The 139729-nt window shown below is 35.4% G+C and overlaps 1 protein-coding gene across 5 annotated transcripts; it reads left to right on the forward strand.

The window, feature by feature from the left end:
• Positions 1–8898: 8898 nt before the first annotated feature.
• SLCO6A1 (solute carrier organic anion transporter family member 6A1) lies at positions 8899–105173 on the forward strand. Of its 5 annotated transcripts, none has more exons than XM_032335656.1 (13): positions 8899–9469; positions 24392–24652; positions 27677–27865; positions 29960–30056; positions 38462–38583; positions 39394–39503; positions 51240–51384; positions 58017–58212; positions 81678–81831; positions 87346–87533; positions 100013–100077; positions 103087–103224; positions 104917–105173. In XM_032335656.1, exons 1-13 carry the CDS (start codon positions 9154–9156, stop codon positions 105051–105053), a joined length of 2118 nt encoding a protein of 705 aa, XP_032191547.1. In that variant the 5' UTR covers positions 8899–9153; the 3' UTR covers positions 105054–105173. The 5 variants fall into 5 exon arrangements, with proteins under 5 accessions (XP_032191547.1, XP_032191548.1, XP_032191549.1 ...); XM_032335657.1 differs by having other exon boundaries at positions 27680–27865; XM_032335658.1 differs by lacking the exon at positions 103087–103224 and having other exon boundaries at positions 104917–105172.
• The last annotated feature ends 34556 nt before the right edge of the window (positions 105174–139729 follow it).

The raw sequence follows: 139729 nt of genomic DNA on the forward strand, positions 1-139729 counted from the left end.
TGTAACTTGTTTTATAAATATATTATGCACTGTTATAAAAGTTAGTACTGCATAAAAAATACACTATTGCACACCTAATACAGTCAGTAATTCCAACTCTTACAGAGTACTGGAAGCATGAATAATTCTTTAGTTTATAATAACTGAAAATATTTTCCTGCAAGAAAATGTAAGTAACAAATGTAATAGCATATGAATTCTACTTTAGTGTCTAAATCCATTTCTTTTAGATTTAATATAAAAATGAAAGTATATGCCCACTAGATGGCGGCAAACTAAATCTTTTAAAACTACTTCTGATGAAGCAGAGGCTGGTCATTAAGTTGATAGACAGGCACTAGGAATTTAGACAGAAACCATGACTTACAAAATACACTAGCAAATTGTAAAAGCTATCAATCAGGTTGTGGTTACAGACTATCTAGATTGGCTTCCTAACGTCAAATTCTTTCAACACCAATTCCTTTGGACCCGTATGTTCGAAGATCACACCACAGATAAAACTGATTGAACAGTAACTCCTCGCAGTCTGATGAGTTCTGAAAATATAATCATTCACTGTGACAGAGACTGACCTAATTTACAAATTCTGACCAGTCTTTGCCAAGCCCACCGTGTCACTCAGTCTAGAACCAAACCCTTTTAGTACCCATCCTCCCCTGACTCCCTCCCGTGGTGTTCATTTTGTCTTGCTAGAGGTGGTAGACTCATAGAGGTTTTGGCCTTGTATAAGTGTTCCTAGTTGTGTTGATTGGGAGCTTTAATACACCAATGAAACATGCTGTTTTCAAACTTATTAAGGAATTATCTTCAACATTCCCTGTGATAATTAAAATAGATTTATTTTAGGGGTGCCTGGGTGGCTCCGTCAATTAAGAGTCCAATTCTTGAGGCTGAGGCTCAGGTCTTGATCTCAGGGTTTTGAGTTGGGCTATGTTGGGCTCCACACCTAGCGTGGAGCCTACTTAGAAAAAAAATAAAATAGATTTATTTTAGGTAGTGTAAGTTGAGTGTTATCAACAGTACAGAAGCAAAGCATCAAATATCCTGACAAAGACTTTCTCCTTGACCAAACTTTAGACAGACCTCCACCACCCTCTTTTCAAGTAGTCTAAAAAACAGTCTTGGCAAAGAATCCTGCTAAGACATCATCTCCCACCCTCCATAATCAGATGATGACCCTTACTGTCTGATCAAATTCCTCGAACCCACCTTTGATCTATAAATCCTTGGCTTGCTTTTAGCAAGAGTCCTGTTAGCAAGAATCCCCTCATGCTTGATGTCTCCTCTTAGTAATTTTCTATCTACAGACCCCCTTGGTCTGCTCTTTAGCTGTAAATCTGCACTTGCTTTGCTGTATTTGGAGTTGAGCACAATTTCTCACCATTATTGCAACGTTTTTGTTTGTTTGTTTGTTTTAATTTTTAAGATTTACTTCCTTACTGGAGAGATACAGAGAGCATGAGTGGGAGGGGCAGAAGGAGAGGGCAAAAAAATCCCAAGCAGACTCTGTGGCAAGCATGGAGCCTGTTGCTGGACTCATTGTAACAACCTGAGCCAAAACCAAGAGATGGATGTCCAACCAGCTGTGCCATCCAGGTGCCCACAAAGTCTTGAACAAAGTCTTCCTTTTCATTTTAATAATTTTTTTTTAATGTTTTACTTGTTTTCAAAACATTAACGTGTAATCTAGGAATCATTCTGAATGGCTTTAAATTTGGAGTTTTATGTATATAGTTTTATATACATATTTATATCTATAGATATATATCCATATATATATAGTTAAAGTGCATTATTTCTAACAGGAATTCTTTGCTAAAGGTCTTCTTCACCATCTATCTTTATATCAGCATCTTATAAGTTTATTGAATGACTTAAATAATCTTCTACTGTCTCCAACCTCAATCTACTCAACCATTTTGCACACTGAATTCCTAGACTTCACTAGCTAATGAGTAAAATTACTTTATGTTCATTTCAAAATCATACATTCTTTTTTCTTTTTTAAGATAGTGGGGTTATGGCCCATTATTGTTTTCTTCTTCTTTTTTTAAAAAGATTTTATTTATTTATTTGTCAGAGAGAGAGAGAGAAAGAGAAGGCACAAGCAGGGGCAAAGGAAGAGGAAGAAGCCGGCTCCCCAATGAGCAGGGAACCCAATGTGCAACTTGATCCCAGCACCCTGGGATCATGACCTGAGCTGAAAGCAGACACTTAATGAACTGAGGCACCCAGGAGTCCTCAACATACATTTTTCATTGTAGAACTCAGTTCTCCCAGATACTTCCATGTGCTCCCTATTTCCATAAAGATGTCAGTCAGGGGTCATTCCTGAGTATCTACATATATATATATTTTTTTTCCCCAGCTCATTCCCTTCCAGAGTCATTTGTTATTGTAAAGCAGCTTCAGGTAGCCTTAAAACTATTAGAGTTTTTAACTTTATTTCTAAGTGTCTTCAGCTTTATCTCTAAGGTACCTAATGGTAAACATTGATTGTGGCTGTTAGATTTCTTATAAACCGTTACTTACTCAAGTTCATTAAGGATACTTTCAAGTGTTGTCCTCTCACTTCTGCCTTCTGTGAGAGCATATGCTGATGTATTTCCTCCTCAGTTAAGTCAACTTCTACCCATTGATGGCGGCTCTAACTTATAGAGGGCTATGCATAGTAGGTACTTTTTCATATACAGGTTTATGATTATAATAATTTGATAAATAATTATCTTTGTTGAAGTACTCTATATCGGGAACCGTGCTAGACACTTTTAGCATATTGCTTCTAACCCACACAATAATCTTTCAAATGAGTTACCATTATTTTAATTGTACAGATGAAGAACTAAGGGTGAGAGTGTTTAAAAGAATTCTCCAAAATCATGTAATAACTAAGCAGAAGAGCTGGATCCAAAGTCTAGGTTGAATTCTCCATACAGAATGCTTCCTTCATGCCCCAATGTTTGTTTTTCTCTGGGTTTAAACATTACTTTGCATTTCAATTATCCAACAGTGAGACCTTTAACCTCAATAAACTTGGGAGGTGAGGTATTAAGGAATCAAGCATCATTTACCAGAGCAGCTAAGCAAACCAGGGCCATTTACTAAAGGCACAAATAGTTCTCTATCCCTCAATAAGGAAGTCATTCCTGTGTTAAAACTACATTACGGTAATTTTTGCCATCATGTTGTTTTTCAGCTTTATTGATGCATTTGCCAAAAAGAGTTATATGAAATACACTCAGTAGGCTAATTTAGTGACTTGTTCTTCCTACATACATGTTTGGAGGTTTTAGCTAAAATAGATATTATATGGAGGATGTTTAACAGCACCTCATAAACATTCATTGTTTAATTCAAGCTTGTTTCTTGAAATGTCTTAAGCTCTTGAATTGCCTAGTTTCTCAGGGATTGCTTTAGCTGGTAGCTATATTCACTGCTCACACTGAAATTTTATTTGTCTAAATTACGACAGTTAACTTGTTAACTTCTGGAAACCATGCAAAAATACTTTAATATCCATGTTTACAGATTCAAAGACAGTTTTTTCTACATTTAGTATTTCCAAAATTGGGTTCTGTTTTATAACTTTGTTTACATTTTCTATGAAAAGTTGTTTTAAATCAGTGACTCATCTTTCAGAAGAATACTTTGCATATGAAGATGTCCATTTCAGTATTGTCAAAGCCAAAATTGGAAACAAGCCATACCATCAACACGGGATTGACTAAATTACAGCAAATTCATACATGGGATTTTATGCAAATAAGAATATCGAATATGGATTGTTCAGTGTGATGTTTACTAAGGTTAAACATGCAAGGCGGGTGCCTGGGTGGCTCAGTGGGTTAAGCCACTGCCTTCGGCTCAGGTCATGATCTCGGGGTACTGGGATCGAGTCCCGCATCGAGCTCTCTGCTCAGCAGGGAGCCTGCTTCCTCCTCTCTTTCTCTGCCTGCCTCTCTGCCTACTTGTGATCTCTCTCTGTCAAATTAAAAAAAAAATGCAAGGCAAACAAAGTTCTGTTATTTCTTCTTAAATACTTAGTCTAGGGGCGCCTGGGTGGCTCAGTGGGTTAGGCCGCTGCCTTCAGCTCAGGTCATGGTCTCAGGGTCTTGGGATCGAGTCCCGTGTCGGGCTCTCTGCTCAGCAGGGAGCCTGCTTCCTCCTCTCTCTCTCTGCCTGCCTCTCTGCTTACTGTCTGTCTGTCAAATAAATAAATAAAATCTTTAAAAAAAAAAAAAACTTAGTCTATACTCCTTGTGGTTGGATGGCAGTACCCTCTATTATATAATAAAAACCTCATGGTTAGACATTTCTCCACTCAAATAAATGCTTAAAAAAAAAAAAAAGATACAACGAAATCATTTAGCTAGCTTTAAAAAATTTATTATAAAAATGGGAAAATATCAATGTAATATGAAATATTGCTATTAATTCTGTGATTTAAACACATTTAGTCCCCAAATAACTTACAAACTTTTTCGAAATGAAAAGGAGCCTCTGTAATCACACTCTGCATTATGGTAGCCACTGGACCCATATGGCTACCAAGCATTTGAAATGTAGCTAATCTGAACTGAGACATCCTATAAGTATAAAATACAAACTAAATACTAAAGACTTACTGGAAACAAATACAAAATAGTCCATTAATAATTGGTGATTTCAAAAATATTAGTTACATGTTGAAATGCTAATGTTTAGGACATATTACTCAAATTAATTTACCTGTTTCTTTTTAATTATTTTGTGGTGGGGGCTAGAGAATTTAAAATTATGTATTTGCTGACATTTTATTTCTATTGTACAGTACTGCTCTATAATTGTGATTTCTTACAGACTCAGAAACTTCAAAGGTCTCATTTTTGGCTAAAACTGAAAATAAATTAGTGAGGCACCACTTATTATTTCATTTTCACACTCCTTTGGACTTTAAAAAAATTTTTTCTTATCAGGACAACAACCATTAAAAAAGCCAGATTACATGGGCAGATCTTCCTCTAAGACCTCATCTTTCTATCAGTAGGCAATTATGTTAGTAAACAACACTACAGGTGTGGTTGCCCTGACCTTCTAGCTCATACTCTCTGTTACACTGGAAAGGCTATATCTTTTTATGACTGTCACCTGCTGCTTCCAGTAGTGATTTCCAAACTTAACTTTCTTTTTTTTTTTTTAATATTTTTAAAATTTATTTATTTGAGAGAGAACGAGTGAGAGAGAACATGAGAGAGGAGAAGGTCAGAGGGAGAAGCAGACTCCCCAAGGAGCTGGGAGCCCGATGCGGGACTCGATCCTGGAAGTCCAGGATCATGACCTAAGCCAAAGACAGCTGCTCAACCAACTGGGCCACCCAGGCGCCCCCAGACTTAACTTTCTTAAAGGGCTAAATCATCTTTTTCTCCATGGGTATTTTAAACATTGGCTACTGAAAATATGACTATACTTTCACACAGTTATTTCTTGCATAAAAGATTACTCAAGTAACCCTGGACCAAGTCAAAGGTCAATAGGTATGATACCATTTATCAGTTTGGGGCACTTCCCTTGTATTCTTAATTTCTTGTGTGTTTTTATCATGAAAAGATGATGAGTATTTTCAAATGCTTTTTCTGCATCTACTAAAATGATCAGGTAAATTTTGCCTTTTGTTAATCTGGTATATTTCATTAAATGATCTTCAAATGTTAAACCAAATTTGTATTCTTAGAATAAATTCCACTTGATCATGGACTATAGTTCTTTTCATATGTTGTTGGGTTTGACTTGCTAATATTTTGAGGTGGTTTTTTTTGTGTGTTTGTTTTGTTTTGTTTTTACAGTCCTTGACATCTTTTTGAAAGATATTTTGATGGATAAAGAATTTTTAGTTGGAGACTTTTCTTTTCCATTTTAAAGATAGAGTTTACTTATATTCTGAACTGCATAGTTTCTGATATTATAATTTACTATTATTTATTTAATTTTTAACAGTTTCATTACTTATATATTTATTTTAGCATAATTTACTTTTAAAATTTGTTTCTCTATAAACTATACTTCTCTTTTCTGTGACTTCCTTCAAACTGCTCTAATTAGGCTTGATTTTTAGCAACTTGACTGTGATATGTGTAAGTATATTTTTCTATGTATTTATCTTGCTTGGGATTTTCTGAGATTATTGAGATTATTGGGATTATCTGAGATTATGTGGTTCTACATCTTTCACTAGTGTTATAAAATTTATGACCATTGTATCCTCAAATAATTTTTCTACATCATTGTCTGTCTGTCTGTCTGTCTCTTTCTCTGACTCTCTGGTACCTCAGTTATACATGTGTTAGACCACTTACAACTAATTTTCAGACACTGTATAAGAATGTGTATTTCAGACTAATGTATTTATACCTGGAAGTGATGATTCTTCTATCTGACTGTCAGTGTAAGTTTGTCAGTGTTGACAGGTGTGGAGACGGATTGGGCTTTTGTTTTTGCTCTATTTATCTTTAGCGTATCACAGGCTTCAGATTCTTCTGATGGGGATTGAAACTTCCTCACTTGGTCTGGAACCTGGAGTGCTTGAGAGTGTTTTGTTAGTGTTACTAACACTAACCTACTCTCAGACTTCAGTAGGTCTAATATGCCTGCACCACAGAAGGGGCCTCCCTCTGCTCCCTTACCCACCTATATTGGTATAGTGCCACTGATTTGTATTCATGCAAATCTCATAATGGAAGCAGGGAATAGGTTCCCCTAGACCAGCTACAATCTTAGTCCTGAGTGTCTGAGTCTCAAGGGTTGGACTTTGCTTGTTTTGGTGCCAGGTCTTGGGAAGGTATAATGTTCTTGCTCCTCCCTCTTTGTCAGATGATTTGTATTTCTACCCTTCCTTCTTGTGGGAGCCAACCTTTGGGTGAAACAGGATGTTTTCCTGCCTCTCTTTCAAGGACAAATGGCTTTTCCTCTGTTCCTCTTGCTTTGCAAGTGACCAGAGGACAGGAGAGCTTCCTGCCTCAATCCCAGAGACAGAACTGCTTTGGCTTTGCTTGATAAAAGGCTCAGGAACATGAAACTTCAGAGCAGGAAGGTAAGAAATAGTCCCTGATTCTCCCTCAGTATCAGCCTACACCCCCCCCCCCCATCAAATGCATTCCTCACTAAGGAGGCTCCCTTGCTCTGTCAGATGGCAGAGATCTGATATATGAGTGTGGATTCCCCTTGTTTTTAAGGCTCCTGGGGTTTCTAAACCATTATGCTACCCCTCACTTGTTCTTTAAGAATTAATTAAGATTTCAAATGTTTTCTTTTTATCTTCTTTTATGGTTTATTGCTTACCTCCTCCTTCTGTGTTCTACCAAAGGTGAGTTCATGTATCTCATCCTTCTTCCTAGGAGTTTGCTTCCGTCTGGAAGCAATCCCCTGGTTGCTTTGCAAATGCAGTTCTCCAATGGGCTTAAAAGTGATAATTTTTTATGTTATCCAGGTTTTTTTTCCTTTTGGTTATTATTGTTGTTAGAGTCAGGTGACATTCTGTTTGGCTCTGTATTTTGAATAGAAGCAAAAAGTCTCAGAATAATTTCTTTTTAACAGAGACATCTTTTCCCCTCTGCCCTCATGGAGTGCCCAGCTGGGTACCAAAGCACAAGGATGAGTCCCCCTGCTTTCCTCCTTCCTAGGCATCCTATTTCCCTTATGCTTATTAATGTCATGAAGCAATGTGAGGGGATACCCTAGTTGAGAATGATGAATATGGAAGAACCAGGGCATTTGTTTCTACTTATGTAGTGATTGTTTCTTTGACAAAGTAGGTCTTGTACTAAAGGCAAAATAACATTTCCACCCACTGATCGACATATAGTAAGGCAAGCTGAGGATTCAGGTTGGAAGTAGGGTCTGTGTACCCTCTTCCACAGCTCTTCTCAGTGATTTTTCTCTTAGCACTTGCTAGCTGCACAATATTTTGTTGAAGACCTGGATTGTTTTTAGTAACACGATGTCTAATCCATTGGAAGGAAGAGCCTTTCATTTCTCCTGTAAAGTCAATCGGCCTATATATATGGCCCGAATAACTTACATATCTGTCTAAGAAAGCTGATAAGAAGGTGAATTTTTACCATAAAAATATACAAGTTTCATATTCTATTACTGTTCTCCAATATTCTTTTTTTTTTCCAGTAAACTTTTTTTTTTTAAAGATTTTATTTATTTATTTGACAGGAAGAGAGAGATCACAAGTAGGCAGAGAGGCAGGCAGAGAGAGAAGGCGAGGCAGGCTCCCTGCTGAGCAGAGAGCCCGATATGGGGCTGGATCCCAGGACCTTGAGATCATGACCTGAGCCGAAGGCAGAGGCTTAACCCACTGAGCCACCCAGGCGCCCCTCCAGTAAACTTTTTATACCTGAGAAAGTAAAACATACCCTGGGTCCCATCCCCCTCTTTAGGGAAGAAAATAATAAAGCTTTCTACTCTTGGTTAAGGATAGTTTCTAGGGCAAAAACGTCTATGTGTAAAACACTTAAGAGCATTCCTTGGGGGTATTTCATGATCTTTGCTGGTTTCTCTAAATGTAGTAGAAGTGTCTTTTTCATGTCTCTCATTTCTCCTGGTCCCTTAACAATTTTCAGGTTGTTTATAGTGAGATCATCCAGTTCAAAAAACATTACAATAACGTTATAACATTAGATAAGCCTGGAGAAATTGGGGGATTTCTCCACTATTTCTCCACTATTGCCTCACTGCACATTTCTCTTTCCTTGCTTCCTAAGAAAAAGTCTTAAATCTAGCATCTTTGACTTCCTTGAGAATTACTCTGGCACTCCCTGTTTGTGTTAGCAATGATCAGAATCTAGTCGTACGAGCTTCCTTCCCTCCCCACCCCCACTCCTCTTTCCCACGTGGAAGCAGAGAAGGAAACAGCCTTGGAAGTTCTCTCTGGGCAACTGTCAGCCTTTCAGGGACGTTTGCTTTCTGCCTAAGGAGAAACGTTCCCCTCTGGAGGCTTGGGCTGCAGGCAGCTCTGGGGGCCACCAGTTCCCAGACGTCCAGGCCGGCTGGCCTTTCAGTAGAGCTGGTAGAGCAGGAAACCCCTGCAAGCAACAGGGCACACCTCCTCTGGCCCAGTGCCGCCCTCTGTGAACCAAGGCCTCAGCCTCCGCAGGCCATCAAGCCGCCATGCCAGACGCCCTGGCGGAAGTGGAGCCGAAGGCTGCCCAGCCTCAGGTTGCTGAAAATCCTTTGGAGACGGAACAGGCAAAGCGCAAGAAAAAACCCAAGCTTATGAAGACGGTTCCCAGTAGCCTGATCAAGTTCAGCACTTTTCAAAAAAAAGAAAAAGGTCAGGCTGGGGCCACATCCCCCATTACGAAGAAGCCAAAAGAAAATCTGGAGGGTCCCTGCGGCTTGGGCTGTATAGTTATTTCCAGATGTCAGCGTTTCAACACGCTCCATTGCTTCGTGGTTTTCTACTGCCTCCTGATCACGTCTCAAGGTGACCTTGAGTGGGGTGGCGGGCATTCTGGGGAGGGCAGCCCCGGGGCACCTTGGGACAGGCGTGAAAGGGGTAACCCCCTGTGGTGACTCAGCTTGAAGCAGCTGTAGTCTCTCCGGTTCTCAAGGTCTGTCTGGAATCACAGCAGGTTAATCGGGCCATTACCTTGGGTGTGTACCCCGTCATAGCTTTACCTCGGAAGAAGGTACGTGAGTGCCAGTCCACTGCACACAGTGTAGGTGATAGGGGCCTGGCCTCCAAATAGGAAGGGACTGTAGAGTCATTTAACGTTGTTGGGTCAGGGATCCTGGGAAGTAAAGGGTTGAATTAACTGGGGAGGTTAAAATAAAATTGAATATGGTGTTTGTGAGCACCAGTTTGTTTTCTGCTTCTGCTTACCATTTTGAGACCAGCTGGCCAAACTGCTTGCTGCCTGGATTTGGTATCCTCACATGTGAACTGAGGAGGTGAAGTGGGACCTCAAACAACCTATACCAGAGAACTCAGACTGGAAAGTGTTTTATCTTTTCCCCCACAGTTAAACAAAGCATGTGAATTTGAATGCCCTTAGAGGGGGTGTCTGTTCTTTATTTGGCCTCAGCCCTCACCACTCCCTTTATGCTCAAGATTCTTTACTATCCTGTTAACACTGATGGCATTGACGTTTCCTGGACATGATCTTTTTGCCCTAAAATGTTATTTCTAAATAAGTACAATAAAAAGGCTGTGTGTGATAAGAACCACATGAAAGGGACACATAAATAGCGATAATTTTATCTTGATTTTATTAAAGAAGTTTCTTGGGGAAGAGGTGTTTGAATTATGCCCTGATAAATAGGGTACAGTTGTGATAATGGAATGTAGTTAAGGAGTATTGTATAAGGAAATGAATGTATGAATGAGTGAATGTTTGGATGAATAAACACTCAGGTATGGGAAAGCCTTGTTCCAGAATGGTGAGTGATGAGTTTAGCTTGGATGATGGTTTCACTTAAGCATCCAAAGGCAATTATATTTGTTTTATTCATTGTGTCTCCTCAAGACCTAATTATAGTGACTAAAACAGAAAAGACACTCATTAAGTATGTATTGAATGCATAAATGAATTAAAAAAAATGGAAAAGACAATTTTATGAAGGTCTTTAAGTGACAGACTAGAGATTTTGAGAGGACACTGAAAGTTGTTCACTTCCTCCTAATGTGCTGGGTGATGAGTAAGGTGCTTTACAGGTATTCTCTTACTGATATAATCTCCTTACTAGGTTCATAATGGGGAGCCATTGAAAGTTTTTGCAAAAGTAGTTCGCAGTGAAGTTTTTTAGCTCCACTACTTTTTAATTGACTTCTTATAGATCATTAGCTCAGTTTGGGTATAACATTGGGTCTTCAGTTTATAAAAATGATTTATCCATGTGTATTTACCAGTTGATCTATTTATTATTTGTTGTTACCTTTTAAACAATTTTGAAATAATTTCAAACATAGGAAAAGGGTGCAAAGTTGATACAAAGAAGTCCTGCGGCCCCTCACGCACATTCTCTAGTTGTTTACATTTCACCACATTTATTCCTTCCCCTTTTCTTGAACATACGGACTTTTTCAGACATGGTGTCTATTATAGCTAAAGACTCCAGTGTGCATTCTCCCCAAATGAGGACACTCTTCTTCCTAACCACTATACGCCTTTCTCAGTCAGGAATATCAGTGCCACACTATCATCAAATTTGGAATTGGTGGCCCCACTCGGATATTGCCAACTGCCTCAATACTGTCTCCTTTTCCTTTCTGGTCCGAAATTCTATCCAGGATCACACAATGGATTTAGTTGTCATATTTTAGACTTCTTTAATCTGCAGCAGTTCCCTCACTTTGTCCCTGTTTCTTATGTCCCTGCAAGTCTTAAGGTCTTTCATTCTGTAGGTTGAAATTTCAACCTGGGTATATCTGATGTGTCTTTATGACCAGATTCAGGTCATGCCTGCCTGATTGGATCCAGGCTACTATGAAACTGATATCAGGCCTAGTCCCAGAAGATATATCCATAAAAGGTGGGATTTTAGTGGGAGATGGGTAATCATTTTCGGCATGTAGTGGCATCATAATGCATCAAGCTATCGCTTATGTTTGATTGGGATGAAGTACCAGCTGAAGTACAGATCTTAAAAGCCCAAGTGGCTCTACGCTTTACCTGATAGTAGCAATAATGATTATAAGGATTCTGGTGCTGGATGGAATCTTCTGAGTGCCCTTAAGCACTTACGAAGAGAAAATGTCCAATTCAGTCCTCTTAACTCTCAGCTCTCAAGCCCTGTCTGAGAATTCTGGAGCTTCCATTGCAGCCCTAAAAGAAGTTCTCATTTCTTTTAGCCATAGATGTTATATATTGGGGAATCGAACACAAAATTTAAGTGTATGGACTGATGAGTTGTAATGGCAGTTGAGTGCACAGTCAAGTTTGTCCTCTTTTGTTACATATCCAATAAGAGTTGTTGATTTTTTAGTCTGTTAAGTTTGTTACTTGTTAGGACCAAATGGTGATTACCAAGCTTCTTACATGTAGAACTGGAATGGTATGTACGTGTGTGTGAGGGCACGTATTTTCATTTTTCTGGATTTTATACCCAGGATTGGAATTGCCCAGTCCTAGTAACTTTATGATTCACTTTTTAAATATTCTGTAGGCTTATCATATATGTGTTTTATGGGTTTGAGGAAGTTGTCTTCTATTCCTAGTTCATTGAGTATTTTTACTAAAAGTGTGTTGGGTTTTGTTAAATGCTTTCTCTCTCTCTCTCTCTCTCTCTCTGTGTGTGTGTGTGTGTGTGTGTGTGTGTGTGTGCGTGTTTTGCCCATTATTATATTACTGTAATGAATTACATTGATTCACTTTCATATTTTGGTAGAAGTCCCATGGCTTTCACATTTAAATTTGGTGAAGCATTCAAAATAATCATAAATAGAAAAAAAATTTATTTGAAGAGTTTTGTCTTATAAGGTATTTGTCAAAAATTCTCTGAATGGAGTATTTTGGCTGAAATATTTCAATGGAAAACAGAGCTTCATACATTATTTAGTAGTGATTTCCTTGAGCTTGCTAGACATTTATGCACCTGTAGAGAGTGTTTTCTATTAAAATGGAGGGTCATTTGAAATGGAGAGTCATTTGAAGTCATTTATTAACTATTATGTTGGAGGTACCTATGACCTCTTTCAGGCTCAATGATTCAATAGGAGAATGTGGGACTCAGAGAAAGATGTTATTATTTATGGTTATGATGTATTATAATAAAAGGATACAGATTAAAATCAGTAAAGAGAAAAGGTATATGGGACAAAATCCAGAAGAAACCAGGTCCAAGCTTCCATGTATCTTTTCCCAGAGGATTTGCATGGACATGCTTAATTTTCCCCCCAACAATGTGTTGTAATACATGCAAACAGTTGCCAACTTATGTGAGCGTTGGTGTTTTTGGTGGGGGGGGGCATAAATTATCTGATCAAACAGATGTTTACCTTAGATGACCTTGTTTAATATAAGCTGTTGAATCAGACTTGTTCTGTGTGGTCCAAGGTCTCAGGCAGAATATTCCAAAGGCTCAGAGTCACTTTCCAAGAGCCAATGAATGGCCAGTCTTGAAGACAGGCATTTTTTGAGCAACCAAGACCTGTTGAGTTATCCCTTTACTGCAAAACTATACAAAGCAACTTGGATGAATTGCAGCTATTTTCAGGGGAACAGTCGGGAAAAAAGATCATATTAAAATGTATTCTCCAGAGAAAAATATGAATAACATCTTATTAGAGGTAAGTATGGCTAAGAAATTAAAGTATGTGGAGTGCATATCAAGAATTATATTCTTTTATTTTTCCAAAGTTATGATATCTAATATAAAGGTGTTTGAAAAGTTTTTTTCTTAATTTTTTATTTTTTATTAACATATAATGTATTATTAGCCCCAGGGGTACAGGTCTGTGAATTGCCAGGTTTACACACTTCACAGCACTCACCATATCACATACCCTCCCCAATGTCCATAACTCAACCACCCTCTCCTTTCCCCCCTCCCCCCAGCAACACTTAGTTTATTTAGTGAGATTAAGAGTCTCTTATTGTTTCTCTCTCTCCCAATCCCATCTTGATTCATTTTTTCCTTCTCTATCCCCTAAACCCCCCACTTTGCCTCTCAACTTCCTTATATCAGGGAGATCATATGATAATTGTCTTTCTCTCATTGGCTTATTTCACTCAGCATAATATCCTCTAGTTCCATCCACGTCATTGCAAATGGCAAGGTACCATTTCTTTTGATGGCTGCATAGTATTCTATTGTATTTATATACCACTTCTTATTTATCCATTCATCTGTTGATGGACATCTAGGTTCTTTCCATAGTTTGGCTATTGTAGACATTGCTGCTATAAACATTCGGGTGCATGTGCTCCTTCGGATCACTACATTTGTATCTTTAGGGTAAATACCCAGTAGTGCGATTGCTGGGTTGTAGGGCAACTCTATTTTTAACTTTTTGAAGAACCTCCATGCTGTTTTCCAGAGTGGTTGCACCAGCTTGCATTCCCACCAACAGTGTAGGAGCGTTCCCCTTTCTCTGCATCCTTGCTAACATCTGTCATTTCTTGACTTGTCAATTTAGCCATTCTGACTGGTGTGAGGTGATATCTCATTGTGGTTTTGATTTGTATTTCCCTGATACTGAGTGATATGGAGCACTTTTTCATGTATCTGTTGACCATATGGATGTCTTCTTTACAGAAATGTCCGTACATGTCCTCTGCCCATTTATTGATTGGATTATTTGTTCTTTGGGTGTTGTTTGGTAAGTTCTTTATAGATTTTGGATGCTATCCCTTTATCTGATATGTTGTTTGCAAATATCTTCTCCCATTCTGTCAGTTGTCTTTTGGTTTTGTTAACTGTTTCTTTTGCTGTGCAAAAGCTTTTGATCTTGATGAAGTCCTAATAGTTCATTTTTGCCCTTGCTTCCCTTGCCTTTGGTGATGTTTCTAGGAAGCAGTTGCTGCGGCTGAAGTCAAAGAGGTTGCTGCCTGTGTTTGTCTCAAGAATTTTGATGTATTCCTTTCTCACATTGAGGTCCTTCATCCATTTTGAGTCTATTTTCATGTGTGGCATAAGGAAATGGTCCAGTTTCATTCTTCTGCATGTGGCTGTCCAATTTTCCCAACACCATTTATTAAGAGACTGTCTTTTTTCCATTGGACATTCTTTCCTGCTTTGTCAAAGATTAGTTGACCATAGAGTTGAGGGTCTATTTCTGGGCTTTCTATTCTGTTCCACTGATCTATATGTCTGTTTTTGTGCCAGTACCATGCTGTCTTGATGATGACAGCTTTGTAATAGAGCTTGAGGTCTGGAATTGTGATGCCACCAACTTTGGCTTTCTTTTTCAATATTCCTCTGGCTATTTGAGGTCTTTTCTGGTTCCATATAAATTTTAGGATTATTTGTTCCATTTCTTTGAAAAAAATGGATGGGATTTTGATAGGGATTGCATTAAACATGTAGATTGCTTTAGGTAGCATAGACATTTTCACAATATTTGTTCTTCCAATCCATAAGCATGGAACATTTTTCCATTTCTTTGTGTCCTCCTCAATATCTTTCATGAGTATTTTATAGTTTTCTGAGTACAGATTCTTTGTCTCTTTGGTTACGTTTTATTCCTGGGAATCTTATGGTTCTGGGTGCAATTGTAAATGGGATTGACTCCTTAATTTTTCTTTCTTCTGTCTTGTTGTTGGTGAAGAGAAATGCAACTGATTTCTGTGCATTGACTTTATATTCCTGTACAAGTTCTAGCAGTTTTGGACTGGAGCCTTTTGGGTTTTCCACATATACTATCGTATCATCTGCAAAGAGTGAAGTTTTACTTCTTCTTTGCTGATTTGGATGCCTTTAATTTCTTTTTATTGTCTGATTGCTGAAGCTAGGACTACTAGTAGTATGTTGAATAGCAGTGGTGATAATGGGCATCCCTACCATATTCCTGACCTTAGCAGAAAAGCTCTCAGTTTTTCTCCATTGAGAATGATATTCGCTGTGGGTTTTTCATAGATGGCTTTGATGATATTGAGGTATGTACCCTCTTTCTCTGCACTTTGAAGAGCTTTGATCAAGAAAGGATGCTGTACTTTGTCAAATGCTTTTTCAGCATCTGTTGAGAGTATCCTATGGTTCTTGTTCTTTCTTTTATTAATATAATGCATCACATTGATTGATTTGCGGATGTTGAACCAACCTTGCAGCCTGAAGGAATCCCACTTGGTCATGGTGAATAATCCTTTTTTTTTTTTAAATTAACATGTAATGTATTATTAGCCCCAGGGGGTAAATAATCCTCTTAATGTACTGTTGGTTCCTATTGGCTAGTATTTTGGTGAGAATTTTCGCATCTTTGTTCATTAAGGATATTGGTCTGTAATTCTCTTTTTTGATGGAGTCTTTGGTTTTGGGATGAAGGTAATGTTGGTCTCATAAAATGAGTTTGGAAGTTTTCCTTTCATTTCTATTTTTTGGAACAGTTTCAGGAGAATAGGAATTAATTCTTCTTTAAATGTTTGGTAGAATTCTCCTGGGAAGCCATCTGGCCCTGGGCTTTTGTTTGTTTGGAGATTTTTGATGACTGTTTCAATCTCATTACTGGTTTTGGGTCTGTTCAGGTTTTCTATTTCTTCCTGGTTCAGTTGTGGTAGTTTATATGTGTCTAGGAATGCATCCATCTCTTCCAGATTGTCAAATTTGTTGGCGTAGAGTTGCTCATAGTATGTTCTTATAATTGTTTGTATTTCTTTGGTGTTGGTTGTGATCTCTCCTCTTTCATTCACGATTTTATTTATTTGGGTCCTTTTTCCTTTCTTTTTGATAAGTCTGGCCAGGGGTTTGTCAATCTTATTAATTCTTTCAGAGAACCAGCTCCTAGTTTCATTGATTTGTTCTATTGTTTTTTTGGTTTCTATTTCATTGGCTTCTGCTCTGATCTTTATGATTTCTCTTCTTCTGGGTTTGGCTTTCTTTGTTTGTTATTCTTTCTCCAGCTCCTTTAGGTGTAGTGTTAGGTAGTGTATTTGAGACCTTTTTTGTTTCTTGAGAAAGGCTTGTATCACTATATATTTTCCTCTCAGGACTGCCTTTGCTGTGTCCCATAGATTTTGAACCGTTGTGTTTTCATTATCATTTGTTTCCATGAATTTTTTCAATTCTTCTTTAATTTCCTGGTTGACCCATTCATTCTTTAGTAGGATGCTCTTTAGCCTGCATGTATTTGAGTTCTTTCCAAATTTCCTCTTGTGATTGAGTTCTAGCTTCAGAGCATTGTGGTCTGAAAATATTCAGGGAATGATCCCAGTCTTTTGGTACCAGTTGAGACCTGATTTGTGACCCAGGATGTGATCTATTCTGGAGAATGTTCCATGCGTACTAGAGAAGAATGTGTATTCTGTTACTTTGGGACGGAATGTTCTAAATATTTCTGTGATGTCCATCTGGTCCAGTGTGTCATTTAAGGCCTTTATTTCCTTGTTGATCTTTTACTTGGATGATCTGTCCCTTTCAGTGAGGGGGGTGTTAAAGTCCCCTACTATTATTGTCAACGTGTTTCTTTGATTTTTTAATTAACTGGTTTATGTAGTTGGCTGTTCCCATGTTTGGGGCATAGATATTTAAATTTGTTAGATCTTCTTGTTGGACGACCCTTTGAGTATGATATAGTGTCCTTCCTCATCTCTCATTATAGTCTTTGGCTTTAAATATGATTGATCTGATAGAAGGATTGCTACCTCATCTTTCTTTTGCTGTCCATTAGCATGGTAAATTGTTTTCCACCCCCTCACTTTAAATCTGGAGGTGTCTTTGGGTCTAAAAGGAGTTTCTTGTAGACAGCATATTGGTGGGTTTTGTTTTTTTTATCCATTATGATATTTGTGTCTTTTTATTGGGGGCATTTAGCCCATTTACATTCAGGGTAACTATTAAGAGATATGAATTTAATGCCATTGTATTGCCTGTAAGGTGACCGTTACTGTATATTGTCTCTGTTCCTTTCTGGTCTACTACTTTTAGGCTCTCTCTTTGCTTAGAGGACCCCTTTCAATATTTTTTTTTAGAGCTGGTTTGGTGTTTACTATTCTTTTAGTTTTTGTTTGTCCTGGAAGCTTTTTATCTCTCCTTCTATTTTCAATCATAGCCTAGCTGGATATAGTATTCTTGGCTGCATGTTTTTCTCATTTAGTGCTCTGAGTATGTCATGCCAGTTCTTTCTGGCCTGCCAGGTCTCTGTGGATAAGTCTGCTGCTAATATAATATTTTTACCATTGTATATTACAGACTTCTTGTCCCGGGCTGCATTCAGGATTTTCTCTTTGTCACTAAGACTTGTAAGTTTTACTATTAGATGATGGGGTGTGGACCTATTCTTATAGATTTTGAGGGGGGTTCTCTGTGCCTCCTGGATTTTGATGCTTGTTCCCTTTGCCATATTAGGGAAATTCTCTACAATAGTTTGCTCCAATATACCTTCTGTCCCCCTCTCTCTTTCTTTTTCTTCTGGAATCCCAATTATTCTAATATTGTTTCATCTTATGGTATCACTTATCTCTCAAATTCTCCCCTCATGGTCCAGTAGTTCTTTGTCTCTCTTTTGCTCAGCTTCTTTATATTCTGTTATTTGGTCTTTTATATCTCTAATTCTCTCTTCTGCCTCATTTATCCTAGCAGTAATAACCTCCATTTTTTATTGCACCTCATTAGTAGCTTTTTTGATTTCACCTTGTTTAGATTTTAGTTCTTTCATTTCTCCAGAAAGGGCTTTTATTTCTCCAGACAGGGTTTCTCAATATCTTCCATGACTTTTTCGAGCCCGGCTAGCATCTTGAGAATCATCATTCTGAACTCTAGATCTGACATATTACCAACATCCATATTGATTAGGTCCCTAGCCTTCAGCACAGCCTCTTGGTTTTGTTTGTTTGTTTGTTTGTTTGTTTTTGTTTGTGGTGAGTTTTCCCACCTTGTCATTTTATCTAGTTAAGAATATATGAATGAGAGAATAAAATACTAAAAGGAGGGCAAAGACCCCAGAAAAATGTGCATTAACCAAATCATAAGAGACCCCAAGTCATGGGGAGAAGAATGGGGATAAAAAGAAGTTAAGAAAAAAAAAGGAAAGAAGAAAAAATATATATTAGACTGGTGAATAGAACAGAACCACCCACTTGATTTGGGGGGTATTTTGGTCTTTTTGAAGAAAATACCTCCCAAAATTTTTAAGAAAGAAAACACACACACACACACACACACACACACACACAAACAAATAATGGTAAACACGATGAAGGGATGGAATATGACTATAAAGATTTAAATTTTTTAAAAAATTCTAAAAATGAGTTGATAAGATAAGTCGATTGGGAAAGAAAGAAAAAGAAAGTGGAGAGAAATTCTGCTCAGGTTGAAGACTAGAACAAACCCTGTGCTAGATTTAGGGTATATTTTGATCTATTAGAATAAGTTGTATCCCAAAAATTTTTAGAGGTAAAAACCCTATGTGTACACAAAATATAAAGTTAGATAAAATGAAGGACAAAATATGACTATAATAATGAACATTCGAAAATATTTTTTTTAAAGAAAGGTATTGTTAAGATAAACCAGTTCAAAAAAACGTTAAAGGAGGAAAAACTAAAAGTTAAAAAAATTAGAATAAGAAAAAAATAAAATTAAAACATTTAATTAACTTTGCAAGACTAAAGAATCATGGGGAGAAAGCCATGAATTCCATACTGTGATTTCTCCTCCTCTGGAATTCCGCTGTTCTCCTTGATCAGTGAGCTTGTCCTTGGCTGGATTTCTTGCTGATCTTCTGGGGGAGGGCCTGTTGTAGTGGTTCTCAAGTGTCTTTGCCCAGGTGGAATTGCTCCGCCTTTGCCAGGAGGCGGGCTAAGTATTCTGCTTGGGTTTGCTATCGGGAGATTTTATTCCCTAAACACTTTCCAGAGAGTTCTGGAGGATGGGAATGAAAATGGCGGCCTCCCAATCTCTGGCCTGGAGGAGCTAAGAGCTCAGGACCCCACTTCTCAGTGCGCCCTCAGAGAAAAGCTCTCAGTCACTCCCACCTCCTTGGTCTCTGGTTGCAATCTGAGCTCACCCGGCCTGTGACCGAGCGTCTCTATCTCTGGCACACAACCTTGCCTGGAGTCTCCAAACCCAGCAGATCCCTCCCACTCTTCCAGGGGGTTCTCCTTGGATGTGCCACTTGTGGGGTCCCTGCTCAAAGAGCAGTCATCTGACCATGCCACAGATCACAGTTTAAGGTAATCCCGAGCTGAGAGCTCACTCCTTGTCTCTGTCTCTGTGGCTGGCTTCCTGCTCTAATACTTGTGAGCTCTACGATACTCAGACACCCCTGATCCTTCTGTGACCCCACAAGCGATGTCTGGAGTGATGTCCCTCAGTGGAGCAGACTTTTAAAAGTTCTGATTTTGTGTTCCATTGCTCTGCCGTTTGCTGGGAGCCGGCCCCTCCCCTGTGGTCTATCTTCCCATTGCTTCGGATTCACTTCTCCAAAGTGTTTGATTTTCTGTTTCTGGAATTGCTGCTTTTGTTCTCTTCGATCTTCTTTTGGATTTGTAGGTGTTCAGAATGGTTTGATAACTATCTAGCTGATCTCTTGCTACCTGATGTCATCGCAGCCTTCTTCTCTGCCTTCTTGACTCTTCCCCCTGAAAAGTTTTTGAATAAACTTTTAGTTTCACCAATGTAATAAAACTAATTTGCCTATAAATGACAAAAATCTTAGGATTTTTTTTTTTTTTATTACTAATCCATTACCAGGCATTGAACCAGGAAACAAACAAACCGTCAAAGATGGAATCTGAAGCTGGTTATCTGACCTGATTGGGCTTGAAAACAATGAAAACAGCAATATTGTGCCAATATTTGTGGAAAATGATGTAGTGGGCATTTATGTCCTGTAGTGTTGTTGTTTAAAATGTTGCCCAAAATCAAGTTCTCACTGAAGGCAAGACTTGGGGAGATGAATGGCTTCTCTGGCTGACTCCTATGGTAGAACTTTTGACTGAGATTCTGGGGTTGATCAACGGCTTCTGACTGCTCTGGAAAGTTTACAGAAAGGAAATAAGAAGTTTAAGTCACGATTAAGGAAATTTGTGAGCTTCTCTGATGGTTCTATGAGAATCTCATCATTTTTAGTCACACTCTGCATATTTTGAACAGTTCCAACTCAGAATTACAACGTTTTAAATTCAATGCACAGATTCACCAGATCGCTTTTGTTATAGTTGAGATATTGATTGGAGAAGAGTGGACCCTTAAGAATTGGGATGAAGGCATTTGGCTGGAATTCAGTGAATCTGAGGACCATAATTCCCAAAATCCTAAACCTCCTTTCCTAGTAGGAGCAACTATACCTTTTATGTCTGAAGAAAAATCATTTCCTTTTTTATAGACACTGAACTTGCCTCATCCAAGTTAAGAGAGTGCTGATTGCCCCATGATCTATCCCACTACCCCTTCTTGCTGCCAGACTCATAACTACAGTTAGATCCCAGCCTTCCCAGAATGACTGACATGAAGTCTATCCTGGAAGATACTACACACCACAAGTTTGCCTGCCACTTCAGTGATGTCTCTAGGGAACAATTGGTTTAGAGTGTGAGGGCTACCTCTTCTAAAATGAAGGAGAAGTTTCATCACTTGTTCCATTCCAATTAAGAAACATAATCTTTAGTGAACCTGTGTGTGTATGTGTGTGTGTGTGTGTGTGTGTGTGTGTGTTTTAAAGGTAGAAGTATGTTATGTAGCACTATAGCTCCCCTCAGGGGAGGCCCTAAAAAAATAGAGGAAAAAGGAAATCTTTCCAGTGCGCAGACCATTGAGCAGTACATCTGATGATCCACACTGCCTAGATACCATGCTGACATTGCCTAATGGTCTGACCATTTGGTGACTTGGAGAGTTGGGTAAGTGGCATGTCTCTTTGAATGAGCACAGTTATCCATTGTGGATCTTCACCAAAAGAAATCCATTGCAGAGGAAGCTTTCAATAATGGGACAGGTAACTGTCCTCTGAAAATTCCCCAGTCATTGTAAGTCTTGTCCAATGGGTTCATATTTATAGTGACAGTTACATCAAGAATAGAGGTTATGCGAGGGCTGAGTGCATGGAATACATACACACATACACACATCTGTACCAGTGCTGATGTGGTTATTGTCCTTATCGAATGCCTTATACACCATTGTGATCATCTTATTTCTTATCACAATGTTTTAAATGAAGGAACTCATTTTATAGGAGAAGAAGTAGAGCTGGAAGTTCATGTTCATGGAATTCACTAAGGTGAGAGATAAGCTTTGAGGTAGCAACCTACATATGTTATGGTGATCAAGAAGTAGAAGAGAGAGTGAATAATGGAGGAGGGAAGTTATCAACTGTGTTCGCATAGCCATTTAGAGAAATAGAAACTGCAGCAACTATGCATTTTTTCTCGTTTGTTTTATGTGTACACACACACAAATGTGTATACATTTGTATACACATTTGTGTGTGTGTGTGTATTCCATTTTTTCCCTCTTTTCCCCTTATTATTTGATGAGAGTATTATGGGAGATAATGTTACAAATTCATCTCTAGGTTACAAAATATCCCTGAGAAGGGGAATTAATACCCCAGCCCCAGAGATGGACATAGTAACTGAGAGGACATTTCTTGCCTTGACCATTATCCTCCTTGGCCACATCTAAAATGAGAGTTGAAGAAAACTCTTCTCTTTGATGCAACCAAGTTTTTAGATCTTGTCTTCTGCTGGTCTTGGTCTGTTAAACTGGTGTTGCTCCAATTTGACTTACAGTTTCTTTCTCAGTACTGTTCCCTCACAAATTTAGTTAGGTCTATGATGTGTTTGAGAAGTTATTTATTTATACCTTTCATGCCTTTTTATACCATTTATACCTTTGCAATTTACTTTTTGTATTAAAAAAGTTCATTTAGGTTTATGATTGACCTAGAAGATGGAGTAATTTTACCTTGTGGTAGATATGATGACTGGTTGATTTCATGTCTGCTTTTTTTTCTTTTTCTTTTTTTTTATTTGAAAGAGTAAGAATATCTTTGTAAGAATGATAAATGTACAATGTTAGGCATTAGCATGATGACGTTGCTATTAATTGGTATGCTAGTTTAAATAGAAGAAGAAGGGTGAAAATGAATCCTGAGTGTCTAAAATGTGAACACTGCGAGCTACTTGTCTGTTGGCCATAGACTTCATTATGCGTGGTCTGGACTCACTGCTTTTTCCAAGGGGCATAGGAGACTGTAAACTGCATTTCCCAGCCCTTCTTTCTTGCTGGCTTCCACTTAGGTGTTGCCAATGAGAGGCTGTGACAGTAGATTTGGAAAAGGGGCAAAGGAAAGCCTCTTTTTTGTTTTCTCCTCCCTGTGATGACGTCTTTGGCAATAGCAGCAATACTGGGTGAATAGGAACTCCTGGATTTATGCTCAGGCATTGCTGCATCTCCATCAGCAGCAACAGTTGGCGCTTCAACAGCCAATGCTTATGGCCCTGGCTCCACAAATGCAAGAAGAGCAGAAGTAGTGGAAGGCTGTGAGTTGGCTCTCAGAACATTAGCAGTAGTGTAGGTTCTGGCCTTCTGGAAAAGAGGTAGCTATTGCAGTTCCAACAGCAGTAGCAGTCCATGTTCCAGCAACTTCTGCTTCATAGGTATTCATGAGCTTTGATTGGTAACTGTTTTCTGTTTTCACTCCAATAAATGTATGACTTTTGTATCCAACCTCTGTATGAATTTCTTGAAGTTTCAAATATTTAGTGCAATATATTTCAAATATTGAGGACAATTGTTTTTTTCCTAGTTGGATACTAGGGGATAGAAATGCACCTCTATGATAAAATTTACTTAATGTTTAGGAACATGACAAACAATTCTCCATATTGTTCAAGGATGTACACATTCTGGCTTTTAAAAGAGTCAGAAATTACGACCTTCAAATATAGGTTATGGGTTATGGAGAGAGAGAAGAATGCATTTTGGGGGTGGTACATGCTTGGCTTCAAATATTGGATGTTTTATTTCCTGTTCTGAGTGGTAGATAAGTATTCATTAGATTGTCATTTATTTATTTTTTAAAAAGATTTTATTTATGTATTTGAGAGCAAGAGAGAGCAAGAGCGAGAGAGCGTGAGCAGGGGTAGATGCAGAGGAAGAGGGAGAAGCCAACTCCTCGCTGAGCAAGGAGCCTGACACAGGGCTCGATACCAGGACCCTGGGACCATGACCTGAGCCAAAGGCAGATGCTTAACTGACTGAGCCACCCAGGTGCCCCTGTTATTTATTCATTTTTATAACTGAATCATAATACATTCAAATAAAGATCAGTACTAAGTAAGATGACTGAAAACGATAAGTATTCTCCAGTAAATCAGTACAAAATAGGTAAAATTCAATTAGCAAATATTTCACAAAGGTTAAGGCCTGTTAGTATTTTTTTTTAAAAGATTTTATTTATTTATTTGACAGACAGAGAGCACAAGTAGGCGGAGAGGCAGGCAGAGAGAGAGGAGGAAGCAGGGCTCCCTGCCGGGCAGAGAGCCCAATGTGGGGCTCAATCCCACAACCCTGGGATCATGATCTGAGCTGAAGGCAGAGGCTTTAACCCACTCTGCCACCCAGGTGTCCCAGTATTTTAGAAAACAAATCATGTATTTATGGATCTTAAACAGTCAGAATAATGTAAAGTAAACTTAAATCAGTGTAAATTGTTTTGATTTGTAATGATTATATTTTGATTTGATTATATTTTGTCTCTTAAAATGAATGCTACTGCTTTCTTTTTTTTCTTGTTACATTTTAGGTATTGTGTTTGGTCTCAAAGAATTGAGCATGGAGACTTTTCTAAAGGACAGTTATCTGAATGATGTGGAGAATTTATTGTTGCCTTTGACTTATGATATTTCATCTTCCCTGGTAGCAGTGTTTATAGCATACTACGGAGGGAAAGGACACATACCAAGATGGGTTACATTTGCCTCCTTTTTAGTGGGATGTGGATCACTTTTATTTGCTTACCCATACTTTACTGAGGGAGATTTTAAAGCAAATGTAGATATTGAAGGTAAGATTATAAAAGGTGTCAAATTATTATTTAAATATTGGCTTTAGGAACTTAAAATAGGTTATAATACTTGTTTGTACATCCATCCGTCTGTATCTATGTATATTACCAAGTTTATTAAGCTAATTTATTGCAGCTCCCAACAAATATATATATGCCATTCTCTTTTCTTCTCATGATCAAATATCCTTTCATGTAAGAGATAGGCATAGGAAAAAGAAGGAGTTTTGGGGATAATTATTTTATGAAATTGTTTTTCTTTTGTTAGTTTTTATATGTATTATAAATCTCTTGAGAACTTTGGTAATTCCTTATGTCTTCCACAATATGCTTTCCTTAATCCTGCATTTTGACCTCAATACACATACACAAGAACACAGATGGATACATAAATAAACGCACAGAAAAAGAAAGATCAGACTCCTACCATTTCAAAATGGGAGCTGCCCTTTGGCCTAGGACTTGGAATCTAAAAATATTAGTGCCTTCTTCACTTTATTCATTTTTAAAAAGATTTATTCTGGGTGCCTGGGTGGCTCAGCCAGTTAAACGCCTGCCTTCAGCTCAGGTCATGATTCCAGAGTTCTGGGATCTCATCAAGCTCCTTGCTGGGCGGGGAGCCTGCTTCTCCCTCTCCCTCTGCCTGCCGCTACCCCTGCTTATGCTCGCTCTCCCTCTGTGTCAAATAAATAAATAAAATCTTAAAAAAAAGATTTATTCCACAATCTTTTTGCTATTGCCAGTAGTTAAAGGCTATTTTGAAGTTTCATAGCCCTATTCCTGGCACTGTTGTGTTGAGTACTTTCTTGCTGTGTATAGGTCAGCAATGTTAAAATGGATTTACCCATTTTGGCAACTTTAAAATGGACTTGAGTGAGACATGTTGGAAAAAGCCAGAAGGATGTTTTCATGTGTGTATGTATATGTATATACATGCTTATGATATTTAAAAGTATGCTTATGATGTGTGCACACAATTAAAATAAATAGTTCATATTAAGTGCAATTTATACAACATATTTATATACTGTAGAATTCACATATTAAACAATATGTTGGTATACATTTTCGACATATGAACTATATAATATTCATATATATTTATAATATTTTATTCTTTTTGTAGAAAGCATTTATTTTCAGATATTGGACAGTAGGAACCTCAGGACCATGATCCCTAGGAGAAGGGAAACAAACAAATTGAATTTTATAGGAGAAGAAAAGTGTAGCAGACTATGGACATATTTGATTATCAGGAGGCTGAATGACCTCCTTGAATTTAATAATTATGAATTCAAAGTGAGATTTGCATGGTTGTGTGTTTTCCCCCAGCCATATTCAGCTTTACAAGTATAAAAGCAGAGTAGGGAGAAGAATTTAATTTGATGAGGGTTGCAATTTTACCAAGAGATTGCTTGATAAGAGAGCATGGGATTTAAAAGTGCTAAAATGACATTGGGAGTAGATAAAGGACATAAGAGGATATTGGTATGGCGAAAAGGAGCAGTATCAAAATCCTAGTGGGTTTTAAGGATTATTGAATTGGGTTACAAGAAGTGAGCTGGAAAGATAGGGATATTTTGAATGTGAAATGCTTGAAATTGCAACTGAGAAAGGTTTGTGGTTATTCTTTTTGAAAGTTTAAAATTAATTAAGTGGGTGGAGAAAAATTCAAGGGACTAAGAGATTGGGGTATTTAAAACATCACATTGATACCAACGTCACCACAAGTTAATATATCTTTTAAAACTGAATTATCAGTATTTTGAATCACAATTCTAAAGACCTCCTCCCACTTGATATGAAGTCAACTAGCATTTGGTATGGATACTGAACCAGATGAAAATTTCCATTAGTGTACTATATTGTGATCTGCATTCTAGTCAGTTTTCTACAAAAATATTTTCAGAGCCTTTGTTAAATACCAATCAAAATAGACACAATCAGAATGATCTAATGACTTTGCCTGTATCTACCAATCTAATAACAGATGAAATTCCAGGAAATCTTACTATCGTTTTACAACCATATGAATAAAAAAAAGTGTGAGAAATAGATGGCCACCTAAAGGAATTTAAAATCTAGTGGTTTACCATATAATGACTAACTTTAATGGAAATAATTTTTTATTGTATGATGCTTTCTCTTTATGAGAAGTTAATGGGTCTAAAAAGGGAAATTATTTGTTTGCTCGTTTATTTATTTATTTATTATAAAAGATTTTATTTATTTGAGAGCGAGTTAGAGAGAGAGAGAGCATGAGTAGGGGAGAGGGAGAAGTGGACTCCCCTCTTAGCAGGGAGCCTGATGTGGGACTTGGTTTCAGGAACCTGGCTGGGATCATGACATGAGCCGAAGGCAGACACTTAACTGACTGAAGCACCCAGGTGCCCTAAAAAGGGAAATTATTTAAATAGAGTGCCACAAAGTTAATGTGAAGATTGCTGAAGAAGTGGATATAGAACTAAACTCAGAAGATAATCTGAAGATACAAATAATCTAGAACATCAGAAACACTTTTTTCTGCGTGTCAAAAGTTAGGGATACCAGTTACTAAATTTAAGAGGAACATATGTATGTTGTGTATGTGTGTATATGTATAGATACCTATGCACACATAATTGTATATATACATGTTATCCCATGCATATACATTTATATTTGGTTTATAATTATTTTTTCTCTTTTAAAAATTAACATATAGTGTATTATTTGTTTCGGAGGTACAGGTCTGTGATTCCTTAGCCTTACACAATTCACAGCACTCACCTAGCACATACCCTCCCCAATGTACCTATCTTTTCCAGTATTCCCACAAAATTCCTTTTATAATTGTGTTTTTTATGAGAATATAATGACTGATTTTAGAACTGCTACATTCAGTGTAAATGAAATGTTAACTTAAAAAAAAAGGTATACTGGTGGAAATAACTTTGTAAAAGGTGAAATATTTCATGAGAGATACTGCATATTTGTTGTATGTTTAATTTTTGACTCATTTAACAAAAATAATTGTCTTTTCAGAAGATATTTGCCAAGAAATGAAGAGTGTCCAGGCTTGCAGGAAAACTGTACCATCATTCCATGTGAAATATTTAGTTTCCTTCATCCTGGGGCAGACTGTGCAGGGAGTAGCAGCAATGATTCTTTATATCCTTGGAATAGTCTTTATTGACAACAGTGTTGCCATACACTCAACTGGTATTTATATAGGCAAGTTTTTTTTTTCCCCCTCTCTAATATGGTTGACCCATTTTGAATTTTTATTGAGCTTTTACATCTTGGTGTACATATCTAAACTGATATGTAAGTGCTAATTATTGGCCCTTATAATAACATTATAACAAATGTTATAATATAATGTTAGATTTATAAGTCTTGTGTTTGACTTCAAAATCACATTGGGTTGCCTAATTCTGAGGAATTGCTTGAGATTTTGAATTGTAGACAGGTCATCTGAAAGTCATCAAAAAGATAAAGAGAAATAGGAAAAGCACATACTTTCTTAAGTAACAAACACTATATTCTTTCTATGTACTGTGTCTAATATATAATACATAGAACATTGGTATATATATGTCATATCAAACTATATAGATTACATTTCATTTCTCTGGAAAAAGTCTCAAGTTATTAGATTGAATTGTCTGAATAATTGTATGTCTAAACTTTGGGGACATAGGTGAGAGTTGCTGCCATCATGTTCGTAAGGGGATAGAAATACTGTTTCACATTTCCTCAGTACTTGATTCAGTGTGGTGTTGAAATCATCATCATCGTTTTATTTTTTTTTATTTATTTTTTTAAAGATTTTATTTATTTATTTGACAGACAGAGATCACAAGTAGGCAGAAAGGCAGACAGAGAGAGGGAGGAGGAAGCAGGCTCCCCGCTGAGCAGAGAGCCTGATGCGAGGCTCGATCCCAGGACCCTGAGATCATGACCTGAGCCGAAGGCAGAGGCTTAACCCACTGAGCCACCCAGGCGCCCCTCATCATCGTTTTATTAAGCTCTTTAATGCTTTAACTCAGTTCACCTTTTGGGGGGCTCAGATATTGTGAAGTTAATGAAAATACAATCTTGTTCATTAAATCAAGGAGGGAAGTTATATGCCTTTTAATCGACTACAATGTAGTACATTCTATTTCTAGTCTTTTGTGTCATGGTATCCCACAATAAGTAACCCAGGGGTATATCTCACAATAACCGGTATTTCTTTATGTTGCAATAGCTCTCTCTGGTCTTGGTAGATCATCTATCTGTACAGAGTTATCATATTTTTAAAAAATTTTTAAATTAAAGTATTGGAAAGGTGACTTTAGAGAACATAGCATTTTGCACCAAAATAATTATTTTTTCCATGAGAAGTAAGGAAGGTTATGTCAATAAATTTAAATAGATGATATTCATATTTATGTTTGATTTTAGAAAAAAATGCAGTGAGTTATTAGTGTTGGCTGAGGATGACAACAAATCTGTTTGTTTTACTTTTGGTTCTACTGATTAGTAATTAAAATGCACATCTACACACTGCAAACCGTTGCCACCTCTTGCCACCATGGCAGCTATGGTGAAGTATACAAAGTTGCCACAAAGTGTAATCAGCTATATTGGATTTATATTTATATTAAATAGAAATATATTTATATTATATTAAATATGTAGATTTTAAATAAGATACAGTGAATTATATAATTATCTAAGTTTCTTTAATATAGATACTAGAATATATGAATATATGTATATATATATGATTAATTTTATATGTCTGTTTTGCTAGATTTGTTTGGTCAGAGATCATTCTAGATGTTTCTGCTATATTTTTTAGATGTGAGTAACACGGTCAGTAGACTGAATAAAACAGTTTACTCTCCATTATTAATCCATTATTATGTGGGTGAATCTTATCAGTTGAAGTCTTTCAGAGCAAAAATGTAGGTTTCCCCAAAAAGAAGCAATTCTTTCTCTAGACTGCTAGATAAAAACTCTGCCTGAGTTTTTCCAGCTTTCTGATCTGCTCTGTGGGTTTTAAGCTTAAGTATGGACTCAATACTGTAATATTACCTCTAACCTGGATTACCAGCCTACTGGCCTGCCCTACAAATTTGGACTTGGCAGGCCTTGTAATTGTATAAGGCAATGCCTTAAAAATCTCTTTCAGTATCCTATGGGTTTTGTTTCTCAGGAGGATCTTGACTAATAAAGTAGGACATGAGGATTTCAGAAGTGATCTATTTCAGTGATATAATTTTTATCATGACAAAGCTGGCTTCTGTGGTTGTTTGATGTTCAGTATTAATTTTATAGGTATAATGGAAGCTTCCTTTGTATTTGGATATTCTCTGAGTTATGGGATAGCAGCACCCCTTTTGAAGGGCACTAAGAACAGAACTTCTGCAATTAGGTAAGCCATTTTATGTCCTTGTTTGTTGTTTACATTGTTTTCAATATTTTGGGTAGATACTGTAACCTATAAACCTATTACACTTAATTTGTAATAACCATATTTTTAGGAAAAACATGTAAATGTGACTGATATGGATATATATGTACATATAAATCTAGAATATGCACTTTTATCTTTACTGTTTGATATGTAATTTTAAAAACACTATTTACAATGACAATCTTATTACTATTCTACATAGTTTTTTGAAAAATTGTGGAGAAACCACATAACATAAAATTTACCAACTTAACCATTTGTAAGTGTATGATACAGTTGTGTTAACCATGTGTACTTTGTTGTGTAACAGACCACTAGAACTTTTTATCTTGCAAAGCTAAAACTCTATATCCATCACAAATGACTTCTATTTACCCACTTCTCCCCAGACCCTGAAAACCACCATTCTACTTTCTACAATTTTGACTACTTTTTATAACTCATGTAAGTGGGATCATGTAGTATTTGTCTTTTTCGTGACTGGCTTATTTTACTTAGCATAATGTCCTCAAGGTTAATCCATGTTATAGCATATGCCAGTATTTTCTTCCTTTTAAAGGCTAAATAATATTCCATTGCATGTATATGCTATAGTTCTTTATCTTTTAAGCTTTTATTATTTATTTATTTTAATTTATTTTATTTTTTCCCCACCCTATCCCTCCCCCCACTCCCCCAGAAACCCTCAGTTTTGTTTCCTGAGAGTAAGAGTCTCTTATGGTTTGTCTCCCTCCCTGATCCCATTTTGTTTCATTTTTTTCCCTTCCCTTCCCTCTACAACCCCCTGCTCTGCTTCTCAAATTCCTTATATCAGAGAGATCATATGATAATTGTCTTTCTCTGATTGACTTATTTCAGTCAGCATAATACCCTCTAGTTCCATCCATGTTGTAGCAAATGGCAAGATTTCTTTTTTGATGACTGCATAGTATTCCATTGTGTGTATATATACCACATCTTCTTTATTCATTCATCTGTTGATGGACATCTAGGCTCTTTCCATAGTTTGGCTATTGTGGACATTGCTGCTATAAACATTTGGGTGCACGTGCCCCTTCAGATCACTGCATTTGTATCTTTAGAGTAAATACCTATCAGTGCGATTGCTGGGTCATAAGATAGCTCTATTTTCAACTTTTTGAGGAACCTCCATGCTGTTTTCCAGAGTGGCTGCTCCAGCTTGCCTTCCCACCAACAGTGTAGGAGGGTCCCCCTTTCTCCGCATCCTCACCAACATCTGTCATTTCCTGACTTGTTAATTTTATATGCCATACTTCTTTATCCATGTATCTGTCTATGGACATTTAGCTTATTATGTCCACTCCTTGATTACTATGAATAATGCTTCAGTTAACATGGATAACATGGATAAGCAAATATCTCTTTGAAATTCTATTTTCAGTTCTTTTGTATATATACTCAGAAGTGGGATTAGTAAATCATATGGTAATTCTATTTTTAATATTTTTGAGGAACTTTCATCTTATTTTCCATGGAGGCTCTACCATTTACATTGCCACTAGTATTATATAAGGGTTCCAATTTTTCAATGTCCTAGTTAGCACTTACTATTTTCTTTCTTCTTCTGCCTCCTCCTCCACCTTTTCTTTCTTCTTTTTTCTTCTCTTTATCCTTCTTCTAATAGTCATCCTGACAGTTATGAGGTGATAACTCATTGAAGTTTTGATTTTCTTTTCCCTAATGATTAGTGATATTGAGCACCTTTTCATTTACTTGTTGCCTATTTGTCTATTTTTTTGGAGAAATGTCTAAACATTTAATGTGTAACATGTACATATGGTGCTTCTTCTAACAATACCATTCAAAGACTCATAGATGCCATATTCATCACTGTGGTTTCTCTCATCATACGACCTCTTACAAGGGACCATCTGAGAAGACAAGAAAAGTGTGACAGTATGACAACTACAGATTTCACTGGTCTTACTCTGTAATCCATTGTCCAGAAATAGCTGACTTGATAGAATGGTGTCATGGCTTGGTACCTTCAACAGTTTTTTGGTGGAATCTTTAAGTTTTCTATATTTAGGATCATGTCATCTTCAGAGACAGTTTTACTCATTCCTTTCTGATTTGAATGCCTTTATTTGTTTTTCTTGACCAGTTGATTGGGTTAGTATATCCAGTGCTGTGTTGACTGAAAGTAGGCATCCTTGTCTTGCTCCTGATCTTACTTTGTCATATATGGTCTTTATTATGTTGATGTATGTTTTCTTAAGTTCAATTTGTTGAGAGTTTTTATTATGAATGAATGATGAATTTTTTCAATGATTCTCTATATCAATTAACATGATCCTATGATTTTTATCTTTCATTTTGTTCATGTGGTGTATCACATTGATTGATATGCAGTTATTGAACCATCCTTGCATGCCTGTTATAAATCCCACTTGATCATGGTGTATGATTCTTTTAATGTATTGTTAAATTTGGTTTCCTAAGATTTTGTTGAGCATTTTTGAATCTGTGTGCATAAAGGATATTGGCTTGTAATTTTCTTTTCTTGTAGTGTCTTTGTCTGGTTTTAGTTATACATATGAATGTAACATCCAATTTTAATTTTTTTTTAATTTAATATGACAAATGGGTAATGTTTCTCTTTCCCCCCTCAAAGGGATAGATATCTCATTGTACAGATAACATTTATGGATCATACCTTTTTTTTAAATTTTAATTTTTATTTATTTATTTTTTTACATAAAACAGACTTCAATATTTATGACATAAAGGGTACTAACTTAATACATTAAGAATCTTCTAGAGATCAATAAGGGAAAAAAACTCCTGCAAACACTTGTAAAGATTAGCAGGAAGTTCACAAAGGAAGGAATACATATTCCCAATAAACATAAAAATATATAGAAATTGGTTCCATTTCACTACTAATTTGCAAAAAGAATAACAGTAATATATACATATATATTATTATATTAGATATTATATTACATTATATTATATGTAGTTAGCAAAGATTCTGAATATTTAGTGCTAGCTAATTTGTGGTAAAAAGACACAACACTTGAAGAATATAATTAGAATAATTTTTTTCCTTTTTAATTCCTTTTAATTTAAATTCAATTATTTGTTTCTGAAGTAAAGTTCAAGGATTCATCAGTCTTATATAATACCCAGTGCTCATTACATTATGTGCCCTTCTTCACCCAGTAACCCCATCCCCTAACCTCTCCCAGCAACCTTCAGTTTGTTTCCTATGATTATGAGTCTCTTATGTTTTGTTTTCCTCTCTGATTTCATCTTATTTTATTTTTCCCTCCCTTCCCCTATTTGTTTTGTTTCTTAAGTCCCACGTATGAGTGAGATCATATAATAATTGTGTTTCTCTGATTGACTCATTTCACTTAGCCAGATACCCTCTAGTCATAGCCAAATACCATCCACATCATTGCAAATGGCAAGATGTCATTTTTTGATGACTGAGTAGTATTCCATTGTGTGTGTCTGTATATATGTATGTACATGTGCATGTATGTATGTATGTTTGTGTGTGTGTGTATACACACATAGATGTATGTGTGTATATATATATAAAAACAATATTTGTTCTGGCAGTCCATAAACTTGGAATGTTCTTCCATTTCTTTGTGTTCTTCCGTTTTTTCATGAGTGTTCTATAGTTTTCTGAGTACAGATCATTTGCCTCTTTGGTTAGGCTTATTCCTGGGTATCTTAGGGATTTTGGTGCAATTGTGTGTGGGATCGACTCCTTAACTTCTCTTCTGTCTCATTGTTAGCGTATAAAAATGCAACTGATTTCTGTGTATTGATTTTATATCCTGCTACTTTGCTGAATTCCTGTATGAGTTCTAGAAATTTTTTGGTGGAGTCTTTTGGTTTTTCCACATAGAGTATCATGTCATCTGTGAAGACCGAGAGTTTGACTTCTTTGCTAATTTGGATGGATGCCTTTTATTTCTTTTTGTTGTCTGACTGCTGAAGCTATGACTTCTAGTACTGTGTTGAACAACAGTGGTGAGAGTGAACATCCCTGCCATGTTCCTGACCTTAGGGGAAAAGCTCTCAGTTTTCTCCCATTGAGAATGATATTCTCTATAGGCTTTTTACATATGGCTTTTATGATATTGAGGTATGTACCCTCTATCCCTACACTTTAAAGAGTTTTAACTAAGAAAGGATGCTATACACTGTCAAATGCCTTTTCTGCATCTATTGAGAGGATCATAGGGTTATTATCCTTTCTTTTATTAATGTATTGTATTACACTGGTTGATTTACAGATGTTGAACCACCTTTGCAGCCCAGGAATAAATCTCACTTGGTTGTGGTGAATAAGCCTTTTAATGTACTGTTGGATCCTGTTGACTTGTATCTTGGTGAGAATTTTTGTATCCATGTTCATCAGGGATATTGGTCTGTAATTCTTTTTAGTGGGGTCTGTGTCTGGTTTTATGATCAAGGTAATGATGGCCTCATAGAAAGAGTTTGGAAGTTTTCCTTCCATTTCTATTTTTTGAAACAGCTTCAGAACAATAGTTATTAATTTTTTAAATGTTTGGTAGAATTCTCCTGGGAGGCCATCCATCCCTGGACTCTTGTTTTTGGGATTTTTTTAAAAAAGATTTTATTTATTTGTCAAAGAGAGGTAGAGTGAAAGCACAAACTGGGGGAGCTGTAGGCAGTGGGAGAACCAGGCTCCCTGCTGAGCTAGGAGTCCAATTCCGGACTCAATCCCAGGACCCTGAAATCATGACCTGAGTCAAAGGTAGATGCTTAAATGACTGAGCCAGCCAGGCATCCCTGTTGGGAGATTTTTGATTACTGCTTCATTTTCCTTGCTGGTTATTGGTCTGTTCATTTTTTCTATTTATTCCTGTTTCAATTTTGGTAGTTTATACGTTTCTAGGAATGTCTCCGTTTCTTCCAGATCGCCTACTTTTTTGCTGTATAGTTGCTCCACAATATGTGTTCTTATAATTGTTTGTATTTCTTCAGTGTTGGTTGTGATTTCTTTCATTCATTATTTTATTTATTTGTGTCCTTTCTCTTTTCTTTTTAATAAGTCTGGCCAGGGGTTTATCAATCTTATCAATTCTTTTAAAGAACCAACTCCTAATTTCATTGATCTGTTCTACTATTTTTTTTTTGTTTCTATTTCACTGATATCTGTTCTAATCTTTATTAATTCTCTTCTCCTGCTGGATTTAGTCTTTATTTGCTATTATTTCTCCAGCTCCTTTAGATATAAAGTTAGGTTGTGTATTTGAGCTCTTTTTTGTTTTTTGAGAAAAGTTTGTATTGCTATACACTCTTAGGACCACCTCTGCTGCATTCCAAAGGATTTGAATAGTTGAGTTTTCATTTTCATTTGTTTCTATTAATTATTTTAAATTCTTCTTTAATTTCCTGGTTGACCCCGTCATTCTTTAGTCAGATGCTCTTTAACCTCCTTATATTTGAGTTCTTTCCAAATTTTCTGTTGTGATTGAGCTGACAGTTCAAAGCACTGTGGTCTGAAAATATGCAGGGAATAATCACAGACTTTTGGTACTGGTTGAAATATGATTTGTGACCTAGTATGTGATCTATTCTGGAGAATATTCCATGTGCACTCCAGAAGAATATATATTTTGTTGCTTTAGGATGGAATGCTCTAAAAATATCTGTGAAGTCCATCTGGTCCAATGTGTCATTCAAAGCCCTTTTTCCTTATTGATCTTCTACTTAGATGATTTGTCCATTGCAGTGGATGGAGTGTTATAGTACCTTACTATTATTGTACTATCATCAATATGTATCTTTAATTTTGTTGATAATTCATGTTTATAATTGGCTGCTCCCATGTTAGGGGCATAAATATTTACAACTGTTAGATCTACTTGGTGGATAGACCCTTTACTTATGATCTAGTGTCCTTCCTCATCTCTTATTACAGTCTTGGGTTTAAAATCTAACTTGTCTGATATAAGGATTATGACCCCAGCTTTCTTTTGATGTCCATTAGCATGATAAATGGTTTTGCACCCTCTCACTTTCAATCTGGAGGTGTTTTTGGGTCTAAAATGAATCTCTTTTGAGCAGCATATCTATGGGTCTTGCTTTTTTATCTAATCTGATATCCTTTGTCTTTTAATTGGGGCTTTTCCCCCATTTACATTCAGAGTAATGTATATCAGAGTATCTATTGAAAGATATAAATTTAGTGCCATTGTATTACTTGTACAGTCACTGTTTTGTATATTGTCTCTGTTCCTTTCTGGTCTATGTTACTTTTAGGCTCTCTCTTTGGTTAAAAGATCTCCCTTAATATTTCTTGCAAGGCTGGTTCAGTGATCACAAATTCTTTTAGTTTGTGTTTGTCCTGAAGCTTTTTATCTTCCTTCTATTTTGATTGGCAACCTGGTTGAATAAAGTATTCTTGGTGCATATTTTTCTCATTTAGCACCCTGTCTATATCATGCCAGTCCTTTCTATCCTCCCAGGTCTCTTTGGATAGGTGTTCTGCCAATCTAATGTTTCTGCTTGTATATGTTAAGGACCTCTTGTCCTTTGCTGCTTTTTCAGGACTTTTTCTTTGTCTCTGAGATTTGCAAGCTTCACTGTTATATATTGAGATATTTACCTATATTTATTGGTTTTGAGGGGGTTCTCTGTACCTCCTGAACTTGAATATTTGTTTCCTTCCTCAGATTAGGTATGTTCTCAGCTGTAACTTACTCAAAGATACCTTCTGCCTATACCCTTTACTCTTCTTCTAGGATCCCAATTGTTTATTTTTATAGTATCATTTATTTCTCTGATTCTCCCTTCATGACCCAGTAGTTGTGTATCTCTTTTTATCAGCTTCTTTATTCTCCATCATTTTGTCTTCTATATCACTAATTCTCTCTTCTGCTTCATTTATCCTAATAATTAGTGCTTCCATTTTTTATTGCATCTCATTAATACCCCTTTTTATTTCAACTTGATTAGATTTGAGTTCTTTTATTTCTCCAGAAAGGGGATTCTTTCTCTTTTTTTAAAAAATTAAATTTATTTATTTTTTTAAAAATAAACCTATAATGTATTTTTATCCCTAGGGGTACAGGTCTATGTGAATCACCAGGTTTACACATTTCACAGCACTCATCATAGCACATACCCTCCCCAATGTCCATATCCCCACCACCCTCGCCTGTCCCCCCTCCCCCCAGCAACCCTCAGTCTGTTTTTTGAGATTAAGTCTTGGTTTGTCTCCCTCCCAATCCCACCCTTTTCATTTTTTCTTTCCTACCACCCAACCCCCCCACATTGCATCTCCACTTCTTCATAACAGGGAGATCATATGATAGTTGTCAGAAAGGGATTCTTTTTATTGAAAATATTCCACTAAGCTTATTCCTATTGATATAGAGGGCACTGTCTTCAATTCTTTGCTTATACTTTGTTTTTTCCTTTGTTCTTTGCTTACACTTTTAATTAATTTCTTCAGTCTTCTTGGTTATCAGTTGTTTACACATACGTAATAACCATATGTGGCATAATGCACATACTTATAATACATAGCTGGATTCAAAAACAAAAAGAGAAAAAGAGCAAATTTCTAAGTATTATAATCAGTGAGGAAACACATAGCCCTAGTGACAATCTTCTCCCTAAGTGATATAAAATAATTTTACAACTATGAAAAATTTTCCAAGATTGTGGCCTTAGCATAACTGAAGGCAAAGAATGTTGAAACTGCAAAATGAACAATCAGTAAAAAGAGAAAATCAACAAATCCAGCACAGGATCCCTCACCTTCCCCTCCTACCCTGCTCACTGCAAAGTCTGCAGAGGCAGACCAAGAAGAACTGCAGAAGATAAAGCCTATAAAAGGGTCCTTTGGGCAATTAGGTACGATCACTAGAAGGGTAATTAACATTCAGTCTGAGTTGAGTCAGAGAAGGAACTGTTTGAAAAAGATTGCCAAGTATTGGTGATTTAAAGGGCCAGATATCAGATAAAGTGTTAGTTATGTACCTTAAAGGGCCAGGGTTGTCCTAAAGGGTGTGCATGATTTAAAGGGGCAGGGGTGATTTTAAAGGATAGGTGATATTTAAAGGGATAGTCTTCCAAACACCTGGTTTCTGCTGAAGAAAAAAAGTAAAAAAGAACAAAGAATTATTTTTGCCTCCTGGGTGGACATGGAAAAGGAAAGAAAAGGGAAAAATTTAGACTCCTGCAGGATAAAAGAAAACTACATAATTGGAGGACTCACAATCAGCAAAACAAAACAATAGGGACAAATTAACAGAAAATGTTTCATCTCTCTCTCTCTGTTTGATTATGGCATTATTGTAATGAAATATACGATGTTAAATTTTTTTATTTTTTCTCTGTTAAAGTGTTGAAGATAGTTATGACATTCAAAGCTGGCTGCAGCATTGGTGGATTTATTTTGGTTTGGTTTCATTTATTGCATGGTCTACATTAATACCATTGTCATGCTTTCCACACAGTATACAAGGTGACTATAAAACTATAATTCATTTAATTAAAAGACAGTAGATTCCTTGTCCCCACCCCCATCTCCAATGTCAGAATATGGCTGAACTACATTTCTTTTTGTTATGGAGATATGGTGACATATGCTAGTGTTATTTGAGCAAATGAAGCTGGATTTGGCCAAATATTTTATTTATGTGCCAGACTTTAATTAGTATGTATTTTTGCTTCTTGCCATTTTTTAAAATACTAGAGTTCATAATTTTTCTTTAAAAAGAAGCATGTTTTAATCTATTTATCTACTATTATTTAATACATGAAAGAATTATTGTAAGCTAAAATAAGTATTAACTTCTTTTTAAAACACTAAAAAATAACATGTAACATTAGAGAAATCATATACTTTCCTAACAGTAGTACAAAATATTTTTAGCAATATCAAAGATTACTCTTTTACATTTTAGGGCTGTGCTGTCAAATGCTAAAGTCACTTGCCACATGTGGCTACTTAAATTTCAAATTAAAATTAGAAACCCATGTACTCAGTCATAGGAGCTACATTTCTAGTATTAATAATAGCTTCATATAGCCCATCGCTACAGTCTTAGACAGTACAGATATGGAAAATTTTCATTATTATAGAATATTCTTCATGACAACACTGTTTTAGGAGAATGTGATTTTTACTTAATTAGATTGATCTTAGCTTGTTCACACATAGCTCACTTGTCATTTCAAGAAAAACTGGGTTTATTAAGATGTGTGCATATATTTGTATACTTTTTTAATTACTCAAACATGTCATAAGATTCTTTTACTTGTTATCATATAGGTACAGCAAAGATAAAAGCTGAGAAGCGTAAGCAGCCTCATCCATTTGGTGGACAGTTTAAAGATAAGGAATTTGAAACTAGTATCAAGGATTTATTTGCTACTCTTTGGGTAAAGTAAAATATTTTATGCACATAAGGCAAATAAGTTGACCTGTAGAAGATTTAAGAAAATAACCACAAAGTGTTCAACTAAAATCTGAGTAGGACTTTCAAAGTCTTAATTAACTTTTTCATTTTATAGATAATGGGAAATAGGACCTGCCTTACATAAGTGGCATTTCCAGGAACATGGCTAGTGTCAGAGAATGGTACTAGTATTTTCCCTCTATTTCTTTTAATTTTTACTTTTGTGTTAATTTGTTTTGTTCTTTCCCTGAAGAAATACATAAGACATTTAATGAGATGACTTAAAGGTATTAACATCTTTTTAGTATGCTTAAATGACTTAGCAGAGAACTCTAGAAGTTAGCAAATATTCTTGCAAACATCATATTTTATGAAAAATATCTCAGTATCCAATGGAGAAGAAATCTTTGTTTCTCTAGGTGAGAAACAAGACCTACGATATAGACATAGAGGGATTTAAAAACTCAACTTCTTTTTAAAATTTTTTAGATTTTATTTATTTGAGAGCGTAAGAGACAGAGAGTATGTGAGTGCAAGCAGAGGAGGAGCAGAAGGGGGCGGAGAGTCAAAGAATCTCAAGCCGACTCCATGCTCAGCATGGAGTGGGCCATGGAGCTCCATCTCACGACCCTGCGATTATGATCTAAGCTGAAACTGAGAGTTCGATGCTCAACCGACTGAGCCCCCCAGCGCCCTGAAAAAAACCCAGCTTCTAAATAGTGATTCTATATTCAATTTGCTTCCTCTTCTCCTTTTCATAACTTTATCCTTTATGTTGTGGGCAGAACGGCATTGAAGATATAATTCTAACACCCATGGCCCTATGAAGCCATGTTCTTATGTGGGTCTTAGATCTTAAAAAAATTACAGATTAAAAGCAAGTGATTAACAATTATGTAGAGGAAATTCCATGTAAAATGGAATTGGGTCAAAGTCGGCTTCACCAAACAGGAGCTTTTAAATGGAAAACCCTAAAGCAAGAGAAGGAATTACTCATGCAAAGAATGGTCATTAAGAAAATTCCAGGCATAAGAAACACATGTGGAAACAGCTTGAGACGGCAGAGTTTTGGCTACATTCAGTTTAGAGAATACTTGTATGTTTAGAGCATGGTTGCTTGGTGGGCAGAGTGAAAGAATATACTAGGTTGGAGAGACAAGCAGAGGCTAGCTCTTGAAGGTCCTTGTGGGACATGATGAGAACTTCAGATTTTGTTTTTAATGCAACAGGAAGTCACTAATGTACATAAGGGAATAATGTTTTAAGAACTTTAAAACATGGTTTTATGTAAAAAACAGGTTAGAGTGGGATAAGAATTGAAAAGGCAGTATGATTTGGGTGTTGTTAACAGGCAGTTTTCTCTCGGTATTATAAATGGTTATTTTTTATTCAGCTGTAGTATATGAGACCCAGTTGCAAGAACCATCTAAAGAATTATTTGGCATTTGTAAATTCAGGGCTATTGACAATGGTTTGTAGAAGGAAAAAGGTAAACCTTTCACACAGGAATATGATTTGAGGTTCTTGAGCCTTAAGAAAGAAAGAAAATAAATTAAAACCTAAAATATGGGGAAGCAAATGTTCTAAAATCTACATATAGACATGTAATATTAAGATCCAACAGAAAGCTTATGTATCTAGGCTCTTGCCTTTAGGTAAGAAAACAGAGGGAAAATGGAACCTACTAGATTAGAAAAGTTCCACTGTTTGCCTTGTTTCGTGACTTAGCACCTGCCAAAGCTATTTCTCAGCAAAATGTATCTATTAAGCCATGTTGGTGAGATTATTCTTTTTATTTTATTTTACATTTTGGTGAAATTTGAGTAGGGTATTTCTTCTCTGATCCTAAGTGAGTCAGCCAGTGATTTCTAATAGGTTGGTGGTTACTTGTGAGTTAATTAAGCAATGCAGGTCATTAAAGAATTCACATAAGGAATGTAAGAATTCATGTAAGGAGTTGAACAGTGGGTAAAAATTTTTTTAGGTGTAGGTTTTTTTTTTTTTCTAAAAAAAGAGTTTTCTTGTCATAAATTTTTATTTAAAGGAGCCAGAGAACTATCTAGTTTTAGAATGTATTCTCTCTACTATTACCATATATCTTGCTGGTCCTTACTTATATATTTAAGAAAATTCATCAATTAAGGAAAGAAAAGAGTTTTATTTAGATGTCAGTAAAGATAATTTTAATTTTAAAATAGATAAAATAGACATAAATAAAAGCTAAAAAGCCAGAACAGAGACAAAATATTTAATATATTTATAAAGTTGTAATATCCATTGCAAATCCTTAATAATATATTAGCAAATCAAATCCAACATTAAAAGAATTATTCACCATGATTGAGTGGGATTTATTCCTGGGGTGTAGGGTGGTTCAATATTTGCAAAACAATCAACATGATATATTACATTAATAAAAAGAGAAGAATGATATGGTCCTCTCAATAGGTGCAGAAAAAGTGTTTAACATAATACAGCATCCATTTTTGATAAAAAACCCTCAACAAAATGGGTGTATATGGAACATGCCTCAACAATATAAAGGCCATGTATGAAAGACCCACAACTAATACCATTGGGGAAAAACTGAGAGCTTTTCTTCTAAGTTTAGAAACAAGACAGAGATGTCTATTCTCACCATTTCTATTTAACATAGTATTAGAAGTCTTTAGCCTTTGACAACCAGACAACAAAAAGAAATAAAAAGAATCTAAGTTGACAAGAAGTAAACTTTCATTATTTGCAGAGGACAGGACACTTTATGTAGAAAATCCAAAAGATTCCACCAAAAAATTGCTAGAACTAATACATGAATTCAGCAGAGTTGCAGGATACAAAATCAATGTACAGAAATTTGTTGCATTTCTATACACCAACAATGAAGCTGAAGAATGAGAAATCAAGTAATTGATCCCATTTACAATTGCACCAAAAAACACAAGATAGGAATAAACCTAACCAAAGAGGAGGTAAAAGATCTGTACTCTGAAAACTATAGAACACTTATAAAAGAAATTGAAGATGACACAAAGAAATAGAAAGGTCTTCCATACTCATGAATTGGAAGAACAAATATTAAAATATCTATACTACCCAAAGCAATCTACATATTTAACACAACCCTTATCAAAATACCACCAACATTTTTCACAGTATTAGAACAAATAATCCTAAAATGTGTATGGAACCACAAAGCCACAGAGTAACAAAAGCAATCTTGAAAAACAAAAGCAAAGCTGGAGGCATCATGATTCGGGACTTCAAACTATACTGCAAAGCTATAGTTATCAAGACAGTATGGTACTGGCACAAAAACAGACACACAGATCAAAAGAACAGAACAGAAAACCCCAAAATGGATCCACAACTATAAGGTCAGCTAATCTTCAACAAAGCCGGAAAGAATATCCAGTGGAAAAAAGACAGTCTCTTCAACAAATTGTATTGGAAAAACTGACAACAATATGCGGAAGAAGGAAATCGGACCACTTTGTACATTACACACAAAAGTAAATTAAAAAATGGATGAATGACCTAAATGTGAGAAAGGAATTCATCAGAATCCTAGAGGAGAACACAAGCAGCAACTTCTTTGACATCAATGGTAGCAATTTCTTACTGAACACATCACTGAAGGCAAGGGAAACAAAAACAGAAATAAATTATTGGTAGTTTGTCAAGATAAAATCTTCTGCACAGCAAAGGAAACAGTCAACAAAACTAAAATGTAGCCTGTGGAATGGGAGAAGATATTTGCAAATGACATATCTGATAAAGGGCTAGTATCCAAAATCTATGAAGAACTTACCAAACTCAACACCCAAAACCCAAATAATCCAGTTAAGAAATGGACAGAAGACATGAATAGATATTTTTTCTAAAGAAGACATACAGATGGCTAACAAACTCATGAAAATATGCTCAACATCACTCATCACTGAGAAATGCAAATCAAAACCATGATGAGATACCGCCTCACACCTGTTAGAATGGCTGAAACTAATGACACAGGAACTAAAAGATTTTGGTGAGCTGTAGGGAAAGGGGACCCCTCTTGCACTCTTGGTGGGAATGCAAACTGGAGCAGCTGCTCTGGAAAACAGTATGGAGGTACCTCAAAAAGTTAAAAATAGGGATGCCTGGGTGGCCCAGTCAGTTAAGTGTCCAACTCTTGATTTCAGCTCAGGACATGATTTCAGAGTCCCGGGATTGAGCTCCACATCGGGCTCACTGCTTAGTGGGGAGTCTGTTTCTCTCTCCTTCTGCTTGCTCTCTCTCTCTCTCTCAAATAAATAAATAAATCTTAAAAAAAAAAAAGGTTAAGAAAAGGACTATCCTATAACCCAGCAATTGCATTATAGGCATTACCCAAAGGATTTTAAAAAAGACAGATTCAAAGGGGCATATGTACTTTGATGTTTATACCAGCATTATCATCAATAGCCAAAATAATGAGAGAGACCAAATGTCCATCAGCTGATGAATGGTAAAGAAAATGTGGTGTACACACATACACAAACACACACACACACACACACACGGGAATATTACTCAGCCATCAAAAGAATGATATATTGCCATTTGCAATCATGTGGATCGAGATACAGTGTATTATGCTATGTGAAATAAGTCAATCAGAGAAAGACAATGCCATACATGGAATTTAAGAAACAAAATAGATGAACATATGGGAAGGGTAAAAAGGGGGGGGGGGACAAATCATTAGAGACTCTTAAAGATAGAGAACAAACAAGATTGATGGAGGGAAGTGGGAAGGGGATGAATTAAATGGGTGATGGGTGTTAAGGAGGGCAGTTGTTATCATGAGCACTGGGTGTTGTGTGTAAGTGATTAATCACTGAACTCTACTCCTGAAACAATGTTGTACTTTATGTTACTTAACTAGAATTTATTTAATTTATTTTTTTTAAGATTTTTTAAAAAATTTATTTATTTGACAGACAGAGATCACAAGTAGACAGAGAGAGAGGGGGGAAGCAGGCTCCCCACCAAGCAGAGAGCCCGATGTGGGGCTTGATCCCAGGACCCTGGGATCATGACCTGAGCTGAAGGCAGAAGCTTTAACCCACTGAGCCACCCAGGTGCCCCAACTAGAATTTAAATAAAAATTTGAAGAAAAAAAATAAACAAGTAAAAAAAACACATTATAATATCCATGAGGTGAAAAGTTATAAATAAAAAGTCAATGGGTTTAAGCTTAAGAATAGAAGGTGAACCCTCTTATGCTGTTGGTGGGAATGCAAGTTGGTGCAGCCACTTTGGGAAACAGTGTGGAGGTTCCTCAAAAATTTAAAAATAGGGCTACCCTATGACCCTGCAATTGCACTACTGGGTATTTACCCCAAAAGATACAGATGTAGTGAAAAGAAGGGTCATCTGCACCCCAATGTTCATTGCAACAATGGCTACAATAGCCAAACTGTGGAAAGAGCCAAGATGCCCTTCAATAGATGAATGGATAAAGAAGATATGGTCCATCTATACAATGGAATATTACTCAGCCATCAGAAAAGATGAGTACCCAGCTTTTGTATCAGCATGGGTGGGACTGGAGGAGATTATGCTGAGTGAAATAAGCAGAGAAAGTCAATTATCATATGGTTTCACTTATTTGTGGAACATAAGGAATAGCATGGAGGACATTAGAAGAAGGAAGGGAAAATGAAGGGGGGAAATTAGACGGGGGGAGAGGAACCACGAGAGACTGTGTACTCCAAGAAAGAAACTGAGAGTTTTAGAGCAGAAGAGGGTGGGGGGATGGGTGAGCCTGGTGATAGATATTAAGGAGAACATATATTGCGTAGAGCACTGGGTATTACATGCAAACTATGAATTATGGAACACTACATCAAAAACCCCTATACACATATAGGAGTACTATTGTATGGTGACTAACAACATAATAAAAAATAGATTAAGTAGGTTAAGCATGTGAATTAGTGAAATGTTAATGTGTAATTTTGAAAATGTTTCAAAAATATTTTGTTGTAGAATGCCAAAAAAAAGAGCAATAACTATCCATAGCTCTCAGAATATAATGGATTAAAAATATATTTCAAAATAATAAAAATAGAAAGCTTAGTAATTAGGGAAATAAATCAGGGAAAAGAAAAAATGAAATTATGACTGGCTAGAAGTAGGTAAAGAATAAGATTTTATAGAAGAAAACTTTTTAAATGTATAGAGCAGAGAGATCAACACCTTTACCTTCTCTTTCTTTATCTCATGCCTTAAGTCTTATACCTTATTAACAGAGAAGACAGTTATATACTAGAACTCCAGTGAATGAAGACTTGTTAATGAATATTATGACATGAAAGAACTTTTTGAGCTATATAGGACAAATTGAATTTAAAGTGTTATTCATTAGTTTTGTGACTAGAAATGGTTGACAGAATACGTCAAAGGCAACTAGTGTCCAATTATTTAGATATTATGCTATTGGTAGTCAAAATATTGAATTTCCTTGGAAAACAGGTGAACTGCTATCCTAGAAACTAGAATCAATATACGTTTGACACAAGTAAGATTTTTAAAAATATAGTTATTACTTGTATTTATATCAGGATTTCATGTACTATTTTCAGTTTCTGATTCATCTACTAGGTTTGATGAAATAAATTGTTGTTTGTAGAAGCAGAGTAAGTGAGATTTCAGGATAGAGGGCTGAAACATTTTTAAACTTGGAAAAACAGCCTTTTCTAGGTGAGTTATTTTACTCTTATTGACAGATTTAATAAAGATAACCATCATTGATTTTCTATGGCTAATTGTAGATGTTCTTCATGAGGAACCAAGATGAGAGAAAGGGAGAAGTTAATTGATCAAGCAAAACACTTGAATAATTCAAAGAAGTTTATTGGTATCCTCTTCAACTTATGTTTTCCTTCTATTTGCTGACATGAAGGCCTTTTACTGGCAAGATCATTGTCTCCTGTCATACTACTTTGATTAGGGTAGAAAATAGATTAATGCTTCTATCACCTAAAAGAAGAAGCTCCATAATTAATTGGGACACTGCATACCACATCTTCAATGAATCTTGGTTGGGTCTTTAGGAGCTCTTGCCTTCCTGCAGCATTCCTCTGCCTCAGTTTCCTCGTTAACATTTGTTTCCCACTGCTACTTGAACCCTGTCCTGTATCTCAGTCTACTTGTCTGTGTCTACTATACCATTTACCTTATATTTTGCTGATCCTGTCCTTGTTTCCTACTCTTAGTGAGTAAGTACATGCAGGAGTACTATTTTGGTTGGTTACCATTTGAAAGCATGCATCCCAGACCAGCATGAACCCCCTCTGGTGTGGTAAAGACCATGATTTTAGATAAAACCGTGATGGAGTAGGGCTGAGGCCCACAGTACTATAAGAAATGGTTGTTGCATGAATTATCTGCTACTATGAAGATTTGATTTCTTCTTTTCTTTTTCAGTACATTAAGTCTGATTTTATTACATAAAATACCTTAAATACTGGTTTTCTGTCTGGCCTTTGTCTTTGCCTCCTGTATTTATATTTAAGAAAAAAAAACATTTTTTGAAGATTTTAATTATTTATTTGAAAGACAGAAATCACAAGTAGGCAGAGAGGCAGGCAGAGAGAGGGGGAAGCAGGCTCCCTGCTGAGTAGAGAGCCCGATGCGGGGCTTGATTCCAGGACCCTGAGATCATGACCTGAGCCAAAGATAGAGGCTTAACCCACTGAGCCACCCAGGCACCCGACCCAGCCACCCAAAATAGACTTTTTTAAAATGAGGAAAGCCTAGATACTTTTTCGGAAGGGTCTGTTGTAGTCTGAGTGTTTGCTATGCTCACAGTGTCTTTCTAAGTAAAGTGCCTGTAGCCCTTTCTGAATAAAGTGCCCAGAAGTGTTTCCTTGTGCAGAGTTGCCATGCTCTATATAATGTAATTCAAATGTCCTAGTTTAAAACTAGGTCTGGGATCAGAACTTAAACCCAAGATAGCAATCCTTAGACTAAAAAACCTATTAAATAGCTTGAGAAAAATATCCAATAGGGAGACCTGCTATAAACCAACTAGTTAACTTTCTATTTCTTGGGAGAGTATACGTAGGAGGCCAGGAAACTTACACAACACGGCTCTAATAAACTGACATCGAGAAAATGAATGTGCAAAGGCCATTGAGATAGAGAAGCAAATGGAGAGACAATACAGTGAGTAGCTGTAATAGAAGTAGATATAAGCACAATCAGCTGATGGAAAGAAGCTGAATATCTGGGTCTTTGTAGCAATTAAGACAAAACAATGGAATGCCCACTAGAGAGCAGACCAGATAAGCTGCCATTTGCTTCTGAATAATCTTCTGTTTCTTTAGGAGTGCTGAATTATTCAGCTACTCAGTGTTTTTGTCTTTTTCACTTTACTGTATAACATTATAGTGAGTCTCATCAACTGGATTAACCTGTTCATTTTAATTCTAAAAAGTTCAAACACAAAAATTATCTAGTGCAGTGGTTCTTAGTGTGGCTCCCAGGCCACCACTATCATCATCATTGCCTGGGAATCTGCTGAAACTGCAAATTCTTGGGCTGTGCTCCAAACCTACTGAATCAGAAACTCTGAAAGTAGGACCTGGTAATCTGTGTTTTACACCATCCCAACGATTCAAAGCACACTACAGTTTGTAAACAACAAATCTCCTAATCTAGTGTGACCCTCTTACTTTTTAAATTATGAAAATGATGTGTATTCTTTCCTGCGTAATTTCTAGTTGCCAGAAATTAAATTATTACATATATTCCATTCTCATGATTACCTGGAGATATATATATTATCATTTCTAGTTTATAGATCATCAAGCAATAATTTAAAGAGGATGAGTAATTTTTCCAAAGGCATCTATATCTTTGGATACACACACACACACACACACACACACACAGGTAGCTGAACCGAGGTTAAGAATATAAAAATATCTCATGTACCTGACTAAAACACCATTCCTGCATCTACTATTATATAATACTCCCTAAAAATGGAATATAGAGAGATGTGACTTGCTAATTGTTGTTCCAAAAATCAGTTGCAGGGCCAAGATAAAAGCGAGGTTTTCTGTTCCTTATTCTACCTGTTATACCTAATACAGATTGCCGTTTCCTATAAAATCATGGTATAGACCTGTGAAACAGAAGACAGAACTCAGCAACAGATTAATATATATAAAAACTTGCTATCTGATAGGAGAGGGAGTACAACGATATAGTTCAGTAAATGTGATGATAAATTTGATTCTCTGTATGGTGAAATGAAGTTGGACCACTACTTCATATGATACACAAAGGTGATTTACAGGTTAATAAAACGTGACTAGGAAAAAAAAAAAAAGAACAGCACAGTTAATGCTAAACCATGAAAGAAGTATCTTGTGACATAGAGGTAGGAAAAGTTAAGCAAGGTTGCAATAGTGTAAAATACAAAGTAAAAATTAGTGGATTAAAGTTATGACAAAGATTTCTGTTCTATGAAGGAAACTGCAGATAACGTTAAAAGATGGGTAACAGGGGAGCTTGGGTGGCTCAGTGGGTTCAGCTTCTGCTTTTGGCTCAGGTCATGATCTCAGGGTCCTGGGATGGAGCCCTGTATAGGACTCTCTGTCCCCGCCTGCCTCTCTGCCTACTTGTGATCTCTGTCAAATAAATAAGTAAAATCTTAAAAAAAAAAAAAAAAAAAAAAGATGAGTAACATCTCTCAATGTAACAAGAGATTAGTATTTAGAATAAATAAGGAATTCCTGGAAAATCTATACAAAAATTTTAGGAAGCCTAATAAAAATATGAATAAGCAGTTCACACACAATAACCAAGTCTAAATAGCTATGAATTACATGAAGAAATGCTCAGTTGGATTTGAATTTAGGAAAGTACCATATAAAGCATTGTGGTATGACTTTATATCCATCAGCGTGGCAAAATTTTAAAAGCCTGCTGATAATACCAAGTGTTGGTGATTACGTGGAGTGTACTACTTATCTATTGCTACGTGACAAACCACCCCAAAACTTAGTGGCTTAAATAATAGAACATGATTTTGCTCATTAATCTGCAGCTTTGTCAGGGCTTACTCCGCTCAGCTCTACTTGTCAATTAAAGTGAAGTCTGGGGGATAAAAATCCCCTGATGGCTTGTTTACTTAACTGTGAGCTATCGCTACTGGCTGTTTGCTGGAACACCCACACATGGCCTCTCCATCTGGCCTTGACTTCTCACAACATGGTGAAAGAGTCCCAAAGCCAGAGTCCTGAGAGAGTGAGCATATACAGCAGAAGTCCTATTGTCATGTTATGATCCAACCTCAGAAGTCATGCCGCATCTCTTTGTTGAGACAGTCATTGAGGACTTTCCCAGCTCAGTGCCTCCTGATGGGGGAATGGCAAAGTTCTCAAGGGTATGTGGAACTGAAAATATTGCTGTGGTGAATATTATAAATTGCTACATGAAGAAAATAGAAAACTCTGCTTCATTATGGTGGGATTATAAAGTGATACATTTTGGGGAAAAATTTTAAAGAAATAATGGAATGAAGTGTATAGTACATCTTAATGCCCAAGCAATCCTGTTCTGGGATATATACTTCCAAAGACATTCTACTCTGATCCTTAAGTGTGCACGCACAGGCACATTTAATATAGTCTTGTTTGTGACAGTGGGAGTTGAAGTGAGCCTAACTTGTGGGAGTAGATGAATATGGTAGGATCACAGTATGTAAATTTAGATAGCACTCAGAAGATGAATTGGATTAATACAGAGAATATGTTTAGATTTTTTTTAAATGGTGTTTACGACTAGAAAAAAAATTAAGTTAATTTAACAATATATAAACAAAATGCCACTGAAATGTTTCAAAGATAAGTATATAAGAAATACAGAAATCAGTTTGAAAGTTTATATTTTAATGTTAATTATTATCATGTTAATTACTATGTATAGTATAATAGTACTATACATCCTCCTGAGACTTCTGAGTAAGTTAAAAAAATGCAGAATTTGGGCAACTGGGTGGCTCAGTGGGTTAAAGCCTCTGCCTTCAGCTCAGGTCATGATCTGAGGGTCCTGGGATCGAGCCCCTCATCAGGCTCTCTGCTTAGCAGGGAGCTGCTTCCTCCTCTCTCTCTGCCTGCTTCTCTGCCTACTTGTGATCTGCCAAATAAATAAATAAAATCTTTAAAAACAAATGCAGAATTTACGTGACTTCACTGTATGTGGAATACCCAGGAGTAAAATGTTATAGAATCTTAATAGTAATACTAGTAATTTTCCTTGTGTGTTGCTTAAGTTATCTTCATTTTGTTTTTTAGTTAGGTGAAAAGATTTCTTAAGGAAAGAAATAGATTAACTAAGGTAAAGGAACATTCTAGACACCTGGTTAATGATATCTATTTTTCCTTAATTTTTGTAGAAATTTCCTTATTTTTGTAGAAAACTGCCAGAATCTCAAATAAAAATTATAGGTGGTATGGAGGTCAAATGAATAAAAATGGTTCAAATTCTACATGTCTTTAATAGTATATTATTATATATTATATCTTGGTGAACTGCAGATTTTGATATATATATATATATGTTCAGTTTAGATTGGGAAAGGTAAAATTTTTGCTGATTTGTCATTAACATGTGAGTGAATAAATATATTTTTCTTTACCTAACAAAATGAAATAATTTGTGTATAACATTTCTATTTTAGGTTCTGTTGAAGAATCCAATATTAATATGCCTAGCTCTGACTAAAGCTTCAGGATCTTTTGTTTTTATTGGAGCTTCTGAATATTTGCCTTTGTATATAGAAAATCAGTTTTCATTAACACGCCCTATAGCAACTAAAATTGCAGGTAGACCTTTTCTGCTCATTATACTCATTTTGAAGTTTTTATATAAAATTTTCTTATATTTTTTAATGAAATATTTGAAATAAGCATAAAGTGGGAGTAATATCATTTGCTGAAGTTTCATTTATCTTATTTCATTTTATTATTTTTCAATGCTATATATTACTATATATCACTCAGTGCTCATCAATGCACATCACAATGAGTGTACTTTTAATCTCCTTTATTTTACCTACTCCCCCACCCACCTTCCCTGTGGCAACCACCAGCTTATCACCTGTATTTAGAGTCTGGCTTTTTGTTCCCCTCTTTTTTTTTTCATTTGTTTTTTTCTTAAATTCCACATATAAGTGGAATCATTCGGTATTTGTTTTCTCTGAATGACTTATTTTGCTCAGGATTATAACCTTTAGGACCATCCATACTGTTGTGAATGGCAAGACTGCATTCTTTTATTCCATTGTATATGTATTTCACATTGTCTTTATCCATGTGTCCATCTATTAGTGGACACTTTGACTGCTTCTATAATTTGGCTTTGTAAATAATGCTGCAATAAACATAGGGAGGCATATATCCCTCAAAATTAGTGCTTTTGTATTCTTTGGAAATATTCCTGGTAGAGAAATTACTTGATCATAAAATAATTCTATTTTTAATTTTTTGAGGACTTCCCTACTGTTTTCCATGGTGGTTGTATCAGTTTGCATTCCCACCAACAGTGTACAAGGGTTCCTTTTCCTCCACATCTTTGTCAGCACTTGTTTTGATTCTAGCCATTCTGACAGGTATGAGGTGATATCTGGTTGTGGTTTTAATTTACATTTCCTTGATGGTGAGTGACGGTGAACATCTTTAAACATGTCTGAAATGTGTCTCTTGTAGGCAACATATAAATGCTTTTTTTTTTTTTTTTTTTTTTTTTTGAGAGAGAGAGAGAGAGGTGGGGAGGGGGCAGAGGGAGAGAGAGAGAATCTTAAACATTTTTGTATTTTCACATTGATATTCTCCACTCTTTTCTCAAGTCCAGTGAGTATCTTTATGATCATGACTTTGACTTCACTATCAGGCATATTACTTATATCTGTTTCACTTAGATCTCTTGCTGTGGTTTTGTTTTGTCCTGCTATTCATTTGGGACATATTCCTCTGTCTCCTCATTTTGTCTAACCCTCTGTGTCTATTTCTCTTTGTTAGGGAGCTGTGTCTCCTTAGGAAGAAGAGGTCCTGTAGTGCTCTGCAGTGCAGAGTCCTCTCTTCACCAGAAGCTGGTACTTCAGGGTTGTTTCCTATGTGTGTTGCTTATGCCCAGCTCTTGTGTCCCAGCTGCTTTTTCCTTCAGTCCATCCAACTGAAATGGCTCTCTTTACCTGTTGTGGGCAAGTGTTAAGTCCCCAGCTGGGGTGGGGCACACGGTTTTAACCACTCCTACTGCTGCTGGGACTGAGGCCCTTAAAACATGTGAGTTGGGAGGTATGGTGTTGGCAAGGTTTGCACCAGTGTTCTGGGGAAGACTTCTGCAGACACTGGGACTGAGGCAAATGTGGCTGGGAAGGGTGGATCCATCGAAATCTGGGAGTCCAGGGCACAGTGTAAACAAGTTAGTTAGTGAATGTGGGGACAACTCTGGAGGAACATAAATCTTAAAATAGACAGTAATCATGCTTATCTTTTGATCCAGAAGAAGACATTATCTCTATTGTACTTGACAGTACATGTATCTTCTCTTAGTTCCAGGAGGAACAAAATCTCTGTTTTCTAGAACTATAAGCAAACTTCCTTCTGTTATTGAGAACACTCTCTCTATTACCCAAGGCTGTGCAAATATCTTTGAAGAGATAGGGCAAAGATCGGTCAGTGATTCTGCTTGCTAGATATGCAGAAACATGAGCTACATGGAGAATTGCTGCCCAATTTATATGACAGTAATTATGTAACATGTAAATAATGATTGTCAGATTAAGCAGACAATCTAGTATGTTACTTGCAAGAGGCATTCCTTAAATATGATGACATTGAAAAGGTTGAAAGTCAAAGGGTAGGAAAAGTTCTACTATGTGAATGCTAGCCAGAAGAAAAGGTGGTATAAATAGTTGTTGTGAAGAGATCATTTATAGTGACAGCAGTGAGGTAGATGAAACAATTATACATGGGCATGCCCTCAACAATGTAGCTTTAATTTTTTTAAAAAGATTTTATTTATTTGTAAGAGAGAGAAAAAGAGCACAAGCAGGCAGATAATTCAATAAAAATGGACAAGAAACTTGAAAAAGTATTCAATAGAAGATGCTATCCCTTGGCCAATATTCATATGAAAGTGGGTTCACCTCTACTGGTTTTTAGGGAAATGCATATGAAAACCACAACACAATCCTATTATTAATTCACCACAATGGCTAAAATGAAAAAAGGGGAATGCAAGTTGGCATGGATGTGGAGTGGTAGCATTTCATTCACTACTAGTGAAAGTAAATTGGTTTAACCATTATATATCTGTTTGGTAGTATCATGAAAAGCTGAACTTATATATATATTCCCTCCTTCAGGAATTCTACTCCATGTTACATACCAAACTTAAATTCCTCTCTTAAGGATATACCTAGAGGATGTGCAAATATTTACAAAAAGATATGTACACGAATTTTTTAAGTTGCACCATTATTCACAATATCACAGTGAATAAGTTGTGGTGTATGAGTATTTTAGAATGCTGTTCAGCAATGAGAAGGCATCATCTGTTTTCATGTATAAAAACATGAGCGAATTTTTCTAACATCATACAAACAAAGAAGCCTTAATGTATACATACTTTATGATCCATATTTTATAAAATCTTGTAAGTGCATAAAAGAGCCTTTGATCTTCTGGAAGTATTAAATTTTTGATCTGGATGGTAGTTTCATAAGAACAGTCACTTTGAAAAGTCATCGGCATGTACAGTTGTGATTTGTGTACTTTTCTGTACATCAGTAAAATCTTTACAGAGTTGAAGTTCTGTGCATTGGTTGAATTTCCAATTGTCTTGTTTCCTTTTGGGGTAGACTTTAAAGAGCTAGCCACTTAATTGTTGAACTTCCTGTGCCCAGTATTTTCTTATCACCTAGGTCAATAGCCTGACAGGCAATGTTTTCCTAGCTGAGTGGAGTTCTCAGTTTTGTACTCACAAATGTTTGTGGTTTTCCCAAATCTGTACTTGTTGGGTTCAAGCTGAATAAACTAAGGGCCTTTCCCTGGGTTAGTTATATGGCTTGGGGATGGGGATAGGACTTGGAGCTCAAACACTTTATATAGACTGCCATCCATTCCCCTTGTTTTTCCTTTATCTCATTCCTGCTTGTGATGGTACTATTGCCCTTCATTTCTGAGATTCTGGGGTAAAATGCGGCTTGCCTCTTTTTGACTTCCTTACTTTCAGGCTTACTTCTCACCTTTTGAAGTCTCCTGATTAAGTTCCATTTCTCACAATTTTCTTCATAAATATTGCCCCTCCTCTATTTATTTGTAGTTTTTTTTTGCTTTCTAATGAATGTATTTGTGAATGTCTACCTTTTTTCAAACATTCATATGTTTACTTTGTGCTGAACACTTTTCTAAGCGATTAAATATGGGCTCTCATAAATAATTCTCCTAACAACCTTATCATGGTGATATAATTATTTATAGATTTTCCTTAATAGTATCTCATACTTTAGGTGTAATTTTCATTAATTTTTCTGTTGTAAGTATTTTTAAAATTATGATTCTCATCATGTTTTTATTTAAGTCATGTCTTACTTTTTTTTTGTTTTTTTTTAGGATTTTATTTTTTTATTTATTTGACACAGAGAGAGAGAGATCACAAATAGGCAGAGAGGCAGGCAGAGAGAAAGGGGGAAGCAGGATCCCTGCTGAACAGAGAGCCTGACGCGGGGCTCGATCCCAGGACTCTGAGATCATGACCTCAGCTGAAGGCAGAGGCTTAACCCACTGAGCCACTCAGGTGCCCCTCAAGTCATGTCTTACTGAGAAGAGATTTTTAGTGTTTAAATATATGGTTTGCTTTTCTTTTTAAATAACTATTCACATCGAGTAATAGTTTCCATATCTTTAGTAATGTTGTAAGCAGAGACTTTGTTTATGAGAAAGCTGAGTCCAAATACTTTGCTTATGGATTTTTTTAATTTTCCGGGCAATTTTAACAAAATTTTTTTTATGCAAAGTTAAATATATATAGGTTTATGAACAACATTTCATGGCACATTTTTTTAGTATTTTATTTTCAGACTTTCCTTTAAAAATACCCAATTTAATTATCTATCTTTTTAATAGTTAAGCTTTATCCATTTACCATTATTGGGTATTCTGATTTTTTTTTTAAGATTTTATTTATTTATTTGACAGGGAGAGAGATCACAAGTAGGCAGAGAGGGAGGGGGAAGCAGTTTCGCTCCCCACTGAGCAGAGAGCCCGATGCCGGGCTTGATTCCAGGACCCTGAGATCATGACCTGAACCAAAGGCAGTGGCTTAACCCACTGAGACACCCAGGCATCCCTGGATTCTGACATTTTTAAGTAACTTTTAAATTCTTACTTACATTTCTTTGTTTATTACCTTTCAATTTGCTTCTTTTCCCCCCTAATCTTGTTCTCTCTCAGTAGACTCATTTCTTTTTTTCATTTTATCCCCTTTGTTTTGTTCAGGAGATTTTAACAATCCACTGGTAGTTCACTAGCCCCACTCTTCAAGAGTGAGTGCATGTGTTCATGTCTAGTCTAGTTCAGGAGGTTTTAACTATCCACTGAGATAGTTCACTAGCCCCACTTTTCAAGAGTGAGTGCACATGCTCATATCATGTCTAGATAATTTTATAATTTATGAATTAGCTATAATTATTCTTTTGCAAGTAACATGCTGTTTGGAAGATTTTTACAATTTCTCTTTATTCTTGATGATATGAAGTTTTCTTACCTTCTGTCTATCTTAGGATAGATTCAATTATTTACTCTTAATCGTTCTCAGTAGTTGGAGTGTTCTTTTATTCCCAGAACTAATTTTTTTTTTTAATGGTGGAAATTTCTTATTCTCAGTTTCAATTGTTCATGTATTACTTCTGGGGAAATAATTCCCCAGAATTTATTCCATTATACTTCTCACAAGTGCAGTAAAGCATTTTGTAGTGCCTCTTCCTGTTGTCTGAAGTCAGTATCTCATTTTTATTTCCTTTGCTTTTACACAATGTCCTTTTTTCTATCCCAAGATTTCATTCAGGATACATCATATTTAGTTATCATATCTCTTAGGTGTCTATTGGGTTTGACAGTTTCTAAGTCTTCCACTGTTTTTTATGATCTTGACAGTTTTGAAGAGTGCTGGTCAGGTATTTTTTAGAATGTTCCTTAACTGGGAATTATCTGATTTTTTTCCACCTGTGATTACACAAAAGTTATGGGTTTTAGAGGGAGGATCACAGAAGTAAAGTGGCATTTGCATCAAATCATATCAAGGGTGCATACTGTCACCATGGTTTACTACTTTTGAATTTGACCTTGTTCAACTGGGTAATGTTTATCATATTTCTCTACTGTACTCATTGTCCTTTAATTACTTATCTTGGTTATTCTCCTTTCACTCTTCTTTTTTTTAAAAAATATTACATAGTGCATGAATTATACAATGTTCTCTTCCAATCTATTAACTTTGCAAACGTCTCTGGTCTGGGACTTTAGTTTTTATTTTAGGAATTAGAGTTTTAAATATCCAGGTTTATTATTTTTTATTCATCTGCTCTTATTTCATTCCTTTATCTTTTTATTTTATTTCTTCTTTTTATGGAAGTTAAACTTTCATTTATCTTTTTGAACATTCTAAAATTACTTACTTACAAGTCTTCCACAGACCTTCAAAGATAATAAATTTAATCTGATGTTGGTGGAACTTTTTTTTTTTTTTTGCCTTATATTTCTCTTGCTATATTCTTATCTAAATCTACCACTTCTTTATGTTTGGAGCAAAGGAAATCACAGCAATGTTTGCATTTACTGTGCTACTTTCATATGACTATCTTCTAATTACATGTCTTCTTCTCCCTCTTTCTTTTCCTCCTCCTGTTCACCTCTATCTAATCCTTTATGCTTGATTGAAAAGAAAACTACTTCTCATAGTGACTATTCTGAAATCTCAGTTTGTTGTGAGATTGTTAATATTGTACACCCATTCATAGAATCAGTGGGTGGCTTAGTTAAATTTTTGGTAGTAAGTTTCTGTTACTGAACTCTTGTGATGGGCGTGTCTCTTGCTGTAAGGTATAAATCCAGACAACTATCCAATAATAGCTCTGAATAAGACAGTTCTCATCTTCTGTTTTGCGTGGATTAAGTTCTGGGTTTATCTTAGATGTCGTTATCACATAGGAGCAAAATTTCTCCATCGTTCCACTAGGCCTGTAGGTTTAGCCCTACTCCCAAATTTGTACTTCTCTTAAGGTTCAGGTTTGTTGAGATGTTTATCATGCCTTTAAGTTTTCGTTGTCTTTTTATTTAAATCTATATTTGATTTATGTTTAGAGCAGGGGGATTGTATCAACCAATGAATGTTCTGTACTATCTTCAGCTATTTTTTTAAAAAACTGTTTTCTTTTCCTCCTTTTTTCTTTTAGGATTTGTTTTACTTCCAGCAGGTGGACTTGGCGTGCTTCTGGGAGGTATCATTGTTTCCACGTTACACATGTCTTGTAAAGCCCTTATGAGATTTGTAATGGTTACATCTGCTGTATCACTTATGTTCTTTGGGTTTGTAATTTTTATAAACTGTGCTCCAGTACCATTTGCTGGGATCAATGAAGATTATTCCGGGTAAATATTATTTTGCAGATTGAATATTTACATTCAAGTCAACAATGTATTTCTCAGTTAGTTAATAATTATCTAGTAACCCTGTAAGTTTATGCCATTCTTAGAATTATTCAACATGTAAAATAAATATAAAGCACACTTTTACCTTTCATATCAAGGGCAGAAATATCATGATGGTAGCTTGAGACACGGCTGTTTATGCATAAAGTACTAAAGAAAAAAAAGGCATTGAAATGATTCAGAACCAAGAAGTAATATTTTGTATTTAAGTGGCTAACAACTAAAAGACAATACTGTCTATACAAAGCCTTACCTTGTGTTCCTGAATTGATACATCTGCCTTTTTATAGATATCAAAGAATAGAACTGAAGTACAGCTGAAAGTATGTGTAAGTAATATCTCCTTTAACCAAAAATTCAAAGAACTTGGCAGAGATTGATATTAAACACAGCAGAACAGAATTTAAATAGAAAACCTAAGGACAGAGCAAGTAAAATAAGTAAAAAAAAATACCCACAATGGAGTAATTTGTGGCCGACCAATGCTCCCACTGAGAACAGCTATACAGAACTGAATCAAGTTTAAAAGATTTGTCTCAAGGTATCAGAGGATTGTTTAGGCAAATAGAAATTCAAAGGCCAAAATTTTGGAATAAGGCATACCCTTAAGAAGAGAAGCAACTTCTTGCATTTGGATACTTTAGAGGTATTTGCTAACTCTCAACATTGAGAAGAAGCTGAGAATTTGGGCAAAGGTCTGGGCAAAAAGCATCTAGTTAGATGACAAGAAATCAGCACACATTTGTGACAGATGCGTCAACCTAGAGACACAAAAATAGGGCTGCGCAGGATATCAGAGAGGAGAGAGAGAGAGAGACAAATGACACAACACTCTTGGGTTTTCACTCAGTACATGTGCTGAATTATGAATGTAAGCGGCTGGAATCAAGCAGAAGTCTTAGAAAAAGTAGAGGAAAATTCTAGCAGTACTGTGATACTCTGTAGATGAGAGTGAGTTTAGCATACACTGGGAAGAGGAACGGTGATGAATACTACTTGTTCTCTGATATCTCTGTAAGGCTAAGACCTGAGAGTAAGGGCATTCCAGAAGTACTATAGCCTATCTAGGAGTTAATTTGGTCTCTAATTGGATTAATTTTGTCATCTAGCACTCTTTAACTAGCTTCAGAAAAAACCAATACTCTAAGAAAAAAGATAATACCCAAAATTATCAGACAAAACGGACAATAGGACAGACCACAGGGGATCCAGAGATCATCATGATCAAATAAGAATGTTGAAACAATATTGAGAAACAAACTGAGGGCTTTGGAGGGGAGGTGGGGCTAGGTGAGACTGGTGGTGGGTATTAAGGAGGGCACCTATTTCATGGAGCGCTGGGTGTGGTGCATAAACAATGAATCTTGGAACACGGAAAAAATAAAATTTAAAAAAATAGGCAAATGGATTAAAAAAACCAGTATTGATATGAGCAATAATACAGATGACTAGGAATATCGCTTCAGAAACCACAGGTTCAGAAGAGAGTAAACCACAATAAACGTTGACTTAAAAATTATTATCCAGTGAAAATAGCCTTCAAGAATGAAAATGAAGTAAAGATATTCTCAGGTGAAGGATAACTCGTAAAATTTGTTATTAGCTCTAAACGAAATTATTAGGTATTTTTTCAGTCTGAAGCAAAATAATCCTAGAGGAGAACCTGGAGGATAGAGGAGGAATAAAACAAGTGATAAATATACTTGTAAGTAAACTAACTTTTCATCTTACGTTTAAAATATATATAACTACTGAAAGAGAAGTATAACATTGTCTGGTGTAGTTTTTCAAAGGTTGTAGATGTCATACATCTGACAACTATAAAGCGAGAGAAGAAAAGGACCTCTTATAGCACTTATACATTTTAAGTATCGTGGCAAAATATCAGCTTGAAGTAGAAAAGTAAGTATATATACATATAGTTTAGATATCTATATCCGTATCTCCTGTCTTTGTATGGTCTGCACACTAAGATTGGTTTTATATTAGTAAGTGTTGTGAAAAACAATAAAGAACAAGAGGACTTATAGTTTCTACTCCAGTATGTAAAGAGCTTATAAGTCATCGCTCCCATCCTCACAATAAGGAAGAGGTTGAACAAATAAAAAAAATTAACAGTAGAGGACAGACTGGGTGAACTGCTGTGTCCCAAAGTGGAGAGATAGACACGTAGGGAGAGTTATAGTTTGCTAGGAGCGGAAGCCATTGGAACTGAATATTAAACAGCACTTAATCATTTGCTGGAGGTAGAACATGGAGTAACTTGAGAGTTAAAATTAACTGGAGACTCAGTGGTAGGAGGACCCCACACACTCTCATGACTCTAAACATCCCAGGTGCTCTACCAGGTTCTCAGAGTGGAAACTGAAAGAAAATTCTCTTGTGTTTGGGCAGGAGAAGAGGGAAAATAACCATTTGAAATATGCCCAAGAGAAGTCTACTGTCTGTAACAGAAGCCTTACCCTGTAGGAAACTACTTTATCAGAGTTTCCCCTGCCAAACTTTAAAAAGGAGGGTAATCAGACAAGTCAATCCTTCTCTGACCTTCCTGTCTAACATAAGGGAAGGGAGAAAAGGGGCTAAGAAAAACTGAAGGTCACAGCTTAGAGACTCAGGCACACTGGGGTGGAAAGAGACACAAAATCCAAGATTTTATTTTAATTAATTTATTTATTTATTAATTTATTTATTTGACAGAGAGATCACAAGTAGCAGAGAGGCAGGCAGAGAGAGAGGGGGAAGCAGGCTCCCCACTAAGCAGAGAGCCCAAAGCGGGGCTCGATCCCAGGACCCTGAGACCATGACCTGAGCTGAAGGCAGAGGCTTAACCTACTGATCCACCCAGGTGCCCCCCAAATCCAAGATTTAAATGTAAGATTATAGAGCACTTCCCCTCAGCAATATCTTACCGCCACACCAGTAGATCCCCAGCATTATAACAGAGAAGCACAACTGAGAGAGCTGGAAGGCTCACTCTGTTTCATAAAAAGATTCTAGGGAAACGCAAAGACAACTAGGAAGACAGAATGAGGATACCATGGGAAACTGAGGCCTTTGCCACCTTGCTACAGCAAACTTTAAACACAGCCTAACTCCTAGACAGAGAAACATAAAAACCTCTTATTAAAAGACCAATTTACCTCTTTTTTTTTTTTAACATGATGCATAATGCCTGACTTTTAACAAACACATTACAAGGTATTCTGAGGGCAAGAAAACGTGCAAACCGAAAAAGCACAACATGCGTCAGACCCAGACTCAGGTATGGCACAGGTTTGGGAATGATCGGACTGGGAACGTAAAATAACTAAGATTAATATGCCAAGGGTTCTAATGGGAAAAAGTGTGCAACATGAAAGCAAAAGTAGATAATAAGAGAAATACAAATTCAAGAAAAAATCAGACGTAAATTTCAGAAAGCAAAAACCATAAGAGAAATGAAGAAATCCTTTCGTGGGCCCATCAGTAGACTGGAGAAAACTGAGGAAAGTATCAGTGACTGTGAAGATATGTCAATAGAAACTTCTTAAACCGAAAAGTACAGAGAAAAAGATGAAAAAAAACCAACAACCCCAAATAAACAGAATGTCCAAGAACTGCAGCAATTACAAAGCTAAAACCAATTGCAAAACAAACACCAGAAAGAGAAGGACAGAGAGGAACAGAAGAAGGGAGTAATAATGGCTGAGAATTGTCCAGAATTAACAAACACCAAACTACTGATCCAGGAAGCTCAGAGAACACCATGACGGAAAAAAAATAAAAAATACAACTAGACATTCAACCTGTAGAATCAGGAAACAATGACAAAATCCTGAAAGAAGCCAGAAGAAACAAAACCTCACTGATAGAGGATTAAGGATTATTTATCTCAGACTAATCTTACAAACCATACAAAAAAGAAGACAGTGAAATGAAATATTTAAAGGACTGAAAAAAAAATCATTAACCTAGAATGCTATGTGCAATGAAATTGTCCTTCAAAAATCATGAAATAAATATATTCTCAGATAAACAAAAACAAACAAAAAAACCCACATGAATTGTAAACATGCTTTGCCAGAAATGTTTAAGAAAGTTCTTCAGATAAAAGAAAGATGGTATGAGGGGGAGGAGTCAAGATGGCGGAGAAGTAGCAGGCTGAGACTGCTTCAGCTAGCCGGAGATCAGCTAGATAGCTTATCTAAAGATTGCAAACACCTGAAAATCCATCGGCAGATCGAAGAGAAGAAGAACAGCAATTCTGGAAACAGAAAAACAACCACTTTCTGAAAGGTAGGACCGGCGGAGAAGTGAATCCAAAGTGACGGGAAGATAGACCCCGGGGGGAGGGGCCGGCTCCCGGCAAGCGGCGGAGCAACCGCGCACAAAATCAGGACTTTTAAAAGTCTGTTCCGCTGAGGGACATCGCTCCAGAGGCTAAACCGGGGCAAAGCCCATGCGGGTTCAGCGTGGCCTCAGGTCCCGCAGGGTCACAGAAGGACCAGGGGTGTCTGAGTGTCGCAGAGCTTGCGGGTATTGGAACGGGAAAGCCGGCTACAGAGACAGAGCCGACAGTAAGCTCACAGCTCGGTGTTACCTTGAACTGGTCGCAGGCTCGGAGAGCTCGGAGCGCGGCCGGAGGTCAGGCAGACGGGAGTAACTGGGCGCTGTTCTCTGAGGGCGCACTGAGGAGTGCGGCCCTGGGCTCTCGGCTCCTCCGGGCCGGAGACCAGGAGGCCGCCATTTGTATTCCCGTCCTCCGGAACTCTATGGAAAGCGCTCAGGGAACAAAAGCTCCTGAAAGCAAACCCGAGCGGATTACTCACCCCGGCCCCGGGTAAGGGCGGTGTAATTCCGCCTGGGGCAAAGACACTTGAGAATCACTACAACAGGCCCCTCCCCCAGAAGATCAACAAGAAATCCAGCCGAGACCAAGTTCACCTACCAAGGAGTGCGGTTTCAATACCAAGGAGAGCAGCAGAATTCCAGAGGAGGAGAAAGCCAAGCACGGAACTCATGGCTTTTTCCCTGTGATTTTTTTTTAGTCTTGCAGTTAATTTAATTTTTTTCTTTTTCATTTTTTGTTTGTTTTTTTTTTTTCTCGCCTTCGGGTAAAATTTTTTTTTTTTAACTGTTACCTTTTTCTTTTTTAATGATTTTTTACTAGTTTATCTAATATATATATTTTTTCTTTTTTACATTTTTCTTAGGTGTTTTCCTTTTTTTTTTTTAATTCTTTTCTTTCCTTCTTTTTTTTTTTTTTTGTTTTTTCTTTTTTTTTGTTTGTTCCTTTTTGAACCTCTTTTTATCCCCTTTCTCCCCCCTCACGATTTTGGATCTCTTCTAATTTGGTTAAAGCATTTTTTCCTGGGGTTGTTGCCACCCTTTTAGTATTTTACTTGCCCCTTCATATACTCTATCTGGACAAAATGACAAGACGGAAAAATTCAACACAAAAAAAAAAGAACAAGAGGCAGTACCGAAGGCTAAGGACCTAATCAATACAGACATTGGTAATATGTCAGATCTAGAGTTCAGAATGACAATTCTCAAGGTTCTAGCCGGGCTCGAAAAAGGCATGGAAGATATTAGAGAAACCCTCTCGAGAGATATAAAAGCCCTTTCTGGAGAAATAAAAGAACTAAAATCTAACCAAGTTGAAATAAAAAAAGCTATTAATGAAGTGCAATCAAAAATGGAGGCTCTCACTGCTAGGATAAATGAGGCAGAAGAAAGAATTAGTGATATAGAAGACCAAATGACAGAGAATAAAGAAGCTGAGCAAAAGAGGGACAAACAGCTACTGGACCACGAGGGGAGAATTCGAGAGATAAGTGACACCATAAGATGAAACAACATTAGAATAATTGGGATTCCAGAAGAAGAAGAAAGAGAGAGGGGAGCAGAAGGTATACTGGAGAGAATTATTGGGGAGAATTTCCCCAATATGGCAAAGGGAACGAGGATCAAAATTCAGGAGGTTCAGAGAACGCCCCTCAAAATCAATAGGAATAGGCCCACACCCCGTCACCTAATAGTAAAATTTACAAGTCTCAGTGACAAAGAGAAAATCCTGAAAGCAGCCCAGGAAAAGAAGTCTGTAACATACAATGGTAAAAATATTAGATTGGCAGCTGACTTATCCACAGAGACCTGGCAGGCCAGAAAGAGCTGGCATGATATTTTCAGAGCACTAAACGAGAAAAACATGCAGCCAAGAATACTATATCCAGCTAGGCTAACATTGAAAATGAAGGAGAGATTAAAAGCTTCCAGGACAAACAAAAACTGAAAGAATTTGCAAATACCAAACCAGCTCTACAGGAAATATTGAAAGGGGTCCTCTAAGCAAACAGAGAGCCTACAAGTGGTAGATCAGAAAGGAACAGAGACCATATACAGTAACAGTCAACTTACAGGCAATACAATGGCACTAAATTCATATCTCTCAATAGTTACCCTGAATGTTAATGGGCTAAATGCCCCTGTCAAAAGACACAGGGTATCAGAATGGATAAAAAAACAAAACCCATCTATATGTTGCCTCCAAGAAACTCATTTTAAGCCCGAAGACACCTCCAGATTTAAAGTGAGGGGGTGGAAAAGAATTTACCATGCTAATGGACATCAGAAGAAAGCAGGAGTGGCAATCCTTATATCAGATCAATTAGATTTTAAGCCAAAGACTATAATAAGAGATGAGGAAGGACACTATATCATACTCAAAGGGTCTGTCCAACAAGAAGATTTAACAATTTTAAATATCTATGCCCCCAACGTGGGAGCAGCCAACTATATAAACCAATTAATAACAAAATCAAAGAAACACATCAACAATAATACAATAATAGTAGGGGACTTTAACACTCCCCTCACTGAAATGGACAGATCATCCAAACAAAAGATCAGCAAGGAAATAAAGGCCTTAAACGACACACTGGACCAGATGGACATCACAGATATATTCAGAATATTTCATCCCAAAGCAACAGAATACACATTCTTCTCTAGTGCACATGGAACATTCTCCAGAATAGATCACATCCTCGGTCCTAAATCAGGACTCAACCGGTATCAAAAGATTGGGATCATTCCCTGCATATTTTCAGACCACAATGCTCTAAAGCTAGAACTCAACCACAAAAGGAAGTTTGGAAAGAACCCAAATACATGGAGACTAAACAGCATCCTTCTAAAGAATGAATGGGTCAACCGGGAAATTAAAGAAGAATTGAAAAAAATCATGGAAACAAATGATAATGAAAATACAACGGTTCAAAATCTGTGGGACACAACAAAGGCAGTCCTGAGAGGAAAATATATAGCGGTACAAGCCTTTCTCAAGAAACAAGAAAGGTCTCAGGTACACAACTTAACCGTACACCTAAAGGAGCTGGAGAAAGAACAAGAAAGAAACCCTAAGCCCAGCAGGAGGAGAGAAATCATAAAGATCAGAGCAGAAATCAATGAAATAGAAACCAAAAAAACAATAGAACAAATCAACGAAACTAGGAGCTGGTTCTTTGAAAGAATTAATAAAATTGATAAACCCCTGGCCCGACTTATCAAAAAGAAAAGAGAAAGGACCCAAATAAATAAAATCATGAATGAAAGAGGAGAGATCACAACTAACACCAAAGAAATACAAACTATTATAAGAACATACTATGAGCAACTCTACGCCAATAAATTTGACAATCTGGAAGAAATGGATGCATTCCTAGAAACATATAAACTACCACAACTGAACCAGGAAGAAATAGAAAGCCTGAACAGACCCATAACCAGTAAGGAGATTGAAACAGTCATTAAAAATCTCCAAACAAACAAAAGCCCAGGGCCAGATGGCTTCCCGGGGGAATTCTACCAAACATTTAAAGAAGAACTAATTCCTATTCTCCTGAAACTGTTCCAAAAAATAGCAATGGAAGGAAAACTTCCAAACTCATTTTATGAGGCCAGCATCACCTTGATCCTAAAACCAGACAAGGATCCCACCAAAAAAGAGAGCTATAGACCGATATCCTTGATGAACACAGATGCGAAAATACTCAACAAAATACTAGCCAATAGGATTCAACAGTACATTAAAAAGATTATTCACCACGACCAAGTGGGATTTATTCCAGGGCTGCAAGGTTGGTTCAACATCCGCAAATCAGTCAATGTGATACAACACATCAATAAAAGAAAGAACAAGAACCATATGATACTCTCAATAGATGCTGAAAAAGCATTTGACAAAGTACAGCATCCCTTCCTGATCAAAACTCTTCAAAGTGTAGGGATAGAGGGCACATACCTCAATATCATCAAAGCCATCTATGAAAAACCCACCGCAAATATCATTCTCAATGGAGAAAAACTGAAAGCTTTTCCGCTAAGGTCAGGAACACGGCAGGGATGTCCATTATCACCACTGCTATTCAACATAGTATTAGAAGTCCTAGCCTCAGCAATCAGACAACAAAAGGAAATTAAAGGTATCCTGGTGATTCACAGACCTGTACCCCTGGGGATAGAGTATTATGCCTCCATCGGAAAGGATGAATACCCAACTTTTGTAGCAACTTGGACGGGACTGGAAGAGATTATGCTGAGTGAAATAAGTCAAGCAGAGAGAGTCAATTATCATATGGTTTCACTTATTTGTGGAGCATAACAAATAGCATGGAGGACATGGGGACTTAGAGTGGAGAAGGGAGTTGGGGGAAATTGGAAGCGGAGGTGAACCATGAGAGACTATGGACTCTGAAAAACAATCTGAGGGTTTTGAAGGGACGGGGGGTGGGTGGTTGGGGTACCAGGTGGTGGGTATTATAGAGGGCACGGATTGCATGGAGCACGGGGTGTGGTGCAAAAATAATGAATACTGTTATGCTGGAAATAAAAAAAAAAAATTAAGCAAGGAAATAGCAAACATAAAATAACCAAAGCATACAAACTTGGGTAGATACAATAGGTGTGATCATGTTCTACTTCATAAAGAGATGAGTTAATAGATAAATAAAAGTAACTAGACTTTTTAGAAGTTAATAAAACTTTGCCTGTTATTTCTTAGTAATATAAAATATATGGTTTTCTAACAAAAACGTTTATCTTAAAAATATTTAAAAATAAATTTCAGGCTACTCATAAGGTTAAAAAAAAAAAAAAGAAAGATGGTATGAGTCAGAAATTTGAGTCCACCCAAAAGAACAAAGAAACATGCTTTGCAAGTAACTTACTTTGCAAGAAATATTTAAAGGAGTCCTTCAGAAAAAAGAAAAATGATATGAGTCAGAAATTTGAGTTTGCATGAAGAAACAATACCAGAGAATGAATAAATGAAGGGATAGATAATATTTCATTTTTTATTTTTAATTGGTATAATTGAAGACTTGTGTTCAAAATAATAATGGTGATAAGATGTTAAGTGTTTAAAGTCTATGGACTGTGAAATAGATGAGAGAAATCTTATAAAAGAGGAAGGAGGAATTGAGAATATTTTCTTACAAGGTACCTTCACTACCCATGAAGTGGTATTGTGTAGAATAAAGTAGACTTAACCTGCTTATATACTGGGAATCCTATAGAGACTCCTAAAACATTTTTAAGAAATATCATTGTCGTGGCCCCTGGTGACTCAGTTGGCTGAGCATGTGACTTGATTTCTGCTCAGGTCATGATCTTGACGAGCCTCCTGTCATGCTCTCTGTTTGCAAGGCAGTCGGCTTGGGGGCTCTTTTTTTCCCTCTGCCACTACCCCTGCTCATGCACAATACACCCTCTCTCAAATAAATCTTTAAAAAGAAAAAGTATAATTCCATTCTAACAGATGAGAAAAAATAATAAAACCAGAGTAGGGCAAAAAAAAAAAATGAAAAAGAAAGAAGAAAAAAGAGGGAAGGATGAAAGCAAGAAAGAACAATTTGTTGGCATGCAATTGTTCGTAGTCATCATTTATGATCTTTTGTATTTGTGTTGTGTCATCTGTGATGTCTGCTTTTTCATTCATAATTTCATTTGTTTGAGTCCTCTTTTTTTCTTGGCAAGTCTAGCTGAAAGTTTGTCTATTTCGTTTACCTTTTCAAAAAACCATAGATCTTTTCTATTGCTTTTTTAGTCTTTATTTCACTTATTTCTGTTCTGACTTTGTCGTTTCCTTTCTTCTCTTAACTTTGGGCTTAGTTTGTTGTCTTCATAATTCCTTGAAGTATAAAATTAGGTTGTTTATTTGAGATCTTTCTTTTTTCTTAATGTAGGCATTTATTGGTGTGAACTTCACTCAGAATTTCTTTTGCTGCATCCCATAGATTTTGGTATGTTACATTTCTACTTTTATTTATCTCAAGGTATTTTTTAAATTTCTCTTTTGAGTTCTCCTTTAAACCATTGGTTGTTCATTAGCATGTTTTTAAACCTCAACATATTTGTGAATTTTCCAGTTTTCTTCTTGAAATCGATTTCTAGTTCTATACTATTGTTGAAAAAGATGTTTGATATGATTTCACTCTTCTTAAACGTAATAAGTCTTGTTTTGTGGCCTACTATGTGATCTGTTCCACATGTACTTGAGAAGAATATGTACTCTCCTGCTGGGGATGCAGTGTTGTGTAAATGTTTGTCGGTCCATCAGATCCAATGTGTAGTTTAAGTCCAATGTTTCTTTACTGATTTTCTGTCTGGATGATCTGTCCTTGTTGAAAGTAGGGCGTTTAAGTCCCCTACTATAATTGTATTGCTATCTGTTTTTCCCTCTAGGTCTGCTAAAATTTGCTTTACATATTTAGATGTTCCTCTGTTAGATAAATAAATATTTGCAAATGTTATATTCTCTCACTGGATTGATTCTTTTTCATTATGAAGTGATATTTGCCTCTCATTACAGTTTATTGTCTACCCCAGCTTTCTTTTGGCTTCTATTTGCACGGAATCCTTTTCATCTCTTTACTTTCAGTGTGTGTGCGTCCTTACATATGAAGTGAGTCCCTTGTAGGCAGTATATAGATCGGTCTTGTTTTGTTTTTATCCATTCAGTCATTCTATGTCTTTAAATTGGAGAATTTCATCCATTACATTTAAAGTAATTATCAAAAGGTATGTACTTGTTGCCATTTTGTTAATTGTTTCCTGGCTGTTTGTAGTTCCTGTTTCCTTTTGTCTTCTCTTGCTTTCCTCCTTGTGGTTTGATGATTTTCTGCAGTGGTATGCTCAGATTCCTTTCTCTATATCTTTTGTGTGTTTACTATAGATTTTGTGTTTCTGGTTACCATGAGGTCTACATAAAACATATTTTTAATGGTCATTGTTGAGCTCAGCTTAACCTTGAACACATACTACAACTCTAATTTTTTTAAAAAGATTTCATTTATTTATTTGACAGAGGGATCACAAGTAGGCAGAGAGGCAAGCAGAGAGAATGGAGGCGGGGGGGAAGCAGGCTTCCCACTGAGCAGGGAGCCTGATGCGGGGCTCCTCTCAGGACCCGGAGATCATGACCTGAGCCAAAGGCAGAGGCTTTAACCCACTGATGCACCGAAGTGCCCCAGAAGCTCTAATTTTTTACTCCTTCCCTACATTTTATGTTTCTGATGTCACAGTTTACATCTTTATACCTGTGTGTCCATTAACAAATTCTTGTAGTTATGTTTATTTTTAATAACTATATTAACCAGATAAACCTTATTTATAATCGCACCTGTAATTATAATTACATGAAACTTTTCATTCAGCCAAGCCTGGGCTCTTGGTTGTCTCTCAAACTTTTGTGATTGTCCAAATTACCTTCTTTGTTCTTTGTGGGTCCTATTAGTTGAGAATGTGCTAGACCTCTCAGTGTCCCAAAGGAGAGAATAACAGTACCTAGATTTAGGCTAATTGGAAGCTGTGCCCTCAGCAGTGTTAAGAAAGAGTTAGTTTGGACTCTTCCAGGGAGAAACTGGGAGTTATGCTTTTTTTTGCCTGTTCCCTCTTTGCTGGGTTTGAGTGTATAGCTGCAGGAGGGTAGATCTGTGCACATTAATGACTGCTTCTTTGTCTGCTATGGTCCTGTGGGACTTCTCAGTGCAACACCTTTTGGCTATGAGAGCCATACAATCCTGGGACACATCCTTTGGGTGGCAGCCACAAAAAACAGGGATGCCAGTATAGGTGGAAGCTCCTTCTAGGAAGACATTGGCAATTTGGAATGAGCTGAAGTGAGAAGGCAAACGTGATGTCTAATGGTTTCCCTGATCTCTGGGGAGGATTGCAGTCAACCCCAATAGGCCTTCTAAATTGGAAACCTGATGCTCAGACAGCTACTTTTAAAATACTCAAATAGGCCTCTTTCAGGGAAAATGTGAAAGATGGGTATTTTTTCTTGCTCCCTCTGCACTGAGCCCTGTGGAAATAGCTGGTTAGGAACTGTTTCTTTGGAAGGGCCTGGGTGTCTCAGTCCTTAGACATCTGCCTTCGGCTCTGGTCATGATCCCGGGTCCTGGGATCGAGCCATCTCTCTCTCTCTGCATGTCAAATAAACAAATAAAATCTAAAAAAAAAAAGAAAAAAGAAAAAATAAGAAAGAAAGAAAGAAAAAATAAGAATAAAAAAAAAAGAACTGTTTCTTTGTTTGCTACAGTATTGTGGAACTCTGCAAGGAGCATTGTGATCAGCCCCTGAATACATGTTAAATTAGAAGCCTGACCCTCAAGTAGTGACTTTTAAATTATGCAGATAGACCTCTTTCAGGCAAAGATAGAGATGAGCATTTTTTGCGTTTTCTTTCTGTGCTGAGCCCTGTGGGATAGCCATGGTGAGTCTGCAGAGACCATTAAATGTTTCTTCTTTGCCACAATCTCATGGATCTGTGGATGCAAGCTGCATTGGCTTTTGGAGCTAAGTGTTTTGGGTGTCTACCACTTGGTGTGAGTCTTAAAAGTTGATGCAATAGATGTGGGGTCCATACTCTTCACTCCTTACAGAGAGGTTGCTAGTTGAGTGGTCCTTCCTGAATATCAGGCACTGCGCCTGGGGAAGGGATTATGGTAAAAAATATGTCTCAGGTTTTCCTCCCTGTTCAGTGTGGGTGATGGAATTCTCTCACTTGCCCAATGGGTAGGAGGGATTCAGCTAGTTTTGGATTCTTTTCAGTGGAATTTCTCTGTGTGGCTATAGATTTGGTGTCCTTGGGAGGAGGTCAGTTCTGGAGGTCCCTATGTCATCATCTTGGACTGCAACCAAGATAATATTTTCAACAAATGATGCTAGAAAAACTGAACATGTACATGCAGAAGAAGAAGAAGAAGAAGAAGAAGAAGAAGAAGAAGAAGAAGAAGAAGAAGAAAAGAAAAGAAAAAGAAAAAAAAATCTAGAGACAGACAGACTTACATGCTTTACAAAAATTAAATCAAAACTAACTAAAAATGGATTATAGACTTAAATATAAACACCAAACTATAAAACTTCTGGAAGATAAAGTAGAATAAAATCTAGATAACCTTGGGTTTTGTGATGATATTTCAGGTACAACACCAAAAAAGGAAGTATGAAAGAAAAAAAAAAAGATATGTTAAATGTCATTAAAATTAAAATCGTACTCTGTGAAAGACGCTGTTAATAGAATTAAAAGATGATGCACAATTTGGGAGAAAAATACATATTTGATACAGGACATACCCAAAATATTTAAAGAACTCTTAAAACTCATCAATTTACAGAGAAACAACTCAATTGCAAATGGCCCAAAGGTCTGAACATTCACCTCACTAAGGAAGATGTACAGGTGCCGGTAAGCACATGAACATATGTTTAGTATTATATGCCATCAAGGACCTGCAACTTAAAACAACAATGAGATGCCACCACACATCTATTGAAATGGCTGAAATCCAAAAAAACTGACAAAACCAAATGCTAGCAAGGATGTGAAGTAAAAACGACTCACATTTGCTGCTACTGGTAATATAAAATAGTAAGTCACTTTACCAGTTTGGCAGTTTCTCACATCGCTGCACATAGCTTTTCCATACCATCCAGCAATTGTGCTTTCCGGTATTTACTCAAAGGAATTGGAAACTTACAGTCGCACAAAAACCCATCAGTGAATGTTAATAGCATCTTCATTCATAATCACTAAAATAGGAAACAATCAACATACCTTTCAGTTGTTGAATAGATAAACTATAGTACACCATACACAGAAAATTATTCAGTGATAAAATGAGCTATCAAGCCACAAAAAGACATGGAAGAACCTTAGATGTATATATTGCTAAGTGAGAGAGACAGTATGGAGGTTACATATTATATGATTCCAACTAGAAGACATTCTGGAAAAGGCAAAATTATTGGCAAAATTGCATATCTGATTTGGGCTTTTAAAAATATCCTCTGGGGGTGCCTGGATGGCTCAGTCAGTTAAGCATCTGTCTTCAGTTCAGGTCATGATCCCAGGGTTCTGGGATCGAGTCCCACATTGGGCTCCCTGCTCTGCGGGAAGTCTGCTTCTCCCTTTTCCTCTGCTCCTCCCCCTGTTTCTGTTGTCTCTGTCAGATAAAGAAATAAAAGCTTAAAAATTTCTATTTACTCTTTTGAACATATGGAATACTGATGTAATAACTGATATAAGATCAATTGTGAAAAAATGTACCACACGAAGGCAACTTACTACTAATTGCTGAAACTGTGTGTTGAAGGAGAAAGAGGTATATGGTAACTCTGTATGCTCAATTATTCTGTAGACCTAAAATTGCTCAAATATCTAGTTTATAAATCAGAATATAATAATCTAAAATTATTTTGAACTATAGGTACTTTTTCAAATGATTTATAATATAAAGTAAGACCCTTTGGCTTCATTCTAAATTTATATTTGGAAATTGTTCTGGGCTTTCACTTCCAGCCAAGATGGGATAACAGATTTCCTCTCCTACCAAAACAACCGAAAATTTGACAAAAATCAAAACAGTGGTTTTCAAGATCTTGGAATCAGTCACTGAAGGACAGTGGTACATGAGAGGAGAAGCATTCAAGATGAGCCCTGCAATTCCTCCAGCTTACTGCCTTAGTAGAGTTTTAAGGTCGTAGCACAGGGAATGCAAATGAGACAGATCCTGGCTGATTGCCTCAATTGAGGACATTGAACTGAGAGTTCAGAGAGACCAATAGAGCTAGGGTGCACAGGCTTGTATACTAGAGGACATACCTGTAGAAGACTCTCTTATGTATTCAGTAAAGTGGTAACTAGTAACTAGGCTATGTTTGAAGAAAGTTATTGAGTCTATGTCCACCAAGAGAATGAGAATTACAGTGTACACCACTCATACAGAATTGTCAATAATACCTGCTCTAATCAGTCAAATTGAAAGCTCAAAAATCACAGTATGTAAAGTACACAGAAGGATCTTGTCTCAGCAGTGGGTGATAATTCATTCTAAACCGAATACTACTCTCGCTCTTCCTGTCAAATCTGCCTACCGGCTAAGAAAGATAAAAGTGTTTCTTCAGAATAAAGCTTAAAAATAGTCACAAAAATAAAAAAATAGTCAGCATTCTACATTGAAATTTACAAAGTCCAATATCCAGTAAAATGTTGTAAGGAATTCAAAGCAGCAGGAAAATACAACCCATAAGAAGAAGCTAAATCAGTTGATCAAAACTGACCCATAACTGACGGATGTTATTATCAGAGTTAACACAGTTATTATATTAGTATTCCATATGTTCAAAAAGTTAAGTAAAAGGTATTTAAAAAAAACCGAAATTGAGTATATAGAAACGAAAAACCAGGAACTCTGAGGAAAACACTATGTATGAGATCATTGCAGATGATTTAATAAATTTGAAATTAATAACAATATATATCCAATGGAAAATACAGAGAAAATACAATTAACAAAAATGAAGCATCCAGTGAGTTGGACAAGTTCAGTGGCCAACCATATATACAGCCGGAATCTCCAAAGGAGGGGCCTTGGGGAAAAAAGTAATTGAAAAAATTATGTTCAAGCTTTAAAAATTTCATGTAAGCTGTAAACGTACAGAACAGACCCGGGAAACTGAGCAATCCCTCAGAACAAGAAACATGAAGAAAATTATATCATGCTACATAATAATCTAATTGCTCAAAATGAGTGTACAGAAAAAATCTTAAAAGCAGTTAGGAGTGGGAAAAATACGTTATATACAAACGACCAAAGATAAGAGTAACAGAGGGTTGTGGAAAGAGATGTGGGTGGGTGGGGGGTGACATAACTGGGTGATGGGCATTAAAGAAGACACATGATATGATGAGCACTGGGTGATGTACTCAACTAATGAATCATTGAACATTATACATCAAAAACTAATGATTGCTATACCTTGGCTAATTGAATTTAAGTTGAAAAAAAGAAACAATGCAGATAAGAAGACAGTAGGATATTTTAGAAGTACTGAAAGACAAAAGTCAACTAATCATTCTATACCAAGTCAGAATGTCTATAAACAATGAAGGAAAAATAATTTACACACAAATAATGTAAGTAGTATTTGAACAACAGACTTACACTAAATGAAATATCTAAAAATGTCTTTCTGGATGAAATATAATGATACCAGATAAGAATATGAACTACACAAAGCAAAGAAGAGGAAAAGAAATGGTAATTTATAGGTATTTTTTCTTAATTAAATCTCTTTTAAAATAATTATTTAAAATAGATAAACATAATATGGGTTTACTCGAAGTGCCATATATCACATGTTGGTAGACTGTGTTGAGCTAAACATGTATAATATACATGCTGAAGCATCGTAAAATAACAGGATCACAGCTAGTAAGCCAAGCTGACACATAAATTAAAATAGAATTTTATAAAAACATTTGTTTAGTCTCAAATTAGGCAAAAAAAGAAAAAAGAGAACAAAGAAAAAAAAGGAAACAACTAGAAAGGGTAGATTCAAATCTAACAGTGCTAATTACATATAATGTCAGTAAAAAGGCAGAAAATTTCCAAGTTGATGAAAAAAAAGAAGCAAGACCCAACTATATATGTTGTGTAAAAGAAATGTGCTTCAAATATGGACACAAGTAGATTATGAGTAAAAGGGGAGGGGGAAGGATGTATCATATTAACAGTAATCTAAAGAAAGCTGGAGTATAATCATAGACAAAGCAGATTTGGGAGCAAATAATATTAGCAGAAATAAAGGTGATTATGTAATGATAGAGTGATCAATTAATCAAGAATTGAAACAATTATTAATGTTATGAACCAAATGAAAGAGCTTTAATATATGTGAAGCAAAAACTTAGACACTGCAAGTAGAAATACAGAAATCCCCAAAGACAGTTATTTTGATACTCTTCTCTTAATGATAGAAATAGGCAAAAATACCTCAGTGAGGATGCAAAAGATTTGAATAATATTAACAACCAACTTCACATGATTGACATTTATAGGATATTTCGCCTATCAAAGAATACACATTCTTTTTAATAGCACAGGAAACCCAGGGGTACCTGGGTGGCTCATTGGGTTAAAGCCTCTGCCTTCAGCTCAGGTCATGATTCTGGAGTCCTGAGACCGAGCCCTGCATCGGGCTCTCTGCTTAGCAGGGAGCCTGCTTCCTCCTCTCTCTCTCTCTGCCTGCCTCTCTGCCTACTTGAGATCTCTGTCTGTCAAATAAATAAATAAAATCTTTAAATAAAAAAAAAAATAGCACAGGAAACCCAAAGTCAAGCATATTCTGTAAAGCAAATCTCAGTAAATTTAAAGGATTAAACCATATAATTGAATTAAGTTTCTGACCATGATGAGATTAAATTAGAGGCACATTAGTAAAAAGATTTCTGAAAAAGTCCTGAATATTTGGAAACTGAATAACAGACCCCTAAATAACTTGTGTTCAAATAATTTCTTCAGAAGAAAAATTGTATTTTGAAGTGAATGAAAATGAAAACACAAGTAACAAAACTTACAGAATGTCGCTAAGACAGTACTTAGAGGAAAATGTATTAGCTTATATTAGAGAAGAAAAAAATCTCAAACAAATGACACTTGCCTCTGCCTTAATAAACGAGAAACATCAAAGCATATTGATCCCAAAGTAAGTACAAGAATGGGAACAATTTAAGTTAGAACAGAAATCAATGAAGTAGAAATGAGAAAAACAATAGAGGAAATATAATCAGGTCAAATTTTGAAGAGATTGATAAAATTGCTAAATCTCTAGACAGAGAAAACTACCACTATCAAGAATTAGAGTTCTGATGTGATGTTTTTATAGATTTCACCAGTATTAAAAGGATAGTAAGGTGATGTTATAAATAACTTATGCTCATAAATCTGATGGCTTCCATGAAATGGGTAAATGCTTCAAAGGACACATACTCATATAAAAGAAAAAAGCTATGTGTCTAGTAAGTAAATCAGATTTGTACTTAAATACTTTCTGACAAAGAAAATTCCAAGCCCAAATGGTTTTGCTGGAGAACTAAACCAAATATTTAAACAATATCTGATGTTACACAGATTCTTTCTGAAAATTGAAAAGGAGTGTATACTTTCCAACATATTCTATAAAACTTGCATTACCTTTATTTCAACACTGGACAAAAGACATTGTAAGAAAAGAAAACTATAGACCTATTTCTCTCATGAACATAGATTTAAAAACTATTAAAAAAATTCTGGCAAATTGAACCCAATAGTATAGTAAAAGGAAAATAAACTATGATCAAGCAAGATTTATCAAAGGAATGTAAGGTGGCTTTAATAGTTGAAAGCCAATTGATATAATCCACATATTAATAAACTAAAAATGAAAAAACCCATAATCACAATAGGTGTCAAAAAGCTCCACAATGAAGTGCAACATTTATTCCTTATAAACTAGGAAACTAGGAATGGAAGGGAAGTGTAAAAACATAAAGTTAACACTATACTTAGTGATTATTGTGGAATGAATGTGTTTACTCTCCCACTAAATTCCTATGTTGAAGCCTTAATCTCCAATGTGATTGTGTTAGGAGGTGGAGCCTTAAGGAGATCATTAGGTTTAGATAAGGTCCTGAGGGTAGACCACCCTCCCCCTGATGATGGAAGTTAATGTCCTTATAAGAAGGGGAATAAACCAAAGACTTCCCTCAATTTGCCATGTGAGGATACATTGAGAAGGTGATGGTCTGTAATCTGGGAAGAGAGCCCACACCAGATACTGTGGGGAATAAATGTTTGTTGTTTAAACTACCCAAGCTATAGTATTTGTTACAGGAATCTGAGCAGACTAAGACAATGATGAGACATTGAATAACCAGGAGTATAATAATATCTACTTCCAGTACTTCTATATTAACATTATCGTGGATGTTCTAACCATTGCAATACTGCACGAAAAGGAAAGAAAAGGCATCCTGATAAGAAAAATAGAAGTAAAATTGTGTTTATTTGAAGGTGACAAAAATGCTTTTGTATAAGAAGATCCAGAACCTACTATAATTTAAAAAACGAGTTTAGGGGCACCTGGGTGGCTCAGTGGGTTAAGCATCTGCCTTAAGCTTGGGTCATGATTCCAGGGTTCTGGGATCCAGTCCAGCAACTGGCTCCCTGCTTAACAGGGAGCCTGCTTCTCCTTCTTGCTCTGCTGTTCCCTCTGCTTGTGCTCTCTCTGACTTGCTATCTTTTTGTCAAATAAAAATCTTAAAAAAAATGCAAGTTTGCAGGACACAAGATCAACATGTAAGAACTTACAGTTTTTCTACATACAACCTACAAATAAGCAGAAATTAGTGTAAAAAATAACACCATTAACAGTATTAAGAAAAAAGAAATACTATAGAAGAAAAGATCATTATACAAGAAACTATGGTGTTTTTATATACTACTTACAAACAACTGGAAATTGATAATACACAAAAATGCCATTAGCATTAGTATCAAGAAGAAGAAATACTTAAGATCAAATATAAGATGTGAAAGTCCTATTCGTAATTACTACAAAATATTCCTGTACTAAATTAAAGACCTAAATTTTTAAATAGATATCCCATGTTCATGGGTGCGAAGACTCAATATGCTAAGAAGTTAATTCTCCCCAAGCTGATGTCTGTATTCAGCGTGATCACAATCAAAATCCCAACAGGTACTTTGATAGGAATTGCATTAAATGTGTAGATTGCTTTAGGTAGCATAGACATTTTCACAATATTTATTCTTCCAATCCAGGAGCATGGAACATTTTTCCATTTCTTTGTGTCTTCCTCAATTTCTTTCATGAGTACTTTATAGTTTTCTGAGTATAGATTCTTTGCCCCTTTGGATAGGTTTATTCCTAGGTATCTTATGGTTTTGGGTGCAGTTGTAAATGGGATTGACTTCTTAATTTCTCTTTCTTCTGTCTTGTTGTTGGTGTAAAGAAATGCAACTGATTTCTGTGCATTGATTTCCTTACACCACACACGAAAATAGACTCAAAGAGGATGAAGGACCTCAATGTGAGAAAGGAATCCATCAAAATCCTTGAGGAGAACACAGGCAGCAACCTCTTTGTCCTCAGCCGCAGCAACATCTTCCTAGGAACATCACCAAAGGCAAGGAAAACAAGGGCAAAAATGAACTATTGGGATTTCATCAAGATCAAAAGCTTTTGCACAGCAAAGGAAACAGTTAACAAAACCAAAAGACAACTGACAGAATGGGAGAAGATATTTGCAAGCAACATATCAGAAAAAGGGCTAGTGTCCAAAATCTATAAAGAACTTAGCAAACTTAGCAAATTCAACACCCAAAGAACAAATAATCCAATCAAGAAGTGGGCAGAGGACATGAACAGACATTTCTGCAAAGAAGACATCCAGATGGCCAACAGACACATGAAAAAGTGCTCCATATCACTCGGCATCAGGGAAATACAAATCAAAACCACAATGAGATATCACCTCATACCAGTCAGAATGGCTAAAATTAACAAGTCAGGAAATGACAAATGCTGGTGAGGATGTGGAGAAAGGGGACCCCTCCTACACTGTTGATGGGAATGCAAGCTGGTGCAACCCTTCTGGAAAACAGCATGGAGGTTCCTCAAAATGTTGAAAATAGAACCACCCTATGATCCAGCAATTGCACTACTGGATATTTACCCTAAAGATACAAACGTAGTGATCCAAAGGGGCATGTGCACCCAAATGTTTATAGCAGCAATGTCCGCAATAGCCAAACTATGGAAAGAACCTAGATGTCCATCAACAGATGAATGGATCAAGAAGATACACAATGGAATATATGCAGCCATCAAAAGAAATGAAATCTTGCCATTTGCGACGATGTGGATGGAACTAGAGCATATCATGCTTAGCGAAATAAGTCAAACGGAGAAAGACAACTATCATATGATCTCCCTGATATGAGGAAGTGGTGATGCAACATGGGGGCTTAAGTGGGTAGGAGAAGATTAAATGAAACAAGATGGAATTGGGAGGGAGACAAAACATAAGTGACTCTTAATCTCACCAAACAAACTGAGGGTTGCTGGGGGGAGGGGGGTTGGGAGAAGGGGGTGGGGTTATGGACATTGGGGAGGGTATGTGCTATGGTGAGTGCTGTGAAGTGTGTAAACCTGGCGATTCACAGACCTGTACCCTGGGGGATAAAAATATATGTTTATAAAAAATAAAAAATTAAAAAAAATAATCCCAACAGGCTTTCTTTTTTAGATACCTTACAATAACTTAAATTCATACAATATACAAGGGACCTAGAAAAATAAAAAAAGATTCTGATGAAAAGTGGAGGAAAAACACTATTTGATTTCAAGAGTTATTAGCTAATGTAATAAAGAAAATAGTATTGGTGTAAATATAGACAGATATATCAGTGTAAAGAACAGAGAATCCAGAAATAGGCCCACATGTAATGGATAATTTATTTTTGATAGGATGCATGGGCAATATTTTTTTTCTTAATTTGACAGACTGAGATCAAAAGTAGGCAGAGAGGCTGTCAGGGGGTATGGGGGAAGAAGGCTTCTGCCCAGTAGAATGCCCGATGTGGGGCTCGATCCCAGGACCCTGGGATCATGACCTGAGCCGAAGGCAGAGGCTTAACCCACTGAGACACCCAGGCGCCCTAGATACATGGGCAATTTAGTGGAGAACATATAGTCATTTTAACAAATGATGATGGAACAAATAGATATCTATATGTAGACAAATGAAATTTGGTCCCTATCATGCAGCACATAAAATAGTTAAAATGGATTGTAGATGTGACTATAAAATATAAAATACCAAGAATATAGGAGAATGTCTTGTAAACTGGGGCTCAGCAAAGTTTTCTTAGATAGGCACCAGATATATGATCCATAAAGAAATACATCAAAATAAAATATTTCTGTTCTTTGAAAGACCCTGTTAAGGGAATGAAAAAACAAGCCAGAGATTGTGAGAAGATATTTGAAAATCAGATATCTGATGAAGGACTTGTTTCCAGAATATATAAAGACATTTCAATGCTTAATAATAAGAAAATAAAACACAAATGGGCAAAAGGTTTAAACAGACATTTAACCAAATATATATAGATGAGAAATAATTATATGGAAAGATGGCCAACATCACTAGCCTTGAGGGAAAGGAATATTAAAAGCCACAATATGAATCTACTATATTTTTGTTAGAATGTCTAAAATTAAAAAGACTAGGGGCACCCGGGTGGCTCAGTTGGTTAGGCATCTGCCTTCAGCTCAGGTCTTGATCCTGGGGTCCTGGGATCGAGCCCCACATTGGGCTCCCTGCTCAGAAGTTTCCTTCTGCCCCTCACCCCACTTGTTCTCTCAATCTCTTTCTCTTTCAAATGAATACATTAAAAAAAAAATCTTAAAAAAAAAAAGACTAATTATACTAAGTGTTGGTGAGGAATGTAGAAAACAGCTAAAACTCTTATACACTGCTAATGGAAATATAAAATAGCACAACCAAATTGGAAAAGTGATGGTTTCTCAAAAAGTTACATGAACACCTACTGTATGATCCTACCCCTTAGTATTTACCCAGGAGACATGGAGACATATCATTATACAAAGACCATATAAAGAATAACTGCATGAAAGAAGGCAGACAAAGACAGTGTACATACTGTATGATTCCATTTCATAAAATTCTATAAAATTCAAATTAATGAATAACAGCAGAAAATACATCAGCAGATGCCAGGGGACAGAGGTATTTACAAAGGGGCACAATGAAATTTTGGAGGTGATGATTGTTTGTTAACATGATTGTGATGATTTCACAAGTATTTCACATATATTAAAAAAATTCAGGTTGTAAACTTTATTGTATATATTGAGTATGCTTCAATAAACTTGATAAAAAGAAATTAATTTAAATAATCATATATATATGGATTTCATTGATATCCTGATATTTACATTAATAAGTATAATACTGTGGTATAATTACATTAAATCTCTTTTTTTTACAGAACAGGACAGTTGGGAAACCTGACAGCTCCTTGTAATTCTCACTGTAGATGCTCATCTTCATTTTATTCTGCTATCTGTGGAAGAGATAATATTGGATATTTTTCTCCTTGCTATGCAGGCTGTACACTATTTAAAACATTAAATGATGGCAAGGTAATTATTTTTTGTTATGCTTCTCCCTCTGGCTGGTCTTTGTGAGGGGGAGAGAGCAAGAGAGATCTTTATTTATCGTGACCAATGGGCATTATGCTACCCCCATAGCAAGCAATAATGTCTTTTTTTTTTTTTAAAAATAATGTCTTTTGTTATTTATACACCTACATAAAAATTTGTTTTTTCCTGTTATATACAGGTCACTTTTTAAAAATAGCATATTAGCATACCTGACCAACTCCGGTTCCTCATAGTCAGGTTTTCACCAGTGTATGACTTAATACTATATCTTCAATTGTTTTTAATGAATATCAATATAAAAAAGGTTACATACACTTTAAAAATATCTCTTCTTAAATGTTACAGTATATGTTTTAAATGATACTTTAAGTCTTTAAAATATATTACTATGGAAAACGTTAAGTGTAATAGAAAATAAAAAAGCATGCTGAACTCCTATATGTCCATTACCTCTCTTCAGCAACTTATTAACTTAGGGAGAATCTTACTTTATATTCCTTCCAACTTCTTCTCCTCCATTTCAGTTTGAAAAAAACAAACGACCTTTTTAAATGCTCATGTTTTCACTACAGTATAAAGCCTAATTGTTTGACCTCTGTGTTTTGAACCCATGTGATATTCAAGAGCTAAAACAGCCACCATAGATTTCCTTCTTTCCTTTCTTGGGGGATTCTCTTTTAGGGAATCCTTAGGGATTTTTTTCTTTTTCATAAAAGTCTTTATAATCTTCTTGCATTTGTCTAGGAGTAATTAACTCAATGAGTAGCAGTGATAGAAGTAATCCACAAAATTGTCACTCAATCTGTGTGGTAACATTTGATACTGAGGAAAATTGCAAGAAGAATAAAATATTTTGGACAAATATTAAAGCTGTTAAAAATTATCCGGAATTAGCCTTGATAGAATTAATGGCTCTGAAGGGAAGTGGAAAATAGCCGAAGCTATTTATAGAATTTGATTAATACAAATTGATATGGATAGAATGATTAATAGATGTTAAATGATTAATGCAATTTGATATGGATGGAACTGATGAATAGATAAAATATGCTTTAATTTCAAATGGGAAATAATTGATACCAATATAAATCTTATAAATTATAAATACTTTTATTAAACAAATATTTAATAATCTCATTAAATAATTTAATTTTATTAAATGTTATTAAATGACAATTAAATAAAAGAAATAGTATATATAAAAAGTAATTTTGTATATAAATGATGTTAATGGAATTCCCGCCATTGAAAATATTTTTTCAGTTATTTTAAATATCAGGATCATGGTGCTTTTCCCAAAGATTGCTCTATTATAACAGGAGCCTCATTCTAATTATCTATGAAGGGGAATATTAATCTTGCCCAATACATGAAGAATTATAAGAAGCCAGGCTTTAAAATCTCCTTCCATTGGCACATCCTTAGAATATTTTAACTTCATTTACTCACTTTCCACCTTAGTTTTATTTTTATCATCTACTGTATTTCTTCATGTATTTTAAATTATATGAACTATTATTATTGTTTTGTAAAGTCAGTATACACTTATATTTACTCATTTCCTTGTATTTCCATGTTTTCATATGAGATTACTTTCTTTCTTCCTGAAGAACCATATTTCACCTTCATTTCTGAAAAACAAAACAAAACAAAAAACAAAAACCATTTCACTGGGTCTGGAATTCTATATTGGCAGTGATCAGCCCACCCCCAATCCTGCCACCCTGGAATTTAAAAGATGCCATGTGATTGTCGTATATCTCTTACTGCTTGGTGGCTATTAGGATTTTCTTTTTGTTTTTGGTTCTCAGCAGTTTTACTTTGATAGTCCTAGATTGGATTTTCGTTACACTTACTTTGCTTGGTTTCCACAGAGCATCTTTGGTCAGTAGATTTATGTGGTTCTGTTGGAAAATTCTCAGCTGTTGTTTCTCCCTTACTCTCTTCTCTTTTTTGTGGGCAGTGGGGAACCATAAGTTAATTTACTATTGCTACCTGACGAATTACCACAGGCCTAGCGTCTTTAAATAATTCTGTTTATTTCACAGTTCTAAGGTCATATGTCCAGACACCATGACCAGGTTCTTTGTTGAGTGTCACAGACTGAAATCTGGGTGTTGGCTGGGCTGTGCTCCTTTCTGGAGGCTCTGGGGAAGATTCTGCTTCCAAGTTCATTCTGGTTATTGGCCATTCTGTTGTTTTGGGATGTAAAGAATGAGGTCTTTGTTTCCTTGCTAGCTGTCAACTGAAGACCCATTTTAGCTCTTATAGGCTACCCCCCATTCTTTTCTGCATGATTCCCTTTGTCTTCAAGGCTGGAACAGATAGTCACTCCTATGTCACATGCTTTGAATCTCTAATTTCAGAAAAATCCCAGTACTTTTCAAGGCTTACCTAGTTAGGTGAGGTTTATCTTCTCTCTTTTATAGTCCTCTATACCACATAACATAATTTACTAAGGGGAGAGAATTTCAGCAATTCATAGTCCTCAGAATCATGCAGGCTTATGGAATGGGGGTGAGAATCTTAGGTGGCATCTTAGAATTCTACCCCACACCCATTACAAATAGGCTTTCCACTGTGTTTACTCACTATGTTTATCAGTTCTAACATTTATGTTTTTGTAGGATGCAAAACCCTGGTGAAATTCTCCATCATTTAAAATATTTTATCCATTTCCCCCTCTCTTTCCTGGAAATTATTAATCATTGCTATTTTAACTTTCCTGCTGTTAGGTACATTATGTGGATCATCCATGAGTCTTACTTGTATTTGTTCTTCTCTTAATGATAAGCCAATTATTTTATCTCCTAATAAAATTTTACAATTGTCTATTTCTCTGTTTCAGCTTCATGTATTTTTAGACTATTCTATGTATACACATTGATAATTGTTACATCTCATTACTGAGTTATTTTCATTTTTATTAAGTGTCTTTTTCCATCCCCGGTCATTGTCTTTGTCTTAACATCTGTATTTTATTTAAAAATTTTTAAAATTAAAAAAAAATATTTATTTATTTATTCATGAGAGACAGAGATCAGAGGCAGCAGGAGAAGCAGGCTTCTCATGGAGCAGGGAGCCCAATGGGGGGCTCAATCCCAGGACCCTGGGATCATGACCTGAGCCAAAGGCAGATACCTAACCAGTTCAGCCACCCAGGTGCCCATTAACATCTATATTTTAAATAGTTACTTTAGCTTTCTCTTGCTGACTGTTTCCGTGTATATCTTATTTCATCATTTTATGTTCCAACTATTTGTGTCTACATTTAAAGTGTTTCTTATAGTCAGCATGTAATATGGTTTTGCTTTTTCTTCAATGCTGCTAATCTATTTTTTTTTTAAGATTTACTTATTTATTTGAGATAGAGAAAAAGAGCGTGTGCAAGTGGGGGGAGGGGCAGAGAGGGAGGGAGAGAATCTCAGACTCCCCACTAAGTGAGGAGCATGACATAACTGATCTCACCCACCTGAGATCATGCATGACCTGAACTGAAATCAGAATTGGACGCTTAACCAACTGAGCCATGCAGGAGCCCATCGGCTAAATCTCTTTTAACTGAATTTTTCTTCTATTGGAATTTATTGTAATTATTGATATAGTGGATTTGGATCTACCTTCTACTTTTTTTATTATTTGAATTGAATATATTTTACTATTTTATTTTAATGTAACTTTTGGCATTTTGATTATATTGCTTTGAATATGACTCCACGGTCCTTCAACCCTTCCAGGGCCAAATGTCTTGTGGTTCTACCATTTGCTCACTCAACCTTCTTCTTATTTTCATTTTCCCCTTTGTCAGCCTAGGTTCTATTGTCTGCAACCATTTATTATGCATTTATCTTTTGTCTAAATTTCAGGTCCACTTTTCATTGTTCTTTTATTCCTCATTGTTCAAGGAGAATGAACTATAGGATGAGAGCGTCCTTGGCTTCTGACTGGGCTAAGATAATAAAAAGTTCCAGTAGAAAATCAGCTCAAGTCATGATCTCAGGGTTGTGAGATCAAACCCATGTCAAGCTTCTCACTCAGTGGGGAGTCTGAGATTCTCTCCCTCCTTCTCCACCCCTCCCCCCCCCACTTGCAAACATTCTTTTTCTCACTCTCAAATAAATAAGTAAAAAAAATTTTTTTTAACCTGGAATTTACTTTTTTTCAGATAACCACAAGGCTCACTTCCTTATCTTCTTCAAATCCCTGCTCAAATATCACTGCATCACGGAGACATTCCCTAATCATGCTAGATTCACTTCTATAATCTCTACATTTTTTCCTTGATTTATTTTTTCCTCCAAAGTATTTGTCACCATGTGTTTCATTATAAAGTGGTTTTTTAAAATTACCTGTTTTATCCAAGTTATCTACGTGATGGCAGGGATTTCTTTTGTATTGTTTACTATGTTTTCCCAGCACCTAGACTGGTGTTTGGCACATGGGCACTAAAAAAAATATGGTGGAATAAATTAATTACAATTTGAATATTTGGATATTTCCAGTTATTATCTAACAGATCTATAATCACATAACAACTGTGCCAAAGAATCTGAAATGATTTTGAATCACAGTTTTATGAATCACTCAAATTCAAGTCATCTTTGTTTCCTCTTATTCTTTAACTGGTAACCTAGTTCCATATTTCTAGTGAATTTATTGTTATTTTTTAAAGTTAGAATATTTTCAGTAGACTAGTAAGTTGCTAACTAGTCTCTGTATCTCCAAGCTCTGTCTTGTTCTTTTTAGAAAATATTACCTATTCATTTTCTTTGATTATTCAACCCTACAACAACAACCCCAAATTTTCATTCGGGGCTACATTGTGACTTTAATCGACTCTAGACTCTTTTGCCTTTGTAAGCCCCTTCCCTCACTTAAAAAAAATATATAGTGTAAAATTTCATGGTATGGGGACAAGTGTGATCCCAGCTGGATTCATTTATTTTTTCATTATTATTATTATATTCATTTTTCCTTTAATTTTAGGAGACACTAAAACTCAAACATCTGATTGGGCCCTTAAAGTATTGTGGACCTTAGCCATTGTGCCTACTTTGCCTACTAGATAACAGCCCTCATCATTACATACAAAAGTCTTATCTTTTTCTCACAGTTCCAAAACCTTTACAGTTGGGTAAATGTCCATTTTTCAAGTCCCAGCTAAAAATCCACTTTATTTATTATCTTAATTGTCCTCATTTTATTCAACTCTCCAAGAGTTATTTGTGCAATTGAATGTAAATACCTTTGGAGACATTTTTTAGATTAATAGAATTTATCCAAAAAAACTCTAGTTATACACACATGCACACATATTTTCTTACATAAAATACCTAGGGCTTATCATTGATATGCAGAGTTAATGTAAGAATATTGACTCATAAAACTAGCTAGTGTCCCTGCAGTTATTTATTTTATTTTATTTTGCAATAACAGGAGTATTGCTTTATGACTATATTTCTAAAAGATCCTTTCTTATTTTCATTTTCTTAGGCATACTACAATTGTTCTTGCATTCAAGAAGGATTAACAACGTCAGATGAGCAAGGTGATTTTATTGATGCTAGACCTGGGGCATGCAATACAAAGTGCTATAAATTGCCTTTGTTCATTGCTTTTATCTTCTCTACGATTTTATTTTCTGTTTTATCTAATGCACCATGCACCCTGACCATCCTTCGGTATGTATATATTATTCAAAATCATTGTTCATTTAATGCACGAGAAAGTCAATTTTAGGAAGATTTTAGAATATTGTTATAAATGATTTACTCTTCTGTTTTGAGGTAGCAACTGTAAGAGAAGAAATTGTTATATTATCAAAATTCATATAATTGCTTATTTCTCTGTTTGAACGAATTTTATTTGCTTAAAGTTGATAACTGTCACATTTAGGTTCAATTAAATTTAACTTACAATGTGGTAACTTCTTATATAGGAAAATTATTACATTGTCAAAATTTATGTATATGTTTAATTTTTTATTTTATCTAATTTATTTACATAAAGCATATAGATAACATTTAGCTTATCTTTAAAACTACTTGATTAACTTGATTCAATACACCTGGAAAATTCATAAATAGAAAATTCTTAATTATAACACAAATGTGATTTTAATGTTGATTCATTAGTTACAGGTATTTATTAAATATTTGTTTCTGTATTAACCAATTTGATTATGAAAAACATCAGTGTCATTAGCAAAGGAACATGACAACTTAAAAAATTTTAGAAAATGAGTACACAAGTTTTTCTAAATTAAAGCAACATTTGATCTTATTTGTACTTTTTTTAAAAAAAATATTTTTAAAATTTATTATTTGGCAGAGAGATCACAAGTGGGCAGAGAGGCAGGCGCAGAGAGAGGAGGAAGCAGGCTCCCTGTCTAGCAGAGAGTCCTATGCGGGGCTCGATCCCAGGACCCTGAGATCATGACCTGAGCTGAAGGCAGAGGCTTAACCCACTGAGCTACCCAGGCGCCCCTATTTGTACTTTCTGAATATGTGAAATATATTTAGTATTTCTTTTCATCGTATTAGTAAAATAGTCATTTATTATTTTCAATTATTTTTTCAAGAGACTAGCATAAAACTTTAAGTCATGAGGATCACTTTGTCCCCTGGGAAAACAGACAAGAAAACATAAATAAATGTATGCAAAAACAATTCTGAGAACTTGGGGACATGTGGTTTCTGCTTTCCGTTAACTTGCAATTTAGATAGGAGACAAAAGTTGGACATACCACTACAGTGAAGTGGCTTTTTTATCCATTCATCTGTGTCGGACTAAATTACAGGGATCAATAAGATATATGCCTTGACTTCAAGTTGCTTAGAGTATAGGAGGAGAAAAAACACGTAAGTATAGTGGCTACTTAAAGATGCCTTGATTGAAGCTTGGAGAGATTGACGCTGGAAAATGTGGAAGAAATGGTAATTCTTATCTAGGATGATTGGGAAGTGCTTATAGAAGGTATGGTGCTTGAACTGAGTTAGGAAGATAAGTGCTTTGTTATAATGCAAGTAGATTCAGGGAAATTTCTTAACAGGAAAACTGAACAGTGAGAGTAGAGGCAAAAATGTGTGAAATATCTTGGCAAGGAGTTTGTTATGACTGGAGTAGCACGATGGTAAATGAGACAGGGAGGTTTGTATTCTATAAGGGTCTGATCATGGAAGGATTTCCTTGCCATATCAACATGAATTTATGCACTAGGAGGCCATTGAAAACAATAAACCTCAGAATTTAAAGTGACCAACTATGCAATTTAGATAGTATACTTTGAAGATAGTGTAAAAAGATGAAGCTGAGGGAAAAACTAGAGAAAAAGGAAAGTACTTAAGATACATTTTTTAATTTAATAGTGGTATTTAGACATACAGGTGATGGAATATTTTTGAAAAACATTTAGTTTAGTTATAAGGGCAAGATTATTTATTTGATGTTCCTCATACAAAATATAAAGGATTATGTGCAGATTTCCAGTCCAGGGAGCTAACTTAATTACAGTCCATTAACTGAGATAGGAAATTCAAAAAGAGAATGCTTAGATCAAAAATCATCAGTATAATGTTAAACAAACCTTATGTAAAGTTCATGTGAAACATCCAAGCAAATATTTCCAGGAATGAGGTGAGGCAGACGTTAGTAATATTCCAGAAATTTAATTCTGAGTCTTCTCACTTCTCCTTGTAACTATACAAAACAATAAGAAAATGAATAAAATAAATAAGGAAAATAAAACACACATACCTATGTGCATATGCATGCACACACTCATATGCTATAGTTTCTGTGTAATTATAAAATAGATAAAAAATCACAATGTTTAAATTGCATGTAAGTATTGCCAAAATTGAAGCAGAATTGGAAGCCAGCTCGTAGATTCACAAAGATGTTGCAAAGCCTGGCATGAAATATGGAGAGGATCTCAGGATTGACAGACCTCCTATATCTCTTCAGAATATATTTCTGCTCAGAAGGAGAAGGCCCCACCTAATAATGGAAGTTTTGGGAGCACAACCTAAGTAGATGAGTCAAGGTAGACTCTTTCTGGAAAGAATGAAAGAAAAGGTCTGGAAAATGCCCAGGAGCTCCAGACATAGCAGATCTCAAAAAGTGCCAGCAAAGTGTACCTTCTATAATTGAATGCATAACATTAGAAAACAAGAAATATGAAGAGATCTCAGAAGCCCATGGCTTGCAGTAGAAGTTCTTTTGAGGTAGACCAGAATTGGAGAGGCACAGGAGGTAGAGCCATACATAGGAATCATAGTTAAGTCCTCCGCCTGTCAACAGAGGAGATAACTTTAGTTTTGAAGCTTGGAAGCCCTGCTTTATGTTCCATTATCATAACCTGTCTCTAATTTAAGAAAGTTCATCTTATCCTATTGTATAGCCTGGTTTCCACTTATTCAAGTGGAAAAGGAAAGGTTTCTGCCTTCATACCAAATAGCCATAGTAAAAGAAAAAGTTGTTAAACATTACTACACACAATGAAAGCTCAATAGAATACTATTACCGTGAATCAGATAAAAATATAAATGTAGCTATATGTAAGTTTAAGCTAAAAATAATTTTTAAAAATATGGCCACAAAATGAGAAAATAGCTAGATAAAAGTGGTTATGGAATGCAAACTAACAAAACTCGGGAAAGAAATTGAGAGGAAACAATTCAGAAATGTGAACAAAATTACAAAGCACACAGGGAAGAAAAGACAACATAGAAACCAACTGTGGCTGAGAAAGAGGGAGGGAGAGCAGGAGGGAGAAATGGAGAATATGTAATAAAAATAAGAAACAAGTATTAGAAAAAAAGGGACAAAAATAGAAGATAGGAAAAGAAGATCCAACATACACATAATTGAAGTTCCCAATGAAGAAAACCAAAATAATCCAACAATAAATCTCAGGTTAAACTTTACTGAAATGATATTTAATAAATACTGAAAGAGTAAGCAATAATAATAAACAATGAATATATACTGAAATATAAAATATTTACATATTAAAATGGCACATCAAGTTTCTAAGGAAACTGACTCAAAACAGTCAATGCTGAAATATATAATAGTAAAAATATTGTATTTAGACATGAAGAAATACTTCTTTTGCCATTTAAAAAAAGAGGAAAACAAAAAAGTTTGTCACTGGATTTCTCAACAGCAATATTCACCTCTACAAAACTAGAGAGACACTTAAAAGATTGCTGAGGAAAGAAAATATGAGTTAATTATTGTATCATCAACAAACTTCCTTACAATTATAAATAGTTTTGATGTGGCAGAACCCAGGAAATGTTGTTATGAGATACTTCTTAAGAATTGACAGCAAGACAAGTTATAACTAGCCAAGATATGTTTGGGAAAACTTTGATAAAATGTCCGTTGGTGAGCATTAGCTGTATTAAACGAAACAGGTTTAACTGCTTATATTTAACTAATATATCTTCTAAATATAATTAATTTATGCTAGAACTAAGACAAATACTAAGCTGAGCATAAGGGTTACAAAAGAGAATTCAAAGTAATATGATTTGATAAAGTATAAATTATATAACAAAAATGGGTGAAGAAAACAGATCAAAAGAAGGACAGCTTACTGGATGCCTAATAGATAATAAATGAGGAGTCAAGGGAAATCAACTTTATAGACATTTTACTGAAACATAGAATATATTCAGAAGAGTGCATATATCACTTGTATATAGTCTGGTGCATTTTTACAAAGTGAAGACACCAGTGTAACCACAATCCAGTTCAGGAAATCAATAATTATAAATATTCCAAAAATCCTTCCAGGAATAACTTCTTTCTTGTCACCAAGTCTTTCATTCCTTAAGGTTACCATTATCCTGGGGCACCTGCGTGGCTCAGTGGGTTAAAGCCTCTGCCTTTGGCTCGGATCATGATCCCAGGTCCTGGGATTGAGCCCCCATTGGGCTCTCTGCTCAGCAGGGAGCCTGCTTCCTCCCTCTCTGCCTGCCTCTCTGCCTACTTGTGTCTGTCAAATAAATAAATAAAACCTTAAAAAAAAAAGTTTACCATTATCCTGAATGCTATGCTGAATAGGTTAATTTGTTCTGTTTGTATTTTATGTGTATAGGAGATTATTGCACATAGTCATTTGTGTCTAGATTGTGTTACTCAACAATTTGTTTCTAAGAGTCAATATTGTTGCATGTAAAAGAAATTATCTTCATTGCCCTATAGTATTGCTGTCCAACTGTATATTCTAAATTAATGAAATGTTTTATATATCTACAGTCCAAAATAGTGGTCTCTATTCACATGTGTATGTTGACATTTGAAACACAATTAAGTTGAATGAGACACTGGACTTTAATTTTTATTTAGTTTTAGCTGATTTAAATTCAAGTAGGCATAAATAGTTAATGGTTACCTTATTGTATAGCCTGGTTTATAGTAGTCCATTGTATGAATATACTAAAATTTGTCCGTTGTTCTATGGTTAATGTTTTCAGTTTAGGGCTGTTAGGATTGCTGTTTCCATGAACATTTTTGTACTTGTTTTTTGGGAAAGATATGAATGCATTTCTATTGAATATATATTAAAAGAACAGAATTGCTGGGTTATAGGGTTTATGTACGTTAAGCTTTTTAATTTTAATAGTATTTGCACAAATTCATTCTTCTAGCAGTCTGTTATTATTTTTTTTTAATGAGCAATTTTGATGTGTATGTGTTAATATTTCAAAGCGGTTTTAAATTTCTTATTTAAAGGACTGATATGATTGAACACATTTTCTTGTACTTCTTAGCTATATGAAAGTGCAATTTTTTCAAATATCTGTTTCATTCCTTTTTCTTTTTTTACATTGGGTTGTCTGTTTATTATTGATTTGTAAGATTTCTTTCTATATTTTTTTATAACCCAAGTCAGGAATTAATGATCATATATTCATAACAAATACTTTTTTTTTCTAATTCAGTGGCTTGCCTTTTTGGCTGTAATAATGTCATTTTTTGAGGGAAATAAATTTTTGATTTTTAATGTACTATTTAAGAAATATTTCCCTAAACAGAATCATGAGAACATTTACTACATTATTTTAATAAAAGTTATGAAATAATTCAGCTGGGAATTTTAAAAATATAATATAGGAATCTAGTTTCATTTTTTTAATTTTATGCATACTAAGAGACTCTCCACCATTTACTTAAAGGCTATACTTACCCTGTAGCAGTGTACAAGAGATGCTATATATGTGGCTCTGTTTCTGTATCTATTCTGTTCCCTTGGTTTATTTATGCATCACTGCACCAGTATTCCACTGTCTTAATTGTTGTATAGTTATTGTGAATATTTGTATCAGTTGTTGTTGTAAGTCCATCTTTGAGACTTTCTTGGCCATTCTTGTATTTTGAGGTGATTGAAATCCAACTAGTCAATAAAAACACGATAAGATTTTAAAAATAACATTTTATTTGATAGAGAGAGTGCGCAGGAGGGAGGGGCAGAGAGAGAAAGAGAATCTTCAAGCAGACTCCCTGCAGAGCAGGGAGCCTGATGTGGTGATCAATTTCATGACCCATGAGATTATGACCTGAGCCAAAGCCAAGAATTGGATGCTTAACCAACTGAGCCACCCAGGCACCCCAACATGATGAGATTTTAAACAGAATACCTTTAAAACTATTTGAGAGAATTGCCATACTTACCACATTGAGTTTTTTGAGGCATAATTCCTTCTCTTATTTAAATCCTCATTTATTACTTCCAATAATTTTTCAGGATTCATTCCTAGGTAATTAATGTTTTCAAACCTAGTATAGCATAGTATAGTTGTTTGTTGTTGGTATGAAGAATGCAATTCACTCTTGTGCTTTGATCTTGTATTGACTATGCTTATATTAATTTCTATTGGTTGTTTGGTAATTTAACTTGAGATTTTCTATGTATATAATACTGATCTGCAAATAGTGATTTTTATCTTTTCAACCCTTATACCTTTTTATCTTGCCAGATTAAGCTATCCTATACAGTGTTGAATAGATGTAGTGATAGTTACTGTCTTTGTTTTTTATGTGCATCATGATGACTTTTGATATTTCAGTCATGATGATGACTTTTAAGATATGAAATTTGCTATAAATTTTACCATTAAATGCGGTATAGATAACTGTCTATCAGAATAAGCCAATTTTCTTTCATTTCTCATTCACTAAGACTTCTTTTCCCTGTCTTTTTTAATGAATAAATTTTGAAATATATTTGATGCATATATTGAGATGATCACAATATCATATTTCTACTTTATTCTAGGAATAAATTGGACTTGGTCAGTTGCTTGTTTCATTTTGCTAATATTTTGTTTAGTATTTTTGCATCTTTCTTCATGACTAAGGTTACCTTATAATTTTTCCTTCTTATTAATACGTTTGTCAGGTTTTAACCTTAGTGTTCTGGTCTCATGAAATGAGTTGGGAAATATTTCCTCTTTTTTTTGTATCTGGGCTATTTTATGAAGTGTGGCTGAATTTTTTGTTGTTGTTGTTAAATCTTTGGAAGAAATCACTTGTGTTGTCACCTGGGCAGGAAAATTTCTTTGTGGGATTCCAAATTAAAAATGGAATGCCTGTGTGTGTGTGTGTGTGTGTGTGTGTGTGTGTGTGAAAGAGAGAGAGAGAGAGAGAAGGAGAAAGAAGCTAATCAATCTTTTTGCTTTTAATTTTCACTTTTCATCATTTCACTTTTATGCTTATTATATTTTTATTTTATTCCATATACCTTCTGTATATTGATATATATTCTTTTTCTGTCCAAATGTGAATATAGCTGTATCCCAAAAGTCTTAATATGTATTTTTTGCATTCTTTCAATTTAAATATGCCTTTCAATGTAATTTTTTATTTAAGTCATATCTTATTTAGAAGTGTATAGTTTAATTTCTAAACATTTGAATTTTTCTTATATATCTTATATTTGTATATAATATAAACATAATTAGTATTCTGTTTATTTTTAGATGGAGCCCACTGTGTTCAGGGAACATAACTTTATGTTTTCTTCCTTGAAAACCTCTTTGGACCTTTTTTTATTATGGTGCATTTGTCCATTATTGCATCATTTTTGCTGTATATCTTTTGAGGCTATATTAGTTGAAAAAAATTGAAATGCTACAACTTGTTTTATTGACCCTTTAGATCCTTTAGAAATATTCTAATATTCTTTTTTATCTCTAATAACTTTTTGTTTTAGAATTACTTTTTCTCACTTTAATATTGTTTTATCTACTATATTTCTTTTAGCATAATATACATTTTCCATTCTATTACTTTCAATAATTCTCTGATTATACATATTTAAGGTATCTACTAAGCAGTCTGTAGTTGCCTTTAAAAAAATCCAGTCTAATAACTTAGTTTTTAAACTAGACTATACAGACTATTAAATTAAGAATAATTGGTGATATATTTGGATATTCGTCTCATTTTAGTATTTGCTTTACTATATTTTCTACTCATTCTTTTAGTTCTTTACTTCTTTTGCATTATTTTTAGCATTCATTATTTTCCTTTTATTATTTTGCTAATTATATATTATTCTTCTTATAGTGGTCAAGACATCATAAGAGTATATATGGTTTGTTAGAGTCAAATTAAATTAGTAGTTTTGCCACTTTCTGAATAATTCAAGGACCTAAGAATACTTTAACTCCATTAACTTTCTTCCAAACCTCTGTTATTGTTGTCATATATTCTGGTGCTACACAAATTTTACGATCTAATGGATATAATTTTATGTATATATTTAATATCATATTATCAGAATCTCTTTGTATTTTCCTGCATTTTTTCTTTCTTCAGAGATCATTTCTTTCCTCAAAAGAATTCTTTTACTGTGGGTCTGATGGAAATGAATCTTGTTCTTTTTGTTTGTTTGTTTAAAAATTTATTTAAAAAAATGAATGGGGGGGCGCCTGGGTGGCTCAGTGGGTTAAAGCTTCTGCCTTTGGCTCAGGTCATGATCCCAGGGTCCTGGGATCGAGACCCACATCGGGCTCTCTGCTCAGCGGGGAGCTTGCTTCCTCCTCTCTCTCTCTGCCTGCCTCTCTGCCTACTTGTGATCTCTGTCTGTCAAATAAATAAATAAAATCTTTTTAAAAAAATGAATAGGAAGGAGCTCTATTTTTATGCAGGAAAAAATCTTGAGAATACATTGTTACATGAAAAAATCAAGTACAGAACAGTGAATATAGTATGCTACCTTCTGTGAAGAAAGAGATACAGAGATATGCATTTACAATTATTTGTATTTGCATAAAGAACACTAGATATAAGCAAGAAAGAAATTAAAATGGTAGCCTAAAGGTAGCCCAAAGGAATGGGGTAGAAATAAATGTAGATGAAGGCAGGGGTAGAAGCAAGCAAATTTCTCCAGCATATTCTCTTTATATTGTTTTGCTTTCCAAATCATGTAATCACACCACAAATGCAACAAATAAAGTTTAATTTTAAAAATACAGTAAGATTCAGAACCAAACACATAAATTGTGAAATCTCTGACAAACAAATGAGAATGAAAGTCAAGGAAGAGGGGTAGCATGGAGTACTTTGTAGCAGGCCAATCATCCTATAGAGGCAACTAGAAAAACTGGGTTAAAGGATAAAAACCATGTATTTAAAGGCAGAAAAAATGACAGAGGACTAGAGGGATTAAAATTCTAGAGAGAGCAGAAGTTTTTAGAGGTGAACTGGAGATCTAAAGCTGTCCCTGAGGTTCTTGCCAATTCTTTTTTTTTTTTTTAAAGATTTTATTTATTAATTTGACAGAGAGAGATTACAAGTAGGCAGAGAGGCAGGCAGAGAGAGAGAGGAGGAAGCAGGCTCCCCGCTGAGCAGAGAGCCCGATGCGGGACTCGATCCCAGGACCCTGAGATCATGACCTGAGCCGAAGGCAGCAGCTTAACCCACTGAGCCACCCAGGCGCCCTTGCCAATTCTTGACGAAGGCCAGCAGCTGACAGTCTGGACTAGGTCCAGATAGGGAGTCACTGCTGGGGACAAGCAAACTGGTAGAGTTTTTGGTGATCACGTGGGACTATGAGTGACAGAATTATTTTTTTCTCTGGAGAAATTAGTTAAAATCTGAGATGTGTGAGGCTGAAGTCTAAACAGAAAACTACCATGACTTATCTGTATCTCTCCATGAAGATGCTCATTAATAAAAATAATATAAAATAATATAAAATAAAATGGTAAAATACATCAGAAATTTTAAAACGTAAGTGGATTAAAATCAGATTTACGAGTTTAACCAAATAAATAAATAATAGTTGAAATAAAGGAAAACAAGAAAATAACTTAAAAGCAAAGCAAAATTAGTTCTTCAGTTCTTTCCTTTCCGTCCCACATTTAAAAAATAATGTTTTTGTCTTCTCAGCTGTGATAGTTGCCAGAGATTCAAGCAAGAAGGTAGATGAGAACTTTAAAGAAAAATGTAGAATAAAAGAGAGATAAAAATATCCAGTTCCCTGCTGCACTGGTAGCTGTTGGAGGGTGGCAAGAAAAGCAGCAAAAAATAAAATAAAATAAATTTTTAAAGTGTGTTTTTACTAGTAAGCAATTAGAATATTAAAACACATTGCAAATAAAATGCAGGGAAATGAAATGAGAAAATTTATACAATAATCTAACTCAGTCCAAGGATTCAGACAGGGTGTTCTGGAAGAACTGACCTTTAGGCTGAGCCTTAAATGTTAGGGGCTGAGTATTTCACACAGTGGCAACATAGGCAAAGAGTCTAAGTGGGGGAAGCAGCTCCATAAGGTTGTTGTGTCATCGAATGTCATGAACGGGGAGGGTGATAAGGGCAAAAATGTGGTGTGAGGTGGTGAGTAATGATCACTGATGTGATGACTTTTGTAAAGTTTTCTGCAATTCTAGATGTTACCATAAGAACAAGGAGAAGCTGTTGAAAGATCCTAGTGGGGCAGTGAAATGATCAGAATTTCATAGTAAAAAAAAAAAAAAAAATCACTTTGTTCCATGTAAAGTAGACTAAAAGGATAAGGATGGTTGTTGGGAGATACATTAAGAAGTCATTTCTTTTTTTTAAGGGGTAAGATACAGCCTTAGACTAGGCCAGTAGTCTTAGAGATAATTTTTTTTTTTTAATCAGAGAAAGAGATATGAAAAAGTTGTATTTTTAAAAAATCACAGTGTTTGGTTATTGAATCTGGTCAGTGAGGAAAAGGGGTATCAAGAATGCCTCTTCACATTTTGGACTTGGACATTGCATGATGGTGGATGACAGTTCCACTTCTTGGGATAGGCAGCACTAGGGGAAGAACAGCTTTTGTGCAAAACAGTAACTTAAGTCTAGAACTGATGTCTTTTAAGAAAGATATGAAGTGAAAATATAAATTTAGAAGTCATAAGAGATAGTAAAAGTTGCTTTTTTACATTTTGGAAGAGTACTCATGAATGTTTTGTTTATTCCACGAAATTCTGAAATCATTTTATCATAGCCTTACTTCATTAGATGATGTACAAAAAATTCTCTTCATTGGTAAAAGATACTCATTTTCCATTAAATATTTTTAATACATATCTATTATTCATTTTGTGCTGTTCATTTAAGTGATTATGGAAAATCCTAGGAATCATTGCTCTTTTCATCTTGTTTTATATATATCAGAAAGATGGTTAATCAAACTGAAGATACATAAATACATCTTAATGATTATACTTGAGTTATGGTCAACTCTATCTATGCTTCCGAAAGCAACGATAAGCCATGTAAGAAAACTACCTATGCTAAATGAAGAAGAACACACAATTAAAGTTAGGGTTATTATTCATATTTCAACATTATACCAAGACCTATACAAAAGTGTGATTCTAAAATGTGACACTTTCTTTTTCCTCCTTAAGAATCTGCTCATTATAGAAGTGTAAGTTATTTTTTTATTTAAAAATGTCATTCTCTTTTGAGGATTGGTTTATTTGTTTCCATTTTCCTAGTAGTAAACATCTAAGGAAAGAATGTATATTTTCACCAGGTTGATATGGGTAGAATTACCTCATTTTTAGTAAAATAGCCACAAAATATTGTATGTATGCTACATTTTAGTAAATGATTCAGTTTGGATGAAAATACTGGTCCTACTAGTTTATTGTTCAAGTTCTAGAGCAAGGGAACAAAGGGTAAGCATAGAGTTTATTTAAAATAAAATGTAGCTCTTATTTTTTTTTTTTACTCCCTAGTATGTTCAAAGGTTGATTTTTTTATTGTATTTTCATTTTCCAAACTAGCATGTGGTATTATGCATGTTTTAAAACAAAAGGTTCATTTTTTTATATTTGGGAAAGTTATTTTTTGTTTATTTTAGCTTTTGAATAGGGAGGGTAACAGTCAGAGGTCCAGTAGGAAGACAAAGGCACCTTCCAATTAGGACAATTTAAGCAAGGCTGTAGAAAGTGACAATTTAAAATGTGGGTGGAGTATAAGAAATCACATGGTATAGTATAGTACCTCTGGTCTGTTACCACTTGGCTAGAGGAAAACAGGGATAGGAAGAAGAGAGACCTGTGGAGGGGACTGCTTTGCCGAGGGACCAAGTCAACCTATTATAACTCTGCAAGAGAGAGCCTGGGCAGGAACACCTTGACCTCACTTTCCTCCCTCACTCTGGAGCATCCAATTCGCAAACACTAACTAGAAGACAGAAAACAAGAGAGCCTACTTATTTAGTACATTTAGGTCAGCCTTCCAAGACAGAGATAAAGGGGGAGTAATGTAGGGAGTGGATCTCACAGGGGCAAAAAAAAATAAAAAAAAAAGGAGAAATCGAAAACAGTGGGTATGCCCCTCAAAATGGAAAAGATAAGTGTGAGAGTTAGTGCTAAGTTTTTTTCAGCAAATGAAAAAGAGGCTGGGGCAGAAGGTTTGGTCTACAAATTCTTCCTCCTTGTGGAGAGCAAGAAGCTTTGGAATCAGTGGGCAAGGGGCAGGATATGAAGAAATTGAAGTAGTGGTGCTTCTTTGATTCACCTGAATGAACTCTGTCAACTGGCTAAAGATTCTTAGTTTAACTGACACACAGGAAAAAAAAATAATCTTGAACCTAGCAAACATTCTCTATAGCTAATAATAATGATGTTTTAGTAATATCATTACTATTTGCTTGCAGGATTGTATCAGACAATCAACGTCCTTTGGCCTTGAGTTTGACCTATATGATTTTGAGAATATTTGGTATGGACTTTTGGCAATCTTTTATTACACTGAATTGTTAATTTTTTTAATGTGTGTCTACATGTATTTTTGGAATTTCAAATAAATAATAATGGTTAACTGACACAAAACAAGTGACTGGGGGAGCTGCTTTGCAGTATTTAGGAGATGATATTTATGTTAAAAAGACAATACCTAATGCAAAGCCCATCCTAACTGTCATATAAAATATGTATTAATATTATATTTGATTAGAACAATCTATTTGATTAGAGGTATACTCATCAAGCTCCTAAAAGTGGTTTGGTAAGCTGAAACCAAACATAAAACCACAGGATTGCTTGTATGTTTGGAAAGTCACTAATCTAAACTAGTGCTTTTAAACATTTTCATGACTGAAGACTCTGACTCTGATGTTTTCAAGGATTTATAGCTAAAGAAAAAATTGTTTTTGCTTAGGGTAAAGCACTTTGTACTTCAGGCTTTCTTAATAGCAAAAACTAGCTTTCCAAATCTACATTATGACTATATTAGCACCCCCAGTTCAAAAGTTGATTAAAAATATTAATAGGAAAAAAAGTATTAATAGGAGGGGCGCCTGGGTGGCTCAGTGGGTTAAGCCACTGCCTTCGGCTCAGGTCATGATCTCAGGGTCCTGGGATCGAGTCCCGCATCGGGCTCTCTGCTCAGCAGGGAGCCTGCTTCCTCCTCTCTCTCTCTCTGCCTGCCTCTCAGTGTACTGTAGTTTCTCTCTGTCAAATAAATAAATAAAATCTTTAAAAAAAAAAGTATTAATAGGACAAGGAAACAAGATTGAACTGGATTGAAGACTGAAAGATAGATGATAAATGAAGTCAAGAATATAGAAAAATTGGGGTGCCTGGGTGGCTCAGTGGGTTAAGCCTCTGCCTTCGTCTCAGGTCATGATCTCAGGGTGGTGAGATGGAGCCTGGCATTGGGCTCTCTGCTCAGCAGGGAGCCTGCTTCCCTTTCTCTCTCTCTGTCTGCATCTCTGCCTACTTGTGATCTCTGTCTGTCAAATAAATGAATAAAATCTTTTAAAAAATGTAGAAAAATTAAGTATGGTTTTGATGGAGATCAAAGAAATAATTTTATAACTAGATCAGTATGCGAGGTTAAAATTGCTTTTTTAATCAGGAAAAATTAGAGCATATTCTTGTGTGAATAATGACCATTAGATAAGGACAGATTTTTTTTTTTTAAGATTTTGTATATTTATTTGAGAGAGAAAGAGAGAGCATGAGTCAGGGAGAGGGAGAAAGGGAGAGGGAAAAGCAGGCTCTGCAACGAGCAGGGAGCCCAATGCGGGATCCTGTCCTGAGCCCAAGGCAGACGAAGGCAGACACTTGTCCTTAACTGACTGAGTTACCCAGGTGCCCAAGGTCAACTTTTTTTTTTTTTTAATTAACATATAATGTATAATTTGTTTCAGGGGTACAGATCTGTGAATCATGTCTTACACATTTCACACAATTCACAGCACTCACTATAGCACATATACTCCCCCATGTCCACAACCCAGCCACCCATCCTCCACCTGCCCCCAATCCCCCCGACCCCCCAGCAACCCTCAGTTTGTTTCCCTAGATTAAGAGTCTCTTATGGTTTGTCTTCTTCTCTGGTTTCATCTTGTTTCATTTTTCCTTCCCTTCCCCCCATGACCCTGCCACCCCAAGGACAACTTTGTAATGGGCAAAGGAACATGAGAAAAACAAAGTATATAAATAGTTTCTGCATCAGAAAGGAAGACAGGGAGACTAATACATTTTTGATGGAAGAGGGAGGAATGTGATATTTTAGATACAGACCGACTCTATATCTAACGGATTTTGCCAACAGAGAATTTGAAGCAGAAGACAGAGATTATCTGATTTACATTTAAAAGATAACTCTGCTTCTGAAGGAGAAATATTTACAGAAGATAAATGTGGAGGAAAAAAAGGCTTCTGCTGAAGTCCAAGTCAGAATTATATTAAATTGGATTCTGGGGGTTGTAAAAGAGACATAGAAATCAAGATATGTCTAGAGTTAGTGTCACACAGATTTATTATCATTGGTTGGAAAAATAATGATGAAAAGTAGAAAAAAGTGAACAGGAGGCCTCAGTTTTTCATCTTGAGCAATTGTAAACAGAGTGTTAACGCTCAATGAGATTGGGAAAATTGGTGATGGACAGTGATCTTTGGCAGAAATCAAGAGTCATGAAGCATGAAGGCCCTGATAGAAGGAAGATGGTTAAGACATGTTAGTTCCGAGATCCTTTTTCTAGTGGCTTTGGGGTGGCTTTTTTCCCCCTAAGATTTTATTTTGAAGTCCTCTTTACATCAAACTGGAGCTCGAACTCATAACCCCAACGTCAAAAGTCTTATGCTTCACCAACTGAGCCAGCCTGTCTCCCCACTGACTTTTTTTTAAAGTGACTTTTAATTCAATTTTAGCTGAAATTGTTGCTGAGCAGATTTGTCTCTGAGTCTATAGAGAGTTACCTCAGGCAGCACACAACTGTTCCTCTGGATTAGAGGTTCTCTGAATTTAGGGGGTGCTACAAACATACCAAAGCATTTACATTTTCAGTTATTTCTGTCAATATCTTGATAACAGATATATGTTGGATTATGAAACTAACTTATCATTGAAAATTTCACAATTTGAAATATTTGGAGGTACACTGAGTTCACAAAAATTGTATTTAATCTCTTTTAAACACTTTCTCCTAAATTTTTAATTGAAAAATTAAAAGTTTTGAGATGTCAACTGCATAACAATATGTACACCATTCTAAAAATATGAAAGATACTAATTTTTTATACCTGTAGAGATAAGGATTTTTTAAAAAATACATTGTTTCCAGTTATTAGTAATTCTATTTGTAAGTAAACTCTTAGCTAGTTTTAAATGCTATATTTAAATGTGATGATGACTAAATATATGTCTAATTTTAGAATAAAAGCATTTATCCCTACCTGTGGTATTTTCATGGAGAATTTACAATTATTGCATTTTTCATAGCGACAATACCTGGACCAATACTTTTTAAACTGTCAGGAGACTCTTCTTGTCTATTTCGAGAGACTGAATACTGTGAAAGGAAAGGAAATTGTTTGAGCTATGATAAGAAAAAAATGGCCTACCTTATGGTAGGATTATGTAAGTAATACCTATTGAAATATAGGAAAGTATAATTGTTTTTAAAAATGTATAGTTGTTTATAGTAACGTACAGTAATAAACTGAACAAATGGATACTTTGATATAAGTATATAATAAGAAGACATATATAAGAAGACTTATTATATAGAAAATATTTTAGAAACTAAAGTTTTATAGTATTTGTGTGAATATTTGAGTCACTCCACTATACACAATAGTTTTATGTTACTCCTGAATAAAGGGTCGTAATTAGCAAAATTTCAATTTAGGAAACAATTTTGTCCATATACATATACAACCAAGTTGCTTGACCTTGTGACCATTTCCATTTCCATAGTAAAAGATTGATAATTAAAAATTATTTTTCACACTCTTAAAGAACATCAAGATATTTTATACTAATTACATGTAAATTTCACTGTTTCTTTTACTCAGTGTTATAACAACCCACATAGCAAGTATTCATTATTTATGAATAAATAAGAGATATGGAGAATTGGGATGCTATGGTAGTATGGGCCATGGCCAGTGTTGAGAAAGTCCAAATATGCTTGTATTACTTTGGAAAGCTCACTAGCTTTTCCTGGATCTCAATTTATTCATCTATAAAATGAGGATGTTGGACTACGTAATTTCTGAAATCTTGGTCACTGCTAACATTCAGTGATTTTGTTGCATAGATGTCGTTGGTGTGATAAATACTTAGAAGTGTTTATATGTTTTGTGATTTTAATGAATGGGATCATTAATTCAAAGAAACACATAATAATAGACTCTACTATTTAACAGTAACAGATACCTCTGTGATAAAGTATACAGTGTGCCTTATAATTCAAAAGTCAATTATCCAGCAAGCTTAGTATACATTAAGCACTAAATAAAGTTTTAAAAAACAATTAAAAAATTTAAAAAATGGGGCGCCTGGGTGGCTCAGTGGGTTAAAGCCTCTGCCTTCAGCTCAGGTCATGATCCCAGGGTCCTGGAATGGAGCTCCACATTGGGCTCTCTGCTCAGCAGGGAGCCTGTTTCCACCGCCCCCCCACCCCCTGCCAGCTTCTCTGTCTACTTGCGATCTCTATCTGTCAAATAAATAAAAAACCTTTTAAAAAAAGATAAAAAATGAAATTTAATTAGTTAAAATTTATCAGAGATAATTGAATGAAACTAGGCATTATTCATAATTAAGTCCTCTTAAGACACTGCTGAGCCTTTTAATTTTTATTTTAGATATAACTGTAGCACACTTATTTATTTTCAAACAGCACATAATTGAGAAAACTGGTGAACTGCTAGAGAACCTGCTAAGGAGCTATTAACAGGAGATGACAATAATAAAGAAATAGGGAATTAAGTCACAAAGGACAAACACAGAAAACTGCAATAGGAATATGCTTTTGTGGCCATTTAGTGTCAACTAGTCCATTTGGAAGAAATGAAATAATTAAAGAAATAAATAAAAGATAGGGCTGTATCTTTAAGAAATCTAAAAGTTTTTATAAACATTAAAAAAGTCTCCTTTAAATAACCTGACATGCATTTTATGACATTAATTACATTTTACAATTGGAAAATTGATATTTTATGGAGATGAAATATACTTACTTTTTCTTTAGTATTTGGCATTTTTTCCACAAATATTTTCACTCTAAGTAGATTGATACATCTGATACTTGTATTTTTTTTAATTTAGGTTCTGTTTGCAAAGTATTCGCTATCTTCTTCACTGCTATTGCATATTGCCTGTATAAATATATGTCAAAGAGAGACGGTGACAGCCTGCATATACCTGTAAAGAGTGTAAAAGTAAAAAAAAAGGGAAAGAAGTGATTTATAATTGGATCATCAATGTGGAAGAATTATACACTGTCAGTCCATCAATGTAATGCTATATTAATAAAATTTGAAATAATTACAATATAGTCACATGTTTAATAAATGAATGTGATTCATGTGACCCCATAAGTTTTATTATAATTTGAGTACAAATATAATAACATAGTCTCTGTGTTTTAGATTTTTAAAAGATACTGTAAAATACACATTTAATGCATTCAATAGAGAATTCTTTGAAAGAAGATGAAGCAGAAGTGGGAAAATACATGTAAGTTAATTCTGACTACAGTGATATCCTTATGTATTAGTTATTAGACCTTGTTGATGTAGGACTACTTAGGTTTCATATTACTTTTCATTTGGGCTGTGGATTTTTTTTTCTATAATTTTTCAAAATAACATTAGATTTGTCAATCCAGTTAATATAATAAAAATTTAAATTAATGTCATGATTTTTAACCAAAAGAAGCTCATTTTAAACATTATTAAAAAATGTCATTTTATTTATCTTTTATTTCACCACAGAGAGTTTTCTTCAAAAACTTTCTGTGGTCAGTTGGCTAACTTGCAATATGCATTTTTATATTCCTTTAATTTTATTAGACACAAAATTCAGTATGATCATATATTTTTACTTTGGCCTTAAATTTGTTGATAATGACTGTCTGATACCTGAACTGGTATTCATTTTTGTGCTTTCATATTTCATTGTATGATAATTATAATTGTTCCATGTGAGCTTATATTCAAATTTCAATGTAGGAGATGTGTCAACATTTGTGGAATTTTTCTTAACCTTAAATGTGTTCCTCTAGAGAGTTTTTCTTATAATTACGTCATATATCATTGTACATCCATCCAAATTATAGCAATCTTCTAAATATTGGAGTAAAAATCAAATTTTTATAAAACAAAGTCTTCTTTACATTGTTTCCATTGTTTTGTTGGAAGAAGAAACAAGTGACAAAATTTCTCCTTTATTATACATACTAGCCAATGACCCTGTTTTAAGGGTAGACATTGTCCTATTCTTTACTTTGTTTTCCTTTCTCCAAATTTTAGTTTAAATTCCAGGTAGTTAACATACAGTGTAATATTGATTTCAGGTGTAGAATTTAATGATTTCTCTTTACATACAACACCCAGCACTCATCACAAGTGCCCTCCTTAATCCCCATCACCTATTTAAACCATCCCACCTAACCAGCAACCCTCAGTTTGTTGTCCATAGTTAAGATTGTTTCTTGGTTTGCCTATCTTCTCCCCGCCCCCTCTGCCCATGCTCATTTGTTTTGTATCTTGAATTCCACATATGAGGGAAATCATTTGGTATTTGTCTTTCTCTAAGTTATTTAGCTTAGCATAATACTTTCCAGCTCCTTCTACATCACTGCAAATGGCCTATTCACAGTATTGGCTGGCAGAAGGAAATGTGAAGCGTAAGTATTCGTATTTTATTATATATCGTTCTTCCTTAACTTCAACATGCATTATGAAAACCTATATACTGGTCTTTATGTGAAATTCTATTTGACTGCTTGACTGACTCTTCTCTTTGGACCAGTAGGATTGGAGAATATCTGTGGATCAGAGTGTGAAACAGGAGTTTCTCCTTTAAAGATTCTACAAGGTCTGTTGCTGTGCCCTATATTCAGAAAAGAAAAATCACACATGATGTTTACCTAAGTAGTAGAAATATATCTATAGTGATCTGTATTTTCATAATAGAATACCTTCTTATGAAACATGTCTCATGTTTTTAAAGTACATGGGAATTGAGAGACAGGGTGGGGGGGTTGTGGGGGGTAGGGAAGGAACAAATGAAACAAGATGGGATCGGGAGGGAGACAAACCATAAGAGACTCTTAATCTCACAAACAAACTGAGGGGTTTTTTGGAGGGGGGGAGGGTGGGGATAGGGTGGCTGGGTTATGGACATTGGGGAGGGTATGTGCTGTGGTGAGTGCTGTGAAATGTGTAAGCCTGATGATTCACAGATCTGTACCCCTGGGAGACATAATACATTATATGTTAATAAAAATAATTTAAAAAAAGTGCATGGGATTTTAGACACCAGTGTATAACATAGGTTTTTCTAGGAAAATTAAATTTTTAATAGTTTTAGGTTATTCATTTCCTTAATATTTTTCTAAAGATATTATCTGAAAATTTATACAACCAGGAAATAAAGGTAAAACAATAACACTTAGATCCATTTTGAAGGTGCTTGATGCCTGTGTGTGTAGATGTGTATATATTATCTATAGCTCTGTCCTGTTTTCAAAAAAAAAAAAAAAAAAAACGAATCAAATGTAAAACAAAATTACAGTAATGTGGGGAGTAGTGTTAAGACTTCTAAATTTGATGATAGCTTTGATACAAAAGACCATTTGTTTCTGTCAGAAATTAGGGTTTAGTAGATGGCTAAAGAGGAAAATGATAGAAGTATAACCCAGAAGTTTCATTGGTTAACACCAAGTTAGCTTTTGAAACAACCAGGGGACTCTTTCTTACTGTTACACAAGACCTCAACAAGAAATGAAATCTTAAGAAAAAAAACGGCTAAAAATCCTACAGTAGTACCTTCCTTTGGAATCAGTTTTGATTAGTTTGATGCTATGGAGAATCATTATGCTTTTTACAATGTTACCGTATCCAGTGAGGCTGCAAGCACAGGTAAAGAAAGCTGCAAAGATACTTCTAAATATTTTTATTTCTGATAAGACTGACTTCTGTTGGGAATAGGTGTCCTCAAGAAGCTGTATCTCAGTGGAAGAAGGTGAGCCACAGGGTTTAAACGTATGAAAGATAACTCTGCTACTGGGTGAAAACCCAGCTGGTACTGTACCGGGTGAAAACCGAACCTGGATTTAGCTATATGAAAATGTACTAAGATTGTGGTTGTTTTTGTTGGAACTTGGTTACAAAGTTGCAGTGGTTTACCTCTACATTGTTTTCTCCAGAAGCCTAGTTATTTCTGGTGTTTGATTTTGCCCAAGGGGGTGTTTTAAAGGAATGCACAGGTTATTATAGCAGAAATGTTTATATTTTTAGCATTGAGAGTTTCAAATTACATGTTCTCCAAAATCTTAGGATAATTGCCATGAAAATCCTAGTTCCTCAGTGTTTTTGAAAATTAATTCTTATTAATATTGGATTAAAGATTTCCTGTTTTAACATGTGGCATTAAATTTTCCCTACATAGTCTACAAAAAATCAAGTTTTGATGTATTAGTGTCATATTTCCCTTCTCAGCACTAAGAGTTTATTCTCATTTTCCCCAAGTTTGTTAATATATAATTGTATATATAGTATATAATTCATTGCAACACTATAAAAGTTTAAGGTATACAGCATGGGGCACCTGGGTCGCTCATCGGGTTAAGTCTCTGCCTTCTGCCTCTGCTCAGGTCATGATCTCAGGGTCCTGGGATGAGCCCCTGCATTGGGCTCCCTGCTCAGCAGAGAACCTGCTTCCCCCGCTCTCTGCCTGCCTCTCTGCCTGCTTCTGATCTCTCTCTGTCAAATAAATAATAAATAAAATCTTGAAAAAAAAAAGCTATACAGCATAATGACTTGATTTACATATGTTGTGAAATGATTATCAAAGTAAGTTAGGTAACATCCATCATATATAAATACAAAAAAGAAAGAAAGGAAACCAGTGTTTTTTGGCTCATGATGAGAGCTCTTAGTATCTCCCTCTTAACTTTCAATTATTCTGCAAGCAGTGTTAACTGCTGTCATCGTGTTGCACATTATATCTCCAGTACTTATTTATCTTACAACTGAAAGTTTGCATATTTGACCCACCTTTGTCAGATTCCACCCCCTCAGCCAAACCTCTGCTTCTGGTAAGCACAAATCTAATCACTTCTTCTAAGTTTTGTTTGTTTGTATGTTTGTTTGTTTTATATCCCACATATAAGTGAGATCATAAAGAATTTGTCTTTCTCAGGGGTGCCTGGGTAACTCAGTTGGTTGAGTTGCTGACTGTTGGTTTTGGCTCAGATCATGATCTCATAGTTCTGGGATCAAGCTCCACATCGGGCTCTGTGCTGAGTGTGGAATCAGCTTGAGATTCTTTCTTCCTTGCTCTCCCTCTCCTTCTGCCCCTGCTCTTTCTCTCTTTAATATGAATAAATAAAATCTTTTTTAAAAAAAGCATTTGTCAAAAAATGGGCGGAAGACATGAACAGACACTTCTCCAATGAAGACATACAAATGGCTAACAGACACATGAAAAAATGTTCATCATCACTAGCCATCAAGGAGATTCAGATCAAAACCACATTGAGGGGGCACCTGGGTGGCTCAGTGGGTTAAGCCTCTGCCTTTAGCTCAGGTCATGATCTCAGGGTCCTGGGATTGAGTCCCACATCGGGCTCTCTGCTCAGCGGGGAGCCTGCTTCCTCCTCTCTCTCTGCCAGCCTCTCTGCCTACTTGTGATCTCTCTCTGTCAAATAAATAAATAAAAATCTTTAAAAACATAAAAAAAAAAACAAAAAAAAGAAAAAAAGAAAACCACATTGAGATTCCATCTTATACCAGTCAGAATGGCCAAAATTAACAAGACAGGAAACACCATGTGTTGGAGAGGATGTGGAGAGAGGGGAACCCTCTTACACTGTTGGTGGGAATGCAAGTTAGTGCAGCCACTTTGGAAAATAATGTGGAGATTCCTTAAGAAGTTAAAAATAGAGCTTCCCTATGACCCTGCCATTGCCCTACTGGGTATTTACCCCAAAGATACAGATGTAGTGAAAAGAAGGGCCCTCTGTACCCCAATGTTCATAGCAGCAATGGCCACGGTTGCCAAACTGTGGAAAGAACCAAGATGCCCTTCAACAGACGAATGGATAAGGAAGATATGGTCCATATACACTATGGAGTATTATGCCTCCATCAGAAAGGATGAATACCCAACTTTTGTAGCAACATGGATGGGACTGGAAGAGATTATGCTGAGTGAAATAAGTTAAGCGGAGAGAGTCAATTATCATATGGTTTCACTTATTTGTGGAGCATAACAAATAACACGGAGGACATGGGGAGATGGAGAGGATAAGAGAGTTGAGGGAAATTGGAGGGGGAGACGAACAATGAGAGACTGTGGACTCTGAGAAACAATCTGAGGGTTTTGGAGGGGAAAGGAGTGGGAGATTGGGTGAGCTTGGTGGTGGGTATTATGGAAGGCACGTATTGAATGGAGCATTGGGTGTGGGGCATGAACAATAATTCTGGTACACTGAAAAGAAATTTGAAAAATAAAAAGCATTTGTCTTTCTCTGTCTTACTTATTTCACTTAACATAATACTCTGTAGGTCTATCCATGTTATCACAAATGAAAGGATTTCTTTTTTATAGCTGAATAATATTCTGTTGTATATACATATACCACAACTTCTTTATCATTGATGAGTACTTGGGTTGTTTCATGTCTTGACTATTATAATAATGTTGTGAACATGAGAATGCAGATATCTCTTGGACAGTGTATTTATTTATTTTGGATATATGTTTCTAGGAGTGGAATTGTGGACAATATAGTAGTTCTATTTTAAGTTTTGAACAACCTTCATACTATTTTCCATAGTTGGTGTACCAGTTTATAAATGTACCAACAGTGAACAAGGGTTTCTCTTCCCTACATCCTCATCAGCATTTGTTACCCTCTTGTCTTTTGGTGATAGCCATTCTAACAAGCATACAGTGATACCCCAGTGTGGTTTTGGTTTGCATTTCCCTGATAGTTAATGATATTGAGCATGTTTTCATGTACCTATTTGCCATCGGTATATCTTCTTGGGAAAAATTGTCTATTCAGATACTCTGCCCATTAATTGGATTGTTTGTTTGGCTATTGAGTTGTTTGAGTTCTTTTTATATTTTGAATATTAACACCTTGTCAGTTATACAACTTGCAAGTATCTTTCCAAATGGTAAATTGTCTTTTCATTCCATTGATCATTTCTTTTGCTGTGCAAAAGGTTTTTAATTTGATGTAATCCCACTTACTTATTTTTAATTTTGTTGCTGATGCTCTAGGTTACATATCCAATAAAATCATTGCCAAGACCCATCCAAAAGTACTTCTTTTTTATGTCTTCTTCTACGCGTTTTATGGTTTCTGGATTTACGTTCAAGTCTTTAACTCATTCTAAGTTAATTTTTGTAAGTGGTATAAAGTAGGGACATAGATTCATTCTTTTATATGTAAATATCTAATTTTCTCTGCACCCACTATTTATTGAAGACACTTGTTTCTCCATTGAGTATTCTTGAAACCTTTGTCAAATATTAATTGATAATATATACATAGTTTATTTCTGAGCACTTCATTATGTTTCATTAGTCTATGTGTTTGTATTTATAGCTGCACCAAAATGTATGGATTGTTCACTTGACCTCAGTGTGCATCTTTATGACCATTATTTTGAAGTTTTCATGAGGTAAATAACTCATCTTCATTTCATTAAGATCCATTTCTAATATTTTTAGCTTTTTAAAAAATATTTTATTTATTTACTTGACAGACAGAGATCACAAGTAGACAGAGAGAGAGGGGGAGGCAGGCTTCCTGGAGGAGTAGAGAGCCAGATGCGGTGCTCGATCCCAGAACCCTGGGATCATGACTTGAGCCAAACGCAGAGGCTTTAACCCACTGAGCCACCCAGGTGCCCCAGTTTCTAACATCTTTAAGTTTTATTTATTTTTTCAGTGTCCATTGCAATTTTATGTTAGTTCCAAGCATACAACAGTGGTTCAACAGTTTCAGTTATTACTCAATGCTCATTAAGATAAGTGTACTTTTAATCCTCTTCACTTATTTCACCCATCCCCCAACCCACTTCTCCTCTGGTAACCATCTGTTTCTTTTCTATAGTTTAAAGTCTGTTTTTTGGTTTCTTTCCCTTTGTTCATTTGTTTCTTTTTCTTTTTCTTTTTTAAGATTTTATTTATTTTAAGAGAGAGAGAGAGCATGTGAGCAGGGCGGGAGAGTGAGAGGGGTAGAAGGAGAGTGAAAAGCAGACTCTCCACTGAGTAGGGAGCTCAGTGTGGGGCTGGATCCCAGGACATCAGGATCACAGCCTGAGTTGAAGGCAGACGCTTAACCGACTGAGCCACCAAGGTATCCCTCATTTATTTTGTTTCTTAAATACACATATGCATGAAATAATATAGTATTTGTCTTTCTCTGACTTATTTTGCTTAACATTATACCCTCTAGGTCCTCCATTCTGTTGTGAATGACAAGATTTCATTCTTTTTTGTGGCTGAGTAATAGTCTCTTGCATAGCTATATACCATGTCCTCTTTATCCATTCATCTATTTTTTTTTAAAGATTTTATTTATTTACCTGACAAACTGAGAACACAAGCAGACAGAGAGGCAGGAAGAGAGAGAGGTGGAAGCAGGGTCAGGGTCCCCACTGAGCAGAGAGCCTGATGCAGGGCTCAATCCCAGGATCCTGAGATCATGACCTGAGATGAAGCAGAGGCTCAACCCACTGAGCCACCACCCAGGCGCCCCTCTATTCATCTATTGATGGACACTAGGGCTGCTCCATAATTTGGCTATTGTAAATAATTCTGCAATAAACGTGGGGATGCCTATATCTCATCAAATTAATGTTCTTGTATTTTTTTGTTAAATACCCAGTAATCTGGATCATTGGGTATTTCTATGTTTAATTTTTTGAGGAGGCTCCATACTTCTTTCCACAGTGGTTGTACCAGTTCTCATTCCCACCAACCATGCAAAAAGAGTTCCCTTTTCTCTACATCCTCGGTAGCACCTGTTGTTTTTTGAGTTTTTGGTTTCAGCAATTCTGATGGGTGTGAAATGGTATCTCATTGTGGTTTTGATTTGCATCTCCCTGTTGATGGGTTGTGTTAAACATCTTTTAATGTGTCTGTTGGCCATTTGTATGTCTTTTTTGGAGAAATGTCTGTTCATGCCTTCTGCCTATTTCTAAATTGGGTTATTATTATTATTATTACTTAGTATTGAGTTGTGTAAATTCCTTATATATTTTGGATGCTAACCCTTTAGAGATGTCATTTGCAAGTATCTTCTCTAATTCAGTAGGTTGTCTTTTAATTTTTTGACTCTTTCCTTTGCTGAGCAGAAGATTTTTCTTTTGATGAAGTTCCAATAATTTAATTTTGCTTTTGCCTTCCTTGCCTCAGGAGATATACCTAGAAAAATGTTCTATGTCTGATGTCAGAGAAATTACTGCCTGTTCTCTCTTCTTGGATTTTTATGGTTTCAAGTCTCACATTTAGGTCCTTAATCCATTTTGAGGTTTTTTGTGTGTGTGGAAAGTGACCCATTTTCTTTCTTTGCATGTAGCTGTCCAGTTTCCCCATACCGTTTGTTGGAGAGACTATCTTTTTACCTTTGCACATACTTGCCTTCCACACTAAAGATTAATTGACCATATAATTATGGGTTCATTTCTACATTTTATACTTTGTTCTATTGAGTAGTATACATTTTGATTACTACAGTTTTGTAATGAAACTTGAAGTCTGGAATTGTGATACTTGCAGCTTTGTTTCTCATTTCCAAGATTCCTTTGGTTATTTGGGGGTCTTTTGTGGTTCCATAAAATTCTTAAGATTGTTTGTTCTACCTCTATGAAAAGTGCCATTGGAATTTTGATAGGGATTGTCTTGGATGTGTAGATTGCTTTAGATAGTATGGACATTTTAACTGTATTGATTCTTCCAATAATGAGAATAGTGTATTTTTTATTTATTTCTGTTGTCTTGCCTAGTCTAGGGCAATAGTGAATATATTAATACAAGTAAATACTGAAACTGCTAAAATTCATTAAGCAAAATACAAACCTCTAAAAAAAAAAAAAAAGAAGGACATTTCATAGAGGAGGAAAAACAACTGCCCAATAGTCATATTAAAAATATGATTAAGGATTTAATTAGTGGGGCACCTGGGTGGCTTAGTGGGTTAAAGCCTCTAACTTCAGCTCGGGTCATGGTCCCAGGGTCCTGGGATCGAGCCCCGCATCAGGCTCTCTGCTCGGCAGAGGGCCTGCTTCCTCCTCTCTCTCTCTCTGCCTGCCTCTGTGCCTACTTGTAATCTGTCTGTCGAACAAATAAATAAAATTTTAAAAAAAAAGTTAACTAAACTCAGGAAGTTCTAAGATTATTTAAAAAAAAAGGATTTAATTAGTAATCATGACAACACAAATTGAAATGCATCATAAAGATGCCATTTCATACTCATTAGAACTGCAAAAATTTACAAACCATGACAAAAATCTCTTGCTGCAGCTTTGGATGAACTGAAGCTCTCTTAGACTACTGGTGGAAGTGTAAAATGTTACAGGCATTGTGGATAGCCATTTAGTTTTTTTCTTTAAAGTGTATACACTGTAACCCAGAAATTCCATCTCTGGGAATATATATTTTAGAAAATTCCTTTATATAGTCAAAAAAAAAGACATGTTCAGGGGTGCCTGGATGGCTCAGTTAAGTACCTGCTTTTGGCTGAGGTCATGAACTCAGGGTCCTGGGATCTAGTCCCACATCAGGCTCCCTGCTCAGTGGGGAGTCTGTTTCTCCCTCTGCTGCTCCCCCTGCCTGTGCACATTCTCTTGCTGTGTCAAATAAATAAATTTTTTTTTTAAAAGAGACATGCCCAAAAATATTTGTAGAAGCATTGGTTTATATTAGCAAAGACGGAAAGATACAAGTATTAATAAGAATGCATAAACAAATTGTACTATTTTTGTATTGGAAACCATATTACTATGAAAGTGAATGTAATTGAAGTGTTGCTATCAAAACGAATAAATCTTAAGCAATTTTGACAAAAATGCCAAATTATAGACTATATATGTGTGTGTATGTGTGTGTGTGTGTGTGTTTATGTTTATAATATGCAATATTATTTATGGGCATACACATTTGTAATAGAATTGTAAAAAAAATTAAGGGAGTGATAAAACATCAGTTGTGGCAGCAAAGTTACCATGCTGCATTGCTTATATCCACTGGGGGAGAAATAAACTCTCTCCCCAGATTTGAAAAGAAAAAAAAAAAACAAAAAACACTCCTTTGCTTCTGTCTGGTTGGACAAATTTCGTTCCATGCCCAACCTGGAACAGTAACAGTTGCAAAGGTAATACTAACCAGATTGACTTAAATTTGAGCTCCTAAATTAATAATTTTTCAAGAGGAATATAATTGCCATAATCAGATGATTTATGTGGTCCTAGCCCTAGAATTGAACATGGAATCGGTTTTCCCTAGGTCCCATGAGCAGTTTGGGAGAGGTATATATAATCAACAAAATGGATTTTTTTTAGGAAGAAATCTGTAGGATATAGGAGTATAGTAGTTACAGTGGAATTATGGGTAGAATGTGAATGGTGAGGGAGTGAGAGAAGGAAGAAAGAGGGTTGGGGTGGGTGGAGATGGAGAGAGAGAAGGTAATTCAACTTGGTACCTTGTAGTTGGTTTGTAGAATTTTATGTGGAGTGTTACCATTTATTAATATGTGAATCATAGGAGGAATAGAGGACTTAGAAGAGGAGATGAACATGCTGAGTTTGAGGTACCAATGAGTCAGCCAAATGCCATTTGGCAGCTGAAAATAAAAGATCTAAAGCTGAGGAGAGAGATCTCAATTGGAGTCACAATTGGGGATCACCAGCATGACAATAATTGTTTGATCCATGGAGAAAAGATAAATTTTCTCAAGAAAGGAAAAGAGTCTACTACCATCTGAGGAATTCTGAAGAATATAACATGTAAGAAATACCTAGAGGAAGAAACTAAGAAAGAAAAGCAAGGAGAAAACCAGAGCTAAAATCAGTATAATAAAAGTAAGGTAAGAGGTTATATAAAAATGATGGGAGCAGTCAAAATTGCTACATGTTGCTGAGAGTTCAAGGGAAGCAATGATAATGTTTACTGGATTTAATAACAAAGAGTTTGTTGGAAACTAGAATGAGAGAAATTTCAGAGAATTTTAAGAACAGAAGCCAAATGGCAACAGATCAAGAAATGTGTTGGAGATGAGCACTGGACACATCATATGTAAACAAATCTTCTATAAGTATAGCTGTGAAAAAAAAATGTAGCTGTGAATAGAAGATATGTCCTTAGTTGGCTGCAGTGCTGAGGTTTGTTGAGGAAGATGAAGTAATTGTTGCTATATGTTGTGATGGCTGGTTTGAGCATGTTCAAAGCTGATAAGAAGAAACAAGTAGGAAGAGATTGGGGTTTAAGAACAAGAATTAATAGAGTAAGATGACTAAGGTGATAGAATGGGTTCCAAAGCATAGGGAGAAGGATTAGCTTTAATAAGGAGAGAGAACTTCATCCTTTGCAATAGATCACAAAGGAAGGGATGGGTGCAACTGCAGGTGATTCTGTAGGTTTGGTGGCTAGAACTTGAGCCCACATAATCTTCTGAACGTGTCTCCTCTCCTTATAATTATTTCCTCATGCTCTAACCTTTGCAACCTATGTTCTGTTACATAAACAGCATGATACCTCTATAACTGTACTCTTGGCTTTTTTTTTTCTTCCAACCCACTCCTTTCTCTATTGTGAAAGGAGTCTTTAAAATGTCAGTCTGATCATGTTACGTAATGAGTTGTAATTGTTTACTTGCCTCGCTCTTTTCTAGATAAGGAGACTATGAAAGGAAGTATTGTGTTGCTCATTACTCTGTTCTCTTTCTTGATGTAATGTTCAAATAATTTTAGTTGGGTGAATAAATGGCTGGTGACTTTATCTTTAATGTCATTGGCACCAAAGTATTTGTCTTTTATTGAGATTATCAGAAGATAGATTGCTGAATACAAGTATAAAATCTTCTGCGGGACTTTGAGAATTCACAATTAAGATCTTAAGGACTTCTTTTCAAAGAAAAACCCAGCTTGCTCAAACCTCCCTCATTTGCTATTTAAAAACCTATTTCAGCAAAGTTTGTTCAATTGCAAGTTAAACTCTGTCCCCATAAAAGATATTTTGGGGTCCTAACTTTTAGTACCTGTAAATGTGAACTTCTTGGGAAACAGGATCTATTAATTTCTTTTTAAGTTTCATTTATTTTAAGTAATCTCTATATCCAACATGGGGCTCAAACTCACGACCCTGTGATCAAAAGTCATATGCTCTTCCAACTGAGCCAGGTAGGCACACTGGAAGACAGGATCTTTGCAGATGGAATCAAGTTAAGATGCAGTTGAACTGGATTAAGCTGGGCCCTACTCCAATGACTGGAATTTATCTAAGAAGAGGGAGATTTGGACACAGAACATACAGGGGAGAACACTACATGAAGAATAAGGCAGAGATTGGAGTGATACACCCAAAAGCCAAGGAACACCAAGAAGCATACGTAGGAAGAAGATAGGAAAACTTCTTCCCTAGAGCGTTCAGAGGTAGCATGACCTTGCCAATACCTTGATTTTGAACTTCTAGCCTCTAGAGCTGTGAGAAAATCAAATTATGTTGTTTTAGCTACCCAGTTTGTGGTACTTTGTTATGACAGCTCTAGGAATCTAATCCACCTTATATATGTATATCTTTGTTCTTGATTAGATTTATTTCAGGAGTCTTATGAAACTTCCAACTAGGTAAGTCTTCTCACTTCTTGAATGAAAGTTTTTTGGTCTCATCCATCCAGGGAGCTATTCTTTCCCATTACAACATAAAATTCAAACAACAACACTGCAATAACTTTATTATCTTTAGAACAAAAAGGCACTAATCCCATGGGTTTGTTTTCTTTTTTTAAAATTTCCTCTATGACTTTTTTATTTCAATGTTGTTGTTTGACGAGGAAGAAAGATTTTAAATGGCATTAATCTGTTTAAATGGCTATGCGTGACACTTAGGAAACCACGTAGGTGGTGGGAAATTTTTGACACCGGTCATGGACTTCATAAAGAAACTTTACAAAAGAAAAGTCTCCATGTTAAATGATTTCAGGAGAATCATAAAAATAATAAAAACTGTGACACTTCTGACTCTAAAACTACTTTACTATTGACAAAAAAAAAAAAAAGAAAAGAAAAGAAAAGAAAAAAAATTACATGAGCGTTTGTTTCCAAAATACCAAGATATATCTGCTTTACTCTTATTTAACCTGGAGATTACAAAAGGGTTACAAAAGGTTAGCATTTCTTTAAAACATATTTTATCAACTTAAAATATGTGAAAATGTAATCATTTTTCAATAGTAAACATTTAGGACTGTATTAGAACAAACAATCTTTTAACTAGGTTATAATGGATATATTTATCTCAATTTATGCAAAATGTTGCTAAAGTATATAAATTGAACTTTTGTGTCATGAGCTGACAAATGAAACTACTGTTTAATTTAATCATGTAATATGAACCAAGGCAATTAAGGATAATAAAAATAAGAGAGTTTCTGGTTTTCACTTATTATAAAGTATTATAAGTTAATTCATCTTTTTATCAGAGATAGATATATTGGGGATGAGTTATAGAAAGTGATTATTGTCATATTTTTAATCTGTTATTTTGCTTTGTGTCATCAAGTCTAGATCCAGGGGTTGCCAGTATTATTTAGGAAAAATAGCTTTTTGTTTAGCTCAAGGCTAAGGAAGGAGATTAAGAGGTGTGAATAAAGGATTAGCATTATTTTTTTTTATTATGTTCAGTTAGCCAGCATATAGTACATCATTAGTTTTTGAGGTAGTGTTCAATGATTCATTAGTTGCATATAACACCCAGCGCTCATAACAACACATGCTCTCCTTAATGCATTCTTTAAACATATTTAAATATATTTTATCATCTTAAAGTAGGTAAAGAATCTGTTCTCCACTTCTCTGAGTTTTCCTGTTTTAGATTCCAGATGTAAGTGAGATCATATAGTATTGCTCTTTCTCTGACTTTTTTTCACAGCATATTCCCATCAAGGTTCATCCATGTTTTCACAAATGATAGCATTTCCTTCATTTTTGTGGGCAAATTAAAGTTCCCTTATACATAAATATTGATATTTATGGGTTTATATATATATATATATAAATATATAAAATACTATTATATACATATCACATTTTCTTTGTTTTTTTTTTCCACCTGTGATTACTTGGTTGTTTTCATACCTTGGCTTTTGTAAATAATGATACAATAAACATGGAAATGCAGATATCTCTTGGATATACAGTTTCCGACTTCACAGTGGTTTGACTTACAATTTTTCTACTTAAAATGGTGTAAAAGTAAACAAGCAATAAAAAACACACTTCAAAGATTTGGGATACTTTATCAGATATATTATTTGCAAATATTTTTATCAGATATGTCATTTGCAAATATTTTCTCTTTCTGAAGGTTGCTTTTTAGTTATGCTGATTATATCCTTCACTGTGCAGAATCACTAAATTCTACTCCTAATACTAATATTATGCCATATATTAACTAACTGGAATTTAAATAAAAACTTGAAACTATTAAAAAAAATATACTTCAGATTTTGATCTTTTCTGGCTAGGATATGTAATATGATATCTCTTATGCTGCTGGGCTGTGGCGGTGAGCTGCAGTTCCTGGAAAGCCATGCAATCATGAGGTTAAATAACATATTCACTGACAACCATTCTGTTTTTTACTTCAGCACAGTATTCAGAAAATTTAATGAGCTTTCAGCACATTATTATAAAATAGACTGGGTTTTAGATAATTTTGCCCAAATGTGGTTCTAATATAACCAATATAAGTGTTCTAAGCACATTTAAAATAGGCCAGACTAAGATACGACGTTTGGTAAGCTTGATGTAGTAAATGCACTTTTGACTTAGGATGTTTTCAATTTATAATGGGTTTATTTGGAGGTAATCTCACCCTAAATTTAGGAAGATCTGTAGTGATTTCATTTCCTTTGGATATATACACAGAAGTAGGATTGCTAGATATATAGTAGTTCTTTTTTAATTTTTTGAGGAACCTCTGTACTATTTTCCATAGTAGCTGCACCAATTTACATTCCTACCAACAGTGTATGAGGTTCTCCGCATCCTCTAATCTTTTGTCTCTTTTATAATAGATATTCTAACAAGTTGAGATAACTCATTGTGGTTTTGATTTATATTTCCTGACAGTTAGTAATAGCATCTTTTCATGTACCTCTTAGTCATTTAAATATCTTCTCTGGAAAAATGCCTATTTAGGTCTCTTGCCCATTTTAAAATCCAATTATTTGGGGTTTTTTGCTCTTAAATTGTATGAGTTTCTTACATATTTTTTAAAAAGGTTTTATTTATTTATTTGACAAAGAGACAATGAGAGAGGGAATACAAGCAGGGGGAGTTGGAGAGGGAGAAGCAGGCTTCTCGCTGAGCAGGGAGCCCTAAGCGGGGCTAGATCCCAGCAGGGTTCAATCCCAGGACCCTGTGATCATGACCTGAACTGATGGAAGATGTTTAATGATTGAGCCACCCAGGCACCCCAAGTTTCTTACATATTTTGTGTATCTCTTATCAGGTTATGGTTTGTAAATATTTTTGTTCATTTGTAAGTAAGCTTTTCATTTTCTTGATTACTTCTTTAGCTGTGCAGAGCTTTTTAGTTTGATGTGGTGACATTTGTTTATTTTACTCTTATTGCTTATGCTTTTGATATCATATCCATAAAATCTTCGCTAAGATCAATATCAAAGAGGTTTTTCCCTATGTTTTCTTCTAGGTTTTGTATTTAAGACAATTAAAACTAATTTTATCCCAGGGATTTGAATCAAGAAAGATAGATGAGAGTTTGAACTGGCAAAGAATTTTGTCTTTTTATGGCTTCAGGTTTTATATTTAAGACAATTAATGGCTAATTTTATCCCAGGGATTTGAATCAAAAAAGTTAGATGAGAGTTTGAACTGGCAAAGAATAGGTGAGAGAAAAAGGACTACAGTTTATTCAACAGTCTCTAAAACATTTTGTAATTTCTTAAAGGGTATGGATGTCCTTGAGAGTATCAGTCTCAAACAAGAATTTGGGAACAGTGACTTTGGGAACCTGATTTAGGACAACTACTAAATGTATGTAGGCTATTCTATGAACTAATTGAATACTTCTGGTTTAGCTGGAAGTAAAGCCTGGAGCCCATTTTCTATGAATGGAATTTCACTACAGAGATCACAGGATGTATATGATCTTGAAATGAAAGAGTTAAATTAAGAATGGTGACTATAACAACCATGGTGCCAACTAGGGATATATTTTTCTCACAAATCAGAACACCTCACTGCTTTTCAACATTATACTAGAAGTTCTAGCTAATAAGACAAGAAAAGGAAATACAAGGGTATACAGATTGGGAAGGAAGAAATAAAGTTGCTTTTACTTGCAGATGATATATTCATTTTTGTAGACAGTCTAAAAGAAAGGACAAACTCCTCAACTAATAAACAATTGTAGCAAGGTTACAGAATACGTGGTTAATATGCAAAAGTATGTCACTTTTCTATATACCAAAAATGAACAAGTGGAATTGGAAATTGAAAACACAATACCATTTACATTACCAAGAGAAAAAAAAAAAAAGAAAGAAATTCTATGGTATAAAGCTAACAAGAGATGTATAATGTGGAAAACTGCAAAACTATGATGAAAGAAATTAAAGAAGAACTAAATAAATTGAGAGCTATTCCTTGTTCATAAATAGGGAGCCTCAATATTATCAAGATGTCAGTTCTTCCCAAATTAATCCTTAGATTCAATATGATTCCAACAAACTATTGTATAGATATGACAGACTGAATCTAAAATTTATATGGAGAGCAAAAAGACTCCAATGAGGCAACAAAATATTGAAGGAGAAAAACAATGTTGGAGGACCAAATTATCTGATTTTTAAGACAATACAAAGCTATAGTAATCAAGGTAGTATAGTACTGGTAAAAGAATAGACAAGTAGATCAATGGAACATAATAGCTCAGAAATAGATCTACATAAATAAATTCAATTTATCTTTGACAAAGGAGCAAATATAATGGAGCAAAGATAATCTTTTCAATTAATGGTGCTGGAACAACTGGGCATCCTGTCAAAGAAATGAATCTAGACACAGATTTTATATCCTTCACAAAAATTAACTTTAAATGGATCACAGACCTAAATGCAAAATGCAAAACCACAAGGATAACATAGGAGAAAACTACATAATCTTGGGCATATTGATGACTTTTTAGATTAAATATCAAAGGTACAATCCATGAAAGAAATGATTGATAAGCTGGATTTAATTAAAATTAAAAACTTCTGCACTTCAAAAGACAACGAGAAGATGAACCACAGACTGAAAGAAAATATTTGCAAAAAGACTGATATCCAAAACATAAAAGAACTCTTAAAACTCAATAATTGGGAACAAACAACTTCGTTTAAAAAATGAGCCAAAGACCTTAACAGATATCTCATGGAAGAGGATATACAGATGGCAAATAAGCATATGAAAAGAGGCTCCACATCATTTGTCATCGTGAAAATGCAAATTAAAATGAAATACCACTATACATCTATTAGAATGGCCAGCATTTGGAGTACTGACAACACAAGTCCTTGTGAGAATGTAGAGCAAAAGGAATTCTCATTCATGACTGCTGGGAATTCCAAATTGGACAGCCATGTTGCAACATAGTTTGGCAGTTTCTTAGAAGAGTAATCATACTCTTACCATGAGACTCAGCAATCACACTTATTGGCATTTACTCAAAGGAGTTGAAACTTTATATCCACACAAAAACCTATACGTGGATTTTTACCTCAGGTTATTCATAATTACTAAAACTTGGAAGCAAACAAGCTGTCCTTCAGTAGCTAATGGATAAACTGGTACATCTAGACAATGCTATATGATTCAGTGCTAAAACAATGAGCTCTCATGCCATGAAAAGATATGGAGGAAATTAAATGTATATTAAGTGAAAGAAGCCAATCTGAAAAGACTATAAACCATATGATTCCAATTATATGATCTTTCAGAAAAGGCAAAAGGTGTGCATAGTCAGAGCTCAGATAATCCTTAGGGCAATCAAACCACCCTGTATGATATTATAATTGTAGATATGTATCATAAGGAAATTGCCCAAACCCATGAAATGTATATCAAGAGTAAACCTAAAGTAAATTATTTGAGTGATAATAATTTGTTGGTGTAGTTTCATCAATTGTAACAAATGTGCTACTCTGGTGAAGGATGTTGATAGCGGAGGAGGCTCTCCATGGGTGGGACAGGGGCTAGGGTTTGTATGGAAAATCTCTGTGCCTCCTCTCATTTCTGCTATAAACCTATAACTCAGCCCCCCCAAAATAAGATCTATTATAAAAAAATTTATTCCTGACTTATCAGATGATTTTTCCCATATAATTACTCATTTCCCCTTCTTTTCTTCCTGATATAACTTAAAGTATTTATCTATATGACACTACTCTGCTTGTATCATACTAGCTAGTTATGCCTTTTATGTGTCTGATTTTGCCATTCTAAATAAATGTTATGCTCCTTAAGGGAAGGGATTCTGTTTTATTCCTCTAAATTTTTAAAAAAGATATTACTTACTTATTTGGGGGACAGAGAGAGAGAGAGAGAGAGAGGGAGAGAACAAGAGAGAGCAGGAGCAGGAAGAGGGCCTGAACAGGGAGCCTGATTTGGGGCTGAATCCTAGGACCCTGAGATCATGACCTGGACTGAAGAGATGCTTAATCTACTGCACCAACCAGGTGTCCCTAAATTTTCTTTCTTCCAAGTATATATATATGTCTTGCTCTCTGTATATTTGTAAATAAGACATGAGAAAATGTTTATTCTGCAGAATAATGCTTAATATTTATTTTCCTTTCAATCTGTAATCCATATTCTATAATTTTCAATTCAACAAAGCTGACATTTTTCCTTTTAATGTGATTTTTAATATTTTTTGCTTCTAAAAGTGTTGGAAGCAGCAGGTAGTATTTTTTTAAGGAGAAATAAAGTTACAGGACTACCTAGGAAAACAGGATTAACTTGTTTTGGAAACTGATACGGATATGGCAATGTATTACTGAATTCATTTTTTTTCCCTGTCTCTAAGACCGAAAGGAAAACATATTGTATTACTCCATTCCCATGAACTAATAAAAGGAGGCTTATTCTTAAAGTTGTTAAATGTGAATTTTATGTAAAAGTTATTGCATGACATAATAAGAATTCTCTTTATGGCAGGTATGTTAAAGCTGCGCAAATGTTTTTCATGTTCTATTGTGGTAGGCAAAATGACAGCTTCTCAAAAACATCTATTTCCCGATCTCTGGAGGTTGGAGATGGAATTAAGTTTCTAATCAGGTAACCTTAAAATGGAGAGATTTTCCTGAATTTTTCTAGGTTACATGTAATCACAGGGATCCTGAAATGTGGAAGAGGGAAGCAGGAGAGTCCGTGTCAGAGTGATGTGATGTGAGAAGGACCCAAAAGCCCATTTCTTTCTTTGAAGAGAGAAAGAAAGGGAACTATGAGACAAAAACACCTTGATTATAATCCAGCAAGGCCCCTTTTGGACTTCTGACTTTCATATTATAAAATGATAAATTTTTGTTGTTTTGAAGTCACTTGTTGGTGGTACTTTGTTAAATCAGCTATAGGAAATGAATAAAACCCATTATATGAGCCCTTAAAAGCTTACGAGAGGGGTGCCTGGGTGGCTCAGTGGGTTAGGCCACTGCCTTCGGCTCAGGTCATGATCTCGGGGTCCTGAGATCGAGTTCCGCATCGGGCTCTCTGCTCAGCAGGGAGCCTGCTTCCTTCTCTCTCTCTGCCTGCCTCTCTGCCTACTTGTGATCTCTCTGTCAAATGAATAAATAAAATCTTAAAAAAAAAAAAAGCTTACAAGAATGGCACTGTCATAGAGACGATATTCATCAAATATTCTATTTTCTACACTCACATTTTCCAGTTTCCTTGAAGCTGGATGTTACTCATTTTGGCCAATGAAATATGAACAGAAGTGGAATGGATCTCTTTCAGATTCTTTTCTTCTGTTTGTGTGATTCAGATGGTACAACCACAAGGTGGTAGGTCCTCAGTCACCCTGGGCCACAGACTGTGTATGTATATCAGAGTAGACACACTCAAACACTTGTTGAACATGTCATGAAACTAGACAAAAATGCTTTACTATGTTGAGCCACCACAATTTGAGTGGTAATTTGTTACTGTAATATGATATAGTTTATCCTAAAAAAAATAAAATTCAGATACCAAGTTATAGCTTAGTAAAGATCAGGGATTAAGTTTCTCTGATGTCTAGAATTCTGGCTTAAAAACAGAGTTCAGAAAATTTAGAAGACTTCATGGTTAACATTCACTTAGACTGTTACATCCTGTCTACAGCTTTAGCACACAAGATTGCCAATTCCAAATTATGCTCTCTGGCCAGTGATTAAAAGGAAGACAATGTATCTTATTGAAAAAAAAAAAGCCATACCTCTTTATGAACAATGATTACTAGCAGAATAAGATATAATTATTAACATTAAAGATTTTTTAAAAAATTTTCTCTTAGAGGTAATTCCACATTTTCATGAAAGTGGCTGGGGCAGGGTCTATAGTAATGCCTGGCAAGACATTTCTCAAAGAGCTTTGAGCCTCTCACGTGCCTGAACAAATATTTCTTTAGCAGTTGAGAGTTCTCTAAGAACTAAAAGTTAAGATTTTATCTCTGTCTAGAAGATTTTAGAGGCAAGTTGTTGACATTTTATCCAGTCAATTATAGAAGAACTTTAGTGTGAATTTGTTACTAAATTAACCAAAGGCGGCCCCTGAGTTGTTTATTTTGTCACAGAATTCTGGGGCTTATTAGCCCAAAGACCATGGATGCCAAATTAAAATTTTTACACACTGATGTTATATTTTTAGCATAGCCCAAATAGATTTTTATCCATTCAGAGCTGGCTTCCTTTGTGTATCATGGAAAACAGTGCCCAGCATCTGCCAGCCATGGATAAAACCTGTACCTATAAAACTTCCTGAGCTGCTGCTGCCCTTTGGAGCTCTGTGACCCAGATCCCCTGCTTTCAGCGGTTGAGTGGTATCGCCTACTCGTCATCACGGTTGTTGGTAGAACTCAGTTTTTTCAAGGCATGTTGGACCAATGGCCTTAGGGACTCACTAGCTTTTGCCCAGAGGCAACTCTCCGTTCCTTGTCATGTGGGCCTGTCCATGTGGGCTCACATCATAGACCTTGTGTCATCAGAGCAGCAAGCTGGAAGAGCCAGAGAGTAACCACAAGCAAATTCGCCTTCTGTAGACTAGTCTCAGAATGACATAGCATCAAAATTTTTTTTTATAGCCTTGAGATCTTTTATTTTCCTACACTTAGTATGTCATGAACTCATAGGAAATGGGTTCCAGCAACTCAGGCTCCTTTCCATTGGTTCTTGCCAAGTGTGCTCCTTTGGGTGCAGCAGGTTGGTCCTTCTGTTGAATCCAAATACCTTTCTCTTTGGCTTCCTACTTTTTGGGATCACTTTCCTCCACATGCTCGTGGGTTTTGTGGAATGCCCCTAAATTTGGGGTTGCTTGATATTTTTTCACAATTACCCTGAAGCTTTGCCTTATGGGAAAGATAACACAGAAGTGATTTGCCCTTCCCATTGCATCTGTTCGTGGACACCTGATGTCATGTATCACCAGTATTGTTAACCTTGATCATGTGGTCAAGTTGGTATACACCAGATTTCACTCCAGCAAAGGTCCTTTTTTATCATCGTATCCCCACAACTTTCGGCCTACCTTGTTTGTTGGTGACAAGTCATTAGTTCTAACCAGTCCATATAAGAGAAGGGAATGACAGAATGTCATAAATAACAGAAGATAGGGTTCATGGAGAGTCATGGTAGAAACTGCACATCATACTATAAAAGGAAATGTAGGGATTCAGTGGTAGGTACGGTAAAGATGTGTATGCAGATAAGGTAAGGATACAATAATGCATATAAATGACTTACTATGTCGCTGTCAAGGTAAAAGGCATCTACTATGATGATTATTATAATGATAACTATTTTGTGGCATTCTTTCAAATTGATTCATTAAACAAATATTTGTAGACCCCTTATTATTGCCAGAACTGGAAATACGAAACTCCTCTGGTTTAGGAAGATAATAATAAAAAAGTTTAAAGGAAGTATTTGTGAATTGTGATATGTAATATAAGGAAAATAATCAGGACAAGGTGATACAGAATGTGTATTCGTGTGCATGTATGATGATTATTTAAATCATACAGAAGAGCCTTCCTTAGATGACATTTATACTGAGATTGAATGATGTGAAAATATCAGCTTTATAGATAGAATAGCAAGTTCAAGGGCCATAAGGCAGAGAAGAATTTGTTAAGTGAAGGAAGTAGGAGAGCCTTAGGACTAAAACATATTTAGCAAAGGGTAAAGAGTTATGAACTAATTTTGGAGGTAGATAGGGGCTAAAATATATATGGCCTTGTAGGTCGTGGGAAGAACAGTATTTTATTCTAAGTATAATGGAAAGCATTGGAGAGTTTTATGAAAGGTAATATCAAGATCTTACTTTTACAAATTTTGGTCTTATTGCAAAATTATAAAGAAAACTGACAAGAAGAGTGCAAGGAAGTTCTAAACATCCTTCATGTGAGCTGAAAATTATATGACAATGCCAGCTTTGTATTATTCTGATCAAATCTATTCTATTTAAAACATCTAAATGGTATACTGGCCTTTACTTTTCTAGGATTCAAAGAAAGATGTATCTGTACATACTATCTAAGAACCAGAAATCATAATAATTAGGTTCCTTTCCCTTCAAATAATTTGGATAATAACTGCAACAATGTTGGGAGGACTATTAAGATTATCTGTAGTGTTTATGTTTAGGAGATCCACAGATTAGTACCTATTGGTTAATGGGAAACTATTTTCCAGATCACCCTCTATTGCCTTGTGTCATTCCAGGTATCCCGTGGCAATTTTATTTTACTGGTTGAATTTTACCTTAGGATGTTTGCCTTTCCCCTTGACTTTTTTTTTTTTTTTTTGACAAGGAAATATTAGGTATAAGTTTCTCAACCATGGACATTATTAAAGAATGTATAAATGATTCCAAAGTTTTGACCATCTGTGATGTTTGAATATTATGACACCTATATTATAGTAACCAGTTACTGTTTATGCTTACAGTATCATCATGATTATAGCATAGCATACTTACCGACATCATACTTCAGTAAGTCTCATGAGGCATTTGTTCAATATACCTCTTATATTCAAGTACATTATTTGAGAAATTATTTGTTAGTGTACAATTGTGTATGGCTTACTGTTTTATGACTCATACCACTTCATGAATAACCTCAAGAGCAGGTAGTATCCTCATCTGGCTTCATTCTTGTTTTCTTACTTTCCACCCACATCCCAGGACTGAATCTTTCTTTGCTAGTACGTACTTTGAATGCCTTAGACACATAAAGAAAACAAGAGTCTAGGTAAACAGTGTATCAGAAGGCTGAGAAATCTTTTGTCTATGCAGTGACAGAGCACTAGGGAAGGAAGGTAGTTACAACCAACAAACATCTTAGGCAATGAACTCATGAAAGCTTCCAGTTAAAATACATCACGGTCCATTTATTCATTTGGCCAAAATTTGGAGATTAACGTAAACTAAACTATGGGAATAGGATAAGGCAAAGGAATAAAAGTGGTCTAGTAAGAAGATAAAGGAATTCTAAGTATGGTTCTGACAGTAAATAGATGTTTGATGAAACAAATTTAACTAAATTTAAGTTCATGTCAATATTGTATTAAATTAACAGGTGATTACAGATTTTTAGCATCATTGTATATCAGATTTAGAATGAGCTTCAAGGGCGCCTGGGTGGCTCAGTGGGTTAAGCCGCTGCCTTTGGCTCAGGTCACGATCTCGGGGTCTTGGGATCGAGTCCCGCATTGGGCTCTCTGCTCAGCAGGGGGCCTGCTTCCCTTCCTCTCTCTCTGCCTGCCTCTCTGCCTACTTGTGATCTCTCTGTCAAATAAATAAATAAATTCTTAAAAAAAAAAAAGAGCTTCAAAGGCTTCAATCTATTTTATTCCATTTTGTAAAGCTCTAATTCTACAGGCCTCAAATTATTTTGTCTGAGGACCCATTTATACTTTTAGCACTTACTAAAACTGCAAAGAGCTTTTGTTTTTGTGGGATATACCTACTGATGTTTATCATATTGGAAATTAAAATGAACAATTTTAATGATTCATTTAAAATAGCTATATATTTATATATTAACATAAATATTTTTAAGGTTCAATAGTTACAAGCCAGACACAGAAAGACAACTATCTCATGACATCACTTGTATGTGGAGTCCCAAAACAAAACAAACATTTGCATTCATGTAACAGAAAGCAGACTGGATGTTACCAGGACCTGGGAGTTGTGGGGGGAAAGGGATATGTTAGTCAAAGACTATACACTTCAGTTGTAAGATGAGCAAGTTATGGAGATCTAATATACAGCACAGTGACTGTAGTTAATGTAGACTAGAAATTTGCTAAGAGAGTAGATCTCAAGTATTTTACACACACACGTGCACTCACAGATACCTATGTGAAAATTGATAGATGTGTTAATTGACTGTGGTAATTATTTCACAATATATACATATATCAAAATATCATGTTGTATACCATAAATATACACAATTTTTGTTTGTCAATCATACCTCAATAAAGTGGAAAAATATATTTTCTAAAATTATGGTGAGAAGAATGGAATGGTTTTGTCTTTTTTCAAATCTGTTTTATGTCTGGCTTAAGAGGTTCTTATGTCTTCTTTTTGTGATATGACATGTCTAGTGGTCTCTGGAAAACATCACTGTAGGCTCATGAGAAAATGAGAATCTAAAAGGCAAATAACACCCCAGTATCATTTTGAATATAATTGTGAATTGGAAGAGCCCTTGAAAATATTTCAGAATTTTCCTGGGTATCCTGGATGACATTTTGAGAATCACTGCTCTAATTATAAAGATTTTCTTTATTTGGAGCCCATATTTTTCTTCTACTTTCAAGGTCCTTGTACTAATCTCAAGAACCATAAAGAGTAAGTCTGATGTGTTTTAAATGGTATCCCCACTCAAATATTTTATGACAACTCTGTTGTTAACCTTTTATCTTTCCTTCATGATCAACGTTCATAGGTCTTTCAACTAATGTTCATGTGGCAAATCTCAATTTTTCTTTCTATCTTAGTTGTATTATCCTTGGGCCTGCACTCATTATAATGTCATTTGTTCTTTTGGTGTAACAATTAGTGTTGAGTACAATATTTGAAGATAGTCTGAATGTTGGGAAGTTGAGAAAAAAAAAAATCTTAACCTGGATTCCACATCTCTTAAGTTCTATACAATTTGATCCAGATTTTAACTTGCTAATATTAAGTCTTTCCTATTTTATAGTTTTTAATTGATATATAGAATTTAAAAAAAAATCTATGTCATCTTATTAGAAGATGGATCATCATTTTAGCTTGTGGATCTTGATGGTATATGAAATATATCATAATATTTATGGCAGATAGTATTCACCAAATTGTTTCATCTTCCTCCTGGACATGTAGCACGAACCATATACTGAGCCCTCCTTGTATCCAGGTAGAGCCTAGGACTGAGTTCTTGTCAGTGGGGTGTACAGTTCAGTGCCCGCCAGAAACATGCAGTATAAATATTTGTAGTATCCCCACAATTGACTTGCTGCAAGTGAAGAACTCTGAGAGAACTAGAAAGTGGAAGGAACTTGAATCTGAGTTCACTATTTTGAAGGACAACTTTCCACAGAGGCTTCTGGAAGGGAAGATGGATTTCATCTTGATTCTTCTGTGAGCTAGAAAGTGTTAGATGTTGCTTGAAGCTCTTGGGATTTTTGATAGCCTACGCCACGAAATGTTCTCAGCTTTATTAAAACACTCTATGTTGACATTAATCTGTTATTCAGTCACTATTTTTCTATAGTCATTCAATCAAAAAAGACCATACTACTTCAGCCATACTAATTGTACTAACCCTGCCATCATTTATCCCATACCTATCTTACCCACAAGAATACAAGATAACTTTTGATAGATGCTACGGTGAAATTTGGATAAATGACGAGTAATGCTGTCATCAGAATGAGCTGGGGATGTGTTCTCTATTTTTTTTAAAAGATTTTATGTATTTATTTAACAGAGAGAGAGAGAGAGCACAAGCAGGGAAGCAGCAGGCAGAGGGGAGGGAGAAGCAGGCTCCCTATGGAGCAAGAAGCCCGATGAAGAGCTGGATCCCAGGACTCTGGGATCATAACCTGAGCCGAAGGCAGGTGCTTAAACAGCTGAGACACCCAGACTTCCCTATGTTCCCTTATCTTTCATTTTGTGAAAGAATTTGTGTAGAATTGGTATTAGTTCTCCCTTATATGCTCAGTAGAATTTACTACTAAAGTCCTTGCTCGTGAGTTTGTGGGAACATTTTTTTTTTTTTTTTAAGATTTTATTTACTTGACAGAGAAAGAGAGAGAGATCTATCAGAAGCAGGCAGGCAGAGAGAGAGGGGGAAGCAGGCTTCCTGTTGAGCAGGGAGCCTGATGCAGGGCTGGATTCCAGGACTCTGAGATCATGACCTGAGCCTAAGGCAGAGGCTTAACCCTCTGAGCCACCCAGCGCCCCATGTGAGAACATTCTTAACTACAAATTCAATTTCTTTAATAGACGTACGTTGTTTAGGTTACCTATTACCTCTAGAAAGATCTTTTGTAATTTGTTTTAGAGGGATTTTTGTCATTTTTATCCATATGGCCAAACTTAGAGTTAGGTATAACTTTATCCTTTAAATATTTGTAGAATTTGTAGTGTTATAACCTTTCACATTTCAGATATTGGAAATATGTGTTTTATCTCTTTTTCTTCAGGTTTCACTAGAGGTTTACCAACTTTATCTCCTCAAAGAACTCCATTTTGGTTTCATTAATTTTCTCTATTGTTTTCCTGTACTCTTTTTTGATTTGTTTGTTGTTTTCCTGTTTTCTATTTCATTAATTTCCTTCCTGGTCTTTATTATCTCCTTTGTCCTATTTACTTTGGATTTAATGTGTTCTTCACTTTTTAATTTCTTATGGTAGAAATTGAAGTCACTGATTTGAAACTTCTTCTTTTTAATATGGGCTGGTAATAAGTTTTCCCCAAGTGGTGCTTTTTAGTAGCACCCTACAAATTCTGATGTTTTGTTTTTATTTTCATTCAGTTTACAATACTTTCTAATTTTCCTTTTGATTTTATCTTTGACCCATGGGTTATTTGAGATGTGTTTTTTTTTCTTTAAAAATTTGGAGATTTTCCAGTTATCTTTTTTAATGATTTTTAATTTCATTCCCTTGTGACCAGAGAATGTACTTTGTATAACTTGAATCCCTTTAAAATTGAGACTTTTTCCATGTCTCAGGATCTGGTCTATCTTGATAAGTGTTCCATGTGTACCCTGAAAGATGTGTAGTCTTCTGTTGGTGGTGGAAATTTCTGTCAATGTCAGTTAGGTCAAATTTGTTGATAGTGTTGTTCGAGTATACCATACCATAGTGTTGTTCAAGTATACCATACCACTTTGATTTTCTATCTATTCTTTGAGTTATTGAGAGACAGATATTAAAATTATTTAATTTAAATTAATTTAAAAATTAATTGAATTATTTAAAAATTAAAATGAGTATAATTGTTATTATGCTTAGTTTTCCTTGCAGTTATATCAGGTTTTTTTCATGCATTTTACATTGTTTTTAAGTGCCTAATTTTTAAGACTCTTAAATCCTCTTGGTGAATTCACCAATTCACCTCTTTATCATTAGGAAATAACCTTCTTTATCTCAGGTAATATTCTTTGCTCTGAAGTCCACTTAGATTGTTATTAATGTAGTCTTTCCAGCTTTATGAAGATTAATGTAAATATATCATTTCAACTTTTTACTTTCAGCCTATTAGCATTTATATTTGAATTGTTTTTCTTATTGGCAGTATTTAATTGTTTCTTGCTTTTTTAATATCCCATCTGATCATCTTTTCCTTTTAATTAGAACATTTACTCTATTTCCATTTAATGTAACTATTAATAAAGTCTGGTCTCAATCATTACCTTGTTACATGTTTTCTTTCTGTCTTCTCCATTTTTCTTCCCTTTTCTGCCTTCTTTTGGATTAATGGAATATTTTTTTAGGCTTCCACTTTATCTTGTTTATTGGCTCTTCTATTGTTGCTATTTTAGAGCTTGCTCTAGGTCTTACAAGTCATTATAATATTCTACCTTTTTTTAAAAAGATTTTACTTATTTATTTGACAGAGAGAGAGAGAGATATCACAAGTAGGCTGAGCGCAGGCAGAGAGAAAGGGAGAAGCAGGCTCCTTGCTGAGCAGAGAGCCTGATGTGGGGCTTGATCTCAGGACCCTGGGATCACAACCTGTGCTGAAGGCAGAAGCTTAACCCGTGAGCCACTCAGGTACCCCAAAATATTCTATCTTTCACATATCACTTCACTTATAAGGCAAGTATATCGTTTCAGATATAAAATACTTACAATAATATACTTCCATTTACTTACTTATTTCCATTTCTCTTTACCTGGCCTTTGCACTATTACCATACATTTTACCTTTACTTATGAATATCACAATACTTTTAAATTTCTGTTTAAGTAGTTTATCTTTTGGAGAGACATATATTTATCAGTCTTATATTTATCAGTCACATATATTTATCAGTCTTAAACTACATCTCCTCATTTTTGTTGCTCTTTATTCCTTTGTATAAATAAAGAATTATTTCCACATCGTGTCATTTTCCATCTGCCCGAAGGACTTCTTTTAACATGTATGTAGGGTTCTGGGTATTAAATTATTTCTGTTTTCTTTTCCTTTTTTTTTTTTTTAATGCCTGAAAACTTTGTTATCTTATGCTTTTTTCTGAATATTGGCTGCTGTCTCTCTAATCCCTTCATATGACTCCATCTGTGGTCAAGAGTAGTTTCTTCATGTGAACATGCCATCTGTACTCTGCTGAGTACTTGAGGGATCCTGCTGACATCAACTCTTGCAGCTGTCTCCTCTCTAGTATTCTGCTCTATATATTCCAACCATCTTGGTGTCCTTGGACCTTCAGTATTCTTTCCATGAACTCAGAGTCTGCTGGGTTTTCTGTGCCTTTCACATCTTGCCTCACCCTTCCCACACCATCACTTGAAAACTCTCTCAAGGCAGTAGATTGCTCACCTAGTTTACTTCCCATCTCTTAAAGATTTTTTTTTTAAAGATTTTATTTATTTATTTATTTGTCAGAGAGAGATTGAGAGCACAAGCAGGTGGAATGACAGGCAGAAGGAGAAGCAGGGTCCCTGCTGATCAAGGAGCCCAATGCGGGCCTCATCTCAGGACCCCAGGATCATGACCTGAACCCAAGGCAGATGCCCAATTGACTGAGCCACCCAGGCATCCCAGGACTTTTTTTTTTTATTACATGAAATCCAGTGCCTTGAAACTTTTTTTTTCCTTATGTATTTTTTTCTTCTTCTTTGTTTCTTTTGAGTGTTCCAAGAAGTTAAATCTGGTCTTTGCTATTATCCCATCTTGTCTTGAAGCAGAAGTCCCTCCATTTGGCTCTACTTTTAATGCCCATTTTTAACATTTATTTTTAAAAAGTTTGCCTTTGTTCCATCACTGCCTCAGAAGTTTTACTTCTTATCAGTCTTCAATATTCTTTTCTCCTCTAGTCTAGCAAATTTTCCTCTCCCCTGATAAGCACAAGTATGGTAATCTTTGTATCTTCTCTTCAATCAAAGAAGACACTTTATTTCTGTGGATTTTCTCTCATACTCACTTAAGAAATTCTCTGTTTTCTTATCTCTTTTGTAGAGTATAAAATCTTCATCCCTGTCCTTTAGGAACATGCTCTGAGAACTTTCACAAATTATAAAGTGGAAATATAAGGGTTTTTTAAAGTTTTTTTGTTTGTTTATTTCTGTCTACTGACTTGAGCACTGTTCATGAAAGCTCTTATTTGTATTTACAAGTAAATTATTTTACTAAGTAATAGTAGCCTGCTAGCTCCCTCAACCTCACACTAGACTTCTACCAACTCCCAATACATTGTAAAATGATTACTGTGAAATATATGATAATTCCTCACTCACCCACTACCACTCCTCCTGTTACTGTCCTATTTCCTGCTTCTGAATGCATTGAGCTTTTGGGTGCATTTGACATTAACCTGCCTAGAAACAGGCTGCTGGAACAAATGACATCTTGATGTCTCTTGTAGTTCTGTAAGTCTAAATTTTAATAACTGTCATCATCCACTTTGTTAAGAAATGGTAGTGGTTAAATTGTGGGAATGATGGAACTATCAAGACTGGAAGCATGGCTGTTTCTCTAGTCAATAAAGCTGGCATTTTGTCATGAGGATGACATTGTGATTATATATTCTATAAAATGATCACATTGAAGACTGTTTCCTGGCATCAAAATCAGATTTTGAGTAGAAAAGAACATGTTTTAGAAATACACTATTTATTTGCTGTAGAATTTCTTCTAGCTTAAAGCATTTCTTGAGATATATATATATATATATATATATATATATATAAATCCAGCTGTGCTATCTTCACTATACCTAATGTTATATTTGTATAATAAATATCTTTCTATAGAGTTCACAGTATTTTGAGTAAATTATAATAGTATTTACTTATCAGTGAAAAGCTTAACTTGATACTACAGCAAATTTTATGCTAGAATACATTTTTTCACTGCCTACTGGGTTAGCTTTCTTATGGGAATTATAGTATTAAATGTTTACATGTTTTGTTTTTTAAAAATTATATTCATCCATGTTCATAGATACATGGCTTTCTTAATGATTTATGGTTACTTAATGATTAATGATTACTAAAGAAAATATAACTGCTATTTCTTCTAAACATAAATGTATCTGTGCAACTGCAATCAAAAAGTACCAAAAATAATCTAGTTCAACATTACATTTTTTCTTAAATATAATTTATTTTTAATTATACATTTTGTAGAGCATTTAAAATAGAAAAGATAAATGAAGAATACTAAGATCACTTAGATTGTGCCATTGCTTTTATTTAATAAACATAAGATCCAAGAGTATTAATAAGTCCTTAATAGTGGGATTTTTAATTACCACAACAATATCAGCACTTGACCATCTTTGTATTCAGGCTCTCTCAAGATCCTGTAATTTTAATATTCTGTGAGCATCATAGTGTTATATTACTAAAGGATCCACTGCACAATTGAAAGGGAACTAATACACTATTAAAAGCACACAGAAAGAAAAATGATAAAGTACCAAGATAGACATATAAGTATATTTCCATCCAGTAGGTATACCTACATGGAAGGCCAACATATAACGATGAGATTTCTTTAAAGCATGGAATCAAAGCAAGGGGAGTTGGTGTGATCATCTTGATAGCTCCTGTCATTAAGCCACTTTATTTTGGTTTATCCAGTTCCTGAAGGGAAAGATCTACTGCACATTCCAGAGAATGATCCATAGGCAGGGGCATCTGCTCCTGTGTATGCTGTTGGAGCTTTACTACAAAATTTGAATACTATTCTTTATCCCATTTTCTACCCTTTAAAAATACATCAAATGATATCTATTACAAGAATAGCAATTTATTAATTACCTTCTCAAATTTAAATTTTTTGACTATGCTCACTAGATATGCCCTACATTGACCAAAGAATTAAAAAAATGACGACTTTCCACAGAATTAGAAAAAAATTCTATCAAAATTTTTTGGTTTTGCTTTTTTTTTGTTGTTGTTGTTGTTGCAAACCTGAACCCCCTTCCTTCCAACATTGCATCACAAAGGATGTAAGGGAACAGGAAAGTGGTGTTGATAACACTTTCAGCAAGAGCAAGATGTATTTAAGATGAAGCAATAGCACTTTGACTAATCTTTAAAGAGAGTTCTCTTCTGGAGCACTGCAGGAGTGAAGATTTCTCCTTACAGTATGGACTTAAGTGCACGATGAGTATGCTACTTTGATTTTGATAGTATAATTCAAAGCTTGTGCAAAAGAGTCTTAAGCCATGACTGTGTTTATCATATTTCATCAAAGCAAAATTTGCTGGTTGTTTAAATTAGTTCATATTTCATAGACAAAGTGTATATTTACACCTTTAGACATCATTCTAAGTTCATTTCTTTGGAACTTTTTACAATAGAAGGCCTAGGGGGAATTCCATACCAAGCCCAATTTGGATATCTGCAAAATCTGAATATCTGCACTCCAAACTTATCAACATCAGATCACATGACTGTTGATCTCTTAGAATTGCTAGCAAAAATTCTAACCGACAGTGATAGGCTGTAGCAATTCAAAGAGAGAAAATGCAAGGTTCAGGGACGATATCTGACAGAACTTGGAGTTCAAATCCTAAGAAAGTGCCAGGCCACTTATTAGCTATATGGCATTAGGAGAGTTACTAATCCTTTCTAGAATACAGATTCTTTAATATATAAAAGGTAGATAATAATAGCTACTGTTCTAGTAAGGATTAATAATGGAATATTTAGGAGAGATTAAAAAAAAAGATAGTTCCTACTTCTACTATTTCCCTATGTTCTTGATCAGTCTAGACTGCCAGGGAAGAAGGAACAAGATGTATGTTTGTTTAAAGTAAAATATATGTATTTTTTATCTCAATCCCCAGCTCAGTATATAAAGCAGATAAAATTGAAACAAAATTTTCGCAAAATAATAGCTATTATGTGTCATGTACTGTGCATTTTCTTCTAAATTCTAGTTTATCTCATTAAGAAGTAAAAGTGTTTGAAAACATTCCTATAGACCTTTTAAATGAGCTTAGCTACTATAGTTAGAAGAAATAAACACATCTTGTTTTGGGATGGGGGTAACTTTTCCATCACTATATTCTCTTCTCTAGGATTAAGGCTATGCTTGGATATGATCATTATATATTACCAAATCATTGCTATTCAGGAGGTATTAGCGCTCAATCTAGAAGTAGCTTCTTGGACAGGCAATCAGCCAGATGTTTAATGAAGACAGCAAAATGTGGAAACTTTCTCCAGATTATGATTAATTTTTAGTGAAGTAATCTTTTAATGAAAGGACCCTTATATAAATAATAGTACTAGTGTATTGACAACAATATAATATAGTGGGTATAGTATTTGGACAACTGAGACCTATATGAACTGCTAAAGGTAGTCCAGACATTGTTTGAAGTTTTATAATCAACAATTAGATTTGAGGAAGTAGATTCCTTAATACTCTGAAGTCTTATGAAACGTTTTGAAGTTTTATAATCAACAATTAGATTTGAGGAAGTAGATTCCTTAATACTCTGAAGTCTTATGAAACGTAACAGCTTTGTGTATATAGGCCCATTACACAGCAAAAAGGAAATATATGTGATTTATATTCTGTTCCTTATCACAATACACATTTATGGAAAGATAAACATCTTGAGATGTTGATATAGCTTTAAAAATGTCTTCATTTAAGGGGCGCCTGGGTGGCTCAGTGGGTTAAGCCGCTGCCTTCGGCTCAGGTCATGATCTCAGGGTCCTGGGATCGAGTCCCGCATCGGGCTCTCTGCTCAGCGGGGAGCCTGCTTCCTCCTCTCTCTCTCTCTGCCTGCCTCTCTGCCTACTTGTGATCTCTCTCTGTCAAATAAATAAATAAAATCTTTAAAAAAATATACTATTTTAGTACACATTAGTCTATCTTCAGAAGGCAAAGAGGTTGGATCCTTTGAAAAACCTAATCATGTCATGATCATTTCACTCCTGGGTTCCATACCTTCCAATTTACTCACAATGGAAGCCGAAGTCCTTATTATGGCCTCTAAGGTTTAGCCCCAGTCACTTCTCCCCCCACCCCTTCCACCCCGCCACCCCCCATCTGCACCCCTTCACCTGCTTTCAACTCCTACTGTTCTCCAACCATTTCATTCACCCCAGCCATTCTATTCTGCACATGAGACTGTCGAGTCCCTTATCTCCTTCAGGTCTTTGCTCAGACTCAGTGAGGCCTTTCCTGTCCACCATTTTTTTTTTTTTTAAAGATTTTATTTATTCATTTGACAGAGAGAAATCACAAGTACACTGAGAGGCAGGCAGAGAGAGAGAGAGAGGGAAGCAGGCTCCCCGCTGAGCAGAGAGCCCGACGCGGGACTCGATCCCAGGACCCTGAGATCATGACCCGAGCCGAAGGCAGTGGCTTAACCCACTGAGCCACCCAGGCGCCCCTCCTGTCCACCATTTTCTGATGAATGAACGAAAGAATGAAGGGATTTTTAACTGTGGCCGTAATGTTGTTCGGTTCTTCAGAGTCTGTGCTTTTAAATATATTCCACAGGTAGAAATTATTACATGAATAGTAGTGTTGCTGATCTTAGCTATGCAATATACAGCAGAACGAATATCACATATAGGCTTTTAAAGATTTCTCATTTCTGGATCTTCAGTTTTGGGGTTAGTCGAACCAAGCAGGTGGTTATGTTGCCACGTTAATGGCCCTGGTCATGGGGAGTAGGCCGGTGGGGATATCCGTTTCTAGGTCGGATGACAGGT

The sequence above is a fragment of the Mustela erminea genome, chromosome 3, assembly GCF_009829155.1.
Source record: "Mustela erminea isolate mMusErm1 chromosome 3, mMusErm1.Pri, whole genome shotgun sequence".
Taxonomy (NCBI): domain Eukaryota; kingdom Metazoa; phylum Chordata; class Mammalia; order Carnivora; family Mustelidae; genus Mustela; species Mustela erminea.

Coding starts and splice junctions, on each gene's coding strand:
- SLCO6A1 (XM_032335656.1), top strand. CDS start 9,154: ATGCCAGACGCCCTGGCGGAAGTGGAGCCGAAGGCTGCCCAGCCTCAG. Junction 38,584..39,393: donor CTTTCCACACAGTATACAAG/GTGACTATAAAA, acceptor GTTATCATATAG/GTACAGCAAAGATAAAAGCT. Junction 51,385..58,016: donor TATAGCAACTAAAATTGCAG/GTAGACCTTTTC, acceptor TTTTTCTTTTAG/GATTTGTTTTACTTCCAGCA.